A 144,179-nucleotide genomic window follows, 5' to 3' on the forward strand; every position below is an offset into this window, starting at 1 on the left:
TACTTCAGTGACTCCAGAAAGTGTGTTTCTCCCAGTGGGAAGAAGGCCATGTGTTAACAAGAGGTAGTTGCTGGGAAACGATTACTTCTGAGATTAGTTCTATATTTCAATTTTACCATGATGCCTTTCAAAGTTCCAATTCACTTTTTCTTGTCAAGGCTAAACACCAACATGTCCTCCACTTATTATTATCTTGTTTTTTCCAGATCATCAAAATCTGATCACTTCTTTCTGTACTCTGGTCTACCACTCAGAAGGGAATGCTAACTTCTGATGGCTATGGTCATAATCTGATGGCAGGGTCTGATGACAAAGCAGGACTTGCATTTATATTATCTAGCGTCCCCATCTGGCACTAAGAGAAACTGCAGATTGTGTCAGTGATTTTTGAGGAATTATGGATCACATAAGAGGTTCCATGGAAGAAGGATATCAATAGGGAAATATAAATCCTATTCTCATAAAATTAGGTATTACCCCATAAGTAGAATTCTAAGATGCTCCCTGAGATTCCCAACCTCTAGTGAATATATATCCTCTCCCAGTCACTTAATCAATTACTAATCTAGGTACTGCTGTCAAGGGATTTTGCAGATATAATTAAATTCCCAAATCATTTGGCTTTAAAATAAGGACATTATCTTTTGTGGGCCCAAACTAATCAGGTAAGACCTTCAAAGAGACAGGAATCCTCCAGGAAAAAAAGATATTTGAAATGTGAGGAGGGTCTGACAAAAGGAAAATTCTTCACTGCCGACTTTGAAGATGGAGGGAATCCTGGGGTAAATAATGACGAGTGGCCTCTAGGAGCTGATGATGACCTTCCTCCAAGAGTCAGTGAGAACACTTGGATCTCAGTTTCACATTTGTAAGAAACTGGATTCTGCCAACAACAAATGAGTTTAGAAGCAGAGCCGCCACATAAGAATGAAAGCTGGCCAATACTGTGAATGTGAGACCCTGAGCAGAGAACCTAGTTTAGACTTGATTCAACTTCTGACCTACAGAACTGTGAGGTGATAAATGGTACTGTTATAATCTGCTAAATTTGTGCTAACATGTTTAAAAGCAATAAAAAATAAATGCACTCCCACACCCACTGACGGAGTTACTCCCTTTCCTGAAGCAGCAAAGCTTGTGTCACTTGGTGCCATTGAAGTGGTATGCCTGCGTGCTGGTTAACCTGGCTAAATCTTGAGGGATCCTGCTCATGTGAAATGCACAATAGCTTAGCTATGAAGAGTCAGGACCTAGCATTGGACACTTTGATTTTGAATCCTGGAAACTTGGAAAAATTGCACAAAAATCTCTCTGATCCTCAGCCGGCTTATTTTTAAAATAAATAGCAGTACTCATATCCAAAGCATTGTTTTCATTATGCACACACAGTGCTTAGCAAGCGTCCTTGCACCTGTTAGGTAGCTGTATGAGGCCTAATATAAAAATATATTATAAATTTAAATATAAACATAAATTAATACACAACTTAGTAAAGTCCAGATTTCACTCATTGCATCTTAATAAACATTTTCTTTCTGCCAGGCTGTAGGAATAATAATGATAGGATGGAAAAATGTCACAACTTTTACTTAAAAAGATTTTCCAAATAAGTTGGAAAAACTGACATGTAAGCAAAGATATCACTGTTATCTTTTAATGTGGTCAGTAAAAGAGTAACCAGAAGACAGAGGTAGCACAGAGGAAGGAATGATCAACTCTCAGCTTAGATGGAGGGCAGGAAGGGGAAGGAAAGACTTTCTCAGATATGTTGACATTTCATTTGAGTTTTGAAGAATGAATAAAAATTGATCAAATAGTCAAAAGACTGAAAAAGCATTCCACGCAGAGCAAGGAGATTGTACAATTTCTCTGAGATAATAAATGTTGTAGACTGTATGAGGCCTCATATAGGTTCTAATGTCAGAAAGTAAGCTTAATCAGATGAAGTTTACAGGTATTTTATTGCATCAAATTTAAAGACACGGGCTTCCCTGGTGGCGCAGTGGTTGAGAGTCCGCTTGCCAATGCAGGGGACACAGGTTCGTGCCCCGGTCCGGGAAGATCCCACATGCCACGGAGCGGCTGGGCCCGTGAGCCATGGCCACTGAGCCTGCGCGTCCGGAGCCTGTGCTCCGCAGCGGGAGAGGCCACAACAGTGAGACGCCCGTGTACCAAAAAAAAAAAAAATTTAAAGACAATCTGAGGGAGAATCTAGGCATGATGAATCCAGGGTCTCATGCAATGTTGTCAGCGATTTCATCTTTCTCTTTCTCTCTCCCTCTCTACTCTATCATCTATCTATCTTTCTATCTATCATCTATCATCTCTCTATGCCCTCCTTCTCTCTTTCTTGGCCCTTCTCTCACTATTTTGGCTTTATTCTGAAACAAGCAAGATTACTTCATCTGATGAAAAATATGATTTGTACTTCTAAGCCTATATTCTAATGGTTGCCAAGCTAGAAGAAGAAAGATTCTACGTTTCCCAAGGCCATGTACCAGTTTTCATTGATGTCTTTGAACCCCATGCGCCCACCTTGAATAAAGCCCATAGCCTGCTTAGGTCAATGCTTCTCTTTGTAGTGGGGCAGGCAGGACATGGAGACTGACAATTCCCCAAAAAACACTTTAAATGAGTAGTTCCTTTTGCCAAAGGAAATATAAATGTTTTTTACCAGAAGAAATGGTAAGAACTGTTGGCTAAGTTAAAACAAATAAGATATTTGGTATCACTGGAACATAAAACGAAATGGGTCGAATTCTGATGCATCTTTTTCACCGGGCTAAAGAGTTTCAACTTTATCTTGCAGGTAATGAGGAATCTGTGAAAGACTTTAGTCAGTGGAAAGGCTTGATTGAATTGTGTACTTTCATGCTATCACAATGATGTCATGGATGATGTGTGGCCATGAAGAATATGGTAGATGAACCCAGGGTTTCTAGAAGCCACGCAATGCAGATGGCTATCTCTCAACACACCCAAAGGTAGCAGCATCCTACTATGAAAATCCAAAAACAAACCCAACCTTTCTACTTAGCATTCATAATCTTCAAATACATGACTGTCAGCAGCCACATCTTCTAATGCAAAAGTCAACATGAAATAGCATTTCCAAGTAGCAAGTCAAAATGCCTTTTGTGATTTGGTGTAATTGCTTACTTAAGTGCTTCTTTATTACATTACCTCCTTTTCATAAGTCTGACATTGCTACCAGTTCTCTCTTTTTTTCAATTTATTTTCTAAAATTCTGCTACTTTCTAATAGTTGAGGATTTCTTGTATGTGAGGCAGCCTCCAGACTGTCATTATTTTAGTGTTTTGATTTCAGGATCTAAGCATAATTTTATACCTCAAAAAAAAGTTGAGAGTAAAAAATAGTCTTCATGAGTTAGAACCCTATATTCATCTTTATGTTAGTTTGTTAATATGGTTAGTCACCAATTTATTCAGTATACACTCACGAAGTACAATGCATTGAAAAAAGCAGTGTGGTAACAAAGATGGAAAAAGTGTGAACCTACCTATTTGTGAATGTAAAGCATATTGAAAGAGTGGTAATGTGTTCTCAGTAAAGTTCTATGAGGGAAAAGGAATCAGGAGCAAACCATTAAAAAAAGTGTGATATGCAAAGCTACTTCAAGGAAACTTTTTTTTTTCATGATTAGTTGACCATTGTAGATTAAATCAAACAAACAAACAAAAAAAAACCCTGTGCTTCAAACTTGTTGCTTGTAGCACTGTGTACATTCCAGACTCTCACTTAAGATGGTCCATTGAGTTTTCATACAACATTTTGCAGGTGGGATTCTCCAGGAGGCTGACTCTGGGATGGAAATTTGGGTTCAGGAGGGTTATTGAAGGTCCTCTTGAAGTCAACATCTGTGGAAAGTAGAGGACAAAAGAAAAATTGAGGAGGGAGATGTAAATTTGTGATGCAGTTTCTGTGGAAGACTTTGTCAACCCTGTGAACAGTTCTGTAGATGGGACAATGCTGAAGAGCTATTCCATGTTATAGTAGGAAGGTCAGGTCTTTATATACCTATTTTGATCAGTCATTGGATGCTGGCCACACAAGAAAGAGTGTGACATGGCAAGCAGCTCTCTTCAGATGAGATGGTCCCCAGGGAGGGTTGACAGCTTAGGGTTGTTGGCTGGAAGCCTCCCTAGAAGCTGGGTATGTGGTTCTTATTTTCTGAATGAGGGTCTGGATATGCGATTACATTGTCCATGACACCACCACTGTCTTCAAGACTGTAGATATCAAATGGAAATATTACCTCTTACATATACTAGGATTAATTTTCACTGAGCACTTGTTTTGGCTAGACTCCAGGTTAGATGCATAGAGGAAAGATACTCTTTTTTTTTTTTTTTGTGGTATGTGGGCCTCTCACTGCTGTGGCCTCTCCAGTTGCGGAGCACAGGCTCCGGACGTGCAGGCTTAGCGGCCATGGCTCACAGGACCAGCTGCTCCGCGGCATGTGGGATCTTCCCGGACAGGGACACGAATCCGTGTCCCCTGCATTGGCAGGCGGACTCTCAACCACTGTGCCACCAGGGAAGCCCGAAAGATACTCTTGATTAGAAACACTTGCACTGTTATATGAACAGGATTTAATCTTTCATTATGCTTAGCTACTAAAATTAGAATTTGGTATAGGAAGCAAGTTTTATTCTAATACACACTTCAATACTCCCTATATATCATCCATAATTTAATTCAAAATCTAATTCTTGAGCCTCAACTCTAAGCAAAAATACTGCTAATACTACTATTAATAATAATAACAATAACTAAATTTATTAAGCATTTTCTTTGTGCCATGAACTATTCTGCCATGAACTATACTATTCTAAATTTGTATATAATAAACATTTCTTCCTTACAATAAACCTATGTATTGTAAAATACTATTTCCATTCTATAAATGAGAAAACCAAGACAGAGGGGATAAGTAACTCATCCAAAGTTACACACAGCTTTTATGTACAGAGGCTGAGATTTGTACCCAGGTAGTTTGGCTCCAAAGTCTGTGCTTAAATAAATTCTGTACTATTGATGACCTCATCACTATTGGAGACTTGCAGTTGACCAATGGCATTATTCACTCATCTCTGCATTCATACCCTTTGCCATGTGACCCTGAAGTCCCCTCCCATTCTCATGGGTGGGGACTGGCTCACCCTCGACTCTAGACTCAGCCATGTCACTATCTTTGGCCAAAGAATCTTTAAAAATGTGATGCAAGGAGAAACTTGAAAACTGTTTGCCTGATTGGGTTTGTTCTTTCTCATTCTTCTGCCACAGACATGAGGACATGTCTGAGATAGCCTGCTCACACTAGAAGGTGAAACACGAGGAACAGAGTTATCTCAGTTTTGTAGGCAAAGGCCATCCTAGATAAGCTAATGGGTGGTCAACCTCCAGTCAGGATCAGCACAGCCTCTGAGCCTACCTGAACCTGACCACAAATGCATGCATGAGTCCCAGGCACATCAGATAAACCCTGAGATTATGAGATAAATAAATATTTACTGTTGCAGTCCAATGGGTATTTGAGGTCATTACGCAATAATTGTGTGGCAATGTAAATAATAAATCAGATGGAGTTATAGAAGAGAATTAAATCTGACATAAATTCAGTGTTAAGGAGAAGCACAGTATGCAATGGGAATATAGAGGCATTAGCTAGGGGGATGTGACAGACAACTTATTCCAAACTTCATACTCAGTGAAAGGCTCCTGAAGAAACTAATATAAAATTACTGGAAAAATAACTTCAAAAAAGAAAAAGGATGTATTTCAGGGAAATATTTCTTATATCCAAGAACAAGAAGTATTACTGGACCATCCTATTTGCAATAGCCATGTCTTTGAAAAGTTGCATGCAAAGAAAGTAGAATACATTAATCTCACTCTTAGAGCAATAGAAAGTTCACTAACTAAAACAAATTCAAAGATGAGGAGTTTTTTAATAGAAAGAAAAAAATCTGAAAAGTAAATAATTTCCAAAACTATCTGTTGCATGTTGACTCCAAGTAGATACAGCTGTATAAAACATAAATCTTTGTGTCATTGAAATTTTAAACAAGTTACTTCTGCTGAATCCTATTTCATATGTGTCTATATTTTGAGTGTTACCTTCACACATTTCTGATAAAAATATTAATTATAACTATGGCATTCAAAATATTATCCCACTTCTGCCTGAGTTTTTACCTTTATAAATCTTTATTTTTCTCTTGAAAATATTTCCCTGGGAAAAATGCCCAAATCTTCCCTTCAGGATTGGACAGTTTCCCAAAAGCCTAACTTCTTCACCAACTGATCAGGAGGCAGGCTTTGGAGAGGAAAGCAATCACACACAATCAGGAGAATGCCTGTGTAATCTTTCTTTATTATTATCAAGCAGATTTTTTGTAGTGGCTGAATACTTTATCTTATTATACCGACACAGGACATGAACTCCAATAAATTTCCTCTTGCTATCAATCAAGAAATGCATGCTTCCAAAAAGTCCTTGACTAAGTAAGGATTTATTGATTTATTATGACTAACCTTGCAGTATGAATTCATTCAATAAGCAAACGTGGCCAAAGCACCTACAACGTGATGTGTTCACTGTGTTAGGCTCTGTGGATTCAGATGTAAAAATCATACCGTCTCTGCTCCCAGGAAGCTCATGGTTTATTAGAAAAGATAGATGAGTAATAGGCTGATTAGAATAAAGTGACAAATACTGGTGGTATCTGAAAAGCACTTTGAGAACAGGGAAATGGGGGCAGGGGAGCAATTAATTCCAAAGTAGATATCAGGAAAATAGTTACAAAGGGATTTTATATTATCATTGAACATCTCCAAATTTTCTTTCTTTATATCTCATCTACGTCACTGCTTGGCCAATTTTTCTGTAAAATTCAGATAAACATTTTAGGTTTTGTGGGCTATAGGGTCTCTGTTGTAACTACTGAGTTCTTCCATTGCTGCTTCCAAAAGCAGCCATACATAAGATGTAAAAAAAAAAAAAAGAGTGTTATTGTGTGTCAATACGGTTTTATTTGCAAAATAACAGCAGCATTCTGGATTTCTTACAGGTAGGATGTAGTGTGCCTACACTGTTCCACAAAATTTTTAAATGTTGATGTTCTCAATCTTGGGATTCTTCTCACTCTCTATTCTCTTCATAGGTGTTACCAACCACTCCCATGGTCTTGAAACTGAGCAGAACCTTGTGAGGCTACTGGGCATGGAAAACTTCCTGTCCTTTGTTTCTTGTTTGCAGGGAGCAGACTCCAGCCTCCATGACCTTCCCCGAGTTCCAAAGGGCAGATTTGAACAGTTGCTAATCAAGGGAGGAGCAGCCAAGAAAGCACCTAAGGTGAGATTAAAGGGGCCAGAGAAGCTCATCAAGAAGATTACCTGAGACCAGATTAGAGTAGTGCAGGCCCTGCACGTACCCTAATCTTACCAGCAATACCACCCTTGAACCATTGCTATAAAATTCCTCATCAAATCCTCCTGGGTTGGGACACAGTTTTTCATGGCAGGAGCCCACTGTGTCCTCCTTTGCCTGACAAAGTAATAAAGCTATTCTTTTCTACTTCACCCAAAACTCTGTCTCCAAGATTTAATTCAGCACCAGTGCACAGAGTCCAAGCTTTCAGCATCAGTCTCAAGTGCCATCTGTTTGCCAAATTTTTGTTCCCAGACTTGATCGCTCTTTTAAAGTCCAGACCCACTTACAAGGTACCCTTGAACATTTTCCTCTAAGCTATTTACCAGCTTTATCAAAATTAATAGAGTTTACCTCATGATCTCCCCTAAGCCTCTAGGCTAGATCTGGTCCTAAGCAGATTTCTCTCTTTCTACAAACAGTAATTCTATCCACCTATTTGTTCAAGGCAGAAAACTTGGAGTCAAAAATATTACTTTTTTCTCCATTATACCACACATTCACATCTTTTCTTTAAATTCACTTAACATAGCCCTTAAATGCCTCTCACTGTGACCACTTCTCTCTGTCACCATTGCCACACCTTGGTCCTGTCACGATCACTTCTGGCATGGACCACTCTAATACCTTTGTAACAGGTCTACTGCAATCCACGCATGTGCTCTTCTAATCCATTTTCCATCCACCAGACAGCATGGACCTTTTAATCAGACCTCCAGTCATGTCATCCCTCCCTTAAACCTTGTGAAGGATTCCTTGGACCCTGCAGATAAGTGCAACATCCCCCCTGCTCTTCCCAGAGTCCTTACTATTGCTCTTGTGAGATGGACTCAGCTGATACACATGTGTATTAGTTTCCCATTGCTGCTGTAAACAAATTACCACAAACTCAGAAGCTCAAAACAGCACAACTGTATCATCTTAGAGTTCTGGAGGTCAGGAGTTTGAAAAGGGTCTCAGGAAGCTAAAGGCAATGTATTGGCGGGGTTGTGTTCTTTCTGGAGGCTCTAGGTGAGAATCCACTTCCGTGTCTTTTCCAGTCTTGAGAGGTTGCCCACATTCCTTGGCTTGTGGCAATCCCTCATCTCTCTTAACATATGAACATAAATGCTCCTTTTTCAGAGAAACTCTATTTGACCCCCTTCTCCAATTCCTTTTAAATTAAGTTAACCCTGATTTGTCCTCTTACGTGCTATATTTTTCTGTTTCAATAATTTTCACCATTCAACTTGAATAAATCATGACATGATTGTTTCTTTGAAGTCTGGGTGCTCTACCGGACTGTGAGCTTACTGAAGACAACAGTGGTGTTTATATCTTTCACTCTATTCTGAACACCTATCACATTGATTAAACCATTGTAAGTGTTTACTAAAGATGTGTTGAATGAGTTAATGGATTTGTGGGTAAATAAATACATTAATAAAAAATTACCCTTTGATTAAAATTTTAAAGAATGAGTGACAGGTGACAGATAATCAGAATGATCAAGATATATATCAGGGGAAGGAAACATATTTTATCTTTTTTTTCATATATTATCTTTTATAAAAATCCAGGTGTGAGAACTTAACATTTTCAGGGATTACAGACAATTTGAAAAGACTAGAAGGTACACTCCCATAGTTGGCGATGGTGAAAGTGGGACAAAGTAATAAATAGAGGCTAGATCATAAACTGCCTTCATCATTTAAGATGCCATCAGTGGCAAGTAACAGACAGCTAACTTAATAGGGTCTTAAGTAACACAGGCTTCTAAATAGTGCCTGGAAGTAAGTAGTTGAAAACCTGGTTCAACAGCTCAAAGGCATTAGGGCACTGGGTTCAAATGTTTGACATTCTCTTGGCTTCTCCCTCATTATTGAAAGATGGCTGCCATAGCAACAAACATCATTAGAGTGCCCCAGAACAATGTCCCATATGTGGAGGGCAAGAGTGGGAGTAAACAGATTCTCGTCAATCTCTTGGGTTTTTTTGTTTTGTTTTGTTTTGTCCCGTTGCTGCGCTCTCCTCCATGGCTCCAAAGCTCCACACTCCCCCACCCCCACCAACCACTGTCTCTGACCCCGAAGGGGCTTCCTAGTGTGTGGAAACCTTTTCTCCTTCACAGCTCCTTCCCACCGGTGCAGGTCCCATCCTTATTCTTTTGTCTCTGTTTTTTTCGTTTTCGTTTTCCCTACTCAGGTACGTGGGGAGTTTCTTGCCTTTTGGGAGGTCTGGGGTCTTCTGCCAACGTTCAGTAGGTGTTCTATATGAGTTGTTCCACATGTAGATGTATTTCTGATGTATTTGTGGGGAGGAAGGTGATCTCCACGTCTTACTCGTCCGCCATCTTGAAGCTCCCCGTGCACTATTGTTTCTTGACTGTCTTTCCTTTGTTTCTGTATTCCGTCTCTCCTCTAATTAGTAACTATTTGAATCTGTCCTTTGGAACTCAAGGAAGGTCTAAGAGGTTGAAATATTTTCCTCACAAACAAGAAACTAGGAACACCAGAAGACTTTTGTACCCTGGAGGGCACATTAGGGTGGTTCTGCTTGCATTCAATTTTACTAAAAATAACAGCCAAAGTGCTTAAACTCTACATGACTGGCTCCCAATGGCATAACCTATTTACCAGCTACTACTCTGGATCCCTTCACTTCACATACCTCAGCTTCCTTTCTTCTAACACCCATGCTTAGATCCTTAGTCCTGGCTAATCCTTCTGCTTGGAACACTCTTCCTATAGATACCTAAATCCCAAATTTTCTTATCTTCATGAACCTCTGCTCAAATCAGACCCAGGCAATGAAGCCTACCTCAATTACTCTCCATATAATTTCAAATTAACACTCACCAACCACCACCCTGGCATTCAAGATTATCTATATCCATTCTTCTTCTATTTGTTTTTTCTGTAGCTCTTATTGCATCCTAACGTGCAATATAATTTATTTATTATAATTATTATTTACTGTGGGACCCTTCCTCCTTCGCTAGAATTTTAGCCATGCAACAGCTGGCATCTTTATGTCTTTTGTTTCCTGTTATAGCAAAGCACCCAAAACAATGTCTGACATGTATTAGATATTCAATATCTATATGTTAAAAAATATATATGAAGGTTTTGATTTGTCTGCCTACATAGATGTCATTTATTCTTGTTTTTCATGTATTAAAAACTAATAGCTATTAAATGCTTATTCTATACCAGAAACAGGTCTGATTACCTTACATGTACCATCTTATTAAATCTTTACAAGAACCTTGTAGTCTGCATCTTTCTTTTTTTTTTTTTTTTTTGCGGTACGCGGGCCTCTCACTGTTGTAGCCTCTCCCGTTGCGGAGCACAGGCTCCGGACGCACAGGCTCAACGGCCATGGCTCACAGGCCCAGCTGCTCCGCGGTATGTGGGATCTTCCCGGACCGGGGCACGAACCCGTGTCCCCTGCATCGGCAGGCGGACTCTCAACCCCTGCGCCACCAGGGAAGCCCGTCTGCATCTTTCTATAGCAGTACAGCATAGTAGATAAAGGCAATCGTTAGTAGAGAATATCTCAGGATCTTAAGCCATAAATCATGGCTTTGAGTCTAGACCCTGCCACTTACTGGGTGTGATGCCTTGTATAAGTGAAGTGAGCCTCCCTCTCCCCCTGCCTCAGTACCAAGATTTTCTCATTTTTGAAATGGGACATACATTTAGTACTGCCTCATTATATTGTTATACCTATAAAAGAGTTAATACATGAAAAAGTATCAGAATGGCATCTGGAACAGAGTATACACTAAACAAATGTTAGCTATTATCATTACAATAAATTGTCAACTTTACATATACATTGTGAACCTGGGGCTCAGAGAAGCCAATTAACTTGGCCAAGATCAAGTAGGTAGTAAGTGGCATTCAGGTCACTGACTCCCAAACTGTTTTTAACCACCACACAGCAAGGAACACAAAAGGAGGAACACTTAGGGGGAAAATATAATGAGTTGAAATGTGGATTTCTATATCTTCACCCCACGATATTTTCTATCTAAATTTAGACTTCCTAGAGAATATCAATCTCTGTCTATATATTTAATTTTCTCTCCAAGCTGGCATGAAGCAGACTTGATCTTTGGAAGACAGCAGCGTTCATGTGATTATTTTCCTAGGTTTTGCCAAAAGTCAGTCATTTAAAAGTCTTTGTGGCACACGACCAACTGCTTTGTACATCAGCTGCTCTGTAAAAAGTTGAAAATGTGATAGATTTGCTGACAAGCGCATTTTATGTTTGATGTGCATAAATTTTTTTTTGCAGTGATAAAAATAGAAGCAGTTAAGAGTTACTGAGTGGCTTGTTTTTCCTTCTGTCTCTTGAATATTTTGATCTTAATATAGAGCAGTTGTCTTGCTTGTTTTCACCTGTATTTTCTAGCTTTAACTTCCTCATCCTGTATTACTTCATTATAAGAAAGAAGTCATAGCTACTATGTGGAAGTGTGAGAGCTTGTTGTCTTGGGGGCAAATAAAAAAGTAACAAACATTACATTACAATTTAGTAGAAGAAATGGCAAATCATGTATTTGTCAAATATAGTAGTTAAACCTAGGACAAGCCATAGTCAATCCGCATCTGAAGCACTGTGATAGACTCCCAGATTCTCTAAGCCATTCCATACCCACTATCCAGGGTGACTTTATCTCACTGTAAATCTAACCATTTTTCTCTCCCACACAAAGCTCTTTAATGGCTTCCTGTTGAAGTAAAATCTAAAATCATCAGCATGACACGGACTGCTATGTATGATCTTGTCCCTTTCTGTCTCTCCTAGCACACTTCTCACTAATATCCACCCTTCTCTTCACCCCATGCCACCACACCAGACATTTTTTTTTATTTCTAAAACATTCCAAGTTAGTCTTTGACTCAGAACATTTGCACTTGCTGCCTCTCTACATTGTCTGATCTTCTCACAGATCTCTATATAGCTAACCAACTGCTTCTCATTATTTAGAAGTCAGCTATGGTCTCTTCTTTTTGAGGTTGTCCCATAGTGCACGTTTTAAGCAATAGGCTGGGATTTTGTTCATCTTAATCTCTATTGTATCCTCATTGTCCAAAGTATCAACTACATAGTAGGTGGCCCCTAAATGACAATTGCAGACTGGTTGACTGAATAATTTATCGACTATGAATGTATCTGCAATCCCAGGTAAGGGATCATTAGTGCCAAAAAAAAAAAAAAGTCATCCAGAAAGTTCTATGAGTTGTTATGAAAGGGAGCAATCATGCTAGAATGGCTATCATTGAGCAAGAGTTGGCTCTCAAAACATGATTATTTATAATTGTTATTGTTGTTATAAATAATTATTTAGTGTCTACTATGTGTAAAACAATAGTCTAAGTCTGTTCTATAGATAATGTTATTTAATTTTCATAAAAACCTAGTGAATAGATACTCACTTTGTAAGTGAGGGTACTTGACTTAGTTTATTTGGGCTGATGTAATAAAATACCAGAGACTGGGTGGCTTATAATCAACAAATTTTATTTCTCACAGTTCTAGAGAGTGGAAGTCTGAGGTCAGGGTGCCAGGATGGTCAAGTGAGAGCCCCATCCTGGGTCACAGACCTCTGGCTGTATCTTCACATGGTGGAAGGGACAAGGGAGCCCTACAGGGCCCCTTTTGTAAGGGCACTAATCCTATTTATGAGGGCTCCACCCTCATGATCTACTCACATCCCACAGGCTCCACCTCCTAACACCACCACAAAGAGCATTGGGATTTTAACATATGAATTTTGGAAGGACACAAATATTAGACCCCAAGACTGAAGCTAAGATATTAGTAACATATACATGATTACACAGCTAGTGAGCAGCTGAGCAGAAATTTGAACCTAGACAGACCATAGAACCCATGCATTCAGTTGTAACACCGTATTGAACTTGGACAAATGCAAAACAAAGGAAATGCCATCCAGTTTGAGGGAAAAGTGTGATCAAAGATAAGGAAGAGGGAACAAGCAAATAATATATTGGAAGTCATGTTAGGCTAGAACCCAGTGGATGAGCAAAAGCGTTAAACATGAAGTTGAAAAGCAGTTTGAAATCAGGTCATGGAGAGGTGTGAATGGAAGGTAGGGAATGCTGCAGTGATTTATTTGGAAAAAACCTGAAAACCTTTGGAGGAGGGATTTGCATGACTTGATCTTGGCTTCATGGTGATGGGGAGAACAATTAGGAACAATTAGGAATTATAAGTTCTAACAAGAAGTAATTGATGTTTATTATACATAAACATTTATTATTTAATAATAACATTTATTATTAATAAATAAATATTATTTATTAAATATTAAAATATTTCCCAAAGTATTTTGACTCAAAAATATCCTATTTAATTATAAACAATTACCGTGTTATCAGTATTATTAATTCAATTTTACAGATAAGAATAATTAAGTTAAATTAAAAATAATGTTGTTCAGGGACTTCCCTGGCAGTCCAGTGGTTAAGACTCTGTGCTCCCACTGCAGGGGGTACAGATTCGATCCCTGGTCAGGCAACTAAGATCTCACATGATGTGTTGTTTTTATTTACAAAGAGGCAACATTGCCAAGAACTGAAGAGCAAGGACATCAGAGTCAAACTCCTGACTTTGAATATCAACTCTGGCTTTGCTAGCTATTTGTCTCTAGAGAATTTATTTAACTTTGCTTTATCTTAGCTGCAAAGCGTTCTGTAAATCAAATGAACTAAAAAGTATAAAGTGCTTAGACCTATGCCTAGTATTAAATAAACGCTCTTAAATATTTTGTCATGTGTGATCCTCATAACACTTCTGTGGATACTGCCATTTCCTTTTAATACACAAGAAGACTGAAGTCCAGTCTAAGGACACTATACCACAGGGGAAAGAATGCCAGGGAACAGGAAAGCCCTTGTCAAGAATAGTAAATACATGATCACTCTTTCTAGAGAATTTGTGCCTTATCACAGATATGGAAAATTGGCAATAATTAAGTCATCAAACATGAAAATGTGAGAAAGTCACGTTTCTCCTTCACTGAGAAAAAGGTAGGACGATGCATGATGAAGAAGAGGGTGCCAATATCCTAGTAACAATGAATTCACTGAGAATTTGATGGTCAAGCCCAGTTAAAGCCCTGCTCCTTGGAAAAAAATTTCCCATTGTCTAATCATAATATCCACCTCTTCTGATCTCCTGCACCTCCTACTGCCCATTTGGTCTGATTTGGGCAAGGTTCAAGAGTACTTCTGGACACCAGATCAAAATTCCAGTATTTCTTTCCTAGCCCTGTGAGCTTAAAAAATATACTTAACCTCCCTGCATCTGCATTCCTTCATATATAAAATGAATATAATGATTCTTAACTTTGAAGCATCTTTGAATTAACAATTTACCATATAAATGCATGGTGTACAGTCAGCATTAAATAATGACTACAAGGATACTAGCATATACTATTTGTGGGTACATACAGGAGTTCCAAATACTTTGTTCAAAACAAGTATTATTAATTTTTGGTTAGGTGGATGGATTATCTTGACACACTGTTAATACAGTTATGCTATTTTCTTTTTTCCCCCTTCCCAAAGTTCATTGATTTTCTATTCTTTAATAAATTTCTGTCTTTAACTTCTCTCCCTGGGTGCCTCATCCACCTGTCCCAAAGGGTGTTGCCAAAATTCAGTAAGATATGGCTGTATCAAGCATAGTGTATAGCACCTAATGATCATTAACCAGTAATTCTGGGTTCCAACAGACAGGTCATGTAAAATTGCTGGACCTCAACATTCTAACCTGAAAACTGAGGATAACTTGCAGTGATGTAGCAAAGTTTAAAAATCAGTGGATAGAAAACTGTCTCGTACATAATACAAGTTTTTAATATCCTCTCCTTTCTCTTGACTCTTCTTCTGCCTCTCGATTATCAGGAGACACTATTTCTCTTTAGTGCTCTCAGCAGATATTTCTAAATGTTTTGGAGATTAAATGCATAATCTGGAAAGAAATCAACAAATTCAAGAGTTAATGGATGAGGTGAGCTGGGCTGGGTTGAGATTTCCTAAAACATTCAGGTTCCCTTAGAATTGGGCACCAATTAGTGTTTATTCATTCATTGGCAATATTCATGCATTCAGTGCCTCCCCTTCTCATTCAAAGTAAAAGTGGTTGCAAGACCCTAAGCAATCTGCCTCCACCTCCTCTCCCAAATCCACTGTCCCTGCACTCATCAATGCCCCCCTCATTTGCTCTATTGCAGCCATCTTGCCTCCTTACCCTCCAGGCTTCTCCCACTTCTGCCTGGAATTCCCTCCCTACCCAGGGATTCCCATACCCTACCTACATCTTGAATGTCCTTTGCCTTTTTTCTTTCTTACTTTTCTCCCTGGTACATTTTACCATTTGACCTACTAATTTGATGTAATTATTTGTCTGTTATCTTTCCCTCTCCTCTAACTTATAAGGCCCATGAAAGCAGGGACTAGGTCTGCTTCCTTTACTGTGGCTGGCATGTAGCAGTTCCTCAACAACTAATGAATGAACAGACTGATACATTCAAACTGTTCACTCAATGACTGCTTTGTACAAATGTGAATACCATGATGAACACCAATAGGCATAGTCCGTGGCAAGCTCCGTAGTTGAAGAGAGTGATATTAAATAAAACAATTACTAAAATAAACATTATAACAACCCCTGCTGGTAAAGGGACTTGGTCCCCTCACATCCAGGCTTTGTCCCTCTCCTGGTCTGCTGTATGTTAGAGGGTGTCTGGCCCTGTAGGCTTCTGTTCAGTTTGACTGATAGGAGCCAATTATCATGAGTTTAGAAGGCTAGGAGAAGGGAGGAATGGGGCATTTATGTTCCTTCTCTACCTCAGGCAGTGACTGCATCTCCTCTGTGAAGTAAAAGCACCTCTTCTTCTTGTCTCTTCCATCTAGTGTTCTTAGTAGTTCCTTGCGGGTGATAATATCTGTATTGCCTCACTTTCTGCTGTTTTCTTTCTAAGTTCCTCCATTAATCATGGAACTAATTACCTTCATTATATTTTCCCCTTTGAAACCTGAAGGCATTTCTGGCTGTTTCTTTGGATCTTTGCTTTTTTACTTAGACTCTGATTGGTACACCATCATCCGAAATTCTTTTAGAGGAAGGCACAATGCATGGGACAGCACATAACAGGACCCTTCCCAGTCCAATGCAGCTATCCAGGGAGATGTTGCCTGAAGTGGTGGCATATTATTCTTTGAGAAGGGAGCATGAAGAGGAGTCAGCAGGGAAAGCAAGGGTGGTGTGTTTCTCAAAGGAAATGGCATATACATGAAAGCCCTGTTCCAGGAGGGAGTGGAAAATTTTCAATAACAGAATGAATAGCACCAGATCTGGAGAATATAGAAGGAGCACCCAAATGAGGCAAGAAGATTTGGTCAGTCGTTCTGGGTCATATTGGCCATGTTTAGGTGTTCATCCTACAATTCATGAGACTCTTCCAGGGAAGGCCTTTAAACAGAGGAGGTTAAGGCAGTGGCCTCATCTGATCTGTGCTTTGTAAAGGTGATCAGTTGCAATGGCGACTACAAATCTGGTAGCTAGGAGGCCAAGAGGGAGGCTGCTGTAGTGCAGGCATGAGGTCATGGTGGTTTGAACCAGTATGATGACTGAGACACAGACAGGAAGTGGAGCGTCCTGGGCTCCTCCTGCCACTCTCCTTCCCCTCCCCAGACTGCTGAGTGTCTCCTGTGTCCCTGTGGGCAGGGGAGATGCTGGCCCCATCAGCTTTCAGTTTAGGTCAGTGCCAGAAAGACTCACTTCAGAGAGAGGAGCCTCTGAAGATGATGAGAAAGGCAGCCAGGTAAATAAAGGCTTTGCTTTCTTCATCTCCTCCCCACAGACCAGCTGGAGCAAAGGTTCAAAATAACATGAGGCTGTTAGTGAGAAACTGTCACAACCTCTCCTCTTTCTCATGTGGTGGCAAACTTCTCCAGAACACTCCACACTTGATTGTTCTAATTCTGGGCAAGCTCCATCTTCCCCATGTGCTGACTCGGTTCCTCAGCTTTGCTCACGTCTGTGTCTCTTGGGGTATTTCCAGGGGCTCTAAGACTATTCCTGTGTCTTTAGTAAGCATTTTGGGAACTACTTCTACTGCTTCTTGCAATGTTCCTTTTGTCGCAAGAACAGTTCTACGACAGAGAAGAAAAGTAGGACTGAATGACATCAACTAATAAATACTACTATTTCATGGTTGGTGAAAGTGCGAAGGTGTTAAGCTTGAAGTCAGAAGGTGTTTTATTAAGTTCATGTCCTTATTCTGTGACCCTGGAAATGATGAAGAAAAGACCTTGACTTGTGGTGTAATAGTTACTCACAGGTACTGAACATTTGTAGGAGACAAGCACTAGGCTAAGCTTTATACAAATTATCTCATTTCATCCTCTCAACCACCCTCAGGAAGAAGATTGCTTATTTTCTTCATTTTTGCAGGTAGGAAAATAAGCTCAGAGAGGTTAAGGGGCTAGCAGGAAACCACACAGCTGACAAGTCATGGGAAAGGATTTGAACTTGGACCATCCTGTTTGAAGCCTTTGCTCTTACTATAACTCCCACAACCTGAGCTACCAAGAACATGAGGTTGGGAGCCCATATTGGGATCTTAGTCTGATGACAACTTATCTGTTTTGTTAACTGCGTGATGCCAGACAAACAGCCTGGCCTCTCTGAACCTTAATCTTCCTTTTTTGTGAAGTAATAATAATAACAATACTAATAATGATAATAATAATAATAATAATTCTACAAGATGCAGGGCACCAGGGAGAATTTTAAGAGATTATGTATAGAAAACACCTAATCCACCAGCTCCACATGGTTCCCTGCTCAGTACTTCAGACATTCCATATAAACTGACTCCAGCCTTGCCTCCTAACAAGATGTGTAATTTTAAATGTCTTTGATAAACTTTGAGTCGCCCATGTATGGAGTGGGACAAAATCTGATTTACCTATTATTTTTATAAAGAAGATTAAATAGGAAAAATATGATACAGAGCAACCTACACATAATAGATGTTTATTTTCCTCTCCTTGGGTAAGCCTTACTGTTCTTTCTGTTTAAAATGTTTAAGTAGTAAGTGCTTTATCTTCCTTTCTGTATCAAATGAGGTTATCCTTTTGATATAATTAACTTGTACTGGAAAAAGCATAAGAATACTACATAAAAGCTAAAGCTTACTATCACTACTTAATGATTTTAATTCTATGAATAATTATAAAGAATGAACAATTAATACCATGCATTAAATTGCCTAGTGCTTTTCAATTTTACTTATTCATTATTTCAGGGCCCCTAATTTTATAATCTATTAATTTTTTTTTTTTTTTTTTTTTTTTTACAAATAAGAGAACTGTGTGCCTCTTGTCTAGTCTGTTTCTAAGAACAGTTGATTCTAGCAGAGAGCAGACATTTTTAAAAATGAGCTGTAACTAGTGGATACAAACACTGACTCAAAAACTCTAATATTTTGTGGTATCTTTTCTTCATCATTTCACAATTATTATTCCATGTGTTGATGATCAATCCCCCCCCCCCATTTCTGGGTGATTGCCCTATTAATGATAGAGAGATGAGAATAGAATTAAATATTTGCACTAGGGGCTATGCTTAATTGAGTTCCTTCTCTGCTTATTGCAAGCTTTGGGTTTTGAAATTAAAGCCAACAAAAATGACGCCATTTAGAAATATGGCTAAAATTAGAAGTCTTTTAAATATGATAAAAATTATGCAGAGACTAGGATTTAAAAATTTTTAGGTTCAGACATGTGCTATAATTTTAGAAACAAAGCACAATTTTTTTATAAATTTTGAAAAATGTGTCCAGATTATACCGAGCACTCACATTGTTGCAGAAACTGTCAAACACTCAGGAGTGAAATAGATAATATTAATCCTAAAATAGTTCAATATACAACATTATCTCATTTAACTTACAAGGCATCTTGAGGAAGAGACTGTCATTATCCTTATTGGCAGGGACAAAACTGAAACACACATTCAAATACAAATGTTTATTTGAGATCTGGGATATTAGATATTGGGATCTACTGTTTGGTAGGCATTATACTGGGCACTTGAGATATGTCTGTGAACAGAATATACAAGACCTCTATTCTCACTCTACTATTATTTTAGAGGTACAAACAGATCATAAAAAATTTAAAAAACAGAAATCTGTTAACTGTGTCAAACACTGAAGGTTGAAAATAAGTCAGCTATGGGAAAATTCTGCAGAAGAGCATTCTATATGGGAAAGCAAGAGCAAAGACCTAGAAAAGGGAGAGAAGCAACAAAGCTGACAAGCGAGTGAACAAGGAGAATGTGGTGGGGGAGAGTTGAGACAGGTGGTGTTTTGAGCCAGATCCTGTACAACTTTGTATATGACGGCAAAGAACTCATATTTCATTCCAAGAATAACGGGGTGGCATTGAAAGTTTTGAAGCAGAATGGTTATGTAATTATTTTAAAATTTATTTGTCTATCGTTCTCTGGAAAATGGACAACAGAGGGCAAGAGTAGAAGCAGGGAAACAAGTTAAGATGCTATTAAGGTGTCCAAAAAAGGAGATGTGAACTTGTACTAGGATAGGGGTATCAGACATGGATATGGGACTCAGTAGTTTCCAGAAATAGGACTGGTGTTAGATTGGATATGTGAGGATGAAAAAAAGGATAAATTATAAATTTTATGCAGAAGCAACTAGATTCATGAGAATTTCATTTACTGATAAGAAAAACTGTGAACATAGCAATTTTGTGTTTGTTTTGCTTTTTTTAAAAAAAATACAGTACAGAAGATATTAATTGTCCTATTTGGGTGTGTTGTTTGGGATATAAAACTGAAGATATACAGTAGAGAGTTGGGCATATATATTTGAAGCTCAAAATGTTTTCTTGCAGATACAAATTTGGGTTTTCAACTTACAATTGCTATTTAAAGGCATGGGCTAGTGTGAGATCACCTAAAGTGAGAGTTTATGTAGAGAAAAATAGAGAGCATAAACCTAAGCCAGGGGCTTATTCTCTTAGAGAATATACATAATTTGCTCTACATTTCAGGGCTAGTAAGTGGCAAACTTAAATCCTGTATGACTCCAAAGTCCATACTTTTATGTTTTATCACCTATTAGATGATATTTTAAATGAGCTTTTAAAAATGAATAGACTTTTGATATCCAAGAATGCTGAGAAGGGCACTACAGGCTGAGGACACTGTAATATTTATGGCATAAAAGTGAAAGAGGACAGAGAGTGTACAATGGGTGTTTTCATTGTTCAGTGTGATTTCAGTATAAGGTCTAGGGAGAAATGTATCAAGAAATGAATCCAACTAATATGTAGGGCGAAATAAAGAAACAGCTAGTTGTCCATTTTTCTACAGTGACTGGGGATTCATGAATGGAAATGATGTTCTAATATGCTGATTCTGAAAATAGATCATATATTTGGATGATTTATCATTATTATATATGAATTACTATGTGGAAGGGGCTTAGCAGTTATATTCTGTGACTTCCAAAGATAGAATTAAGAAGAGATATTTTTCAGAGTCAGGTTTACACTCGATTAATAAAATAGTTCCAAAATTGTCTGACCTCTATAAAGAACATTGTTTCAAGAAGTTCTCAATTATCACAAGTGTTCAAATACACATTAGATTCAGCATTCAGTAAGAATGGTTCTTATTTGTCACTTATCTATTTTTCCCTTTCAACTTTCCAGTACATAACCCATGTATTAGTCTGTTTGGGCTGCTATAACAAGAATAATACAGACTGGGTGGCTTTAACAACATTTGTTTTTCACAGTTCTGAAGACTGGGAAGTCCAAGATCAAGGCACTGGCCCATTCAGTCCAGTGAGGGCCCACTTTCTGGTTCACAGACGGCAGCCTCCTTACTGTGTCCTCACATGGTAGAAGTGTCAAGAGACTTCTCTTGGGTCCCTTTTTTAAGGACACTAATCCCATTTATTGGGGCTCCACTCTCATGACCTAATCATCTCCCAAAGGCCCCACCTCCTAATACCATCACCTTAGGGTTAGGATTTCAACATATGAATTTGGGGTAGGGACACATACATAAAGTCCATAACAACCAGCTTTAATCCAAAATGTTCAAGCTGTTTCTTCTTGTACAAGTTCTTTTTGGAAGCATTTGTTATTCCCCATTCCTTATCCAGCTCTATATTTATACCAATTTCTGACATATGTGAATAGAATAAAATAAATTTTCATCTTTACTTCGGTGTTGTATTCATGACTTTGTAGATAAAGACTTGCTAAGAGAGAATCAGTATAAAGCATATAGCTTCACAACAATCAGGAAAGAAATTGGTCAGAAAGGTAGAGACAGTGTAAAATCAAGAAAAAGAAAAATGATGAAGATTTAAGTTTACTATAATTATAAGAGATTTGATATGCAATCAGTAAATTATTGTTATCTATTTTTATGTTGGATCAGGACTGTGGTAGATGTAGATGTGATATTAATTACAATCATTGCTTTGAATTGTTTACTCATGCCTATTTTGTTAGGCTACAAAATTAAAAAAAAAGTATTTATAAACTAGGCTAACTTGATTGTAGATTTTACTTGACCACATAAAGCTCTGCTAAGAGCTTCTTAGATGTGAGATTAATATTGGAAAATGGGCAGGAGCTCTGAAGGAAAAAAAATTAATTTGTTGAGCTCCCATATTTACAAATCCTTAGCTGTATTGTCCTCATCAGACAGAGCCTCTTGAGCCTTCTTGAGCCTCAGATCTTGATTTGTAAACTTGGGACAATAAAGCAGTCTTGTTTGATCACTTAAGGATCAAGTGAGATAATAAATGTAAACAATGATGATCAATCAACTGTAATCAATCAATAAAAATCACCTCCTTTTTGTTAGAATGGGATGGGATGAGAGAAGGCACCCTCACTGAGGTGTCAGATATATTAGGGATGAGTAGCTTTAGAGAATTATGTCTGGAGTGAGTTTTTGCACATGAGTTTGTGTCTTGGAATTGAAGTCAGGTAAACAAAGAACAAAACAACCAAATTCATCCCTTATTAGGAAAACAATAAACTTCAACCTTCTGAGTTAGAGCTAATATTTGACACTGAAGGCACCATAGAGGACTGGAAAAACAGGATGAGATTGGGTATGAGTTTATATGTGTGTGTGTGTAGGAGTGAGGATGTGAGTGGATGTGGATGTGTGTGTGTTTGTGGTTGTTTATGTGAGTGTTTCTGTGTGTGTTTGGGGAAGGGGAGGAGAGATAGAAGCCTCTGAGAGCAGAAATAATGTGAGGAGTAAGCAACTGCAGTTGAACAGTAGTTACATAGCATAACTAGCACCATAAGAGGAGAGGAATAAAAATACAGTCGTGGTATGATAAGACAGCATGTTTCTCACCCCCATACACCTCTTGGAGTTGAGAGAGTTTTCTTGGACAAGCTCAGATGAAGCTGGAATGAAATACCTACATCCAGTGATGTTGCATATGCTTTTCACATATTTTGCCAACTGCATACATACCTAGATGGGGATGAATGGGGGATAAACTTCAGCCTACAGCCTGCTTGTCAAGTCATGGGCCCCCCATGGAGCTGCCTCCTCAGAGGAAAAGAATATTTTATTTTTTCTCATTTGCATAAAGACGCTCTATGGGAACCTGGTGGTCCTGCTTATATAAGTATCTCCAGACCACACTAGAGAAATGGGAAATAAGGATGTGCTGTCATAATAGATAGCACTGTACTTCTTCTTTTATATATTATGAAGCATCAGTATTGATTCACAATACAAAGGAAATAATAGATTAAAAGGGAACAATGGTGGACTTTTAGAGAGAAGATAGATTCCCCAAAAGTTTTGATTTTCTGAGAGGAATAATTCCCTTATAATCATTAAAAAGTGAGTACTGAAGTATTATGGACTGAGTGGTGTTCCCCAAATTAACATGTTGAAGCCCTAATCCAATGTGACTGTATTTGGTGATAGAGGTTGCAAGGAAATGATAAAAGTTAAATTAGGTTCTAAATTTGGAGCCGTAATCCTGTAGGGCTGGTGCCTTATAAGAAGAGGAAGAGACACCAGACCTCTCTTTCAGCCATGTAAGGACACAGCAAGAAGTTGGCTATCTGTAGGACAATTCTTCCAGAACTTTGAGGAAATGAATTTCTGTTATTTAAATGAACCAGTCTGTAGTATTTTGTTATATTAGACAATCCAAGCTGACTTATACATGTAGCTTCTCCATAAGGGTACATATATGATCACTTCCTGATTACTTTCCTATAATATGGTCAAAATTCCACGTATAACTCTGATCCAAGTCCTGTGTTCTTTGCTGATAGACCCAAGATTAATGTATTTGGTAAATTAACCATATACACCTCAGAATGGCCCAGTTTTATTTTCTTTTTCAAAATGCATCTGTCTTAGTTAGCTTACACTGCTACAACAAAATACCACTGACTGGGTACCTTAAACAACAGACATTTGTTTCTCACAGTTCTGGGGGCTGAGAGTCTGAGATCAGGGTGTCAGCAGGGTTTGGGTGAGGGCCCTCTTCCTATATGCTCACATGGCCTTTCTTCCAAGCCTGTGCATGGAGACAGAGAGATGTCACCTTCTCTTCAGGTCCTTATAAGGGCACTAATCCCATTATTAGGGTCCCACCCTCATGACCTAACCTAATCCTAAATACCTCCCAAAGGCTCCACCTCCAAATAACTTCACATTGTGAATTAGAGCTTCAAGGCATGAATTTTGCAAGGACGTGAATGGTCAGCCCATAACATCAGATGAATTAGATGGTCATTTTTACAGTCTAGGTAGCATGGGGCCAAGATTACAGTACCAAACTTGTGAATAATCCTGAGAAACACAAAGATCCTACTGGAACTAAAATCCTATGATCCTGATGACCAACTTTGACAAGCCAGCATTTGATTTTTGCCAACTTGTATCATCTCCCAGGTCTGCAGATTTTTGTTTTTTTTTTCCATTTTTTGCTAATAGTCCATTCTTACAGAAATGTATGAGAATGTAAGTTATGTGGTCAACCATAAGCATGTATATGTATGAATAAAATGATATTTTTTATTCAAATCATTGCATTTTGAACAAAAAAATCTTAGATGGATCCTACAATAATAATTTTATATTACAAATTAAAAAATTGAGGGTAAGAAAATGTGTGTTTATATTTGCTTTTCTAAATACATAAAGTGTACTTTTTGGGACACTGGAATTAGAACCAGATCCCCTAACATCCAGTGATAGGTCACAAGTACAAGTACATATGTATGTATAAAGCCCATCATACCCAAAGTATGTGCTCAATGCTACAAGAGCCACTGTCTCTAAGAAAATATGCCAGTAAATATCCCAGAGCCAAGATTGGAAGAGAGGGATAGTAGCAGAATAGTGATGAAAAGCATCTGGAAAGTTGAACCAGAGGTACCTCCCTGTTGTTTCAAGGCCTGAAATTCTCCACATGCTTCTGAGAGAATGATAAAACAGCAAAGGCTTCAGGTCAGGATTAAAAAATATATATTCTATTATAATATTTTACAGTTAAGGAGGAGTAGAAAGTTTTGTAAGCAATTGGTGATATGCAATTTTAACTTTCTAAGGAAAAAGATTTTAGACTATAGAATTAATGTGGTTGGAGGCAGTATTCTACAGACATTAGAATTCTGGGTTAAAAGTTTTGTACTTTTTGTCCCCCAGAAACGTATGTAGAAATATACTATCCACTGATGCATAACAGTTTCTGAGCTTCCTCACAGAGGGCAGGACCCACTGTCTTGCTTCTCCACAGATCTGATTCCATCATTTCAGCTTTGTTTTGAGCTCTGAGAGCCAACCCATGGATCAAAGGGTATTTAAGGAGCAGGAGTTTAGTAACTAAGGAGATTTGGTGACAAAGCAGTGCATTTTCCTGTTCTGACCTTTGGCATCTGCTCCAGCCATTTCACTTAGGACTCATTCCTGTCACCAAGTCTCCCTTTCATGTATCTAGTTCAGTAATTGAGTGTCTATCTAGGCTCGTATTACTGCTCAATATATTATCAAAATCATAAAGGGAGGCTTTATAGTTTGATTGTCAGAGAGAAAGACAGAAGGGATTAGGTCTGGATCTCCTAGCACATAGGAGATAGCAACAGACAAATATGAAGTGTCAACCAAATGCTAGACTATGTTTTAAGTCAGAGACAAGCCACTGCTCTCAGGCTAAATCCAGCCCTCCATTCATTTTTGTAAATAAAGTTTTATTGGAATACACTATTGCCCATGTTTTTGCTATACAACATCAGAGTTGAGTAGTTGTGACAAAGACCATATTGCCTGTAAAGCCTACAATATTTAATTTCTGGCTCTGTATAGAAAATATCTGCTGATCTTTGCTCTAAATGCTTTATTACAAATTGCTACCTATGTGACCCTCAGCAAGCAGTGTAACCTTCTTAATATTCACAAAAACTTCATGATGTAGCATCATGACACCCTGAGATCAGGGTGTCAGCAGGGTTTGGGTGAGGGCCTTCATCCAAAAAGATAAAAGGTATGTGCAAAAAAAAAGATAAAAGCTGTGCCAAAGCTGAAGAGTATATAGCTAGGAATCAACAGACCTAGAATTCAAGCTCAACCCATCTTCTCTGGAGTCTATACACTTAAAAATAACAGTAAGTATAAATACATATTTATATGTGTGTTTGTATAAACTGGCTTTATTGAGCTAAACTTGACATACCATACAATTTACCTAATTAAACTGTACTGTTCATTGGTGTTTCATACATTCACAGAGTTGTGCAAGCATTATAACAATTTTAGAACATTTTCATCATCCCCAAAGTAAAACAAACTCATTAGCAGGATCTACATCTTCTCTACTTCCTCCCCAACACTTGTTACTGTCTTCATTTTTATTTTAATTATTGCCATCCTAGTTGGGTGTACAGTGGTATGTCATTGTGGGGTGTTTGGTTTTTTTTCCCCCTAATGGTTACTGACTTTGAGCCTTTTTTCATATACTCACTGGCCATTTGTACATCTTTGAAGGAATGTTTATTCAGAGGGTTTTTTCCCCTCATTATGATTTTTTTATTATTGACCTGTAAGAATTTTTATATATTCTAGATATGTTATCAGGCATATGATTTTCAAATACTGCCTGTCATTCTGTGTATGATCTGTTTTCTTTTGTGGGTGCTAATATAAATGGCACTGTGTTTTTAATTTCAAATTTCACTTGTTTATTGTTGGTATTTAGGAAAGCAACTGACTTTTTTTTCCTTTTAACATCTTTATTGGAGTATAATTGCTTTACAATGGTGTGTTAGTTTCTGCTTTATAACAAAGGGAATCAGTTATACATATACATATATCCCCATATCTCTTCCCTCTTGCATCTCCCTCCCTCCCACCCTCCCTATCCCACCCCTTTAGGTGGGCACAAAACACCGAGCTGATCTCCCTGTGCTATGTGGCTGCTTCCCACTAGCTATCTGTTTTACACTTGGTAGTGTATATATGTCCATTCCACTCTCTCACTTTGTCACAGCTTACCCTTCCCCCTCCCCATGTCCTCAAGTCCATTCTCTAGTAGGTCTGCGTCTTTATTCCCATCTTGCCCCTAGGTTCTTCATGACCTTTTTTTTTTTTTTTAGCTTCCATGTATATGTGTTAGCATACGGTATTTGTTTTCCTCTTTCTGACTTACTTCACTCTGTATGACAGACTCTAGGTCCATCCACCTCACTGCAAATAACTCAATTTCATTTTTTTTATGGCTGAGTAATATTCCATTGTATATATGTGCCACATCTTCTTTATCCATTCATCTGTCGATGGTCACTTAGGTTAAAGCAACTGACTTTTGTGTATTAACCTTATATTCAGCAACCTTGCTATAATCGCTTATTAGTCCCGAGATTTTTTTGTTGTTGTTGATTCTTTCCAATTTTCTACATAGATACTTATGTCATCTCCAAACAAAAACAGTTTTAAGTCTTTCCTCCCAATATACCATTTATTTCCTTTTCTTTCTTTACTGCATTAGCAAAAGCTTCCAGTAGGATGTTGAAAAAATGTAGTGAGAGGAGACATCCTTGCCTTGCACCTAATCTAAATGAAAGCTTCAAGTTTCTCACCATTGAGTAGAATGTTAGCTGTAGGCTTTTTGTAGATGGTCTTCATGTTGAAAAAATTTCTGTTGATAATTTACTGAGATCTTTTATCATGAATGGGTGTTGGATTCTTTCAAATACTTTCTCTGCATCTAATGATATGATCATGAAAATTTTCTTTTTTTTTCAGATGTTGAACCAGCCTTACATACCTGGGATAAATTCCACTTGATTGTGGTATATGATTTTTTTCATAAGTTTTTAGATTTGATTTGCTAATATTTTATTGAGGATTTTTACATCTATTTTCCAGGGAGACATTGATCTGTAGTTTTCTTTTCTTGTAATATCTTTGTCCGGTTTTAGTATTAAGGTAATGTTAGCTTCATAAAATGAGTTAGGAAGTATTCCCTCTGTTTCTGTCCTCTGGAAGAGATTGTAGAGGATAAGTATAATTTCTTCCTTAAGTATTTGGTAGAATTCATGAGTGAACCCATCTGGGCCTTGCAGTTTCTCTTTCATAAGGTCATCAGTTATTGATTCAATTCCTTTAATAGATATAGCCATATTCAGATTGTCTGTTTCTACTTGTGTGAGTTTTGGCACACCATATATTTCAAGGAAGTGGCCCATTTCATCTACATTATCAAATTTGCAGGCCAAGAGTTATTCATAGTATTTCTTTATTACCCACTTAATTTCCATTGGATCTGTAGTGCTGTCCTCTCTTTCAATTCTGATGTTAGAATTTTTTTCTTAGTTAGCCTGGCTAGAGGCTTATCGATTTTATTGATCTTTTCAAAGAACCAACTCTGGTTTCATTGATCTTTCTCTCTTGATTTCCTGATTTCAAATTCATTGACTTCTGCTCTAATTCTTTTTATTTTATATACTTACTTTGGAATTAATTTGCTATTATTTTTCTAGTTTCCTCATGTGGAAACTTAGATTATTAATTAGATCTCTTCTCTTTTTTAATATACACATTCAATGCTTTAAGTTTCCTTCTAAGTGCTGCTTTCTCTTGTAGTGTAAAGCCAGGCATTAAGCTTTTTTATTATAATGTAAGTGTCTGACATTAAGCTATTGTTTGCTGAGGCATTCATTTCAGACATGCATCTTGAACAAACATATTGACAGCTGAATGACACATCTACTAGCAAAGCAACTAGAGAAGGAAAAAGGGGACACCCCCACCCATGAGTTTTCCCTTTTAGAAAGCCCTGGATAGCCTAGATACCTGACAACTTGAATGGATTTGCTTCTCCTTTACCATGCTCTAATTTCTGTTCTTCTGTTTTAAATTTTCCAATAAAAAGTGAACTTGCAAAATCCTAGGTAACCCACTCTCAGACCCTAATAAAGGCAGGGCCTCAAGTCTGTACTCCCTCCCGCTTTCTCTGTGACATCACTGTGTGGCCTTCATGCATAATGTATACCCTCCACAACCTGTGAGTAATAAATTGTCTTGTTCAAAGTTCCCTGATGGTTTCTTGCTGAAGGGTGTTCTCCTGCAATCATAATAAGAACCACAAGAGACGGTCAAGATACAACATTGACTCCAACCTGGCAAATGTCTGTGGGGCTCACCACAAGGAATATGGGCCCATGCAAGTGCCTCGGCCATTCCTAGCCAATGACATCACTAACATAATAATGCTGCAACCCACAAATTTTCATGTTTTATTTATTTTTTCATTTAGTTTAAGATATTGTCACATACAAATAGCTTTATTTCTCATTATCCAATTTTTATACTTTTTATTTTTATGTAATTGTCTTGGCTATACTCTCAGGTATGATGTTGAATAGAAAGAGTAAGAATGGACATTCTTAACAGTCTCTGATCTTAAAACTATCCACTCTTTTGGCAGTTAGTATGATGTTATTTGTGGGTTTAAAAAAAAAATGTCTTTTCTCAGGATGAGAACTTTTCCTACTATTCCTAGTTTCTTGAGTGTTTTTATTATGAAAGTATGCTGGATTTTACCAAAAGCCTTTCTTATATCACTAGAGATGATCATGTATTTTTTTTTCTTATTCTAATTAATATGGTATATTACATGAATTGATTTTCTGACGTTAAACCAACTTTGAATCCATGGGATAAATTTCACTTGGTTATGGTAAATATTTTTTGCAATATGCTTCTAGATTAAGTTTGCTAGTATTTTGTTAAAGATCTTTGTGTCTGTATTTATAAAAGATATTGTTCTATAGTTTTCTTTTTAATTATGTTTTTGTCTTCTGCTGTTCTTACTGAGATTTAGTAGATTTCTTGAATTTTAAAAAATATTTTTGTGTGATCTTAGGATAATTTCCAGATATTTAAATAGTTTTTTTTTCCATATATAAAATTTTTACTAGTTATGTTCTTTTCAATGGTGAGATCCTTATGCCAGAAGTCCATGGGAATAAAGTATTGGAGCCTATGTTCCTGAACCAATATGCTAAATAGCCCAGTTTTCTCTGGATGCATGATTGCTAACTTCAGACATAAGTGACTAACTGCTGTTAGGGAGTCTCAGACCAACAGTGCACATTAAAAGTATTTTTAGCCATGATGGCAGTAGAGAGTTGGACATTTTTTAAAACATAGAATTCACTGATCTCAATTATTTTTGAGGAGCTATGTTTCACTGGTGACAATCAAGCTGAATATTTGTTGAAAATTCAGACACATCCAAGTATGTCTAGAGTAGAACCATTTTACATGAAGGAAAAAAGAGGCTCACGTGAACAAATTTTTACTAAAGGGAAAGGGTAATTCAACAAGTATTACTGGGATCCTTTCCATGGGCCATGACTTTGTGATGTATTGTCCACACCAGGACAACTATTTTTTGGAATAAAATGTTTCATTATTTACTGCCAATTTTTAGAATGTTAGAAATAAAATAGGTGTCAGAAAGCACTAATTCCAATAATCTCATTTTAAAGATGAAAAAATGGAGGCTCAAACAAAGGATATAGCTTGCTCAAGACTGCAGAATTGATGAGAACTGTCCTGTGGGTGAATCATTACTCAAGACTGTGAGACCAGGGAAGACTTCCCAAAGATGGTGATAACCCATAACTTCCCACTCCCCTTAACCCTCCTGGGTTCCTCACTCTATCATCCTGCACTAACTGCTTGGCACAGTTAAAGTTATATTCAGTGCTCACATTTCATCTTCCCAAAACAAGGAGCTTATTAATGATCCATGTAAAGTATCTAACACAGTGAACATTGTAGGCTCTCAAATATGTTTCTTCTCTTGACTGTTTTGTACCATTTCTATTTTTTTGTGTCCTCCATATGATTGATTTTCTTTATTTTTTTTTTTGTGGTACGCAGGCCTCTCACTGTTGTGGTCTCTCCCGTTGCAGTGCACAGGCTCCGGATGCGCAGGCTCAGCGGCCATGGCTCACGGGCCTAGCCGCTCCGCGGCATGTGGGATCTTCCCGGACCGGGGCACGAACCCGTGTCCCCTGCATCGGCAGGTGGACTCAACCACTGCGCCACCAGGGAAGCCCTGATAGATTTTCTGATTAGTGTTTTGTTTCAAAAATGAAGTCAGGCTAAATTAAATGGACACAAATAGAAATCTAGCTATACTCGCTGACGCTACCATATTGAGAACATCAGGGTAGGGCTAATTTCTGGAAATATTTGAGTACACTTTGCCTTACACAGTACTTCACATTTTCCAAGATGGGAAATATCAGAACTAATATAATTTCCTTAATAATTTAAGACCATGATACTTTTAGAGTCACCTCTCTCCTTTTCAAGTCATTAACTTGGTTTTCTTCTTCGTGGTCTTTAGCTCTAATGAAAAGCATTCAGCAGAAGGACACATCTGAAATAAGCTCAAGAGAAGGAGTGAAGAAGAACCTGCTGTCAGAGAAGGTTTTTGACATGACTTGGATATTTGGGACATTTGAAGGAAGTTGCCATAGTAGGAAATGACTGAGAGCAGGACAAAGCAAACCTGGTCTCATGGACATCTGCTGTTTTTGCCTCCCTGGGTCATATTCATCCTTATTCTGGTTTTCATCACTCTCTACTTCCTTATGTAGACTTCTCCTCCATCTCTCTAAGACAAAGTAGTTTAAATGGGCTCATTTTCCATAGAACTAAGCCCCAGGAGGGGTATGGGATTCCAGTCTGGGCAATAGGTATGTCTACCCCCTGGCCAAGAAAGAAAGAATGCTTAGCACAAACCATTACAGAAAGATTCAATTCCATAGCTTTTTCTGGAACTCTTGGGATAAAGAATCATCTTTTCTGTTGATATTGAACCTAGAAGGATACACTTTTAACAGTGTACATGGCTTCTTTTCTGCCACCATATTAGTCCATCAGAGCTGATAGTTGAAGAAGAACTAAGTTTTTTAAATCCACTGGATATGGTGATGTCTGACAGGAATTTTCATGTATGTGACCTATAATTTCCCATTTTGTCCTACACTACTTTGAACTAGTTTTCAGACACTTTCAAATGTGAGTGAGGTCTCATCCTGTGTCTGGGATCTCTCCAAAAAAGTCTCAGAAGCTGATGCTAGGAGAGTCAGGGCAAGCAGGTGGATTATGTGCCAAGCCTGGCAGCAGGTATATGGGAAAGGACCAGCAGATGAGATGGATAAGGGAGAGCTTCAGTGAGGGAGCCAGCAGAGAGATGTAATGTTGATTCTCCCTGTCCTCTAGCATAGTGCTTTAGTATTTATATGCACTCTTGCCTATATCACATAAAAGATCCTATCTACCACTGCGATAGCTATCAGCAGCCAAACTCTGTAGTCAATACTCAGAGAGGCTAGGATTTTTCCTTAGATCATGCAAGTAGGAAATAGTACATGCAGGAGTCTAGCCCACATCTTTTTCCTACGTACTGATGCCATATTCATTATAACAGACTGTGAGTCTGAAGGCAAATAGAGGTACTCCAAACCTTACAGGTGTAATCCTACAGAAAACATGATGGTCCCAGTGATGGATTTACACTGAAGGATTTTGGCAGATACCTAATCATTGAAACGGGGAAACAAAGTGAGAAATTGGGCATTAAAATATAGCAAGAAATTGCATTTTTAAAAGTTGTTGAATTACTAGGGACTCAGACTCAGTATTTTTCAGAACCAAAATGTTCAAGATAAGGTTAAGTACCTTTACAGAACAAGCACTCAATAAATGGTAATGATTTTTCCTGTAGAGATAAACAAAGGAGAAATTAAAGGATTATCACACATAAAGTTTCAGAAGTAGAAAGCAATATGGTGTGTCTGGGGAATGACAAGTACTTTTGGTGTAATTAGGGTAAAGCACATGAGAAAGGATGTGATGAGTGATGACAAAATTTCAATTGAGGCCAGGATGTGAGGGTACATGGGAAACTTATTAAGAGAGATGCACTATGTTCTTGAGAAAAGTGAAAAGACATTAGAGTTAATTATATATATATATATATATATATATATATATATATATATATATATATATATATTTTCTTTCTCATTCCTTCTCAAGTTTAACTCAGTGCTTATCCACATCAAATATAAATTGTGCTGCACCCTAGGTCAAAACTCTCACTTTCTACCTGGTAAGAAATAGAGCTGGGTCATTAAATCTACTTGGACAGCTTTTCTTTTAATCATTTGCTTAATATAAAGTGTTTTAGTCATTCATTAAAGGGAACAGTGGAAGTCTTTTTCTAACTTGGAGTCTATATGAGACCTTCTAGAGGAAATCTGTCACTTTTCATGGGAAAAGTTTGAAGCTAATTTTTCTACCCAGCTTAGTTCAGATCTGCTACTAATTTGCTGTGTGATCTTGGGAAAGTAATTTTCTTCTTCTGCACTAAAATCTCATTAAACCTAAAATAAAGGACTTGGATTCAAACTCACTTGAGATAAATGGTCTATTTTATGTATAATATCCTGAGGTCCATTGTAGTGAAGAGTAAATGGAATATTTGTTCTTAATGTGTAAGCCTTATGAGGGTGGGGAGTCACAGAAACAACCCCCAAGGCCCCTGCATGTATAAGTTAGAACCACATAGACTCCTCTCTATGAAGCAGGCAACACCATGGTTGTGTGACTAAAACAACTGGCTTGTGATGACCCTAGACCATGGACTTTATTCATAGCTGATTCATAATGAAGACATGTTTTTCTTTAATTTTTGTTTGGTTGGTTGTTTTGTTGACTGATTAGTTATATTGTTCATGTGAATGAACACAGACTTTCTAGAACCAGGCTATTTGGCCAATGTCTCATGCCATATTGATTTAACTTGTGCTGCTTTCCTTATTCTAAGTATGTAACCCTCAGCTGGATTAATATATCTATAGTGATATACCTAAATACAAATTGACTTATTAATGGAATGTATATTTAAAGAGGTGATATGTCAAGGTCTTCAAGTCCAATGTTAGGGGCTAGTTGCCACTGCATATTTCCTGCCTACCCTCTTCAGGGCAAGGTCACCCTACAGAGCCTTTTGGTTTGGTGCAAAACTGGATGTGTGAGCTTCTCCACTGAAGTACCTGCAGCATGGAACAAGAATAGGCTAATCTGGTTTCTGTAGAAGACCCAAAACTCTTTTATGTAACATTTATTCCAATCATTTAGTTTATCTGATTGATTTTTGACACTTTATTTTAACATTTTATACAAATTGAGCCTTGCCATGTAGCTTAGACACAGGATACGTGTATAAGCACCTTTTTACATATGTTTCACTGTTTACATAAGATTGCATGCATAGCATATTTATAGATCTACTTAGGAACTTTTTTTCAGAATTTGTATTATCAGTCCACTATCAACCCTTTTCCTTGCTATATGAGCTGAATTGTGTCCTCCCAAATTTAAATGTTGAGGTCCTAATCACCAGTATCTCAAAATGTGCCTGTGTTTGGAATAGAACCTTTAAAGAGGTAATTGAAACAAAATGAGTTCATAGGATAGACCCTAATCCAATGTGACTGGTGCCCTTATAAAAAGAGAAGATTGGCACACAGATATGTACAGAGGATAGATCATGTGAAGACACAGGGAGAAGGAGGCCATCTGCAAGGAAAGGAAAGAGACCTCAGAAGAAACTGAACGTGCTGACATCTTGATCATGGATGTCTATAAAACTGGGAAAAGGTGAATTTCTGTAGTTTGTCCCCCATTATGTGATATTTTGTTATGTTGGTCTGAGCAAAAATAATATACCTACACAAATGGGTTGCACAGAAACCAATCTTGCAGGAGTACATCAGTATTTATGAAACCCAGGTATAACCAAAGTCACATGAAGCCCTGTTCCTGCAGAGTACATATTCAGAGAAACATCTGTCACAAAAGCAAACGAGAGAGAGAGAGAGAGAGAGAGAGAGAGAGAGAGAGAGAGAGGGAGAGAAAAGAAGAAGAGGAGGAGGAGGGGGGGAGAGGGAAGGGGAGGAGAAGAAGAAGAAAAAGGAGGAAGTGGAGAAGGGGGAGGAAGAAGGGGAGGGGGAGGGGCATGGGAAGAGGAAAAAGAAGGAAGAGGAGGAGAATTATTTTTTTTTCATTTTTGTTTTTTTGAGGATAAATATGTAGGTTTGTTTGTTTTTTAAGAAGCAACCTGCCTTGATGCATTTTATTAATGATCACAGGCATACTGTATTCAAAAAAAAACTTTTATCAGTTTCCTGTAATAAATCTTTTCCGTCCTCTTTTGAATAATTTGTTTCTTTTTTATAGTGCCCATTCCATTCTTGTTTTTGCTTGATTTTCTCTTGCTCTTCTGTGCACCCTGGACCCATGTTTGCAAACATGCCAGGGCCAACAATACAATTGCTTGTAACCCCAGTGACCATAAATCCTGTTCTGCCAACTCAGGTCAATTTACTCCTGTTTCACTGCATCCTGTCCTGTGTAGAATTGGTCTTAGGTTTTTAGTTTTAATAAGGTATTAGTATTAATATTTGCATGGAAGTAAACCTGAGTCTGTTTCATAAATACTCACTTTGTATTTTTAACTTATGTCACAGTCTTCTCCAAATGCATGTGAGATGCATGTAGGATGAAGGCAGTTCTTACTCAGTTAAACAAATGACAACTCATTCTCCTTTTCTTAACCTTTCCAGATGAGGCAAAATTAACACCCCCCTTTCAAGGAAAGTTTGCGGGGTGCTTGGTGACTTGGCTAGTGACAGTTCTCACTCCTTGTTTAAGCAGGTAGGAGTAGTATTCAAGATGAGTACTTTTGCTACCACTTTTGCTACCACTTGGAGTATCAGGAAATGTTGACTGCCTTGACCTTCACTGTGGTCTAAGCATAAAGTTGTCAGGCCACCATCCCGTTGATCCTATAGCAAATGGGTACACCTATAATTTACCTGTATGTGAAATAAGTACAGAAAATAAAGGCTGAGAATTCCTGTCCTAGAGTATATAGACCATGTTTTGAATGTTCTTGCTACACTGGTTTGTTCCTTTATTATATGATATAAATCTAACAATGTTAGTCCATTAATGAATTAATTGGTAGTACTTCTTTTGCATTTTCAATAAGCTGCTTTGGCAGCACTGAGTGGAAAAATTAAAGTCCACTTGTAATAAAAAAATAATTTCTTAATTACTATTTCTCTAAAAAGTTGACAATGAACCAATAATCTGTTCAACATGCTTACCAAAAATGACCACCATACAGCCATGGTGCATTTCTGTTCACGTAAAAGCTGGAAGGTATGTCAGCATCAACTTCAAAGAATAGTTTTTCTTTTATGAAAACTTCATTCTAAGGCTTCAAATAAAAAACTCAGTTAACTCTATTTTTATGGGTTTTATCTATATCACAGAATCCAGTGAAGTTTTTGAAATACTTTTTTTGCTTAATGTCAAGCATTTGACAATTTTGTAAATGCCATTGTAAATTCAATTAAAAATTCAATGCTGAAAGTGGCAGTATTTATTTTCATGGTGATAATATAAATTTCGGTAGGACACCACATCATAGAAGAACAATATGGTTGCTGAATCCATACACCTGTGAAGCAGAAATGTAGTAGAATTATTTGTGGTCCACTTATAAATTATAATTGCACCCAAACATACTACTGATTGAAATAAAAGCTGCGTTTGTCAAAAATACAAATAGCTTTACGTATACACATTTATAGTAGTACTACAAAATTTTTGTTATGAATGCTTAAGTATAATATACACAGTTTCTCTCTGCTGCTCATCTTCCTTCTCATTTTAAAAATGTTTGAATCCAGTTTATAAATCTTTTTAAGTATCCTAAGGTGAGAGTGGAGATGTTTAAAATAAATTATTTAAACACTCTTCACATGTTTTTTGAAATCAATTAGAAATTTTTATCACAGTATTTAGTGATTGGAACTTAAAAAAAAAAAAAACTCAGCTTTTGAAGCTGTTGGCCAATTGTTATCTTGCAAACAAGAAAACCTTGGATTTATTTTTACAACAGCAAGTGAAGGGCTGAACAAAATAAACTGTGAGTCCAATATTTAATTTTGATATGAAATAATTGCATCCTGGATATTTAAACTCAAGGGAAGAATGTCTTGATAGGGCCCCTACATTTTATTGGGTGAATTTACATTCTATCAAGAGGAATAAAATTGAGAAGACCTTTGATTTTGCTGCAGCTAAATTTGGTGAAACAAAAGGCTACAGGGGCAACTTAGTTGACAAGTTTCTTATAAAAACACCTGTCAAATAAATGAATTCTGCCTGAGGCAGGGGAAAAAAAGATGGTACCTCTGAACATGAACATATTTAGAATAAAATTTAAATGAAAATTTTAAATTGAAAGTGTATTCAATTTAATGAAGTTATTTTCAATTTACTAGGTATCTCAGAAGTTTACTTAACTAAAAATAGTCTGTCCTACAGAGAAAAATTAATTGGAAGTGTCAACTATTTCAAATTTATTAACCATAAAAATACAACTTTGAACATATATAACTATTTTAGAAGTCCACCAATATAATAAAACTTGTTAGTCAATTAAAAATATATAAAATATTTTGCATTCACTTTCAATCTTAAAAGTGACTCATTTTGAACAATTGTTAGTTACATACACTTAATTCCTTCATTGTCCACTTACACATTGGTAAGTGGTCTTGTACTGATGAAAAATTGGAGAGTAGGGTGGTGATTCTCCACTGCCTATCATGCATTCATCCTATTCCTCTCTGTATTGAAGCAAAATTTATCTTTTGCAAATTAGTGTATCTTAAGGCATCACTCAAGTAAACACCTGCTGTCCAACATCTGAATTATGTGAGGATCATTATGATTCTAGATTCAGAGGCACCACTCCAGACATACAGAATCAAAATTAGGGTGGAGGGCAGAGAATTAGCATTTTTAACACTCTTCCAAGGGGTATCTATAATTTGAGACACTGCAGAGAATCTGAAGCAAACGCTAATTCTTGTCCTTTATTCAGGTGTAGCATATTAAATGCCAACAGCCTACTGCATACACAGCCCCGGTACTTTTACCCTCTACATCAAAAAGCTGAACTTTCTCTAGGATATGGAATCCATCCTTTTAGCTCAGATATTATATGGCTTGAGAATTGGTTTTATGATTGGGTGTCAAATTACAGAACACAATGAAGAGAGAGAGGAGTAGAGGGGAAGAGAATACATCTATTGACGTATTAGGTTAGAGAATCATTCCTCATTCCCACCTTTACAAAAAGGTGTTTCCTCATTACATAGTCAGCACAGTTCCTATGTCTCTAAACTAGGGCCAGAGAGTAAAGTCAAAATATAACATTTTGATGCCTCTGTCCTGAGCAGTGTTGCTGTTTCAAGCCGGAATGAAGTGTAGACATCGTTCAGAGTCATATTTCATCAACCAACCCCGTTCTACTTGTATTCCACAGAAATGTCCCTGGGCTCTGGTTTATGATCCTTGGTTACCACTAGTAGAACTTTTATACAAAAACTCTTAGTTTAAAATACATATTGCCTTGGCCGTGGTTCAAAGAGTTTCAAATGATGTGACCATGCTTCTCACTTAAACAGTGTTCTATGAACTGGTCTCTGTGACTGAGAGAGGATAAAAAGAAAGGAGAAAAGAATCAGACATTTTATATATATTTGACTGAAAACATATTAGTGCTATTTCCTGAAATGGAGAATTGAGAATGAGTATACTGGGGTATGAATGAGATTTTATTTTAATTTTATTCATTAAGCTTTTAGACCATTCTATTTTTGGTAATGTGTTCAGGTTTATATGTCCATGAAGTAGTTAATAATAGACACCCTGATCTTAAGAAATCCAAAAACAGAGATAAGAGTCTTCCACTTGGAAGACAGGGATGAAGTCATGTGATCAAAATCACCCCTCATCCGGATCATCAAACGTTAACAGTGATCATAAGAAGCCTGGTACACCATTTTACTTTCTCAAGTAACTAAAATAAAACAGTGGACTTTCTTTGAGACAAAAAAACCCAAAAAATGAGTCATAAAAGAAAACAGCAGGAAAGGCCACAGAGACAGGACAATGTACTGACATGAAGGCTAATGGAGGGAAAGATTTCAAGCAGCCAAAGCTTGAATTTTTTCAAGGAGAAAGAGAACTGATGAAGTGGTCATTTGGGAATTATCATTGAGCATTTTCTAACTCAATTTTTATTGATTTCTCAAGAAAATAGCCAGATTGGAAGTGGTTAAAAAGCCTCTTCCATTCCCCAAGATACAAATTCTTATGTTCCCAGTGGCTTTCTGGTTAGAACTCTGGTGATGCTTTCTGTTCTTTGAATTGACCACCCATCTCACCATGGGACCTCACGGATCATGGATCACAAATGGGACCAGACCATCCTCTGTTCTTTATCGTATGACAGAACAGAGAATAGTCCTTAGTATATCCACAACAGAAAAAGCCTAGAATTTCAAAGTGCAGAGTGCCTTGAGGAGGGGAGGACAAAATCTTAAAATTCCTTTTATTTTTTAAAAATGTCTCCATGTAAGGGAAAAAAAAAATAGATCTTCTGCTGTAAACGTTTCATTGGGCAGTTTTTCAAATTAATGCAGTTTAACTATTACATTAACTTAATGGCTATTTTCCCCTACTTTAACCATGTTAAATGTGCCGGCAATAATGAGCTTCTAATGCTGTCTCTTTTAAGTCTCAGAGGCATCTTTAGAGCTGCTGCTTCTCTCGTGCATCATAAAGCTGCATAATTTAGTATTCAAACAATTCATTTAAAACTGAAGCCCTCAGAATTACCGTAAAATTAATCAGAACAAAGTCATCTTAACCCATCAGTTTGGTTTATCTCTAGTTAGCAAATTTGCAAATGAAAGTGAGACAAATAACATTGACTGAACTCCAATATTCTCCTTCTGGGTAGAGTCCTGTACTCCCAGAGATACCGATAAAATTTTGATAAAGGTATGGTTCACAGTTGTAATGATCCTTTCATAATTGTAATAAATTAGGACTTTAATCTTATTTCATGTTGTTAATTCCAGAGCTACTCTTACCTAGCTATGTATTGTTTTACTCTTGCTTTATTTTATTGTATTTTTAATTAATTAATTTCAAATTTAACAACTAGGGGAAATTTTTTTTTTTTTTTTTTTTTTTTTTTTTTTTTTTTTTTGCGGTACGCGGGCCTCACTGCTGTGGCCTCTCCCGCTGCGGAGCACAGGCTCCAGACGCACAGGCTCAACGGCCATGGCTCATGGGCCCAGCCGCTCCGCGGCATGTGGGATCCTCCCGGACCGGGGCACGAATCCGTGTCCCCTGCATCGGCAGGCGGACTCTCAACCACTGCGCCACCAGGAAAGCCCAACTAGGGGAAATTATGCCCCAAGCTGAAGTGACCAATACATTCTAAACATCTTAATTTTTTTTCTTAAATTTCTAATTTGGCTTTAGAAAGTTTCAAAATGTTTTGAGGAAGTTTTCCAGTTGTTAAGATTTTCCTGGAGACTCAGGAACTTCAATTTCCAGAATATTCAATTAATAAAAGAAACTGTAGACATACTAGAACTTTCTTAATCTCTAAAGATTCTCTAAACTGTCCTGGAAAGTTGTTGTCTTAATGGAATTTTCCACTTTCTCAAGCATATCTATAGTTCATATTCAGTAACAGTTGATCTTTTTCACTGAATTTTAAAATTTTATTCTGGAATGTGAGAAACAACTCAGCTATGAGTTATATCTACATGGTGGGGAAAAAGGCTGATTTTTTAATGTAAGCCCCTCAGCTCAGAGTGGCATTTTTCAAAGTGTAGACCTCAGTGGGGATGTTACAAAAATAAAGGAGAAGTACACGCACAGATGTAGAAATGATGTGCTGAACTTATTTTTCTAAAAATGTTTTGGCCCTGTGTTAGATCCTTGAAGAGTCTAGAGCAGAGATTAACAAACTTTTCTAAGTAAAGGGTCAAATAGAAAGCATTTTAGACTTGACAGGCCATCTATTCTCTATTGCAACTCAACTCCCTGAACTCTGCCATTGCAGTACTAAAGCAGCCATAGATGACATTCAAAAGAAGGGGCATGGTCGTGGTCTAATAAAACTTTATGCATTAAAAAATGGTGACAGTTTGCCAAGACCTGGGCCAGGGAGAATGAACCTCTAATAGGAAAAAGCTATTGTGATTTAGCCCCTTCTTACCATGAAATCTTTGGTTTCTTTTAAGAATCATCTTGCAAAACTATTGTGTTAAACAATACCCATTGGGATATAGTGGTGTTACGGGAAGACTAGGCTTTAGGATGTAAGTGACATACACCGAAGTCTTAGTGCTTCCACTTGATAACTCTAGGACTTCTGACAACTCAATTTTTTTCATACACAGTGGAACAATTTGTGAAGTAGGAATCACCATCAATACTTTATACAGTTGATGCGAAGGTTAAAAGAAAATGTATATATCAAGTTTATGGCATGCAGTGCCTTATAAAAACGAATCCCCTCCTGATGGCTACTTATCTTCTTTCAAAGACTATTCATACCAGACTTAGTGAATTTTACCTTTATTTGTGGTTACTACTCTTTTCGTGGACAACAAGTGAATATGAAGTCTCTTAATGTGTACTTTGTAAAAGTGCAGTGAGTGAATCCATTCTTGCTCTAGTCATGGGTTATTTGGCATTTCTCAGTGTGGCTGGATTTCTGTTTGAGCAGTTTGGCTGATTTTAAAGCCCAGGGGTTCTCTTTCAAGTGGTTTTCTTAGTGAGAGCTAAAGAGAGGGTGCTGGGGGCTCATATCAGGGCTCATCATGTCACTCAGTCTTTTCACTGTTATTTTCCTAATCATATCAAATATTTATTGAGGGTTCACACTATGACAAGTCCTGTTCTCAGCTCTTTTTAGGTATTAATTCACTTAACCTTCAAACTTCCTATGGGGTTGTTACTAATTTAAACCCATTTATAGAAATAAAGAAGCTGAGACACAGAGTCACTGCCTAGCTGCCCAAGGCCACACTGCTGACAAGTGAAAGATCCAGAATTCAGAACCAGGTGGTCTGCCCTAGAGCCAGCTCTGGAAAATTCAGCAACTTTCTTCAGAAAATGCTTTTTGAGCATTTGCTAAGCCATTTTGACTCTTTTAAATGAGATCGCTTTGTTACTCAGAGGCAGAATTGTATAGTTTAAAGAACACAGGCTTGGAGGTCAGATAAGTCTTGATTGAATCTGACTCCACCACTCAGTGCTTAAGTGACCTTGCACCATTTAGCATTTCAAAGTTTGTTTCTGCAACCAAAAAAAAAAAAAAAAGAAAGAAAGAAAATAATTATACCTACCTCATACATCTATTTTGAAAATAAAAGCTTACTTATAAAATCACAGTCCCAGGTACTTAGGAGTTCTCCTAAGTGCTCTTACCTTTCTAGCTCTCTCCTCACTATTATCCGAGGGGTCTCAAATGGACCCATGCAAGCCAGTAGCTGTTTGTTATTCAAGGAATGCAACTGAGAAAAAAGTCTGCCTCTAACATACCTTCCCCTTCGTTTTATTCTAGTGATTCAGTGTTCCTATGCCAATTTTTTTCAATATTTTCTTGCACGTGATTAGTATTGAACTTACAAATTCATTTTGTAATGCCATTTTATTCCAGCCTCCCAGAAATCCTGTGAAGGAAAACATTGCTACCCTGTATGTAAATAAGAAACTTGACTCTTATTGTGGAAGTTAATTGCATAACCAACCACTAAGGAGAGGTGATACCGGGGTTTGGATTTTCTCATCCTGATTTCGAACAGCAGCCACTATACCAAAATGGCTCTATGATTGTCTTTGCCTTCCAGGGACTGTGCCAGGTGTCACAGTACACACAAAGTTGGGCAGGCAGTCTTCCTTTATTAAGTTTAAGAAGTTTTTCTATTCATTAATGTGAGATTCCCCATTCCTCCTTACCAATTCTCCTCAGGTAGCTTTTGATTTTGGGCTCTTTTCTAATTTGCATAGAATAAAGAGAAAAAGAAAGAAAGATACATGCTCTCACATACATGTAAGCAGAAAAAAATAACATACACAAAATAAAGAAAAGGCCACAAAAAACCTGGCAACTTTTCTTTTCTGTAGCCCTTTACAAAGCGTATTCACATTTGTTAATTTCGTAGACTGTATACAACAATCCAGTAAAATGAGAAAGGTGTACATTTTCCTTTTCACAGGGAGAGAAGTAGAGGTTGTGTTTCTATCCAAAACCTCATATATTCATTTTCTGTGGTGAAACTGGAATTGGCAAAGAAAAAATTGAAGATTGGCTCATTCATCGTTCATTTTATCTTCTTTCAAGCTGGAAAGGTTGGAAAGCTATAAACTTCATTTGGACAGCTTCCTTTGCTGCTAGGATTCTAGGTGAATTCAGGAGATATTTGGGAGACAGGAGTGGGTCAGAGGCCATGTCCTAAGGCCCAGGCTGTTAGTGCTAACAAGATAGTGGATGCATGAGGTCTTCTCAAAGCAGCTTTTCAGTGTTTATTCTCCAGTTTTCTCAGTGTTGAGAAGCTGAAGCCATGGGAGTTTCCTGATCCCAGGATTTCAGTTCCAACAACCATATTTACACGTGTGAGCCTTCTTCCAGAATAGATGGTGGAGCTCACGGAGGCAGGTGTTCCCCTAGTGGAAGAGACTGGTATTGTTCTGGAACTCACTCCAAACTTGCTTACTTAGCCTTCCCAGTTTTGTAAGCACCTAATTCCCTATATTGAATCCTTTCTTGGTAAACACTTTAGTATTTTCTGTTTCCTGCACTGAAATCATATACGCTCCCAGGTAAGAGATCAAACTTTTGGGGCTTCCCTGGTGGCGCAGTGGTTGAGTCCACCTGCCGATGCAGGGGACACGGGTTCGTGCCCCGGTCCGGGAAGATCCCACATGCCGCAGAGCGGCTGGGCCCGTGAGCCATGGCCGCTGAGCCTGCGCGTCCGGCAACAGTGAGAGGCCCGTGTACAGCAAAAAAAAAAAAAAAAAAAAAAGAGATCAAATTTTTGCCAGAACTTCTCGAGGCAATGCTTTATTGCATTTCAAACAAAACGAAATGCAATACCTTTTTGTTTGTTTCCTTCAAACAAAAGGAAAGCTAATGCCTAAGTATACTGAGAAGGAAAAACCTACTTTGCATTTTCTTAAAATCAATTCAGTTCCTATTAACTTGCCTGGAGAATCTAAGGCCTTCTTAGGAGTATTAAAAAATCACGGGTTAGAAAATAAAGAAAAATATACAGGTTGTTACTTTCTGCCCTTGGGTAAAGTATACTCATCACAACCCTTTAGATTTATATATTATGTTTTATGAAGCATTCATAATATCTCATTCAGTTCATGAAACAGACCTCTGAGGTAAGCATGACAGCAATTCTAAGTCACATTCTACCCATTAGAAAATAAGGAACTTTATGAAGCCTGGGCAGTATTGTTATTTTCCTTTCTGGGGCTATGTATTTGGCACCTGGTGGTGTCTAGCGCAGAATAAGCACATAATAAAAGCTCAGTGAAGGGCTTCCCTGGTGGCGCAGTTGTTGAGAGTCCACCTGCCGATGCAGGAGATACAGGTTCGTGCCCCGGTCCGGGAAGATCCCACATGCCACAGAGCGGCTGGGCCCATGAGCAATGGCCTCTAAGCCTGTGCGTCCAGAGCCTGTGCTCCGCAGCGGGAGAGGCCACAACAGTGAGAGGCCCCGTGTACCGCAAAAAAAAAAAAAAAAGCTCAGTGAATTAATGAATCTGTGAATTAAGTTCTGGGAGGTTAAGGATCTTGCCATGGTCACAAAGACAGTAAGTGATAGAACCAAGATTTCAGAAACCAAACCCTATGCAATTCTACCAGAGCAAACTAATAAATAACATTCAGGTGATTCCCCGAGATCCTGCATAATTCTTGTCTGACAGAAGAAATCTGCTGTGGGGGTCAAGATCCATGATCCCGTTAGAATCTTTATGCTTAGATTCAAATCCTGGCTCGGTCACTTTTTAGCTTGTGACAATTTCACTGAGTCTCAGTTTCTACATGTATAAAATGAGAATGATAATTGCTCCTTTATCCTCAGGAAGGAAGAGACCATGTATGGACGTGCTCATTGTTACCCACAGATGAACCGTGCAATGTCTATAGTTTGTTTTTTTTTAAAAAAGCAAAGGTACGGAGCATAGATTCTAATGGGCTGAGTGCTGATTTTGATGTACTGGCATTCTTCCAAAGTCTTCATTTACTGTTTATAATTTATATAGAGCACAAGACACCCACGGCATTTTGACGCTTATGCAAATGTGTTTTAAATGTATCTAGTATATTGAGGAGGCTGCTATCTCCCACATGTCTGTCTTGCTGTCACAGGGAAAATCACTCTTCTTTGCCAAGATCCTGAATTAGAGCCTCCTTTGAGTGCCACCCGCATTGTAGGGGAAAGTGAACAAACAGGTCAAGTGATCGACACTTGAGTCAGGCCCTGGGACAGATCTGTTTGGTATCTTCAGTAATTCAAATGCCTCATTGAATCAAGATTTCATTCTTGTGAAATGAGGAAACTGGAATTGATCTCTAAGTTTGTGTTTGGCTCTGAGAATCTTAGATTTCAGGTTTGCATCTAGGTATTGTTTCCTTGTTTTTTGTTTGTTTTTTAGGTGTACTTTCCAGAGTTCTTCATACAAAATTGATTTATTTGGCAATCTCAGCTATTATCTGAATTTTAGAGCAAAGTGGAAATTCTCACCAAAAGACAGACTGGAAATGCTCTCTGAAAATCACTGGAACAACAGATGAGCAGTTCCTATATACAGGTGCACACAGGTGAAAGACCAGCCTCTGCTTTTTGACATTTCAAAGCCCTAAGTCATTACTGGAAAAAAAACACTGGCAGGACATGGCTTCCAAATGACTATATAAGTAAAAGCTAAACTAGTCTTCCAGACTCATTTACAACCAATACATCACCAAATCCCAAATAAAAGAGCAGGTAAAAAGTTCAAAAATTGTCAAACTCAGTGGAGTCAAATTTTGATATTTTAAATTTCAGCTTCTCTTTTCAGAGACTTACTTCAAGAAAAATTCAATACTGGGTATTCTCGCTTCCCTGTTGCACCCAGGATTTCATCTCGATTACTGAGGTGATGAGAGGGAGGAGATTACTTAGAATTTCATCTAAATCCCTAAGAAGCACCATGGCATGGGGGAGGAGCATGCATCTGGTTGGAGGTTGTCCTGCTTCCTCACCTGGCATCTGCAGAGGTGAGCAGGCTGCCGGGTGCTCTTTCTCCTTCAGCTGTTCACTCAGGCACCTCCTGAGACTTCTGTATTCCCATCTGCTTCCTGTCCCAGGATGCATGATGATATCCTCAGCGGGGATCACCTTGTTCTGATCACAAAGCCCCTGAAAGTCCACAGACTTCCTCTCTCTCCACCCTCCCCAAAGACCTGGAAAGGCCAGCTGTGGTCTTGCACTTCCTGGGGATGCAGGATGCCGAGTATAGCTGCCTCTTTGCCTCAGCCTGGTCTGCTCTGAGGCCATGATGGGAAGGTGACGTCTGTAAGAACCTCAGGTGACAAGTTAGTATTGGTGCTTTCCACTTCCAGATCCCCAACCCATTACCCTTTCTCAGCCTTGGAGCTGCACTGGGGGTGGGGGTAGAGTGGGAGGGAGCGTGGGACCCACCTGCAACCTCCCCGTGAAAATCTGACCCTGTAGCTCTTCGATCTGACTGTATCCATACTCCTTTTTCTGGAAAGGCTTTATTTCTTCTTGGGCAAGAAAAGAAAAGCTGGCTCAGGAAATATTCCGATTATATTGTATAAGCCAGAATGTCTGCTTTAGGAATGCAAAAGCCAATAACTGAACTATTTTGTACTTAGAGAACAAATTCTTGAGACAACGGATACAGTAAAAGGAAGTAGGGAGTAGGGACAAAAGGTGGTTATTACTTCTCAGTGGTATCCTGCTGTACAAGTAACTGTACAACTTTTCTTCTGACCCTTTGGAAAAATGAGCTTGGCAATGGTTGGGGATGAAAATAATAGTCATGAAAGTTCTTTTACCTCCCTGAGCTAGAAGGGCGAAATCTTGCTAAAGGATAAAAAACATTGAATAGTACACTTTAAGTGGGTGAACTATATAATTATGTATTTTATAACAATATATAATTCATTAAAACATTAAATAATTACTTAATAAGTTAGCACATTAATAATAAAAACCAAATACATATTATTTGCCAAATCCTCATTAAATTCATGCATCATAACTCTTGATTCTCACAATGACCCTTTGAAATAGCTACTATTATATGTATTTGAGAATTAAATACAATAAGTACAGATAAAAAGACAAGTTCACAAAGTTTAAATGTTTTAACCAAAATCATACAAGTAATAAGAAATTGATAAAGCTGAGATTTTGCAACTAGGTTTGTGTGACCCCAAGCCAGCTTTCTTTCCTGCCACCTCAGGTGCTGCCTGCACACTTGGAACAGAGACAAGACCCACAAATTATAATCCTGAAAAAGAATGTTTAGGAATAGCACTGCTTTTCTGTTCCACAAAAGAGGACAGTGACATTTAGCTTGAATCATGTTTTGCTGGTGAGACTTTACATATGTTTAAAACTCTGTGCATCCATATAGGACCAATGGTGGTAAAGTGTTCTCATGAGCTGGTACAGACCTTGGGGATACCCAGTGGATAGTGCTTTCAGGAGTGCTGAAAAGCACTCCTCTACCTAAGCTCTCACAGTGCTCACTAGGGATTTGGAATAGGATGGAGGCCTTTCCCTTAGCACCCCCAATCTTGAAAAAGTCTTCAGCCTTTTGTTTCAGTGAAGTTGAGCTCAGTTCATGCTGGACCTTCTTCTTCCCCATTGCAATAGTTATTGTGAATAAAATCTATCCTTACAGCTTTAATCAATGTCCAGCTTTGTTTATCTTTGACAAATAACAAGAGAAAGACAGAGACGATCCTGTTTCGAATCTCTTGTATATGCCAGTCTTCACAACCACTCTAAGTATCATGGTCCATGAAGGGTTGATAATGTGAATTCTAGGATCCTTTTCAACTTCAAAATATGTCTTTAGATCACGTCCCAAGACTGAATCAAAATATTACCCTGGCCTTACATTTATGTCTTTAATCCATTTTGAGCATATTTTTGTGTATGGTGTTAGGGAGTATTCTAATCTCATACTTTTACATGTACCTGTCCAATTTTCCCAGCACCCCTTATTGAAGAGGCTATCCTTTCTCCACTGTACATTCCTGCCTCCTTTATCAAAGATAAGGTGACCATATGTGCATGGGTTTATCTCTGGGTTTTCTATCCTGTTCCATTGATCTATCTTTCTGTTTTTGTGCCAGTACCATACTGTCTTGATTACTGTAGCTTTGTAGTATAGTCTGAAGTCAGGGAGCCTGATTCCTCCAGCTCCGTTTTTCGTTCCCAAGATTACTTTGGCTATTCGGGGTCTTTTGTGTTTCCATACAAATTGTGAATTTTTTTGTTCTAGTTCTGTGAAAAATGCCAGTGGTAGTTTGAGAGGGATTGCATTGAATCTGTAGATTGCTTTGGGTAGTAGAGTCATTCAAATGTAAGGCCAGAAACTATCAAACTCTTAGAGGAAAACACAGGCAGAACACTCTATGACATAAATCACAGTAAAATCTTTTTAGACCCACCTCCTAGATAAATGGAAATAAAAACAAAAATAAACAAATGGGACCTAATGAAACTTCAAAGCTTTTGTACAACAAAGGAAACCATAAACAAGATGAAAAGACAACCCTCAAATGGGAGAAAATATTTGCAAATGAAGCAACTGACAAAGGATTAATCTCCAAAATTTACAAGCAGCCCATGCAACTCAATAACAAAAAAACAAACAATCCAATCCAAAAATGGGCAGAAGACCTAAATAGACATTTCTCCAAAGAAGATATACAGATTGCCAACACACACACATGAAAGAATGCTCAACATCACTAATCATTAGAGAAATGCAAATCAAAACTACAATGAGATATCATCTCACACCAGTCAGAATGGCCATCATCAAAAAATCTAGAAACAATAAATGCTGGAGAGGGTGTGGAGAAAAAGGAACCCTATTGCACTGCTGGTGGGAATGTGAATTGGTACAGCCACTATGGAGAACAGTATGGAGGTTCCTTAAAAAACTACAAATAGAACTACCATATGACCCAGCAATCCCAGTACTGGGCATATACCCTGAGAAAACCATAATTCAAAGAGTCATGTACAAAAATGTTCATTGCAGCTCTATTTGCAATAGCCAGGAGATGGAAGCAACCTAAGTGTCCATCATCAGATGAATGGATAAAGAAGAGGTGGCACATATATACAATGGAATATTACTCAGTCATAAAAAGAAACGAAATTGAGATATTTGTAATGAGGTGGATGGACCTAGAGTCTGTCATACAGAGTGAAGTAAGTCAGAAAGAGAAAGACAAATACCATATGCTAACACATATATATGGAATTTAAGTAAAAAAAATGTCATGAAGAACCTAGGGGTAAGACAGAAATAAAGACACAGACCTACTAGAGAATGGACCTGAAGATATGGGGAGGGGGAATGGTAAGCTGTGACAAAGCGAGAGAGTGGCATGGACACATATACACTACCAAACGTAAAATAGATAGCTAGCGGGAAGCAGCCGCATAGCACAGGGAGGTCAGCTCAGTGCTTTGTGACCACCTAGAGGGGTGGGATAGGGAGGGTGGGAGGGAGGGAGACGCAAGAGGGAAGAGTTATGGGAACATATGTATATGTATAGCTGATTCACTTTGTTATAAAGCAGAAACTAACACACCATTGTAAAGCAATTATACTCCAATAAAGATGTAAAAAAAAAAAAATTACCCTGTATATAGGTATGCCTCACTGTTGTGTAGATTACCTTTGGATATTTCTTCTTAACCTGATTTGATGGATTGCAAATTTCCAAGAACATCAAACTTCTGCAGAAACTAATTTCAAACCATATATATGAACTTTGATCCACCTGAGCCTGGAGACTTTCCTGGCATTAATGATTGTTTGTATCCCCAGAAATGGGAAAAGGCTAAAGGGAGAAATTGTTATACTTTTCTTCCAGTTGTATAGATTCACCACCCTATATTCCTTTCTCTCATCTGTCTAAAACCCCCTGCACCTCCAAGCAGAGTTACTGTTTAGTTCCCTTTGCTCTTTAACTCTCATAAAACAAAATGTTATTCATGTGTTTTTTGATCCTGATTCATGGAAATCCTTAACATCAATTATTGAAATGTCTTTCTGTAAAAAATAAAGAAAAAAAAACACCTTTCTGCTTTTTCACACTACATTTGTCAAGTAAAACATGTTTTATAGGAGGAAAAACTTTTATGTCACAGATCTCAAATTAAATGTGGACCCAGTTAGAGCTGTTCCTCCCACCTCACAGACAGATTTGGAAGTGGGGAGGGAACTTCATCATGAATAATATGTACCTGAGACCCATTTTCAATTCTGGGCTTGTAAACACTCATTTTTCCACACAGAGAATACATATTATAAGAGCTGTTCCACTCTATCAGTTATAGCTAGTGCATGTTCTGAGAAATCCCTTAAACAACTAATTTTCTGGCAATGGAGACTATCTTATTAAAAAGTCATTTTAGTTTACTGTGTATTGCTAGGAAAATAAGTTATTAAATAAGAAGCTTACTGCTCAGTTAAGAAACCCTTTCAAAAGCATAATTAATAGAAAGGGAGAATAGGAGGGGGCCCCAGGATCCCCACTGTTTGAGGGGCCCTTGGTATGCTCATTGGAACAGCAGTGTCATAAAAGGCACACCTTTATATTTTATAAGTCAGAGAGACCTTGTTTGGATCTTGATGAGCACATCTAATGGGCAATTCAAGCCCTTAGCTAAGCCTGAATTTTCTCATGTTCTTTGAAGGTTATTTTTATTATTATTATGCTTCTTGGGAAAATCTGGAGTTTTACTTTATTTCATTTTATTATTTTAGGTAATATATTTATGTTTCAAAAATTCCAAGTTATAAATAAGTAAATACATATAAAATATAATAAATTAAACAATGTAACCTTACTACAGACATTGTTCTGCACTTTACAGTTTCCTTACCTATGTTGGAGATCTTTCCATTAAGTACATGAAAGCTTATTTTTCTTTATACTACATTGTATGGATACAGGATAGATTTTTACATTAAATCTTACATATTACACTTTAGGTGCTTACACTTTAGGTGCTTTCCAGTCTTTTTTTTAAATTTAAATAATGCTTCAATGAATAAACTTATACATACAAAAATTCACAAATATGCAAGTATATCTACAGAATTGATTATTAGGTTAAAATGCATCTTCATTCATTGCTTTGATGCAACTTTCAGTATGCTCCACACAGTGGCTATTCCAATTCCCATTCCTCATTTCCTCCCACAGTAGTGGGTGAACAGAGTTGTATCAAATGTTTTGTCTGACTTTTGTCAAACTAGACTGGCATGCCAGTCTAGCTCGAATTTGCATTTAGATTATTTTTGACTGAAATTGAGAATTTTGTTAAGATGTTGAATATCTATTAGTAGTTTTTGATTAATGAACAGTCCAGTCATATCCTTTGCACAATTTGGGGGAGTTTTTTTTTTCTTTATAAATTTATTTATTTATTTCTATTTGTTTATTTTTGGCTGCACTGGCTCTCCATTGCTGTGTGTGGGCTTCCTCTAGTTGTGGTGAACGGGGGCTACTCTTCTTTGCCGTGGGCGGGCTTCTCACTCAGTGGCTTCCCTTGTTGCAGAGCACAGACTCTAGGCACGCGGGCTTCAGTAGTTGTGGCACACGGGCTTAGCTGCTCCACGGCATGTGGGATCTTCCCGGACCAGGGCTCGAACCCGTGTCCCCTGCATTGGCACGCGGATTCTTAACCATGGCACATCAGAAAAGCCCTGGGGGGTTGTTATTCTTTTCCTCATCAATGTGTTGGGCCTTTTATACATTAAGGAAATCAGCTTTGTGTCTGTGATATGAATTGCCAATGTTTAATATGTCAAAACTACCATAATATATATTTTTTAAATTTGATGTAGTTTTAGAAGTTGAATGCTTTATGGCATTTATTTACACATCAGGAAGTACCTTTCCACTTCAGAAGTTATACAGTAATTCTTCCATTGTTTCTTTCATTACATTTTAGATGTATTTTGTACATTTAAACCTTTTTTATTATTTGGAAATTTTCCTGGTTAACATTTGAAGTATAGGCACAATCATTTTTATTTCTTTTCATATGTCTACGTATTCATGCCAAGATGTTTTTTAAAGAGGCAATATTTCTCCCAAGTATTTTAGACTTTACTTTTTTCATAACTAAATTTCTGTATGGATATGGGTCTATTTCTAGGATGTGTATTCTAATAATTTAATGTCTTCAGTTCATGTAACATATCAATATCATTTAACAATTTTGTAATTACTTAAATATCCAGTAAGTGTAGACTCTAGTCATAACTATTTTTTTCTTTTTTTTAATGTTTTTTTATTGTGGTAAAAGTCATATAAAACATACAATTTTAACCATATTTAACTGTAGAGTTCAGTGGCACTAAGTATTTTCACATTGTTGTGCAACTCTCACCATCATCTATCTCTTGAATTTTTTGCCTTCCTAAGCTGTAAATCTATCCCCATTAAACACTAACTCCCCATTCCCCCTCCCCAGCCCCCCACCCTGGCCCCTGGCAGCTACTATTGTACTTTCTAACTCTATGAATTTGGCTATTCTAGGTACCTCATATAAGTGGAATCAGACAGTATTTTTTCTGCACCTAATAGTCATTACTTTTTTTTTTTTTTTGCGGAACGTGGGCCTCTCACTGCTGTGGCCTCTCTGGTTGTGGAGCACAGGCTCTGGATGCGCAGGCTCAGCGGCCATGGCTCACAGGCCCAGCCGCTCCGTGGCATGTGGGATCTTCCCGGACTGGGGCATGAACCCGTGTCCCTTGCATTGGAAGGCGGACTCTCAACCACTGCGCCACCAGGGAAGCCCCATTACTATTTTTGATTCATATTTTTCTATTCTATTCTTGATTAATTTGTTTTTCACTAAAAAAGTTTAGAATCATCTTTTCTATTGAAATAAAAAAGACAAAAACAAAACACATCGTTATTTTTATGAGTATAATGGTAAATTTTTAAATGTATAGTTTAACATGGACAAATTGACTTATTTACTGTTTTAAAGTTCCCATCCAAAATTATTATGTACATTCCATTTGTTCAAGCTTTCTTTTGTATTCCTTCAAAGACGTTTGAAGTCTTAAAGTTTATTTCTACATACTTTATCTCTTGCATTTCAGATCATAAAAGGATCTCCTTTATCCCATGTAGTTCTACTTTATTCTATGTTCTTGTTTATTGGTTTTACTCATTTATGTATTTCTATGCTGTATCCCACTACCTTACTGCTTGCATTGGTTGCAATGATTTCTCAGTTGATTATCTTTAATTTTCCAGATAATCATTTTACCTGCCAGTAGTGATAATTTTAATTCCTACTGTACCATTTTTGTACTTATAATGTATTTCTCTTATATGTTTATGTTTGCTTGTATTTAAAAATATGATAATTAATAGTCAGTATCCTTGCCCTAGGCTTTGCTAAGGACCCTTTCTTGTTTTCCTTTCTTGTCTGTTGGCTTTGAGACTGAGGTGAAAGTATATTTACTAATGTTATAAGTTCTTATATTTGTATTTTTTGTTTTTTCTGAAATCAATAATAGATATTTAATTTTATCAAAGACCACTTTAATGTCTACAGATGTAATCTTTTTTCCCCTGAGATCAAGTAATAGGATTAATTATATTAAAACATTCTTAGTTTTGAATCATTATCTTCCTGAGTATTACATAATGATGGTCTACTAATTTTTCAAATATGCTTCTAAAACCTACTTGCTGAAACTGAATTTATGATTTTTGCATCAAATTATTTATTTCATTTTTTTTTGTTATCTATCTTCTCCCATTACAATAAAGGTCTTTGAGGACAAAATTTATCTTCCTTTTTTTTTTCATTAAAACCTCAGCATCTAAAACTGCCTGTCATATAAGTAATTTCTCAAGAATATATTGACATTTATTTATTCAATGAACTGAGATTTTTCTGTTTCATCTCTTTTGTCAAATTTCAGTGTCAATTTACATATACTTCACACAAATCTCAAAAACAATTCAAATAGCTTTGGAATTATCACTGCTTTAAAGTTATAGTTAGTTTTAATCAGTAGGAACACTTACCTTGGAATTCTAAATGCAGTTATGCCTCAAGTAGAAAATTTTGTATGGTTGGAATTGGAGACATTTAGTTTCATTTAACACTTAAAAAGAAATTTTTATCTTAACACAGGTTATTCGTTATTTAATAAATTTTTTTTTGTCCCTATATAGTACTGAACCTTATTTGTATATCTATTGATCTATCAATTATCTATTTAGATTATCTAGAAGAAATCCACATATAATTTAAGAACAAAAACAAAGAATCACACATGTCTCATTAAACATTATAACATTTTGTTTTCTTGCTTTGTAATCTCTGAGAATGGAATCATATTGTTTGTGGTCACCTATGGTATTTTAGCTCAATATAAATTTACTCTTGTTGCTGTATATTTTTGTGATTGACTCATTTTCATTGTAGTACAATATTTCACACATTGGGTTTTTAGCAGTTTCATGATAGTATGAGCTGCACTGCTGTAAGTATTTTTGCCTTTGTTTTCTGGTACTTAAGAGTTTCTGTACAAGAAAGTTCTATAAATGGGACTGCTGGTTGGTACTATGCACCCATTCAAGTTTATAATATAACTCCCAATTATTTGTCAAAATGCTTGGATTAATTTACAATCCCACCAGCAATGTGCCAAGGTTCATTAATAAATATTTACAACATTTGATATTATTAGACATTATTTTTTTTGCCAATCTCATGGCATAAAATGATATCTAATTGTGGTCTTAATCTAGATTTCCCTACTTACTAATGAAGTGGAGCATATTTAATATGCTTTTTTTTTTTTTAACTGTGCATGTTTATTGCCCATTTATCTTTCCTGTGCAATTTTAGTTAATTATTAACTTGATTGCTTTAATGGTTATAGTGTTTTTCAGGCTTTCTATTTTTTTCTTATGTCAGTTTCAGTAATTTATAATTTCTAGAATTTCCTGAGTTTTAAACATATTGTATATGGTAATTCATAAATTATTTTAGATATTTTCTTGTTTAATTTGATTTCTACTTATGGTTTCCTTTTTATTCCTAATGTTGCTCATTTGTGCCTGATGTTCTATTGAATCTCACCAAAGGATTAATTTAGTCTTTATTTTTCTTTGACCAGAAGATTTGATTTGTTTCTGTTGGGTCTTACATGCTGACATCAACCTGAGGCTATTTAATCCCTCTTGAGAGTCCCTACTTTAATGGAGGAATCTCGAGTTCATCTCCCTACTCTGCCCAAGGTAAAGCAGATGGTCATAGCAGTGTTTGCATTCAAGAAGATCCTGTCTTATATGATTACTTATCTCTCCTCATCCCTGTTTTGCTTCCTGGATTGTTGTCATCTTTGTTATTTATTTGTTTATTTTTTGTTTGTTTTAACCCTTAGAGATTTTCTTTAATTTCTAATGAGCCAGAAGTACCCTAGAAATTACAATTTTATAATTTTTTCATGAACTCCATATATTTAGAAGGAGAGTTTTTCCGAGAACAGAGCATAATATATTTTTAGAAATCAAAGTACTAATGCATTTATTTTCAAAAATTTAGAAATAATTTGTATCTATTATAATCACCATAAATTTGGGGTTTGCTTCATTATAAAATATTATTTTTTCTTAAAATTGAGTTTAATTAATTTATATTTATGGATATACATATATGCTAAGGTTTAGATTTGTCAGTTTATTCTGTTTTTATAATCTTTAAAAATACTTCATTATAAGGCCTTTCTTCTATCTTTTTTCATTTATTGTTTATCTGATATTTTGGAAGGTTTTTATGTTGGTTACATTACTAATCACAATTTATATATGATATCCTTAAATTTCTATTTTATATTGTACCTTAAATTCCTATTCTTAAGACATATGTATTTGTTTTCTACTGATTACATTCAACAAAATAAGAGATCAAAATTAATAATTGCCAAATAGGTAAAGAAAGTGTTCATAATGAATGACAATAAGAAAAAAGTAAAGAAAGTATTTAAGCCTCCCTGAGGAATTATCAGATACAAAATATGGAACAGTTGCTGTATTAAAAAGTTAAAGTAAAGAAGGGGGAGGGGCTGAGATGGTGAAGTAGGAAGACCCTGACTCACCTCCTTCCACAGGCATACCAAAATTACAAGTATTTAAAGAGCAACTGTTGATAATAAAACCTAGAAGACTAGCAGAAAAGATCCTCTACCACTAAAGATATAAAGAAGGAACTACAACAAGATGGGAAAGAGGGGCAGAGATGCAATGTAGTCAAGAATTATACTCCTGGGCAGATGACCCAAAAAGGAGGATAATTACAATTGCAGAGGCTCTACCCCAGGAGCCAGGGGTCTGAGCCCCACTTTAGGTTATCCAGCCAGGGGGTCCTCCACTGGAAAAATGAGCCTCTAGAATATTTGGATTTGAAGGCCAGAAGAGCTTACTTTTGGGGGAACCAGAGGGCGGGGGGAAATAAAGACTCTACTCTTAAAAGGTGCACATAAAATCTCACACACTCCAAGACATGGAGCATAAGCAGTAATTTGAAAGAAGCCTGAGTCAGACCCCCTTGCTGATCTTAGAGGACCTCCCAGAGAAGTGAGAGGAAACTGGAGCTCACCCTGGGGACACAGACACTGGTGGCAGCCATTTTTAGGAGCACTTTCTATGATGAGGACACTGGTTCTGACAAGCATCATTTTGGAATCTTCCCTCTAGCTTATTAGCATCGGGACCTGGCTCTGCCTACCAGCCTGTTGGCACCATTACTGGGATGCCTCAGGTCAAGCAACTAGCTGGGGGGAGATACAGCCCCACTCACCTGCAGGCCTGCTGCCTTAAGATCCCCTGACCCCATAGCCTATCCTGACTCAGTCCTGTCCACCAGAGAGCCCAAGACCTTGCCGTGCATAACAGTGTACTTGCACTAGCCCCAGGACCCTGCAGCCAGTGACCCTGAGACCAGTCTTACCTACCAGTGGGTGGTCACCAGCCTCAGAAACCCCTGGGCCCTGACACCAACCACCAGTGGGCTGACATTAGGTGTGAGGCCACCACAGCCCCATAGCCTGCCATTACAGGACACAGACGATCCATCAGCATGTCAGCACCAGCCCTGGGAACTCTTGGGTCCCAGCCCAGGCCACCAGGAGTCCAACACAAGCTCTGGAACACTTTGGGACCATCAGCCAGCTGCCCCAGGTACCAGCCCTACCCGCCAGTAGGCTAACACCAGCTTCAGGACACCATGAACCCTGCAGCCAGCTGTGACAAGAACCAGCGTGCCCACTAGTAGGCCAACACCAGCTCTAACACCCCCAGGGTTCTGCAGCCAGATACCCCAGGGACCCAGCTCCATCCACCAGTGAGCTAACACTAGACCTAGGATCCCCCAGGGCAGCAGCCCCATCCAGCAGGGGGCCTACACTAGCCCTGAGACACCTTGGACCCCTCAGCTAGTTAGCCCAGGATCCATTCATGAACACCAATGGGCAAACACCAGCTTTGGGACCCCTCACAAACTCCATAGCCAGGCATTTCCGGAACTAGACCTGCCAACAAAGAGGTGGACACTAGATCCAGTGCCCCCAGCCCTGTAGCCACCCAGAACCAGCTCCACATACCAGTGGGCCGGTATTAACCCCAGGGCCCCACAGGGCTTCACAGCCATCAGCCTCCTGAACCAGACCCACCCACCAGTGCCCAGCAGCCTCCACACAATGCAGGGCCTGGCAACCAATCTGAGTGAGGGCAGCCACATCTACCACACTGCCCACAGTAGTCAGCCTGCAACAACAGAAGGACCCATGCAGCCCACATTGGATGCACTCCTAGAGCATATAGCCTGGATATCAGAGAGGAATGAGCTGCTGGAATGCATAGGCTATCTCCTACAAAAGGCCAGTTCTCTAAGATTGGGAAATATAACCACACTACTACATACCTAGGAATAAAAAACAGCAAGTTAGGCAAAATGAGGCAACAGAAGAGTAAGTTGAAAGAACAAGATAAAACTCTAGAAGAAGAACTAAGTGATATGGCAATAGGCACTCTACCTGATAAGAATGCAAGGTAATTATAAAGATGTTTAAAGAACTCAGGAGAAGATTAAATAAATAGAGTGAGAAGTTAGAAAATTTTAACATAGAGTTAGAAAATATAAAGAAGAACCAAAGAGAGATGAAGAATACAATAATAGAAATTTTAAAAATACACTAGAGGGAATCAAGAGATGTTAGAGAAGAACAGATCAGCCATCTGGAAGACAGAATAGTGGAAATCACTGAAGCTGAATGGAAAAAAGAAAAAAAGAATAAGAAGAAATGAGGACAGTTAAGAGACATCTAGGACAACATCATGCATACTAGCACTCACATTACAGAGGTCCCAGAAGGAGAAGAAAGAGAGAAAGAGGTAGAGAACATACTTGAAGACATAATAGATGAAAACTTCCCTAACTTGGCAAAGGAAAAAGACATCCAGGTCCAGGAAGCACACAGAGCTCCCAAAAGGATCAACACAAAGAGGACCACACCAAGACATACTGTAATTAAAATGGGAAAAAAAAAATTAAAGATAAAGATAGAATATTAAAAACAGCAAGGAGAAGCAACAAGTTATGTACAAGGGAACTCCCATAAGGTTATAAGCCGACTTTTCAGTAGAAACTCAGCAGAGAGTGGCACAATATATTTAGAGTGATGAAAAGCAAAAACCTACAACCAAGACTACCCTACCCAGCAAACATTCATTCAGGTTTAATAGAGAGATCAAAAATTTACAGACAAAAAGCTAAAAAAGTTCAGTACCACCAAACCAGCTTTACAAGAAATGTTAACAGGGCTTCTCTAAGAAAAAAAAGAAAAGGCCACAACTACAAACATGAAAATTATGAAAGGAGAACTCTCATCAATAAAGGCATATATACAGTAAAGGTAGTAGATCAACCATGTATAAAGCTAGTAGAATAGATAAAAGACAAAAGTATTAAAACCAGCAATATCTACAATAAGGAGTTAAGGGATACACAAAGCAAAAAGATGTACATTATGATATCAAAAACAGTAAACAGGTTGGGAGTGAGTAATTATGCAAGGTTGTTAAAATGCATTTGAATGTAAGAGATCAGCAAGTTAACATAATCACACAGATATATGAATCACTATATATAAACCTCAGGGTAACCAAAAACTAAAAAATATATATATAATAGATACACACAGGAAAAAAGAAAAGGAATCTAAACATAACAATAAAGGTAGTCATCAAATCACAAGAGAACTAAAGAACAAAAAATAACTACAAAAACAACCTGAAAACAATTAACAAGAAGTGTCTACTTATCAAAAATTACTTTAAAAGTAAATGGACTAAATGTTCCAATCAAAAGACATAGAGTAGCTGATGGATGCAAAAACAAAGAGCCATAAATATACTGCCTACAAGAGACACACTTCAGATCTAAAGACACACAGACTGAAAGTGCGAGGATGGAAAAAGGTGTTCTATACAAATGGAAATGAAGAGACAGTTGGGGAAGCAACACATATCAGACAAAACAGACTTTAAACTTATATTGTAACAAGATACACTAAAATTATTCTTTGGAATTCTGGGTTTATTTTTAACATACTTAACTCACTCTTTTTGAAATCACTCTAAAAGGTATGTCTTGTTTGTATAGATAATGTACTCTCTTATAGTAAACACTAATATAATACAAATGCAATACAGAAAACAAGTGAAATACGGCAGTGAATTTTTGTAGCAGTTGGGTCCCAAGATGGCTCCCAACGATCCCTGACTTGGGATATTTATGACCTTGTGTAGTCCCCTCCCATGTTATATCAGTCTGATTAGAAATAAAATAGGGCAGAAGTGATGATATCATAGGTTTCTCTCTTTTGGATCACTTTGTCTGAAGGGTGCAAACTGTCATGTGTGAGGAAATGATGATTTGGTGAGTAACTGAGGCCCCCAGTAATCAGCCAGAAAGGATGGAGAATTCTGGCAAACAGCTACAAAAATGACCTTAGAAATGGATCCTTCAGCCTCAGTCAAGGCTTCACATGACTGCAGCCCAACTGACGTCTAGATTCAATCTAAGCCAGAATCACCCAGCTAAACTGCCTCTGAATCCCTGAGCCGCAAAAACTGAGAAAATAACAGTTTGTTTTTAAGCCACTAATGTTTTGGAGTAATTCATTATATGGCAATAAACAACTAAAAAATGTGACTAATACAGTTTTTAATGTGTCATAGCTCAGGCTGCCACACAAAGCACCACAGGCCGCATGGTTTAAGCAATAAGAATTGATTTTTCACAGTTCTGGAGGATAAGTCCAAGATCAAGGTGCCAATGCATCTGGGTCCCCATTGAGGGCTGTCTTCCTGGCTTGCAGACAAACACCTCCTTTCTGTGTCTTCACATGGCAGAGAGGATGTTCTCTGGTGGCTCTTCTTATAAGGACAATAATTCCATCATGAGAGCTTCACCCACAATAAGCTCATCGGAACCTAATTGTCTCACAAAGCAAAGGCCCCACTTCCAAATGCCATCACATTGGAGGGTTAGGGATTCAACATATGCATTTGAGGGGAGGGGCAGCACAATCCAGCCCATAACAATATGAGAAAAATATTAACATTTTTGTGGATATATAAGCAGTAACTATTAATGGCAGAAACTCCTTCAAAGCCACAGACTCATAGATGACATATTTCAAGCTACCTGGGACATCAAACACCAGTGTTCTCTTCCAGAATCTGCTTGATTTCTCCTTCTGGAACTGGCTCTTGTTCCTCTTTTTTTTTTTTTCTCTCTCTTACATACACAGATAATTTTAAATAAAAAAGATTATCCCATTGCTCTTCCACTCAAAAATATGTTATGGGAGTTTTTCCAAGTCAATGTAAAAAACAAATATGCATCAGATTTTGTACAGGCTGCAGAGTATTCCATTACTTGAATAACCATCATTTATATAACCTATCCAATATTGATGTACATTTAGCATGTTTCCATTGCTTTGATTAACAAAATGGAGATGAATATCCTTGTACATTCATCTTTGTAGTACTGCTAAATTACTGCCTTAGGAAAATTTCTAAAAGTGCAATAGCTTTGCCAAAGCAATGGACACCACATTTCAAATGATTTATTTTCCTCTTCTATTTGAAATTACATGCTCATCATTTGCTGAAGTGATATGTTTGTTCCCTGTCAAAAAAAGGGAACCAAGCTAAATCCCTTCCTACTTCACCTTGAACATATCATTCTATTATTTTCTAATTTACTATAATTATTTATTTAGACAAAGTAAGAGTCATATTTGAATTTTTCTTTATGCCATGCTTTTTAAAATGAGTGATAATTTACCATAACATTAGATTGATTTTTTAGTACTATCTTGCTTCTCTCAACTTTATTAAATTTACTTTGAATTACAAAAGTAATACATCCTTTCTGTAATAAGTTTAGCTAACAGAGTATATTAACTTACAGTTAGCTGTTGCAGGGCTGCTGCAAATTGGCCAGTGGTGATGCCTTTTCTCCATCCACTGCCCGGACTCACCATCAAAGGGAAAAACACTCCTTTTTGTGTTTAGTCCCTCTCCTTAATTTTAAAATTTTGTTTGTTTGTTTCAGAGTAAGAATATGTATTTGGTGGGGTAGTCTTATGTTCTGAACATGTAGAGCTGTTGATAGCATTAAACTGTGTTGTCTCAGAAAGGGGAAGATGCATGCAGTTTTAAAAGTGGACTGGCTCAAATATGGGAATACCTGGGGAGTTTCTGAGGAATGACAGTGAGCTAACTGCAGTCAAACACAGTAGATCTAGATGGGGCTGAGGTGACCACTGGATGATTCTGGACACTAGGCTCCAGCACTGAGGCCATGAGAACCTGAGGAGAGTCCCCTGTGGTCAAGCTATAGAAAAGGGATTTGGAAATACCAGCCCCTGAGCCCTACGGAATCTATTATCACAGTACAAGCTGTGATCCTTCTTCTTTTCCTGGACCATGTAAATCTAGGGATGGGGAGAAGGCCCTAAACATGTCTTATCTTAGACTTCTTTTCATCCTTGGGTACTGGGGACAAGCAAATTGAATTCTATATATTTTTTTTAATTTTCAAAAATGTGGCACTGTTGCACCATGACTATCATAGAATGACCAATGCTGGTAATACTGATTGCTACATTCATTCATTCATTTATCCCTCCAGCTAACGGATAGTCACAGTCACTGCTCCCACAAAGCTTACAGTTGAATATGGAAGGCAGACTTTAAAATATTACAGAAATGCATGAATTATTACATCCTCCAGAATGAGAAGGCTGCCTGATCAATCCAACTTATTATCAATTTTAGCCAGGGTTTCTCTGCTCAGAACATCATTTCTGAACCGGCTCTTAAATAATTTTTTAAAGCATCTCTTTGGTGATGGTAGAGCAGAAAAGGATCTTGCCAGTTCCTACATAAAATAGTGAGTCCATTAATTCATCTCTTGACTCATTCTTTTCTTTTTTTGCACCTGTAACTGAGTATTTGATTTAAATGCATTTGCCTCTTTGTTTATTGTTCTCTCTTCATAATGGGGGTATCAATACATGATGGCAGGGACTTCGCTTTCTTCACTGTATTTGCCATGACTCGGAAAAGTTCCAAAGGCACAGTATATACTGGGCAAATGTTTTCTGGATAAGTAAACATCCAGAAGGCATGACCCCTCAGGATGTCAATATCTGAGCTGCCATATAAAAAAATGTGAAAATCTTGAACAAATATAGTATTTTTTTCTACAAAAGCTAAATGTTATGACCTCTGAGATATGTGACATTTGACTTCTCAATTCCTTTTTCTCCTCAAATCTAGAAACACTTTAGCCAGTCAGATTGTCCTCAACAGAGACCCTGTCTCAAGATCTCAGACTTGGAGCTCTGTCTCAGAAGCCCCCTTCCCTCTTCTCTGAGCCCAACGCATTTATCCATTCCTCCTTTCCTTTTAGAGGTAAACACTGCAAACAAATACTCCATACATAGAAGTGCAGGGTAGCTTTGCTACAATATCAACGTTCCTATTAAGGCACCTGAGAAACATACCCAAGTTCATGTAGTGAAACTGCCTCTGCTTTCATTTATTAAGAAACCATTTGCCCCTCTTTCCACGTCTTGTGCTTAGAAGGAAAGTTGTCATTACTTGTATTCCTACAGCTTTTGTTATTTGTTTTCTCATGCATTATTTAATGTTTTTGCTGAAATACAGGGATTTCTCCAAGTTTTGCTCTCATCCCCTCACCAAAAAAAAAAAAAAAAAAAAATTAAATACAAATGCCCCAAGGTCTTCTATCTTACTAAACTATTTTGGGGTGACATCTCTTTTTCACGGTGATGCCTCCTAAAAGGAATTCCCCCACTACTTATAGTCAAATTACAACTATTTACGCTATAAACTTCCGTTTCTCACTGCCATTTCAGCATCAGGAATTAAAGCTCTTTCTTTTCTACCTTGCTGAAATTTTGCTGTTTAACCCTTTCATTCCGTTGGGCAGGTATCATCATTGTACACCATCATATATATAATAGACACAGTACATATTTACCAAATGAAAGTCGAATGAGAGGACTTCCTTTTTATTCTGAATCCCTCTAATGCTACTGTTTCCTTTCTTAAAAAAAAAAAATCTCTCCCCTTCTTTACCCAGTAGTTATATTTTCTACTTAACTTCTTACTCCCACTGCAGCAAACACTGGTTGAACATGAACTCTAAGCTGTGTACTTAGATAGGTCTGGATAGAGAGATGCACGTCCTAGTTTCCTTTTTGATCTAATTAGTATGTTTTCCCTCAAACCAAATGTGGGTATTAGCCAAAATTTTGTTTGTTTTTAAAGTAATACAGACTAGCAGTGTATTGGTGGTGAGTTGTAATCCAACAGATATTTACAACACTGAGTTTTTCCTACAAATGACAGAGCATTTGTAGGAAAAACAAAGACAATAACCAGACTTTGGGACTCAGGTATTATCTTCATTGCTGAGTTCTTTCAGACTTTTAAAGTGGTAACTTTCTTTTATGGAAACAAAAAGACTCTGGGACTTTGAACAGTTTGTCTGGTTGCAGAGTAGATACCTGTGTCATGATTTGTATTTCAGCCATATCGGAGCCCGGTGAGATACAGAAATCTGCAGTTGGCTACCATGCCTCTTGACCCTACTAAGAATTATGTCCCCTAATCTCCAAGAACTCCATACTATCAGCTGGTCTCCAGAGAACACCACCAGAGATGCTTAAAATAAATCCATTCAAAGAAACGGCTATTTTAAATAACTTCTTCTCCTTTCCTTTGAGTTTACACACAGTTACTCTACATTATTCAGGCATTGAATATCCATGCTGTGAATTATTCAGTCCTACACTGCCTCGTCTCCCTCTTGATGTCTGACTTTTGCCCTTTTTCAAGTCATTAGAAATTTCAGTGAGGTAGACAAAGAAAGGGAATCAAGATTAAAGAGATGGCTTATCCATGTCCCTTAATAGGAGATCTGTTAGAAAAAGTGCTAATATTTTGGATAACAAATCACAATTTTTACCTACATGTAATGGATAAAATGACATAGTAAAACTAATGAAATGAACAATAATAGTGTTTAAGTTTTTCATTCAACACGTAGTTACGTGTTATGTGTCAAGCACTAAAATAGATGCTCTTAATATAGTATTGACTAATAATAAAAATAATAAATAGTATTTCCCTTCAGAATCTTACATTCTAGTCAAGGAAACCAAGTGCAAACATAAACAAGTAAGTATGAAAATTTTAGATAATTACAAGTGCTGAAACAGAATAGTGGGATAGAGAGTTATGATTAGGGAGTTTCTTTAATACTGGGATAGATGTAGTGTTCTATCTTGAAGTGCAAATGCTCAATAGAAAAATTAAAGAATAAGTGAGACCTAACACAGACGCAGGTCATATAAAAATTAAACATAAACTCATCATATAACTTAGCAATTCCACTCTTAGGTATACACTCAAAATAATTGAAAACATTTATTCACACAAAAATGTGCACACAAATGTTCATAGCACCAACATTCATATCCAAAAAAGTGGAAACAAGTCAAAGTTTCATCAACCAATTGACTGATAACTGATAAACACCATATGGTATATTTACATGATGGAATATTATGCAGCCATGAAAAATGAATGAACTACTGATACATGCTACAACAGGGATGAACACTGAAAATATTATGCTGAATGAAAGAATGCAGACACAAAATGTCACGTATTGCATGATTCCATTTATATTAAATATCAAGAATAGGCGAATCCATAGAGATAGAAATTAGATTAGAGGTTGCCACAGGCTGAGAGGAAGGGGAATGTAGAATGACTGCAAACGAGTGTGGGATTTCTTTTTGTTGCAATGAAAACATTCTGAAATTAGTGATAGTGGTTATGGTTGCACATCTAGTATATGGATATACTAGAACCCACTGAGTTATAGATTTTAAAGGGATAAATTTTATGATATGTGACATATCTCAATAAAAGAGAATGTAATGATTTACGTGTCTGCCTGCTAAAAAATAATCTTTTCAAAACCAAATTCCCTTTATGTCACTTACCAGTTTAAAATAACAGCTCCTTGGACCTACAAGATAAAATTCAAACACATGTGGTCAACACATATGTTCTTTATTAACTGGCTTTTTCCTAAGTCCCCAGGCTCATCTCCAGTCATTTCTGTTTACCATTTTCTGAATCATAAAAAAATGCTTGCCTCTGCTTTTCTACACCATGAGCTCTTCTGCACTTTACACCTCCTCAACTCATGCTTCTTGGAATAGTTTACCCTCCTCCTTCTTCACCTAGTTAACACACTTGTCCTCCAAAAAAGAATGCAACTATTACCATATTTGAAGTGACTTTCTTTCAGAGCTCCCACACCAATTTGGAAATTCTTGCCTTGTGGTTGGAGTCCTCTGCATATCATAGATCTTTTCCAATCTGTATTATGAGTATCTGATATTTTCATCCGTCTCCTCCTTTTACGCAGTATGGTTTGTGAGAACAGAGGTCATTAATGTTTTCTCCTATGTATCCTCAGCACTTGTCAGAGTGAGTGAGTGTTCAGTAAAATTGCTGTGGCCTGAATATGAATAATGTGTTAGTTTTCAAGCTAAAGTAGTAAATGAAGTCATACATGGAGAGAGTATAGAAACACAAAATCAAATGTAGTTTGACCTTTCATAAAACCCTACATTTATACCAAGGATATGGACGTCTAGGACACCTGGGTAAGAAAATAAGGTTTGTCACAAAAAAAAGAGATCTTCTCGACTTATTACATATGAATTCATCCTATGAGGGAGGTTTATAAAAAGTGGTGCTCATTCCAGGCCATTTATAAAAGGAAAGTAGGATGTTATTATATTTATTCTAGATCAACAGGTGTAAACCACAACTTTCCTGGGCAGACCAAGATGATGTGACCATATTAAGTATTTTACCACTCGCTATTGCTCTGTATTAGAGTAGTTTACAGATTTTGCAATTGTAAATATTTGCCCCCAGATAGCTCAAGGCTTACTTCCTCATTTAATTCAATCTCTGCTCAAGTGATGTCTCATTGGAAAAGTCTCCCCAGATACCTAAAATAACTCTCTCCATAAGACTATATGTTAGCACTAATCATGGTTAGGCTCCTTAGTGAGAATGCAAGGTCTATGAAAGAATGGATGCTTGTCTCCATATCCTAAAATGATGTCCAGCTCATAATAGCTGCTCAATAAATACTTGTTGAGTTAATAAGTAATGTGATTATTATTCTTGAGGATAAATATTTTAGGGATTGATAGAAATCAGATTAACAAATCCAAAGATATTAAGTTTTCAAGATTTTTTTCACATTGCCACTTTTCTAACAAAAGTTTGCACCAATTTTCCAGCGATTGAATTTAATTTTTATTGTAACGCACCCTCACTGGCATCTAGTATACTAAATATGATGGCATTTTTAACATAGTGGTCAATTTTTTAGACATAAATAACAAAAACAATAAGAATGTCCTTTCTAATACACAGAGGTCACACTACTTTAGCCTCAAATAAACAATTTTAATGATTTTCAATGTTGAGACTAATTTCATATACATTAACTTTTGAAATCTACACGTGCATATGAAATAACTAGTTCCAGTATATACATCATTTTACAGATAAATGGAAATGACTCTCCACGATGACAATGAGAGGCCAAGGAAAGGTTAAAACAAAATTTATCAAGTGGAAATAAAAAGAATTACATTGGTTTATTCAGTAGATAAATAACAAGGAGTCTACCTACCTACCAGAACAAGGAGTCACAGAAAGAATAAGGTTTTTAATCGATGAGTGAGATAAACCAAAATATATCAGAAAATATCAGCAGAGTTAAGTAACTTTATCAAAACTGCATACACCATCCACAAGTTCCCTAGAAATGGGACCACCATCGTCCTGCACTTATGTTATTATTTTTTAATTATGTGAAAATGGAGTATATGGTAAATACATGGTAGGATCCTGTGGAACAGTGGTTGGGGGAATGGGGAATGTGAAACAAGTAAAGGGTAATGAAGGGGAAAATTTTTTGAATTGTATATACACAAAAGTTGTCTTGAGCTTGTAAGAGAGAGAGCTTATGTCAACTGTCAAGTATATCTTGATACTTCAATTGGACGGTAAGAGCTCACAGGGTACATACTATACTCTGTATTCCTTTGTTACCCAATCCTTTGTTACCCAAATTTCTACCCTCACCTCCAGTGTTGTCTCACCTGTATAGACTACAGATGGCTCTCATGAGATTTCTCAGCCCCATTCAGTCCCTGGAGCCACCAAAATCTCACTTTGCAAAATCAGAGGAGTCCCATTCCTCCTAGTGAATGGCCTGAGAAGACTGGGGTTGTCCACGTCCAGGTCAGTGAGAGAAGCATGCAGAAGATTCTAGGTGCCAAGTGTCAACTGGGCTGCCGCCTTTCTGTCTTAGCCCCATCACAGGGATCAGTCACCATGACCCAACGCTGGCCTTGCCCTCCTTTCTACTTCCCATGGTGGCTTCCTGGTAATACTGGAGCTTGCTCTGTCAACTCATTCCATTATATTTGCTCTCCCCGCCACAGAGGTAGTGTCTACCACATGTTTTATCCTTCAATTCATGAAGCAAACTTCCATCATTGACAGCTCAGTGCCACTGATTAGAAGTCTCGGTTTGGAAATATGTAGCTAGGGCAGCTCAGGTTATGACAGTAAACACACATTATACTAGCAGTAAATAGTAGCACAATGAATGAGTCTAATAGACACACCTGGCTAATTTGCTCCTGTGTCTGTGATGGGGTGTGTGTGTGTGTGTGTGTGTGTGTGTGTGTATGTGTGTGTTTGTACCTGTGTGCATGTGTTTTTTTGCCATCAGTTTTGGAATACAAAGTTTTCTCACTCAGACTGAAGTCACTTCCCTCATTAAGCCAGTAAGCAAAAACAAATAAACAGAAAAACCTTTTACATTAATTCTCCCTTAGTTTTAGAATAAACCCAGAACTTCACAGCTCAGCATTAATTGCCCTTCATGACCTACCTCTCCCCTACCTTCCAGGCTTATCTAATACTATATTCTCCTTCCTTTTTTTTTTGTCAGGTATTACAACCAGCTTCTCATCTTCTCTACTCCAGGTACCTTAAATGTGATAATCTGATTTTTTCCACCATCAAGTCTTAAATCATAGTTGTCTCTCCATCTTTCTGCTCCTCACAATCTAAGCATTCTGCAAACCTCAGCTGGTATATCTCTTCTACGGTCCCTTTCCAATTTTCTGACTCAAATTAATCACACACACCTAGGTTTTTAGCCCTGCCCTGCCATGTCTCTCCTTGGAACTTATTTCATCCTCAAGCATGTTTGCATTTTTGTCTCCCCCAGTAGAGGGAAAGCTTGATGAAGTAAGAGATGGTGCCTCATTCATTCCAGTTTCTCCCAGGTGTTATGCACATAGAAAGTTCTCGAAAGCATTGCTGCTCTTGGAGTTAAGCAAATAGAATATGAAGTTCTTTTTATAATAAAAAGAAAACTAATGTTTACCAAACAAATATATGTGTCAGGCATTTTAAAATACATTATTTACCTCCCAGCAGGAGTTTCTATTCCTCATATATATTTGGAAAATATAAATGATTCTTTTGGCATTTAAGTTCAGTTGGGTTAATAGCTAATCCTTTTTCTTCAATTTTGTCTTCTCAGTTTTTCACCATTAACATTTTCCTTGCTAGGATCTGGTTGAGAGAGCACAGTACAATCTCACAGCATTGTTAGAAGTGTCCCTAAATGTCATTTATCACTCTGGTGTGTGGGCTTTCTAGCGCTTTTTGGCAGACAGCACTCTCTTCATAAAGCGCCCATTACTTTGTTACCAGTGACTCATCGGTTTTACCTCCAGCAAGAGAGGAAAGGGTAAAATCCTTGAGATGTGACAGTGTTATAAGCGCTGGCTCAAATCCAACATGACCAACTAAGCTGAAATTTGAAGCAAGAAGCAGTTACATACAAGTCAGGAGATTGATAGATATACCAGTTGTCTTATCATTACCAACTGAAGGTGCCTTTGTGAGGGAAAGAAAAAGGAGTCCCTAATCCTCCTGGTGAAAAGTCTGCACGTACACCAGAAAACAGCACTGCAGGAAAGCTGTCTTCTCCTGGAGCATCAACTTGGAATTATGTGGGGTCTTCTCAGGATCTAGCCCCCGCCCCAATAAGAATATCCACTGGTATTTCAAATCACAGACGCTATAGTTTACCTAAAATAATGACTGGTGTAGTATATGCTGATGTTTTCCACAGAAACAGGATAGAACAAGGGCACACAGAGCCCCGTGAAGACATGTGAGACTTTGGGTCCCTTTATATGACGGGGTGGTGTGCCAGGTGTAGGTAGGTCAGTGAATGAATCTCCATGAAAAAACAGGAAAATGGAAAGCCAACAGTTTCATTGCCTGATGATGCAAATCATAACGCATTTTCTGTTTTATTAAGGAGGGGTCATGTGGCATTCGTACTTGGTGTTCCTGCCAAAAGAGTCAATCCAGGTGGGAACATTCATTGATTTGACCAGATGTGTGACAATGTCACTCTGTAAGGTGGTTCCAGTATGCTGAACTGACATAGATCATCACAGAAACTGCACTGCTAATAGAATATATCGAATTAGCAGCTCTCTAGTGGAAGTTCAATCATTTTGAAGCATAAATGCAGGATTTCAGAGTTAAAAAAGACTTGAGATCTCATGTAGTCTGAAAGTTTCATTTTATACAAAAGGAAGCTAAGGCTCAGTGACGTAAATTATGTTGCATGAGCTTCTTAAGTGATGTGTGGCAAAACTGGATCCCAGGACCACCTAACCAGACTTCTGTGCTCTATGACCTTAATCTCATTTGCACATATTCCTCCATTTTACCCTATGATTAAGTATGGAGTATCCACTATAGGACAGACCATAGGGGAAGCAGTGGTGAAAAGAGAAGCAAGATCCCTGCTTTTGAAGGTGCTTATCTTCTAGTGGTGAGCATCCAACAGAAACAAAATACATTTGATCAAAAATAAGCACAATGAAGAAAATGCAAGCATTGGAGATAGTGACTGAGGTGAAGCAGTAATTAGAAAAGAAAGGATATGCCATTCCTGTTCATGTTCATAATAACTCTGAAAAGGAGCAAATGGAGTGATGAAAGATGTTTTTTAAGAAGTAGAAATTACAAGTGTGAGGTTCACGTGAGCTTCGAGTGGAAGACAGAAAGAGGCTGATGTAGCTGCACTGAGCAAATGCAGAGTAGAGGTGGCCAGCTCCTGCCAGACTCCTGAGTTGGATTTTATTCTAAGTGCAATTGCAAACCATTGGAGGGATATACACAAAGGAGCAATAGACTGATTGCTAAGCACCTAATTGCACACAGTCTATCCCAGGACATGTAATATTTCAGGCTACAGAGCACTGTAATGTGGGCACTGTAGAGAATACCTCAGACCTAATACTGTATTCAATTAAAATATCACTCAGGTTTCTATTTGAATCAATGGTAAGGTCGAGAAAGCTTTAGAACAAACCTCAGCTAAACAATGAATCCACTTATTTTCTTTTAATTAATAAGCTTTATTTTTTGAGCAGTTTTAGATTTACAGAATTGAGCAGGTGGTATAAAAAATTCTCATATACTCCCTCCCCTCCCATACATGTTTTCCCTGTTATTAACATCTTGCATTAGTGTGGTACATTTGTTAGAATTAATAAATCAATATTGATACATTATTTTTAACTAAAGTTCATCATTTACATTAAGGTTCAAACTTTGTTCTGTTCTATGGGTCTGGACAAATGTACAATGTCATGTATTCACCATTACAGTATCATACAGAATAGTTCACTGCCCTAAAATTCCGCTGTGCTCCATCTATATATCCTTCCTCCCCTACCCTGAATTCCTGGCAACCTCTAATCTTGCTACTGCTTATGTAGTTTGCCTTTTTCAGAATGCCATGTAAATGGAATCATACAGTATGGAGACTTTTCAGACTGGCTTCTCTAACTAAGTAATATGCATTAGAAGTCCCTCCACGCCTTTTCATGGCTTTATGGCTCATTTCTTTTTTATCACTGAGAAATTATTTCAGTGTATGGATGTATCACAGTTTATCTATTCCTCTTTTGAAGTTAATCTTAGTTGCTTACAGATTTTGCAATTAGCAATAAAGGTGATATAAATATTTGTGTGCAGTGTTCATGTGGACACACAAATTTTAACACATATGTATAAATGCCAAGGAGCATAATTCCTGGATTGTATGGTAAGAGTATGCTTAGCTTTGTAAGGACCTGCTGAACTGTCTTCTACTGTGTCTGTTCCATTTTGCATTCCCACCAGCAGTGGATGAGAATTCCTGTTGCTCCACATTCTCACCAACGTTTGGTATTGTCAGTTTTTTTTGTTTTTTAATTAGCTATTCCAGTATATGTATAGTGGCATCTCATTATTTTAATGTGCAACTCCCTAATGACATATGATATTAGTATTTTTTGATTTGTTTTTACACAGTAATGTATAAATTACTCATAATAATGTCACATGTATACATATATGTGTATATGTGTGTGTGTGTGTGTGTGTGTATAACTATGGGGATGCTCTATACTTCAACTCACCCAGCATATATTTAGTACCTATTGTGTCCTGGAGCCTGAACCAAGCACTAAGGAAACAGGTGATTCAATCAGCACCTTACTGCCTTCTAGGAGTTCATGGTCTAACAGAGAGAGGACGAACACAGATGGGAATACTGGAACCATGAGAACTCTGAAGAGAAACACCTATCTCTTCCTTAGTGGAATCAGAGAACTTTCTGAAGTAAGAAATCCTAGAACTAAGCTAAAATACAGCAGAAGAGTTTACCAGCCGATGGTAGTAGATTGGAGTCTTGAGTTGTTCAGCCTGGTCTCTGAGGGAAACTACAAGTTAAGCTCAGAGGTGTTGTCATGTCTTATGCACTGAGAGATAAAGTTGGAGTGGTTGACATAGGCCAATATTAAGGAGACCTGAGTGATACGTAAAAACCATTGATGGCTATTCAGCTATGAAAACAATATCCCTATAGAAGTCAGTTTTTCAATAATAAAAGTTTATTTATTAAGCCTGGCCATTATAAAAGTTTATAATATCTATAAAATACAAATACTTTTAATGGCAATGCCATATGGTTTTAATAATATAACAAGTACAGCTTGTGTTTTTACTTTTTAATATAAGTTAAAAAATTTCATTACATGATGGAAGCATAACAAAATACAAATATATCAAAAATTAGGTAATAATCTCACACTCATAAATTATAATAATTAATATTCTGGTTTATAATATTTCATGCTTTTATATGTATGTATAGACATGTGTATTAACAAAATTGATCACTGCATGCTATTTCACTTCATTAAGTGGAGGTTTGCAATGTCATTTTTAATGACTTCTGAGTAATCAATCTATGAAATGAACAAAGCATGATTTATTTACCAATTCTCTCTTGAAGGTTAGTTCAGGCACTTCAACTTTTCCATATTATAAATAGTTCTGAGATGAAATTATGGTATGAAACCTTTGGGAATTGATTCAGTTATTTTACTAGGATAATTCTTTATGATGTTAAATTTCTGGTCAAAGTATATGCATCTAGTTAGTAGGGCTTTGATAAATATTGCTAAGTAATTAAATAAGTCTAAAAATATGACAACAGTGTATGTATATATAAATATATATATGCATATATAAATATACACACATATATGAATGTTCATTTTCACACTAACAATACTATTTTAATCTTTGTCAATATTATAGGTAGAAAATATGTCAGTGTTGCTTTATTTTTTCACAGTCATCACTTGCCTGGTCCAAGGTTCTATCTCCTACCTTTTTTTCTTGCTTCAGCTCTTATCATTGACAATCTCTTCTCCACAGAGCAGTTAATGGATTTCTTAATAAAGTGAATCCATCCTATCACCTTCTCCAATTAAAATCCTTCAATAAGGTCTTCTTACTATTAGAGTAAAATCTAATTGATCCTATTAGATAGGGTTCCTTCCTACCTGCCTGATCTAATTTCATACTCTGCTTAACTCCTTCCCACAGCTTTCCCCACCCCGACCCATTCCCACCCTCTTAAGCTTTATCCACACTGCTCTTCTGTTCCTTAAGGAATTACCTTGCTCTTCCCTTGCTTGGAACACTCTGGAACAGCTGTACAACTGTCCCCTTCTCCTGATTCAGGACTCAGCTCACATATCACCAACCCAGAGAGGTCTTCCCTGAGGACTCTAACCAAGGAGGCCCTTGCTCTAATCCAGTGGCTCTCTGTCAGATTACCCTGTTTTGTTGCATTAATAGCATCTACTGTTATCTGAAAGTATCTTGTATTTTTGTTTCCCTTTTGTAAACAGTTGCCTGGAAACTTGCCTGTGTTCTCCATTCTGATTATCCCTAGCATCTTGTTTGTTCCTACCACATCATAGGCAATTAATAAAAACACATGTGTTAAATGATTGAAAGAGTTGAAGGTTCCATTTTTGTTCCTTCTGGAGTAAGTTGCCTTTTAATAACTGTAGCCCATTTTTCTATTGAATGTTCATCTTTCCCCTGCTTATAAGAATTCTCTGGCTTATGAGCAACTCGTTTCCTGACATTAAAAAAAAAATTCCCAAAATAATTATTTGCTGTATAACTGTTGAATTATGATTTCTATGATACATTTTTTTTTACATTTTTAATTGTCAAATGTAATAGTATGTTCATTTTTTTTCTTTCTGACTTTGGAGACGACTTGTGAAGTTCTTCCCTACAAATTAATATCCATACATGTCTAGAATTGTTATACTTATACCTTTCATTAACATATTATTACATGTGTAAAATATCTTGGTATAAAGAGTAAGATACTGATCAAATCTTATTTTTCCAGGGGAACCTTCCAATATGCTTTTTAAATAATCTATTCTTCCATGATCATTTAAATTTTAAACTTTACCATATTCTTAATTTACATACATGGTTCAATCTCTGAGTTTTCTTTTCTATTGAATCATTTTGCTTATTTATGAATTGTTATAATAGCATTTTAATTATTTTAGTTTTGTGTTTTAATAATAGTAAGACAAGGTATTCTATAATTTTTCTTTGCACTTCTGTTCTGTTTACTCTTCTGGAGAAACTTGAAAAAATATTTTTGTCAAACATGTCTCAAAACCCCATTGACATTTAAGATTCTGTTTCTTAAAAAGTGTTATCAGTTTGGATATAACTGAAAACTTCATAATTTAATTCTTCTCATTTAAGTTCATAATCTAAATTCTACCTACATCTCAGCATAACTTTAATGTCCTTCATATAATGTCTCTTCATATTTTTTAAAACTATAATCTTATAGTTGCTGAAGATTTCTTGATCAATTTATTCTTACTTATTTACATTTTTGTTTTCACTATGTCTAGAATCTTTTATTTTTAAGTAGTTATAATGTAATAAAGAAAATATTAGTTTTTGCCTTGAAAATTAACCATTTCACTATTATTACTTATTAGCTCAATTTTTTTTTAACTGGAATCTAGTGTATTTTCCTGGTAAGAGTTTATATGATTACTTCCAAAAGGTAAAGATTTTATATATATATATATATATATATATATATATATATATATATATATTTTTTTTTTTTTTTTTTTTTTTTTTTTTTTTTTTTGCAGTACATGGGCCTCTCACTGCTGTGGCCTCTCCCGTTGTGGAGCATAGGCTCCAGACGCACAGGCTCCGGATGCGCAGGCTCAGCGGCCATGGCTCATGGGCCTAGCCGCTCCGCAGCATGTGGGATCTTCCCGGACCGGGGCACGAACCCATGTCCCCTGCATCGGCAGGCGGACTCTCAACCACTAAATTTGCAGTTTTTTTGCAGACTGTAGAGCTCTTTGTTTTTTTACTAAATGTCTCCCAGTTGCTAATCTTGTGTTTTTTTTCTTCCCTGCTTTTAAGAGTTTTTACTCTTTCATCCATCTAATATTATCTGTCACAATCCTATTTTGATCTCTTTATGTTGCTTCTAATCCCTTTCACACACTTCTCTAGGTAAAGATCATTTCCCCTTGATGTAGAACCAAGTGCATGAACATTTGAAAGCTATTTATTGCTATAGTAATGAAACATAAACTTAATTTGCTACTGTGCTCTTGGTGAATATGTTTCTCAGATGTCTGACCATCAGGCAAATGGGCAGGTGATTATATGAGTGGAGATAACTTAGAGGATCCATGTAGATCATGCTTGAGAAACACTGCTTTAAAGGAAGGTCTAGTATCAAGATTCATCCTATAATATAATAACCAGGCTCTGCATCTGCTCTGCTAACTGCTTATTCTTCCTGCTCTGCTTTTTATTATATACTTGATAATTTACCACAAATGAGCTTCCATTTATGGCTTACCAATCAGAGTGTATGGGAAAGAGAAGCTTAAAAAAATGAAGATATCAATGAACAAATGCATGAACCAATGAACAAAAGAAAGAGAGAGAAAGGAAGGAAGAAGGAAAGAGGGAAGGAAGGAAAGAAGGAAGGGAGGGAGGAAAAAAGAGAGAGAAAAAAACATCATACTTTCATGTGCTGCCGAAAATAAAAAGGTCAGTGCCCCTCTATTGAATCACACTGATAAAATTATTCTAAATCAGGGGCTTCCCTGGTGGCTCAGTGGTTGAGAATCCACCTGCCATTGCAGGGGGCATGGGTTAGATCTCTAGTCCGGGAAGATCCCACATGTTGCAGAGCAGCTGAGCCCGTGCACCACAACTGCTGAGCCAGTGCTCTAGAGCCTGTGAGCCACAACTGCTGAACTGGCAATCTAGAGCCTGTGAGCCACAACTGCTGAGCCGGTGCTCTAGAGCCTATGAACCACAACTGCTGAGCTGGCGCTCTAGAGCCTATGAGCCACAATTACTGAAGCCCGCGCGCCTAGAGCCCCTGCTCCACAATGAGAGAAGCCACTGCAATGAGAAGGCCGCGCACTGCAACGAAGAGTAGCACCAGCTCACCGCAACTAGAGAAAGCCTGCGTAGCAACTAAGACCTAACACAGCCAAAAATAAATAAATAAAATAAATAAATTTATAAAAAAATATTATCCTGAATCATTTTGCATTCATAAAGAATTGAACTAAGACCTTATGAACAAGGAGTTACGATACATATCTGCACGCGTGCACGCACACAAACACAAGCACGCAGAGCAACCATTGGAAGTTCAAACTGTCTTCTTATGGAAGGAGCTTTCTGACTCCACTGCCAACATGTTTTATTAAAAATCTTCACATCAGCATCTCTGTTAACCTTCTATGGGTGGAAGTTTTTTTAAAAACTTACAAAAGAGATCAATGCTAAATAGGACGACTATTGCAACTTTGTACTTCTCTTAGAAATCTAACAAAATGGGTCTCTAAACAATGAATGTACAGTAGAAACAATTCCAACAGATTTAAACAGCCATCTGGAGTAGTTATTCATGCTCCCTAAAAATAGGCTGTTTGAGAACGTGCAAAGTTTTTTTCCCCATATAATTCAGTGGTCTCTCTAACAACAGGCAATCTGGCTGGAGGAGTAAGAGTCAAGATGCTTTCAATGGGCAAGCATAGTTCTTTAATTTCTATTGTCATGTAAAAAAGTACCCGAAACTTAGATCTCAAAATCATGTTGTACATTCCCATCTACTGTCATGAAAATTCTTTTATGGGTACCCTTCCCTTTCCTTGCTATCACTCCTGCTGGTGTAGGGGCTTATTTCCTCCAAATTACACCATAACACACAGATCCCTAATTTATCTCTCACCTCCATCACCTACCCCTTCAATCCCTCACACTGTTTTGCATTCATCCTTTCCTTTTTCATTCATTCAACAACTTACACTGAGACTGTATTAATAATGTCTTTTAAAAATAATAACAATATCCCTTCTTTTACAATTGAGACAATGTAAACATCACAAAGTTATTTGCCCTCAGTTTCTTAGTTACATAATTGTAGAACTCTAAAGAAAAGTGCAGCTCTCCTGGCAGCTGTTTGTTTATTTCTAAAGTAGCTCTCCAATTATTTACACCTGGAATTCTGTAGCTGTCGGGATCAAAATCACACTCCTTAAACTGGAGAAGCTGGATCCTCTATGAACTGGTTCCAATCTGACTTTCTAATATCCTATTACTCTACTCTTATTCATGCACATTTGTCATCTATTGTTTCCCTTACTTCCTTTCCTATTTTAAATAGTTTAATTGAGGAGACTAAACTCTGTAATAGAAATATAGGCAGCTTTAATTTCTCAGTCAAGGCTAATAAATCTGAGCTCTCTTTCTCTCTCTTTTTTTTCCAGTGAAAGCTTTGAATTTCCTACAGCCTGGAATAGAGGCTGGAATTGATTCTTCTAAAATGGTACTTTTTGGGAAGTTGTAATATGATTGGCTGGATTTATAGCAGGTACTTCTCTGAATCTAGAATGGATTTCCTTTGTTCTGAGATTTGATCTCTAGTTTCCAGTTCTAGGAAATTCTATACTTTCCAAGCAAACCATGGTTAATATTATTTTCTCATGCCAGAATCTTACCCATCTGTGATGGTTAATTCTAACGTGTCAATCTGACTGTGCCATGCGTTGCCCAGAAAGCTAGTTAAACATTATTTTTTTGATGTGTCTGAAAGTTTATTTCTGGAAGAGATTAGCATTTGAATTGGTAGACTGAGTAAATCTGAAGTAAATCAGATGGACCCCTCCCCCCCAAAGTGTGGGTGGACTTCATCCAATTCTATTGAGGGCCTGAATAGAACAAAAAAGGCAGGGGAAGGTTGAATTAACTCTGCTTGACTGTTTTGAGCTGGGACATAGAACTTTTCCCCTTGGTGGTCCTGGTTCTCAGGACTTCAGACCTGAACTAGAATCTCTACCATTGGTTTTCCTGGGTATCCAGCTTGAGGAAGGTAGATTGTAGGACTTTTCAGTCTCCATAATCATATGAGCCAATACCTTATTATAAATCTATTGGTTCTATTCTCGAGAGAACACTGATTACTATACTATCCTTGATCAATGCAGAATTTCTAAACTTTATGTTCCTGGCTTATTTAGAATACATTATCTAGATACATAAATGAACATTTTTAAAAAGTTGTAATTCTAATTTGCCTCATAATGTCCCATAGGGTCTCCGTGTTGTTCATCACATGGAGACATGCAATATTTCATTGTTGAATAAATAAATGAATGAATAAATGAATGAAGAATATGAAGTAAGTTCCCACCTTACTATCCCATTCCTCCTCTTCCTAATGCACACCTTAGTAATGAGGTTACCCTCCCTCCTTTTCCACCTCTCCCTTCATGGACCTTAATTTTTGTGTTCCACATACTTTATTTCTAACAGTTCCTCTTCCTTTCTCCTTGCCTCATTTATCACCTCTACCTGTAGCTCCATATATTTAAAATTTTATATTTATAATTCTATAAACTAATAGAAAATCATACTCACAAAAATACAGTGGATCTCCTCTTTAAAAAATGTTTTTTTCTTTGAAAGAAAGAGAGAAACAGAGGGAAAAAAAGAGAGAGAGAAAGAAAGAAAGAGAAAGAAAGAAGGAAAGAAGAAAGAAAAAAAGGAAGACAAAAGAAAGAGCAGTGAGGAGAATAAAAAACAAAGGAAAGGAAAGAAAAGGCAAAAGAAAAAAAGAGAGAATACCCAATGGAAGAGTGATGCAGGCCTCTTGCTTTTAGTTTCCACATTTATATAGTGGACATAATATCATGACATGGACCATATTTTTATGAAAATCAAGAAAAGCAGAGTCTACAAAGCACCTAGCTAAGGCACCCTTTTTAAAAAAATAATCAAAACAAACAAAAAAATTGATTTGTAGTACTTGCTGATGTCTGTGGCTTCCTTCTTGGCAAGTTTTAAGCTATTATATTTGACAATCACCTCCCAAAATTTCTGAATAGTTATCAATTAACTCTCATGACCTAAGACAAGCCGGCTGCAGTATACCACTGGAACTTTGGCGGGGGGTGATATATATTGTAATAAATATATTAAATATATATAATATATGTTATTTGATTAAATCTATTAAGTAAAACACCTCCAACAATAGGGATACTTTTGAAGGAAAAATTGCACCTCCTTATACAAAAAGGCATGGTGAGGATTTTTCTATGCTATAAGAGGATATTTGTATTATTTATTTGGCCTAAGACTAAAGCACAATTGTAAACATATGAACTATTTAGAATCAACGCTTTGGTGCTTTAAATTAGATATGAAATTAGGATTCATGGGAAAGAACTTAATAATTAATTCTAACATCTTCATTTTATAGAAAGGCATATTGAGTATCAGATAGATAAGTGCCTTTGCCTGTAAGCAAATTGCAAGTTTATAGCAAGTTTGTATCTAAACTATAATTTCTAGATATCTGGGTGGCTTTGTTTACTGTATCGACAGCTAAGGTGAGTAAATTTAACTGAGTAATGTTAGAACAATAACATTTACCTTGGTACTTTGTCTGTTTTTATTCTTCAGATAAGTTTTCATAATATGTGCATTCATTCACTTACCGTGATTCTATTCAGCATTATATTTTGTGTAATTACTATGTGTCAGGCTATATAGTTCAAGGTACAGAGCATATACTGGTAAACAAAACAGTTAAGTCCTTTTCGTCAATGGAGCTTACATTCTAATTTGTTTTTTTTTTTTTTAAGGACCAAAAAAAAATGGAAAAAAGAGTTATAGTATACATTTTCAGGAGGGCAAAAATGGAAGTAGAAAGATCACTAGGGAGAATGTTGTGAGAGCCCACAGCTGAAATAATGCTGACAACAGTGGAAATGATAAGAAATGGTTGGATGCAGTCTACTTTAGGAAGGTGTAGCTAACAGGACATAGTGGTGTATTGCATAAAGATTTTGAAGGAAAGAAGGAATTTGAAGATGACCACTAGGTTTTGGACCTGAGAAGCTGATTCACTGATGATGCCATTTACTGAGATGAAAAAGATGTTGTGTGAAGGTTTTTGATTGAGACTTCTCTTTTGGATATATTAATTGTGAGATATTTCTTGAACATGCTAGTGATGCATTAGATGTTGAGCTCAGGTAAAAGAGGATGGGTTGAAATTTAATTTGTGAATGTTTGGCATACAGATGCTTTGGAAAGCCATGAAACTCAGTTAGATCAACTAGGAAATGGAGCAGGAGAGACAACAATTTTAAAACATGAGCTCCAAGCTACTGCAAAAGTGCTCACTAGAGTACTTTTAAATAAATCAACTCACACTGAAAAGTAAAAAACAAAACAAAACCAACACACACACATACACACCAGCTCACACACACATTGCATACACTCTCACACACGTCCACATATACTCACACTGTCTCACACACACAAACAGAGGAAGGGGGGATGGAAGAAGAGAACTACTGACAGTATTGTACATTTAGGTAGTTTAGAGACATTATCTTATTTAATTTTCATAAGAACAAGGTGTCTAGGAGAAATAGAAAACCCAACAAAGATGACTGAGGAAGTCCAGCTGGTGAAATATAGGGTAAACTAGGACATACTAAATGAATAAAACATTTTGGATCTGGGGGAGGGTTCAGTTCTCCTCAACACTGCAAACTAGTCAAATACAGTGAGGACTGGAACAGACCACTGGGTCAGCTGTGTTAAGGTCACTAGTAACTTTGACCAAGGTAGTTTCAGTGATATGGTGGAGAAAGAGAAGAATGAGTTCAAGAAAATGTGGTAAGTGAGGATGGGCGGACAGTGATTGGAGCCAAGTGTTTTCTTTAAGTGAACTAGAGAAGTTGGGAAGTAGCTAGAGTGACAGAAGATGAAGGGAGCTATTGAAGTGTATTTTGTAATACACTACAGGGAATATTAGACATGATTCAACAAAGAAAACCTCAAGTTGCAGGAGGGAAAGGGATAATCACAGAAGAGTGCGTAATTGCTTACCTGAGTATATAATTGTTTGTAGGATTTGATGCCTAAATCCAGGATTTGGACTTCTATAGGAGGAAGGACGGTTCATCTATTGTAGTAGGAAAGGAAGTAAGAATAGGCGGGAAGAAGGCAATAAAGGTGGAGGTACAGATAGATGGGTAAATTTGGGGATGTGCAGATTAGAAAGTGCGTTACAGGTTGTTAGTGAGAGGCAATGACTTTCAGAATTCATCAGATGATGAAGAATTTAGGAAGAGTTGAATTTGCTCAGGAGCTGTACATAGCCTTAGGAGAGACAGTGAGCAATGAGAGGTGACTAGCAGACTAGGAGGTAAAGATATACGTTTGTTGGGATTAGTGCTAATTCTCTATCAAGAAAAAAGCAGGTAATCAGTTCTAATTATAGCTTCCTTCATAGCAAGGGCTACTAGGTGCTGTGGGATGGTGAGGTCCCCAGTGTCGTGAAGGGGAGGGAGGCACAGCTGGATAAGATTCAGAGGAGCTCTCTGCATTCAGCATCCATCCTAGATCCAGACTGAGCTCAGTGGGCTTCCTTTAAATCCAGCTATGGGAGGTATCGAAGCTGATTGGGAAAAGTGGTCTAAACTGGAGCCTCTGGATGTCAAATTTAAATATAAAATTTACCTTACATGAGTCATCTAATCTATGGAAAAAAAGTGTAAAAAAAGGCTTACCAGTATCTAAAATAGGGATGTGGATTTCAAGTATTCTCTATTGTTGCAGCCGTGGTCAGCACTGCCAATCAATCAAGTCTTTCTATTACAGATGGGTCTTCTGCAATCCAGGACCCCATGGCACTCTGATCAGCCCCTGCTTACCTATCAGAGTCAACATGAGAGAAGAAACCTTCCCCAAGTGACACTCGGCCTTCAGAAGATCTCTATTCTGCTGTCTAACAGACCTGTTAAATGCAATAAATCCCCAAATGAACCCCTGATCTCCCCTCAACCCTAGCACCCCAACTTGCTTTGATCAACCGAAAAAAAATTCACAACCAAAAAAGTTGAGAATTAGGTTTTATTTGGTGGACTTGGTGAGGACTTAAACCCGGGAAACAGCATCTCAGATAGCTCTGAGGGACTGCTTTGAAAAGGTGAGAGGAGCCAAGATATACAGGAGTTTTGGCAGGAAAAAAAAAACCCAAAACAGGTAGTCAGAACATCAAAAGATTACTGTTTTAAGATAAAACAGACATCTCAAGTTAAACGAATTTAGCACTTTTCTACATATTAGAAGATGCAAGAGTCTGGGCTCACTGAAATCATTCTTTTGATATGCACCGTAGCTATCTAGGGCCAGCATCCTGTTTTTCTCCAGCCGGAATCCCCTCAGGGTGCACAATCAGGATGGCTGCAGTGGCTGCCGCTTTGATAGCTACAACACCCTTTGTTTACCGATATGGCGGGCAACATTCTTTGTCCACATTTTCAAAGTCCTTCTAATCTCAGCAAATGACTCCTTGCTTTTTCCTATATACAAAATCTAATAGATCAACCTACCCTTTGGCTCTAAATTTAAAATGGACCCATAGTCTTCCGCCTTTTTACTGCCTCCACCACCACAAATCCTGGGTCCACACCTTGCCACCAGGAGACCAGATCACTGTAGAGGCCTCCGTATACCTGTTCTAAAGTCTCTGGAGACTGTTCTCAGCACAGAAGCCGGAAGGACCCTTTACAGCAGGTTCAGATCACTTCTCTGCTCACAGCCCTCCCGAGGATTCTTATCTCACCACTTATATAAAAACCAACCACCGTCTGATGGCCTACCTGGCCGGCATGACTTGTGCCCACCCAACCCCCCCCCCCCCCGCCTTTTTTTCCTTATTGGCCACGCCATGCGGCATTTGGAACTTCCCTGACCAGGGATTGAATCCGTGCCCCCTGCAGTGGAAGCACGAGTCTTAACCACTGGACTACCAGGGAAGTCCTGGCTTCCCTTTTCTGACCTCAGCTAGGCTTCCCTTCTTTGTTCACCCAGGTCAGATATGCTGGCCTTTCCTGTCCTTTCCTCTTCCAGGAAATGTTTTCCCCAAGACGGCATGGGTTAACCCTCTCCCTGCCTGTCTCAGTTGTTACCTTCATACCCTCTCCACTTACCCTTTGAACCCTCTAATTCTCTTAACCTCCTTTATGCTTTCCCCAGCATTTATAACCATCTGACATACTTTATATTTAGAATATGCTTGTGGAGTTCAGTTTGACCCAGTTTGCAATCATGGGAGTGAAAGAATTTTCTTTTGGAAGCAACTGTAGAAGCCACCAGCTCCCCTGAGGGTGCTTTTATCAGCTCTGAAAGCAAGTTTTACCATTCATCAGCTGTTTGCAGGAGGACTGAGCTGACCTCTCTGTGCTCTGCATTGGCACTCCCTCCCACCTCCCCCTGAGACACTTGCAGTTCCAGGAACATCTCTCGCCTGCTGCAGCATGCCCTGCTAGCAGGCTTTGCCATCTGCGGCAGAAAAGGTTACATTCAGTCACCTGTTATTCCAATATGCATCCACTTCATCTATTTTTCTCTCTCACTTTTTTCTTCGCCCGACCTGAGTTAATCCTCTCATTATCTGCCTCCCACTTGGATCAAATCCCCCTTCAACTTTCGTTCTTATTCTGGCCCTGCATTTGCCAACCTCCAAAGGGACTTTGCAAGAGCCAGGGTTTAAAGACCACTCTTTCAGTCCCAGGCCCAACTGGCAGCCAAAGAACAAAGGAGAGTGAACTACTTTCCAAGGAAACAGCACCACTGAGAGTCCCCCTTCTAAGAATGCCTCTTCGTGTCTGCGGAAATCTAAGCCTAAGTATTAATTAAGAGAAGGAGCCAGGCCAGAACTAATATCTTTGTGTCAGGAATGGGGTCGGGTGCATTTTTTATTGTTTATCTCAAATAACGGTTGCATGCAGCTCACAAATTAAGTAACAATCATCTACATAAAAAATGTCCCGTTTTAAAAAGGAAATAAGAGCATGACATTCTCCTGTTCAAAACTGTTAGGTGGCTTCCCCTCATGCACAGACTAAAACCCCAAGCCTTAGCCACGGCCAACCAGGGCCTGCACACCTGCCTGACTTCCTGCCCCACTCCTCTCCCCACTCCCCAGCACCCTCCAACCCATTCCAGTAATGGGATCTCATGTCTTTTTGCAAAACTCTAGTGTCTATGCATTTACTGTTTCCTCTGCATGTCCTGCTCTTCTCTTCCCCCTACTATAATCACATGGTTCACAGTCTCTCTTCTTCAAGGCTCTCAGCTGTCATCTTTCCAGAAAGACTTTAGCTGACCACTCTACAGGGTGACCTCCAAATCTGGAAACAGATCTCTAAAATGTATAATCTATGGTTTATTGACATTACATTTCAACACAAGTTGAAATAATAATATTTGAATTACTGCTGTTTATGATCACCTTGTTTTTAAGTCGCATCCCTCCCCTCACTTACTCTCTGCCCTGCTTTATTATTATATGTTCTTTATATTTTCAATGTATTTTTTATTTAAGTTGTGTTCCCTGAGGGTAGGGCATGGTTATGTATACTGTCAGCTCTCTGGTGTCTAGAAAGATGCTGGAACAGAATTTTTACCAGATAAGTATGGTTGAAGGAATGAACGGAGCAAGTGGAAACGCAGAAAACGTAAATAATGTGCGCAAGGTTGCAAAACTACTAAAAGGTTTAGACAAAATTTGAAGCAAGTTTTTACTCCAAAGCCTATACTTCTACTGCTCCAAATTGAACTCACTGTTTTGTTCTGCAGTCATATCAACTGTAGAGGCACCAGGGGATAGTAAGTAGTAGTCAGCACTAAACCCATGACCAGATCATTGGCAAAATACATGAAAACAACCCTGGCAGAAGACTAGGTGTCACTAGGGAGAGAAGAGGCTAGATCTTGGGAGTCCCAGGGAACCATGTCCATTGCTGCCTCTTCCATTTCCCAGTCCTTTTGAACTGGGGTAATTTTGTTGAGCTTCAATTTTCTCAGCCACCCAATGAAAATAAGAGTAATCTGTAAAATGATCATAATCTTCAACCAGGCTCTGAGATTCAGAAAGCATGGAATCAAATTCTGATATCCCGATTCCATCCCTGACTTTGGTCAAATTATTTAAACTTGCTAACATGATAATTCAATTTCCTAACCACCAATGTAAATCGGAGATAAAAAGAATATCTTCATTATAAGGTAACCGTGAGTTTATCCACATAAATTACTTAACCCAGGGCTCAATATCTGCAAGTAATTCCTTGTTACTGCTAATTTTGCTGTCACTTCTCTTTCTTCTTCTTTACATTATTTTTATTATTATTACTAGTAGTAGTAGTAGTAAAAGTAGTAGTCATTGTTTCATCAAGTAGAGATAGAATTGTGGCCCTTTCTCACCATGAAGTCAATGTTTCTTGAAGACAGTGACTATATTATACGTATACCCTTTGTCTAATACTCTACCAGGAGAATACAGAAGCATATGCTTACAAACATTTGTGTGTTGATTAATGGGAAATAATTAAATAATAAAATCAATGTAGCTTTTTAACATGGCTTAATATTAGCTATTATCAGTGTGTACACTGGGAAAACTACAGTTGAGAAGCTCTGGGAATTTTTGATGTTCATAAAAAGTAATGGGGCTTCCCTGATGGCGCAGTGGTTGAGAGTCCGCCTGCCGATGCAGGGGACACGGGTTCGTGCCCCGGTCTCGGAAGATCCCACATGCCACGGAGCGGCTGGGCCCGTGAGCCATGGCTGCTGAGCCTGCACGTGTGGAGCCTGTGCTCTGCAGCGTGAGAGGCCCGCGTACCGCAAAAAAAAAAAAAAAAAAAGTAATGACGCTGATTTTTTAAGTCTTAGAATCACTCATTTTCACATTATTGTATTGATTTTTACAAATCAATAAGTTTGGTGATAGACAGGCAGGGGTCATTATTTTCTGTTTGGACCCCACAGAAGTCTTCATGTGCTTTACATATGGTTTTTAAGTTGGTCTTCCTTATTTCATAATGCTCTATGTACATTTTTTCTTCATCTGCCATATTTTAGTCAACACATATTTACATTTAATAAAACATCAACTGAGTGCTTCTTAAATTCCCAGCATGGGGACTATAAAGATGAATTAGCACAAACTTTAAAGCAGGAAGACTTGGATTCTGGAAAGACAGCTACACAAACAATATAACCCATGATTCTTTAGACTGCCCCTGCCTGTGGGTATAGTTGGATCAATATAATAGTAAGAGCAGAAAAATCTCCCTAACTCAAGCCCCATCTGCAGATTCACTGGAAATGCAGGCCCAGAGATTCTTAGCCCCAGGATAATAGTTGCTGTGTACCTGGGTAAGGTGTTTTTGAAAAAGTCTGGGCAAGACATAGATTGGGCACCTCATGACAATCCTTGAAGTTCATGGAAAAGAAAGATAGTTCCTGAAAGCAGCATCTAAGTAAAGTGTAAGGCTGCTATTTAGAAATAAGTTCATCACACCAAATCAGGATAAGAATACAGGAATAAAAAGGAATTCAAAGCACCGTGCTTTCTTTTATTTTCCCCATCCTTTGGCGTCAATGTTACCTGTTGGTTTAGCTATTCTTTTGGTGGTAATTTGTCCTTTTCTCTATGGCTTTTATTTTATTTTTGAACTTTTGAATTTTATTTTTTTATACAGCAGATTCTTATTAGTCATCCATTTTATACACATCAGTGTATACATGTAAATCCCAGTCACCCAATTCATCACACCACCATACCCACCACCCGCCGCTTTCCCCGCTTGGTGTCCATACATTTCTTCTCTACATCTGTGTCTCAATTTCTGCCCTGCCTGGTCATCTGTACCATTTTTCTAGGTTCCACATATATGTGTTAATATACGATATTTGTTTTTCTCTTTCTTACTTACTTCATTCTGTATGACAGTCTCTAGATCCATCCACGTCTCTACAAATGTCCTGATTTCATTCATTTTTATGGATGAGTAATATTCCATTGTTTATATGTACCACATCTTCTTTATTCATTCGTCTGTCGATGGGCATTTAAGTTGCTTCCATGACCTGACTATTGTAAATAGTGCTGCAATGAACATTGGGGTGCATGTGTCTTTTTGAATTATGGTTTTCTCAGGGTATATGCCCAGTAGTGGGATTGCTGGTCATATGGTAGTTCTGTTTTTAGTTTTTTAAGGAACCTCCATACTGCTCTCCATAGTCCTGTATCAATTTACATTCCCACCAACAGTGCAACAGGGTTCCCTTTTCTCCACACCCTCTTCAGCATTTATTGTTTGTAGATTTTCTGATGATGCCCATTCTAACTGGTGTGAGGTGATACCTCTTTGTAGTTTTGATTTGCATTTCTCTAATAATTAGAGATGTTGAGCAGCTTTTCATGTGCTTCTTGGCCATCTGTATGTCTTCTTTGGAGAAATGTCTATTTAGATCTTCTGCCCATTTTTGGATTGGGTTGTTTGTTTTTTTAATAATGAGCTGCATGAGCTGTTTATATATTTTGGAGATTAATCCTTTGTCCTTTGATTTGTTTGCAAATATTTTCTCCCATTCTGAGGGTTGTCTTTTCATTTTGTTTATGGTTTCCTTTGCTGTGCAAAAGCTTTTAAGTTTCATTAGGTCCCATTTGTTTATTTTTGCTTTTATTTCCATTACTCTAGGAGGTGGATCAAAAAAGACCTTGCTGTGATTTATGTCAAAGAGTGTTCTTCCTATGTTTTCCTCTAAGAGTTTTATAGTGTCTGGTCTTACATTTAGGTCTCTAATCCATTTTGAGTTTATTTTTGTGTATGGTGTTAGGCAGTGTTCTAATTTCATTCTTTTACTTGTAGCTGTCCAGTTTTCCCAACACCACTTATTGAAGAGACTATCTTTTCTCCATTGTATATCCTTGCCTCCTTTGTCATAAACTAGTTGACCATAGGTGTGTGGGTTTAGCTCTGGGCTTTCTATCTTGTTCCATTGATCTATATTTCTGTTTTTGTGCCAGAACCATATTGTCTTGATGCCTGTAGCTTTGCAGTATAGTCCGAAGTCAGGGAGTCTGATTCCTCCAGCTCTGCTTTTTTCCCTCAAGACTACAAAGCACTGTGCTTTCAATGATAGAGGAAAGTTAGCTAGAGGCCGAGATATTCTTCAAGGAAAATTACACCTATTGCTAAATCTACCTCATTGCTACATAAAAACTGGATTTCTTCCACACATTTCCCTAACATGTCTTCTCCTAGAGGATGATATGTCTTTACAGACTTAGAGCTAGTAAACATTTCCTTACAGAAATAATGGGATTGTAAGGTCTCCTGGTATGGTGGTACAAGTTGTAAGTTTAAAAAGACATGGTATAGTACAAATTCAGTTGTTTTTCCAAACTTTAGGGATGATTAGAAAATCCACTAGCACCTATGTTTTCAATATACTTGCTTTAAAATTGGGGAATTTATTCGTACTTGGTTATATATGGTGTGTCTTTCCACCAAGCAGTGACCCATCTTAAATGCCTCAGCAGCTAATAGAGATAAGGGTATGGAGATCAAGGGTAGCCACTGAGACAAGACTGAGGAAGATGATGAGGAATAAAGCATTTTAAGGCTTATATAACTCAGAAACCAATATCAAATGGCCAAAAGAGCTTTTTGTCCTCCTTCTCCTGAGGATGCTGATGTGTACATTTTGGAAGCACTTAAGAGATTTCAATAAGCAGAGGACTCTCTTTTGATTGGTGATTGCCTGTGACAACCCTCTGCCATCACTTCATAGCATCTACCTTGAAGATCATCGTTTGATTTTCCCAAAACCCTTGTGAGATTTGTATGATTATACTGTTTTACAAGACAAGAAAACCAAAATTCTAAGAGTTTAAAAAATGACTCAAGTTCTCAGAAGATACTTTGTGGCCAGATCTGCATTCAAAGTCCAGACATTTTTCATGAATAGCTATAAGGATTGATAGCATGTATTTGCTCTTTGTGGTAGGAAGCCTTCAAGAAAGTCCCAGTGATGCCTGTCTCCTGATATTCTCTCCCTTGTGTAATCCCCCCATGTAAGTAAGTGTTGGCTGGACTTAGTGACTCATCCCTCAAGAACAGAATGGCAAAAGTGATGGGTTCCCATCCCAAATGTTATGTTGCCAAAGGTGATGGCTTCTATATTGGATGCTCTCTTTTAGATCACTTGCTCTGGGGGAAGCCAGCTTCCCTGTCATGAAAGAGCTCTGCAGAGAGGTTTACATGAGTCAACTCAGAAGATCTTCTGAGGCTTTCTACTAGCTGGGTGAGCTGTAAGGATCTCCCAAGGCCTGCCAACAGTTATGGAAACAGAACCTCCTCCAGTCAAGGCTTGAGATGACTATAGCCAAGTCTGCAGTCTTGATTGCTGACTCATGAGAGATTCTGAGCCAAAACCATCCAGCTAAGCCACTCCCAAATTTCTGATCCTTAGGAATTGTGAAACAATAAATACTTATGGTTTTCAGTGGTTCAGTTTGGTGGTAGTTTGTGACATAGAAATAGATAACTCATACAATATTCAATATCACTGTAGAAACCAAACTAGTTTTTTGGTAGCATTGCAGTAAAATTAATAATATGTCATTTTCCAAGAACTTATCACTGTAATGTACAAAAATCCCTGTTTATAGACCAGTTTATAGACAAAATAAATTAACATGTTATAAAACATAGCAGTAATGTGATGTATGTGAATTATGACATACTTTAGCACTGACTTTTTAAATTTTCAAATAAAGGTTGTTTACCAACTCTGATGGTTAATTTTATGTGTCAACCTGACTAGGCTAAGGAATGCCCTGATAGCTGGTAAAACTTTATTTTTGGATGTGTTTGTGAGGGTATTTAAGGAAGATACTGGCATTTAAATTGGTAGACTGGATAAAGTTTGATGCCTGCACCAGTGTGGGTGGGAATCATCCAAGCCACTGAGGGCGCAAATAGAACAAAAAGGTGAAGGAAGGGTGAATTCACTCTCTCTGCTTGAGAGGGGGCATCCATTTTCTCTTGCCCTCAGACACCAGCTCTCCTGGTTCTTGAGCTCTTGGACTCAGACTGAATTAAACCATTGACTTTCAGAGCTCTCCAGCTTACAGATGGGACTTCTTGGCTTCCATAATCACATGAGCCAATTTTTATAATCAATCTTCTCTCTCATCTTCTTTCTCTCTTTTTCTCTTTCTCTTTCTCAATAGATATAGATAGATAGGTAAATAGATAGATAGACAGATAGGTAGATAGATAGATAAATAGAGATAGAGGTAGAGGTATAATCTATACCCATATATCATATCTCATATGTGTATCTGTTTCTCTGGAGAATACTAACATGCCTACCAATATGATAATAAAACTAAAGAGATAGGAGTGGATAGCAGATTCACTTAGAACAATTTAAAAAATACAGACCTTGGAGTAATTAATTTGATGGGATGGTGGGACAGGGTATTCCAAAGAGTAGATTAAGAAGGATGCTAAAATTTTGATCCTATGTTCTTGGAAAAATGGATTTTGGATATAGTTTTTATCTAATTATGATAAAACAAACATAAATAAGATGTAGAAATCAATAGGGTGGGGCTTATTTCTCTTTTATTTCCCAAATTGTGTCTGACTTCTATGGTTTCTCCCCTTTCTTATTTTTTAATCTCTAGAAACCTAGATTTTATGTATCATTTTATGGATTTAATAAATATGTCCTTTCCAAGAACTTAGTCATTTCCAATATGCAGTACATCTGATGCCTGTGGGGGAAGTGACTATCTCAACTTTACAGACATTATGAGTTTACACATTAAGAAGAAATAACAGTTGATCATCTGATTTATGTGGTTAAAGACAGATTTATCAGAGACTTTTAAATTTCTAATTAAAGATTATTTATTTCTTATGCATATTTTTAGCATGTAGGATGAATAGTTTATTCATTGACTTCAACCTAGAAATTTGAAGGCCTCCTGAATTATGTTATAACTTATTTCTTTCTTGGAAATCACCACTTTTCTTCCAAGCTGTAAGAGAAGCTGAAGTTTTCAAGTAAATTAGAATTGAATTGCTATCTCCTGGTTCTTGTACAACATTCTCCACATCATGCAAATTTAGTCAACCAAGGGCCAGGTCCCAAACCCTAAAACAATCTACTTGGTAATGATTTCGAAGTAAAGAAAGCCCTGGCTGGGACTATGTCTAGACATGGGTACACAACCAGCCTTGGCTATTTAATTGATTTCTGCCATCTTGATGGTCATCTCAATCAAATCAATTGTGCAATGATCTACTTCAGTTGGCAAGGCAATTTGTATTCTCAGCTCATCCAGACGTCAGATAACATTATTGTTTTAATAGATGCTTTTATTGAGATAAAATTCACATAACACAACAGTAACCATTTTAAAGTGTACAACTCAGCTACATTTAGTATGTTCACCATGTGGTATAACCACCACCTCTATCAATTTGCAGAATCTCTTCTTCATTACAAACAACCTATCCACCCTCTCCAGTCCTCATTACCACCTCAAGGCCCCGAAAATCATCACTATGCTTTCTGTTTTTAGGAATTTACCTATTCTAGATGTTTCATATGAATGAAATCATGCAATACATGGCCTTTTGTACCTGGCTTCTTTCACTTGTAATGTTGTCAGACTTCATCCACGTTGTAGCACATGTTAGTACTTCATTCTTAATCACAGATGAAAAATATTTCATTGTATAGATATACATTTTGTTTATCCATTCATTTGTCAATGGACTTTGATTTGTTTCTACATTTTGAATATCCTGAATAGAGCTACTGTGAGAATTTGTGTACAATTATTTGTTTGAGTGTTTGTTTTCAATTCCCTGGAATGTCCCATAGGGTTTAAAAAAAGAGATTGGGGAAGAGGTAACTAGAAATAACTAGAGTGTTTTGCTTGAGTGTACTTTCATATGATCTCTAATTCACTTGTATCTTTATTTACTGTTTTCGGCCCTGCATTATCAGGATCTAGAGAGATACTGACACATAGCAGGTGGTCTGTCAAATATTCTTGGAATAAATATTACTTGCTTTATTTTTCTGTCTTGTGCTGCTAATACAACAGTCAATAACATTCTCCCTGGGATTTCTCTGGCAGTCCAGTGGTTAAGACTCTGCACTCCCATTGCAGCGGGGTGCAGGTTCGATCCCTGGTCTGGGAACTAAGATCCCACGTGCTGTACAGTGTGGCAAAAACAAATAAAAAACACAAGAAAAATAACAAAATCTAATATTAAAAAAACCACATTTTCCCAAATAATTATTTTTCATTTAAAATGAGAAGATGTGATATGTCCAGAAAACTAATTTCCACAATTTGCTTAATCTCTTTTTTCCCTCTCTCTTTTATAACTCCACACACTTTATTAGATCACCTACGACTTACTACTTTATGATTTGAAGTTTGTTTTCCTCAAAATTTGCTGGTGTTATCTCTGAGGGATTCTCTTAACACTAAGTAAAGAAGGGCCTTGACAGGCTTGAGAGAGAGATTTCCATATTTCCTGCTATAGTTAGTGATTCCCCTTGTTATTAGACTGTTTTATATCTCTCTGTCAACTACGTGGCACATGTCCTGAATTATACAAGCAGGATTTCACAGCAGCACGTATAACAATAGGACATGCTGTTCTCATTCTGAAACTGATTTGTTACTTACACTGGGCCCCATGGAAAAAAAGAATTTGAATTTTTCTTCTTAGTTTTATATTTTCCTTGCATTCTTATGGCACTAAAAGACTTTTCTGGAAGGTAAGACTATCACTAAAGAAGAAAAGTAGCTATAATATTTAAGTTCTCACAAAAATACTTCATTTCAAACTTGTCTGGCAATAAATAAGTTCTTTCATAATAGTTAAAAATTGTGCTTGGTAATTCACTTGAGACATAGGAAATAATTAATGATCTTTCTTCACATTGTACCCACGGGTCTATTCCTCAGTTTTTTCCCTCTGGTTCAAACGTGAAGTCTAAAATTTGAAAGGGAACGGGACTGAATCTTACGACTTACAGATTCAGAACATGCCTACTTCAAAAAGAGTCATGTACCACAATGTTTATTGCAGCTCTATTTACAATAGCCAGGACATAGAAACAACCTAAGAGTCCACTGACAGATGAATGGATAAGAAGATGTGGCACATATATACAATGGAATATTACTCAGCCATAAAAAGAAACGAAATTGAGTTATTTGTAGTGAGGTGGATGGACCTAGAGTCTATCATACAGAGTTAAGTAAGTCAGTTAGGGAAAAACAAATACTGTATGCTAACACATATATATGGAATCTAAAAATAAAAAATGGTTCTGACGAACCTAGGGGCAGGACAGGAATAAAGATGCAGTTGTAGAGAATGGACTTGAGGACATGGGGAGGGGGAAATGTAATCTGGGACGAAGTGAGAGAATAGCATTGACATATATACACTACCAAATTTAAAATAGCTAGCTAGTGGGAAGCAGCTGCCTAGTAAAGCCAGATCAATTCTGTGCTTTGTGACCACCTAGAGGGGCGGGATAGGGCGGGTGGGAGGGACACTCAAGAGGAAGGGGATATGGGGATATATGTATATGTATAGCTGATTCACTCTGTTATACAGCAGAAACTAACACAACAATGTAAAGCAATTATACTCTAATAAAGATGTTAAAAAAAATTATTGAATGACTTTTCCAAGATCACCAGGTTTCTAAGGAACAGAAAAGGAAAAAAGAAGCTTAATATTCTCACTGCAAAATTCTTTCAGAGATTCATTTGCAGCATTAAGCCTCAATTGTGTCTTAGAAAATGTGATAATTTTTGACTTTCTATTTATACCAGCTTAAAATTTACAGAAAAATTGGGACAATAATACAAATGGTTTCTGCATATCCATATATCCCCCCAAATAGTTTTCCTATTAATATTTACATTAGTATGGGAATTTGTTATAATTAGTGAGCCAATATTGATACATTATTATTAGTTGAAATCCATATTTTATTCAGATTTTCTTACTTTTCACTTAATGTCTTTTTCTGTTCCATAATGCCATATTATATTTAGACTCTTGAGGCTCCTTTTGGTTGTGACACTTTCTCAGAATTCAGCGTGACTTACTACTATTGCTGTTGACCTTGACCACCTAACTGAAGCAGTATTCGTGAGATTTCTCCAGTATAAACTTATTTATCCCCCTTTTCCACACTGTACTCTTTAGTAAGAAGTCACTTAGAGCAGCTCACACTTAAGGAGTTGGGGGTTATGCTCCAATGCTGAAGTGTGGAATATCTCCATAAATTATTTGAAATTTTTCTGCATTGAGATTTGTCTCATCTCCCTTACATATTTGTTCATTTATTTACATCAGTGTGGACTCACAGATATTTATTTTATACTTTGGGAAGTAATTCAATGTTACTTTAATTTGTTGCTCAATTTATTCCACATTTGGGCATTAGTCTTGATTTCTTTTAAAATCAAATTCAAATTTAATTTAATTTCAAAATCACTCTTTGCTGGTATATGGGCAATCAACTGGTTTTAACTGTGTATTTTTGAATTTTGTTGTATTCCCCTACTAGTTCTAGGAGTGTTTTGTCCATTTCTTATAATTTCCTACATAGATAAGCATGTCACCTGTGAATAAGTTACTTTTTTGCTTCTTCCTTTTAAGTCTATATATTTTATTTTCTCATCTTATTTCACTAGCAAGGACTTCCAGCATAGAATAGAAGTGATGAGAGAGGCTATCCTTACCTGGTTTCCAATCTTTGAAAGGATCTAATTTACCAACATTAAATAAGGTATTAGCTGTAGAACTTTTGTGTATGTTCTTAGTCAAGTTGAGGAAGTTCCCCTCTATTCTTAGTTTACTGGAATTTGTTTTATTTTGTTCTTTTGTTTAACCATAAATGAGTGCTGGATTTTGTCAATGCTTTTGATGTGTCCATGTCAATTGATAGGACCATTTGATTGTTCTTCTTTAGCCTGTTGATGTAGTTAATTGCATTTACTGATTTCCAAATGTTGAAACAACTTCACATACCTGGAATAAAGCTGACTTGGTCATAGCATCTTTTATATATTATTGGATTCTAGTTGCTAACATTGTGGGGGGACTTGTGCATCTGTTCATGAGAGATATTGGCCTGCTCCATAATTTTCCTTTCTTGTAATATCTTTATCTTGTCTTTATATGAATATAATAGGGGCCTCATAAAAAGAATTCAAAAGTGTTCCCCCCTAATTTTCTGGAATAAAGTATGGAGAATATTTTCCTTAAATATTGGGTATAATTTACTAATGAAATCATAGGAGTCTGATGCTTTTTTTGTTGAAGGTTATTATCACTGACTTAATTTCATTAATATATGTAGGCTTTTTCAGATAGTCTGTATCCCATTTTATGAATTTTGGTAGTTTGTGTCTTAAGGAATTGGTCCATATCATGTAAGTTATCACACTTGTGGACATAGAGTTGTTTGTAGTATTCTTTTCTTTTAATGTCTATTAGATGAGTAGTGATAAGCCCCTATTTTGCCTCTGATATAGGCAATTAGTGTCTCCTCTTTTATTCTCCCTCCAGTTACCCTTAGTAGAATTTATAAATTTCACTGATCTTTTCAAAGAAACAGCTTTGATTATGTTGATTTCCTCTATTGTTTTCCTACTTTCACTTTTATTGGTTTATGTTCTATTTTTCAATTTCTTATATTTGCTTTAAACTTAAATTGCTTTTTGTATGATTTTTTTTATGCTTTGCTCTTGAATTTTATTTTATTAATTATTTTTTTAAAAATTATTATTATTTTTTCTTGCGGTACATGGGCCTCTCACTGTTGTGGCCTCTCCCGTTGTGGAGCACAGGCTCCGGACGCACAGGCTCAGCGGCCATGGCTCACAGGCCCAGCCGCTCCGCAGCATGTGGGATCTTCCCAGACCGGGGCACGAACCCGTGTCCCCTGCATCGGCAGGCGGACTCTCAACCACTGTGCCACCAGGGAAGCCCCTATTTTTATTTTTAATTTTTTAATTTTTAATTTTTAATTTTTTTTTATACAGCAGGTTTTTATTAGTTATCCACTTTGTACACATTAGTGTATATATGTCAATCCCAATCTTCCAATTCATCACACCACCACCACCACCACCACCCACCACGTTACCCTCTTGGTGTCCATACATCTATTCTCCACATCTGTGTCTCAATTTCTGCCCTGCAAATCGATTCATCTGTACAGTTTTTCTAGGTTCCACATATATGCGTTAAGATACGATATTTGTTTTTCTCTTTCGGACTTACTTCACTCTGTATGACAGTCTTTAGATTCACCCATATCTCTGCAAATAACCTAATTTCATTCCTTTTTATGGCTGAGTAATATTCCATTGTTTATATGTACCATATATTCTTTATCCATTCGTCTGTCAATGGGCATTTAGGTTGCTTCCATGAGCTGGCTATTGTAAATAGTGCTGCAATGAATATTGGGGTGCATGTGTCTTTTGGAATTATGGTTTTCTCTGGGTATAGGACCAGTAGTGGGATTGCTGAGTCATATGTTAATTCTATTTTTAGTTTTTTAAGGAACCTCTATACTGTTCTCCATAGTGGCTGTATCACTTTACATTCCCACCAACAGTGCAAGAGGGTTCCCTTTTCTCCACACCCTCTACAGCATTTGTTGTTTGTACATTTTCTGATGATGCCCATTCTAACTGGTGTGAGGTGATAACCTCTTTGTAGTTTTGATTTGCATTTCTCTAATAATTAGTGATGTTGAGAAGCTTTTCATGTGCTTCTTGGCCATCTCTATGTCTTCTTTGGAGAAATGTCTATTTACGTCTTCTGCCCATTTCTGCATTGGGTTGTTTGTTTTTTTAATATTGAGCTGCGTGTGCTGTTTATATATTTTGGAGATTAATCCTTTGTCCTTTGATTTGCTTGCAAATATTTTCTATTATGAGGGTTGACTTTTTGTTTTATTTATGGTTTCCTTTGCTGTGCAAAAGTTATTAAGTTTCATTAGGCCCCATTTCTTTATTTTTGTTTTTATTTCCATTACTCTAGAAGGTGGATCAAAAAAGACCTTGCTGTAATTTATGTCAAAGAGTGTTCTTCCTATGTTTTCCTCAAATAGTTTATAGTGTCCAGTCTTACATTGAGGTCTCTAATCCATTTTGACTTTATTTTAATGTATGGTGTTAGGGAGTGTTCTAATTTCATTCTTATACATGTAGTTGTCCAGTTTTCCCAGCACCATTTATTGAAGAGACTGTCTTTTTTCCATTGTATATCCTTGCCTCCTTTGTCATAGATTAGTTGACCATATGTTCGTGGGTTTATCTCTGGGCTTTCTACCCTGTTCCATTGATCTATATTTCTGTTTTTGTTTCAGTACCATATTGTCGTGATTACTGTAGCTTTGTAGTATAGTCTGAAGTCAGGGAACCTAATTCCTCCAGCTCCGTTTTTTTCCCTCAAGATTGCTTTGGCTATTCGGGATCTTCTGTGTCTCCATACAAATTTTAAGGCTTTTTGTTCTAGTTCTGTAAAAAATGTCATTGTTAACTTGATAGGGATTGCACTGAATCTATAGATTGCTTTGGGTAGTATAGTCATTTTCACAATATTGATTCTTTCAATCCAAGAACATGGTATATCTCTCCATCTGTTTGTATCATCTTTAATTTCTTTCATCAGTGTATTATAGTTTTCTGCATACAGGTATTTTGTCTCCTAAGTAGGTTTATACTTAGGCATTTTATTATTTTTGTTGCAATGGTAAATGGGAGTGTTTCCTTAATTTCTCTTTCAGGTGTTTCTTCATTAGTGTATAGGAATGCAAGAGATATCTATGCATTAATTTTGTATCCTGCAACTTTACCAAATTCATTGATTAGCTCTAGTAATTTTCTGGTGGCATCTTTAGGATTCTCTAGTTATATTATCATGTCATCTGCAAACAGTGACAGTTTTACTTCTTCTTTTCCAATTTGTATTCCTTTTATTTCTTTTCCTTCTCTGATTGCTGTGGCTAGGACTTCCAAAACTATGTTGAATAATAGTGGTGAGAGTGGACATCCTTGTCTTGTTCCTGATCTTAGAGGAAATGGTTTCAGATTTTCACCACTGAGAACAATGTTGGCTGTGGGTTTGACATATATGGCCTTTATTATGTTGAGGTAGGTTCCCTCTATGCCCACTTTCTGGAGAGTTTTTATCATAAATGGGTGCTGAATTTTGTCAAAAGCTTTTTCTGCATCTATTGAGATGATCATATGGTTTTTCTTCTTCAATTTGTTAATACGGTGTATCACATTGATTGATTTGCATATATTGAAGAATCCTTGCAGCCCTGGGATAAATTCCACTTGATCATGGTGTATGATCCTTTTAATGTGTTGTTGGATTCTGTTTGCTAGTATCTTGCTGAGGATTTTTGCATCTATATTCAACAGTGATATTGGTCTGTAATTTTCTTCTTTTGTAGTATCTTTGTCTGGTTTTGGTATCAGGGTGATGGTAGCCTCATAGAATGAGTTTGGGAGTATTCCTTCCTCTGAAATATTTTGGAAGTGTTTGAGAAAGATGGGTGTTAGCTCTTCTCTAAATGTTTGATAGAATTCAAATGTGAAGCCCTCCGGTGCTGGACTTTTATTTGTTGGAAGATTTTTAATCCCAGTTTCAATTTCATTACTTGTGATTGGTCTGTTCATATTTTCTACTTCTTCCTGGTTCAGTCTTGGAAGGTTATACCTTTCGAAGAATTTGTCCATTTCTTCCAGGTTTTCCATTTTATTGGCATAGAGTTGCTTGTAGTAGCCTCTTAGGATGCTTTCTATTTCTACAGTGTCTATTGTAACTTCTCCTTTTTCATTTCTGAATTTATTGATTTGAGTCCTCTCCCTCTTTTTCCCGATCAGTCTGGCTAATGGTTTATCAATTTGGTTTATCTTCTCAAAGAACCACCTTTTACTTTTATTGTTCTTTGCTATTGTTTTCTTTGTTTCTATTTCATTTATTTTTGCTCTGATCTTTATGATTTCTTTCCTGCTGCTAACTTTGGGTTTTGTTTGTTCTTCTTTCTCTAGTTCCTTTAGGTGTAAAGTTAGATTGTTTATTTGAGAATTTTCTTGTTTCTTGAGGTAGGCTTGTATTGCTACAAACTTCCCTCTTAGAACTGCTTTTGCTGCATTCCATAGATTTTGGATCATCGTGTTTTCAGAGTCATTTGTCTCTCGGTATTTTTTGATTTCCTCTTTGATTTCTTCAGTGATCTCTTGGATATTTAGTAACGTATTGTTTAGCTTCCATGTGTTTTTGTTTTTATGGTTTTTTTCCCTGTAATTTTTTCTCTGTAAATTTTCCTGACACTTCTAATCTCATAGCATTGTGGTCAGAACAGATGCTTGATATGATTTCAATTTTCTTAAAAATTTACTGAGGTTTGATTTGTGACCCAAGATGTGATCTACCCTGGAGAATGTTCCTTGTGCACTTGAGAAGAAAGTATAATCTGCTGTTTTGGGATGGAATGTCCTATAAATATCAATTAAATCTATCTGGTCAATTGTGTCATTTAAAGCTTGTGTTTCCTTATTAATTTTCTGTCTGGATGATCTCCATTGGTGTAAGTGAGGTGTTAAAGTTCCCCACTATTACTGTTACTGTTGATGTCCTCTTTTATAGCTATTAGCAAATGCCTTATGAACTGAGGTACTCCTCTGCTAGGTGTATATATATTTACAATTGTTATATCTTCTTCTTGGATTGATCCCTTGATCATTATGTAGTGTCCTTCCTTGTCTCTTATAACATTCTTTATTTTAAAGTCTACTTTATCTGATATGAGTATTGCTACTCCAGCTTTCTTTTGATTTCCATTTGCATGGAATATCTTTTTCCATCCCATCACTTTCAGTTTGTCTGTGTCCCTATGTCTGAAGGGGTCTCTTTTAGACAGCATATATATGCATTTTGTTTTTTTATCCATTCAGTGAGCCTGTGTCTTTTGGTTGGAGCATTTAATCCATTCATGTTTAAGGTAATTATCGATATGTATGTTCCTATCCCCATTTTCTTAATTGTTTTGGGTTTGTTTTTGTAGGTCCTTTTCTTCTCTTGTGTTTCCCACTTAGAGAAGTTCCTTCAGCATTTGTTATAGAGCTGGTTTGGTGGTACTGAATTCTCTTAGCTTTTGCTTATCTCTAAAGCTTTTGATTTCTCTATCAAATCTGAGTGAGATCCTTGCTGGGTAGAGTAACCTTGGTTGTAGGTTCTTCCCTTTCATCACTTTAAATATGTCATGCCACTCCCTTCTGGCTCTTAGAGTTTCTGCTGAGAATCAGCTGCTAACCTTACGGGAGTTCCCTTTTATGTTATTTGTCATTTTTCCCTTGCTGCTTTCAATAATCTTCCTTTGTCTCTAATTTTTGCCAATTTGATTACTATGCGTCTTGGTGTGTTTCTCCTTGGCTTTATCCTGTATGCACTCTCTGCATCTCATGGACTTGGGTGGCTATTTCCAAGTAAGTTTTCGACTATAATCTCTTCCAGTATTTTCTCAGGTTCCTTCTCCCTCTCTTCTCCTTCTGGGACCCCTATAATGTGAATGTTGTTGCGTTTAATGTTGTCCCAGAGGTCTCTTAGGCTGTCTTCATTTCTTTTCATTCATTTTTCCTTATTCTGTTCTGCAGCAGTGAATTCCACCATTCTGTCTTCCAGGTCACTTATCCGTTCTTCTGCCTCAGTTATTCTGCTATTGCTTCCTTCTAGTGTATTTTTCATTTCAGTTACTGTATTGTTCATCTCTGTTTGTTTGTTCTTTAATTCTTCAAGGTCTTTGTTAAACATTTCTTGCATTTTTTCAATCTTTGCCTCCATTCTTTTTCCGAGGTCCTGGATCACCTTCACTATCATTATTCTGAATTCTTTTTCTGGAAGGTTGAGGATCTCCACTTCATTTAGTTGTTTTTCTGGGGTTTTATCTTGTTCCTTCATCTGGTACATAGCACCCTGCCTTTTCATCTTGTCTATCTTTCTGTGAATGTGGTTTTTGTTCCACAGGCTGCAGGACTGTAGTTCTTGCCTCTGCTGTCTGCCCTCTGGTGGATGAGGCTATCTAAGAGGCTTGTACAAGTTTCCTAATGGGAGGACCTGGTGATGGGTAGAGCTGGTTGTTGCTATGGTGAGCAGAGCTCAGTAAAACTTTAATCCACTTGTCTGCTGATGGGTTGGGCTGGGTTCTCTCCCTGTTGGTTGTTTGGCCTGATGTGACCCAACCCTGGAGCCTACCGGGCTCTTTGTTGGGGCTAATGGCAGACTCTGGGAGGGTTCATGCCAAGGAGTGCTTCCCAGAACTTCTGCTGCCAGTTTCATTGTCCTCATGGTGAGACACAGCCACTCCCTGCCTCTGCAGGAGACCCTCTAACACTAGCAGGTAGGTCTGGCTCAGTCTCCTATGGTGTCTGTCACTGCTCCTTCCCCTGTATCCTGATGTGCACACTACTTTGTGTGTGCCCTCCAAGAGTAGAGCCTCTGTTTCCCCCAGTCTTGTCGAAGTCCTATAATCAAATCCCACTAACCTTCAAAGTCTGATTCTCTAGGAATTCTTCCTCCCGTTGCCAGACCCTCAGGTTGGGAAGCCTGATGTGGGTCTGAGAACCTTCACTCCAGTGGGTGGACTGCTGTGGTATAAGTGTTCTCCAGTTTGTGAGTCACCCACCCAGCAGTTATGGGATTTGATTTTATTGTGATTGCGCCCCTCCTACCATCTCATTGTGGCTTCTCCCTTGTCTTTGGATGTGGGGTATCTGTTTTGGTGAGTTCCAGTGTCTTCCTGTTGATGATTGTTCTGCAGTTAGTTGTGATTCTGGTACTCTTGAAGAGGGAGTGAGAGCACGTCCTTCTACTCTGCCATCTTGCCCCAGCAGTGTATGATTTTGTTTTTAAATTTCCAGTGTGGAGAAATGATATGTGGCATCCTCAGACTTGATTAGATTGCAAGTCAATGTTTAGTACTCAACTAAAATACTCTGTCCTGTAATCAGTGAGGACCACAACCCAAGTGATCAAAACCTCTTTAAATTTCTAGAGAATATGTTATCTATTTTTTCTTGTACATAGATTACATATCAAATTTGATTGCAGTTTTTTGAAAATGTGTAGTGTCACTTCTACAAGATTGATAATTTCTTGACTATAAGAAATTTGGTACCAAAAGTTGCTGTTTCAGCCACACCCAACATTGTGTTTAAAATAAAGATACTCAATAAATATTTAATCAGTGATTCTGGGTTATGTACTGTGGTGACCTCAATGTACAGTAAATCAAACAGTAATCTTCTCAAAGTAGAAGTAGCCTGTTTGGTCAGAGTCATAGGAAACCTCTAATAGGGTGATAAAGCCACCACTCATTTACCCCAGTCAGAAAGCAATAATTATTTTGATGTGTAACCAGGAGGTTGTTATGTTTCTTCTCCCAAGGTAAGACCAACCCTTATATGGTTATCTGGAGTGAATGTGGATTCAAAGTTCACATCTGTTTCCTTTGAGTATAAAAGAGACAAACAGAACAAAACAAAACAAAAAGCAAAAAAACTCAGCAAAGGGAAAACTGGGCCACACACAAAATCAGTGGCTTTGGAGGCCAGCATAACCTGTTATTTTTGTTTTTGTTTTGTTTTTAATTAGCACTCTCCTACTTGAATGGAAAAATAAGATTAAGTGAATTATTGATAATATCCACATTTGGGAGTAGATAACTGATCTGCATTCACTCAAGGCATTGCCTATTCTAAGTGGAAAACAGCACTTATTTAATTTAAATTTTTATTTAGTCTCTATTGCTTTTCTTTTTATTTTTCTGAAAGGAAATAAAATAATGCAGTAATACAACTTTGCTTTCCTTGTAAATGTGTGAGATTAACACCAGATGATGTGCCTCATCGGACTGGGCTTATCAAGATATCATGATAAGTCATGCAATTGGTAAGCCAGAGTTCATGAAATCTTTCATTCAATAATCAGTAATTTTGAAGTATTTATTCTGTGTCAGTCATGGGGTATGTGTTTTACATTGGTTATACTGTTTAGCAAACAAACAAACAAACATAATGTAACGATAGGAAAGTTCTCCAAAGTAAAGGATGCTAGAACATGGCAGTCAAAATTGTACTCATCCTTTTAACCCCAAAGTTTATCCTTATTGAGTTCCGGGTATTATAATTTTTTGTTCTTGTGCTATATTCAAGGAATATTAGATGGATTGAGTGTCTGCTCAGGCATACTTGGTAAATATTTCTTTCATGAAGAAACACATGAAAGAAGTAAATTTCAGGGATGTTACAGTATATTAAAATTATAAATACAATTAAGTAAGAATCTCTACTGTAAAGAAACACTAGTCTATTGCTGCAATTCTCATGTAATCAGGCATGTACTATCATAGAGATTAGCATAAAGATTGAGGGAACCCAGAAGAGATAACCATTAAGTAAGCTTAGAGGTAGTGAGATACAGTTATGAAGAAAAGTTGATACATGAATTGGTCCTTAAAGATGAATAAGAGTTCACCAAATGGAAACTAGGTTATGATATTCTCAGCATATGAATTAGAATGTGCAAAGACATTGAGGTAAGACAGAGTTCAGCACACACAGGGACCAGTCAATATTCCTGTGTAAATAGACAATATGATCAATACATATCTGAGACTGTCAAGAAATATAATTGAAAAAATATGCTATGAAAGTTTGTTTTTTGCAGCAGTGTACAGTACCTGGCATGTAACAGGTGGTTAATAAATAATTTGTAAATTAATCTACTATATTTTCATGTAATGCAACCCAGTAGAGAGTTTAATTAAAGCTCTGAATCCTGCAAAGATCACACTAGTTCCTGAATAACAGGAAAAGACAAGCACAATAGGAAAAGAAAAGACAAGAGGAAGCCCTGGGGCTTCTCTGGTGGCGCAGTGGTTGAGAGTCCACCTGCCAATGCAGGGGACGCGGGTTCGTGCCCTGGTCTGGGAGGATCCCACATGCCACGGAGCGGCTGGGCCCGTGAGCCATGGCCGCTGAGCCTGTGCATCCAGAGCCTGTGCTCCACAACGGGAGAGGCCACAACAGTGAGAGGCCCGTGTATCGCAAAAAAAAAAAAAAAAAAAAAAAAAGAGGAAGCCCTGGGAGTGAGTATGGGAACAAGGTACTAAACCCAAGAAGTATGTCATAGGCCAAACCATGAGGATTGTCTTTTATTTAGGGGAAGGAGAATGGTGAAATCACACACAGTCCAGAGTGCTATTTTCAAAGGATAAAATTAGCAGGAGGTCCGTGTCTGAAGCAGATATATACTGATTTCTAACTATACTACAAAGCTACAGTAATCAAAATGGTATGGTGCTGGCACAGAAACAGACACATAGATCAATGGTACAGAACAGAAAGCCCAGAAATAAATCACACACTTATGGTCAATTAATCTACAACAAAGGAGGCAAGAATATACAATGAGGAAAACACAGTCTCTTCAGTAAGTGGTACTGGAAAACTGAGCAGCTACATGTAAAAGAATTAAATTAGAACATTCTCCCACACCATATACAAAAATAAACTCAAAGTGGATTGAAGACCTAAATGTAAGACCAGAAACCATAAAACTCCTAGAAGAAAACATAGGCAGAACACTTTTTGACATAAATCATAACAATTATTTTGGATCTGTCTCCTAAGGCAAAGGAAATAAAACAAAAATAAACAAATGGAACCTAAGTAAACTTAAAAGCTTTGGCACAGCAAAGGAAACCACTGACAAAACGAAAAGAAAACCTACAGAATGGGAGAAAATATTTGTGAATGATATGACCGATAAGAGGTTAATATCTAAATATATTTTTAAATATATTCACATAAGTAACATAAACAGCTCATATAATTCAATATCAAAAAGACAAACAACTTGATTAAAAAATGGGTAGAAGACCTGAATAGACATTTTTCTAAAGAAGACATACAGATGACTAACAGGCATAGGAAAAGATGCTCATCATTAATCTTCAGAGAAACACAAATTGAAACAACAATGAGATATCACCTCTCACCTGTCAGAATTACTATTATCAATAAGACCACAAATAACAGATGTGGATCTGGAGACAAAGGAACCCTGTTGGTGGGAATGTAAATTTGTGCAGCCACTGTGGAAAACAGTGTGGAGGTTCCTAGAAAACTAAAAATAGAACTACCATATGATTCAGAAGTTCCACTTCTGGGTATATATTGGAATACAATGAACACATTAATTGGAAAAGATACATGCACCCCAATGTTCATAGCAGCATTATTTACAGTAGCCTAGATATGGAAGCAACCTAAGTGTCCATCAACAGATGAATGGATAAAGATGTGACATGTGTATATATATACACACTGTACTACCATAAAAAAATGAAATTTTGCCATTTGCAAGAACATGGATGGAGGGAATTATGCTTAGTGAAACAACTCAGGCAGAGAAAGACAAATACTGTATGTTAACACATATATGGAATCTAAAAAATAGATGAAGGAATGAATATAACAAAACAGAAACTGACTCACAGATATAGAGAGCAAACTAGTGGTTATCAATGGGGAAAGGGAAGGGAGGAGGAGCAAGATGGGGTAGGGGATTAAGAGGTACAAACTACTATGTATAAAATATATAAACTACAAGAATATGTTATACACCCCAGGGAATACAGACACTATTTCATAACTTTAAATGGAGCATAAGCTAAAAAATTTTGCATCATTATGTTTTATACCTGAAACTAATATAATCTGTAAATCAACTATACCTCAGTAAAAAAAAACTGATGATTATTAAAACCAAATGTATCCCCAAGTGTGTGCAAATAAAACCAAGGACTTCAGAGAAATCACAAATATTCATTGAGTGATTTTACAAATAATTTATTTTTTTACTTAGTGCTGCTTCTAGTTAAGTAAGAGCTAAATTGGAAAATTTGCTTTGTCTTTCTATTTGGCTTTCTCTTTATAATTAAAATTTGATTTTGAAAATCACTGCCTCTGGTTGCTCTCACTTGATAGCAATTATAAACATCAGCAGTCGTCACACTGCAAAGATGTCCTGCCTCCTGCAGAGAGTTTTTCCCATATTTTAGAAGATCAAACATTTCCACATCAGTCCTTGCAATCATGCTCATTTGAGTCCTCATTTTCTCTCAATGTTTGAGGAATTCCATTAATAATATACAAGGTAGTGTAGAATATGGAACTGAGTTGGGCTCAGGGGTTAAAACACACAATAATTGATCTTTTGTTTTTTCCTGTTGTTGGATTTTTTTCCTGAAACTCCTAGATATCAAGGCATGGAAGCTAGATGTCCTGATAAGCATATGTACTTTAGACCATATGGTAAGCAAAGACTTCAGAGTGTCTCTACTCACTATGCCTTCCCTGAGACACCTAGTAAACACTGCAAACCCTTGCCATGCCAAGTACTGCACTGGACATTCAGGATACAGATGAAAGACACAGCCCTGTCCTTAAGGAACTAATGGGCTGATGAGAAACAAGTTACATTAGTGAATGACAGGAACTGTGAAAGAAGTAGAAGCACAGAAGATGGACAATTACATACCTGAGGGCCTCTGACCCTCTTAACAATTACTGAATAATATCAAATCAACAGAAATCTGCACCTAGAGATTTCTTCACGTGAAAAGGCAATTCTTTCCGACCATTAATTCAGGAGGGAAAAGAAAGATTTACTTCAGTTGCTAAATGGTAAGATAGAACAGATACATTACATGTATTAATATATTATGAATATACATATATATTTATATTAATATAACAATTTATTTCTTCATTCTGACTTTGGTCCCGTATAAAAGAAGGTCAGGGCACTCTTCCCATTTACCCTCTGTTAAAAGTTTTCAAAAGTGACCTGCCGAAAGGTAGGCTATTGAATGGAACGGCTCAGTTGTTTAGAATTTATAAATGTATTGAAATAAACTTCAAGCTTTTGTTGTAGCAAACTACAGATATAGAAACTTAGAATTGTAAAGAGTAGAAATGTGGCACTCAGAGAGCTTTTTCAGATTATCTGAGGCAATTTTTAAAAATTATTTTAAAGAAGTGGAAACTACTCATAACAGCACTGATAAGGGGCCCAAGAACTTGAGAAACAGAATAGGCTTAGATCCAGTCTTGGGGTGCATGGCAGGGATGAGAGTATTCTCCCCCACATTTGCTATTTTCTTTCAAGTGGAAGGGCTCCATTAGCATAAAACATCTGTCCCCTCTTTGACTCCTCACCTTCCTTCCTTGGGAGATGGATTGCTTGTCTGCTTGGTGCACGCAGAAGTGAGAACAAGGCATATATAGAAAAGATGTCCTCTTTTTCTCTGGAGCTGGCCTGCCTGTGTAGAGCATGAGTGTTGACAGCCCTTGGCTGTGCAGTGAATTCGTTAGAGACCCCAGCCACTGTGGAAATGGACTTCACAGCTCCATTGTTGCCTGGATGGGAATGGGAAGTCTGTATCCAAAGTTAAGCATCAGGTAGCCCATTTCACCAATGCTGGCTTTATCAGTAATAACAGTAATATTTTGATCTCTGAACAGGGGTGTGCTGGTAAATGTCCTACAACTAACTATACAAGGGAAACAAACAAACAAACAAAAAACCCAGATCTGTAGCATCTGCAAAGTTCTGTGCTATACATAACCACACCTGGGCTTATTTCAACCTACTACACTAAACATAGTTGAAGAAGGAATTGGGAAGACATGGATATAATCGACTCGTAAACCTGCACAAGATGGATTCTGCTCAGAACTCTCTACTATTAACTTTATTATTTTACCTTATTTCTCAGTGGGTTCAGACCCTGGTTATACAAGAAGCATCTATTTAACAACCACCCTCAAACACCAATTTTCAGGTTTCCTGATTTCCAGTTGAATGTGTTTCATATTACATCACCATGTCATTTGTAAACTAGAGTTTCACTACTCATTACATAACCAAATACATGTGCAATTTATATATATATATATATATATATATATATATGTATATAAATGTGTGTGTACTGAGCATATTTATATATGTATGTATGTAGTGTGAGGGTTATAGTAGTGTTTGTACAGGTATATACATTATCAAAACTTATGGAAAATTTAAAATAAGTGAACTTGATTTTATGTAAATTTTACCTCAATAAAGTTAATTTTTAAAAAGTCAACTTATTCACTTGTAAAAAACATAATAAAAATATTAGTAGTAGTTTATATCAGACACAGAAAACCGATGAGATGATAGTAGTGAATTGTTTTACTTACAAATCTTCACCCTTGCTAATTCCATATTTTTGCTCTGTGATTTGCTGTTCCTTCACTGATGTCAAGTATCTATTTAAATTTAAAATAAAGAAAATAAATGAAAAAAATCATAGTACATTGCCATAAAATTGCTATCAAAACATAAACCAAACAGCCAAATTTTCTCCTATCTATAAGCAGCAATCTTCTTTGAGCTATAACCTACTCCTCTGATTCCTGAACTGGTATGTTTTAATGGGACAAAATTATACGCAGCTTGTCCTTAGCAGCAAATGTTAAACAGATGAAAGTTGCATGAGGCTTATAATTAAGATATTACTTTGACATTGAATGCTCTTAGTGGACTGGATATCAATTAACTTCTTGAACTTCTGGCACTTTAATTGATCATCTCACTTTGCTATTTTAAATAGGAGTTTTAAAATACTTTTCCCCAGAGTTATAGCTTCTGTTTATCTTTTTCCCTTGGGCTACAGTGTGAAATTAATATATTTCCATTGCTCAAATTATAGAAATTATATGCATTTGGCTTCTAAATACACACACGGACACATACACACACTCACACATTTCAGGTTTTCAGCCTAACACATGGTATGTTATAAGATACTTTTATATAATTTAACAAATTGATATAGACCTATCTATCACTGAATATTATCACCTGATATTAAATTATATTTTAATGACATAAATGTAAGCTCCAGAAATAAACACATAATAGACACATTTATTCAGACACAGGCACATGTGATTTAAGAAAGTAATATAAGTGATATTTTCAGCATCTACATGCAAAAGGATGTGACTAGTTTCTTAATTGCCCTATAAGGGGCTATGCATTCCTACCAGCAGGGGAGCCATCGCTGAAAACATTTTTGAAGCTGTTTTGAAAATTGTCTTTGGTGCTAACCCTTCCCTGTACTAACCAGTGTTGACTCTTGGCAAAGTCTTGGTCATTGACTTAATATCTCGAAACTGCCAAAGGCATATGGAACCAAGACTAATGAAGATAGCTGGTGGAGAAGGTGAGGACACAGCTTGGAATCAATAACTCAGTGTGACCATGACATAATGAGGCTGTATTTTTCTCTGTATCTTCTAACCTATATCTTAAGCCAGACCAGACTCAAATGCAGAGTTCACAACATGCTTTGAACAAATGCGTATGAAATCTATTCTTAATTGCTTACTTGAGCTACACAAAATAATATATAAATATTGGCAGCACATTCATTCTTCTTATTTTATTCCTATCCTGGAAAGTCCCTATTTGACACCAATGGAATGTGATAATTCCCTCATCTTGGAAAAATGTGGTCTAAACTTCCTATAATACTTTCATGGAATTGCAGGTTTAAGATTTCAACTTATCTGTGAAGTGGGCACATAACTCTTAGGTCATGAGTGCTTTGTGAGGATTAAACAATAATGCATGTAAAGTCTATTACGGCATCTGGGTAAAATAGATGTACAAGAAATGTTAATTATCTTTTTCTCACTCTTTGCTTCTCTTCCCAACTAATAAAATATTCAGGATATTCTAACTTGTTAAATTATGCTGTTAATCCAGCAAATCATAAATGCTATAAAATCCACCCCACACCCCCCAAAAAATATGCAGCCAACTTCAACCCAGCAAAGCAGAAATGCCATGAGTTTTAGGGATATTCATATACCACACATGTCACTCTTTTGTTCCAGTACAGGAAACTCTTTGGTCTTGTGTGATGAATTCCAACAAAACATCTCAACTTGAAGCAAAACATCTTTTTTATTGAAGTACAATTGACATAAAACATTATATTAGTTTCAGATGTACAATGTAGTGATTCGACATTGGTGTACATTTCCAAATGACCACCACATAAGTCTAGCTGCCACCTGTCACCATACATGGTTAGTACAATATTATTGACTACATTTCCATGCTGTACTTGACATTTCCATGACTTTTATTTTATAACTGCAAGTTTGTACTTCTTGATCCCTTTCACCCATTCCCTCCCCCAACTACCTCACTCCTCTCTGGCAACTACCAATCTGTTCTCTGTATCTGTGAGTCTGGGTTTTGTCTTGCTTTGTTTGTTTTGTTTTTTAGATTGCACATGTAAGTGAGACAGAGAAAGACAAATATGGCATGATTTCACCTTATGCGGCAAACGATTTTTGTCACATTTTCATCATTTGGCAATTTCTATAGGTGATGATAAAGCACTGAAGAGGATGGGGCATTTTAGACAAACACATTTACACAGACATATTTTGGATTGATTAGTTGCAAGGAGATAGTATCTGTTTTCTTTTTTCTTTTCTAATTTTGGAAAAAAAAAAAAAAACATTGGAACGGAAATATATGCAAAAGCTTTTCAAATAGTATCTATTTTTGGCTCCCAGAGAGCTTAGCTGTAAAGGAAGGTGCTGAAATGTTGATGATGCCGAGTTTGAAATGAACATGTGCCTGAGCCAAGGTTACAGCCCTGAGGAGCCCCCTGCTTCAGCAGTCCCCCACGTAGAGGCAACGTGGGTTCACTCCACACTGTGAAATGGCTACACACTGTGAACACAAAAGTGGAATGACAGCATTTGGATGAACCTGCCAGTCTAATCTGCATTTTCTCACACAGGACCCATAATAGCCATGGAAAAATTCTCCAATCCGACTATTCTACAGATAACAGATGACACCCCTCCTCTGGAGATGCAGCTCTCTTGAATGAATCATTTAATTATATAGTGTTCCTTTCTTCTTTTCTTTTTAAGTGGGAGGTGTGGTTTTGAGTTGTTTTTTGAAGAAAGTGGACTTGAACCTGTCATTAACTAGAAAACATTCAGAGAATTCCTCGGCAAATGCAATGGTTTTACACTATGATTTGAATAGTGTAAAATAGGAGAGCTTAGAATGGCCTCATTAGGCTCCTGCAAAGGAGACCTCTCCCATTTATTTTTAATTTTGTATCCTTGTTCTTAGGTGTGATAGGAGTGCCTGCTGTGTCCAGCTGCCACATCTCTCCTACCTTTTTGGTGGAAAAGTCTATCCCATTATCTTAGTTGACATTGTACATTATGGTTCCTAGAATTATTTCTGAGACAGTTGAAAAGTTTGCTGGGGGTGAAATGTGGGAGGGAGAGATGGGTTAAGAGCCAACTGCAGCAAAATTCCTCAGAGATAATATAGTGATGTCTTAGCAAAACTCCTGATGAACAAAGAGTGTCTTCAGGCTAAGACCCAGATGGTCTGGGCTTAAGGTAAGGAAAACTTAATTGCTTTGCATAAAAACATAGGTTTTCTATAGGCAGAACAGGAGGGAAGAGGGTAAAGATTCTCAGAAATAAAGAGATGCAAAAATGTGTCATAGAAAGAAATGACCACATTTAAGATAAGAGGCAGGGGCTCTGGAAGATAAGTCATCCAAGAGATAGATCTTTGGGCTGACTTTAAAGCTACTTAATAATTATTACAACAATGTTCATTGAAGCACTATTTACAATAGCCAGGACAAGGAAGCAACTTAAGTGTCCATCAACAGATGAATGGATAAAGAAGATGTGGCACATATATACAATGCAATATTACTCAGCCATAAAAAGAAATGAAATTGAGTTATTGGTAGCGAGGTGGATGGACCTAGAGACTGTCATACAGAGTGAAGTAAGAGAAAAACTATTTTTTAAAAAAAAAGAAAAGTTATTTTTCTCAGAAAGAGAAAAATAAATACTGTATGCTAACACATATATATGGAATCTAAAAACAAAAAAGGTTCTGATGAACCTAGGGGCAGGACAGGAATAAAGACACAGACGTAGAGAATGGACTTGAGGATACAGGGAGGGGGAAGGGTAGGCTGGGATGAAGTGAGAGAGTAGCATTCACATATATACACTACCAAATGTAAATAGATAGCTAGTGGGAAGCAGTTGCATAGCACAGGGAGATTCAGCTTGGTCCTTTGTGACCATCTATAGGGGTGAGATAGGGAGGGTGGGAGGGAGAAGCAAGAGGGAGGGGATATGGGGATATATGTATATGTATAGCTGATTCACTTTGTTATAGAGCAGTTAGTTATAAAGCTAACACAACTTTGTAAAGCAATTATACTCCAATAAAGATGTTTAAAACAGTAATTATTACAAATTACTTGTTGATTGGCTCTTTACTATTTCTTTGTTGGCATGAACCTCCAAATTCAGTTAATTTCTGCTTGGAAAAATGACCATGTCAGAGCAGTGCCTTGAGGAAATAAAGGCCAAGGGTTTTTGTTTATTTGTTTGTTTGATTTATTCTCATTATTATTTGGTACAGAAAAGGGAACAACTAAATGAAACAAGATAGGAGATTTGAGTGGAAACAGAATATTAGATTAATAAGGGATTATGAGAAATGCAACCTCCTGGAAGAATGTCCCAAAACACTGGGAAGTGGACGAATAACCCAGGTTGTCCATAATTTGTGTATGAACATTTAATTCATTTTTATTTAGATGTCATCATTCAGCATAAACCCAAAGTCTCAAAGGCTTGGGGATTACTTGGATAGCAATCTCAATATGTTCACTCTAGATTTTTAGAGATATTTTGTTTAGTTAGCTATAAGTAATTTCTTTGCATGTAGGCATGGATCTTCAGAATCTACACATAAAATCTAAACTCCTAAGGATTGTATATGTGACTTGTGGGCCCAAACTACTTCTCACCCACATTTCTTGCCTTTCCCTATAAGACTTTTCAACAAACCTGTTTGCAGAAGAAAAATTTTCCCAAATTTAACCTGGAATAGAAACGATTTACAGGAGTGGGTCATGACACCATCTCTCTAGAAGAGAAAGAACACATGCTGGAGAAGAGAAATAATCTTCTAGAGTGGTAGAGTTCATAGAACCCTCCTTCTCAGGAGCAATTTGTATTCCTGGCAAAATGCTAAGTGATATTCTGCTGAACTCAAACAGGATTAATTCTTATTCTGGGAACTTCGCCCTCCCAGTTGAAGGTCAGCTAATTGTCAAAGAATCCAATGGCCTTTAAGGAGATTTTCTTTTCTTTCTGTATCTAACATGATTATCTGTAATTAATAGATAATCCAACAAGTTTACTTATTCTTTCTCTTGTTCTACAAAATACCTACTAAGAGTAAAACCTTGAATTGGCCCATTCGGCCTTTTATAAAAGTATCTCATGCAAGACTGTAATAAAACTTTGACTCATACTTACAACCACGCTGTCTGAAGTTTTCTTTAATACACATGGTAAACTATTTTGGTTGCTTCAAAGCAGCCAAATACAAATTTGAGACCTAAATAGTACAGGCAGCCAGGAGGCTAGAATTACATGAAATAAAAACAAACAAATCAAATCAAATATTTATTTGTGATTTGAGTAAATACATATATCTTAGAATTCCCTGTTGGAGTGTACTATAGATCTGTACCATCTTATAGGTTAGCTATTGGGAACAGTGGCTATTGAGGATTTGAAATGTTACTTGTTCAATTGAGATTTTCTGTAAGGGTAAAATACACATCTGATTTTTAATACTCTATTTAAAAACAGTATGCAAAATATTTAATAATATTTACATTGATTACATGTAGAATACTATATTGGATAAAATTATATATATTAGTAAAATTAATTTTACCTGGCTTTCTGTTTTTTTTTTTTTATGTGACTTTAACTATGCACATGTAGCTTGTATTTGCAGCACACATTATATTTACATTGGTTGGCACTATTATAGATAATGAGAGAATTTTTTATTGGGGTTTTTTTCTTTTTTCTTTTTTTTATTTTGTTCATTTGGTTTTTCAGTATGATTTCTAAGAGGGCTAGCTGTAAAAATTATGGAAAGAATTTTGACTTAACTTGGTATGGGATAATAATGAATGAAGCCCTCCATCTGATCGCAGACTAACAAAGTAAATAGATCCTAGATTAAAGCACAACAGTAATTCTGTGTTTCCTTTTGTTTAACAAATATTTACTAAATTTCAAATATACACTGAGCATGGTACTATATCCTGGGGTTGCAGTGATAAACAAAGCAGGTGTTTTTCTTTTCCTCTCCTTTTTGCAGAGTAAGTGGGTATCAGCCATCACACCTGTAACTACAAGCATGGGGAATATCATAAAAAGGATTTTAAGTGGTGCTACTCATAAATAACCAATAACCATTGATGAATAACCATTACTAACCTGGAGAGTTTTGAAGTGGACTCTGATTTAATATTTTTAAACCTGATACCTGAACGATCAATATATATTAGTTAAGTAAAGAGGGATCTTCGGTAAGGAAACTCTTCATTTAGGGCCATTCCTAGAGAGGAATTCTGCCAAGAGCCATCAGGTGCTGAGGGATGACTGTCCTGGTCCTAAAGGGAAAATCTGAGCAGCACAACACAGTGTTCACTACAGAATTTGTTAGGTTTGAGTTGCTCCAAAATGTCCAACTGTGGCTGCTTATTGTATCCAGAAGTAGATTAACTGTAAACTAATGAATCTCAGGCTTCAGGAGTTTTCTCTGGCAGGGGTCCCTACTAAGGCTCTGGGAAGGACACTGGCAGTGAGTTGGTAGGATCCTATATGTTTGTGAGTTTGCAAAAGTAGATGTTTTAACCACTATTTCTTCCCTCTACATCTCTAACTTTTCTCTGAATTCATTGGCAAGTTCACAGGTATTTAGGGATCTGGCCATGGGGAAGATAAAGTAGGGATTCATCACGTTTCATAAACATAACCTTAGAAGGTTATATTTTTAAAATTTAGACTCACTTTCAAGACTAGTTACTGTTAGCTATTCCAGCATGGGAAGGTCTTTCAGGAATAAGACTGGTGTACATTATGACACAAAAGTGCAGGGGTCATACAATGACATAAACATGTCCTTTGAAGCCTAGTGCCAGAAGCATGTGAATAATGGAGGAGCAATAAAGTTTAACATGTAAGGAACAAACATCTAATCTCTAGAAAATTATTCTAATCATTTGATGTACTGAATTGTAAACAGAAGAATCAGTTCTCATCAACACCTACTTAAAACAGAAGGTCTCTCCTGTCAAGGATATACTTGAGGTGGAAATGGTTCAGAAGAGAGGACTGTTCTGAAGAACATCATGGGTGTTCTATGTGTCCATCAAGGAGCTCACCTAAGGGAAATGGAGGTTATAAGGAAAACTTCCAGAGAGCTTGACACAGGTTCTCAGGAGTTGGCAGAACATATAGTAGCCCTTTGGTTCTGGCTAAGAAAGTCTGTGAGCAAAAGCTCAGGAGTTGTCCTTTTCTGATATCAGAGCAAAAAGTAGAATGATGCAATCAAGATATACTTCCCCTATGTGCTGTCAGCATAAAGAGCTAGAAAAGAAGTATTGATCAAATCAAGGACACTGAAGTTGAGGTCCTAAGCAGAGAATCTCTGAGAAATCCACAAAAGTACTCAATGAAAGAACCATCAAAATGACATCCGATACCATAGGGGCACTGATGCTGGCTCACAACACTGCCAGCCATTTCCCTCAAATTACCTTTTCTGCTGAAACTATCAGGGATAGCAGTTGAATAATATGGGGTGGAAGAAAAAGAAAGAAGCTAACTTTCACGCACTGCCCACTGCAAACTCCCAAGGTTAAATCAGATCTAGGGCTTTAAATTGGCTAAGAGTTTTGAATGTTTATTATTGCATTAGCCTAAACCAGAGTTATTTGATGATTCAACCAGAGCAGATTTTTAACGTCAAAAAAGCGTAGAAGGGTGGGAAGCATCAGCAAAGTTGTGGAATAATTCTAAAATTTCAAACAGAAATAGAGAAAGTGCCATCCCAGAGAGTGGAATTGAGGGGACAGTGGAAGAAAGAATAAAGCTAGTTATTATATACCTTCTCAAGCCCAGTTTGACAATAAAACAAGTTACACATACTTGAGTTCATTCAGATTGTAATTTTTCATTTTTGTGTATTGAAAAATTAGTTCAATGTTGGATATATACTGGTCACAGAATACATTTTTAATAAATAAATGCTTCGTGTGTGTGTGTGTGTGTGTGTGTGTGTGTGTGTGTGTGTGTACGTTATGTAATGTAGTATTTGGGGGAGAGAGGTACTGAAAAGAAGTATCCTGTCTGACTTTGGAACTGGCTAAAGACATGACCTTACCAGTTGGGAAGTTGGGAAGGTAATTTTTCACAGCTATAGGCACCGATGAAGTGCTAAACCCAGTAGGGTTCAGAGGTCTAAGAGGATGAATTTCTTATACTTTATCAGCACTCATGAGTGGATATTTAACTACCAAGCTAATCACAAAAGGTTTACATCATCGGAATTAATGAGGAATTAAAACACTTGACTGAATCAAGGGAAATTTTTCAAAGTTATCTGCCATAGGCTATTGATCTCTCAGCAGTTCATTAAACACCTGAAGCAAACATTGCCCTGAGCTGGAAGGGCAATGGGTGGGAGCACAAGAGATTTACAGATGGAACAGGGATGTGATCCATCAGTATTTTCTTTGTCTCTCCTTGTCCACCCCCACTCTTATCCCAGATCTCTTTTCTGTTGATGTGTTGACCTTCTTAGAAGGTCTTCTGTGATTAATGAAGTCAGATAAATATAAGAATGTCCAACACAGAGGTTTAGAAATCATGTAACCTGATGGTCCTTTTTCCTAAAGCTGTATTTGACCAGAGCAAACCCTGACTAAGGAATCAAACTGTGCTTTCCATAAACCAGATATTTACTATTTTTACTACTTTTCTAGTTTGACTTCCACACTCCCCCCTCTTTAAATTCCAGAGTAAATCATGCCTCATGTGGAAAATCCCTCACAGGCACCCTGTCTCATAGCCATATATTAACTGTTGCTAATTGCATAATATAGGAGCTTCTTTAAAATATGTGGAAATATAGAAGGAAAGGGAAAGTGATACTTAAGCAAGAATAGAAGCTGAGTGTTATCTTGAAAGTTGATTAAAAAAATCAAAGTCGTTTAATAATTTTTCAAGTATAGAAGAACCAACAGATATCAAATCTCCTAATGAAATAATAGTAGATAACTAGAGCATGGAAGATCAATAGATAGATCCATAGATAAATATATAGTTAAATTTATACTTATACTTTAATGAATGTATTTAAATTAATTTTATTCCTTTCTCCTGGATCATTGACCAGTTTAACATATATTTATTAGCCACCTATATTGTTAGGAAGTGTGCTACATAATTAAGGAGAGAAGACAAGTAGGAGGTAGCCATGACTTGAGGGATCACAGTCTTTAAGAGACAACAAGTGAACAGAGAATCATAAGACAGGTAAACTGAGCTCTGATAGAGGCACTCTGCTTTCCAGGAATCTCAGCAAAAGGGTCGCCAGGGTTGGAGGGTGTTATGGACTGAATTGTGTCACCCTCCCCAAATCCATATGTTGAAATCCTAATTCTCAGGGCCTCAGAATGTGACTGTGTTTGAGATAGGGTCTTTTAAGAGGTAATTAAGGTAAAACGGGGTCATTAGGGTGGCTCTAATCCAGTACAATTTAGAGGAGATTAGGACACAGACACACACAGAGGGAAGACCAGGTAAGGACACAGGGAGAAGAGGCCATCTAGAGCCCAAGAAAAGAAGCCTCAGAAGAGACCAAACCTACTGATACCTTATTTTTTTACTTTTAGCTTACAGGACTGTGAGACAGTAAGTTTCTGTTGCTTAAGCCACCCAGTCTGTGTTAATTTGTTACAGCAGCCCTAGCAAACCAATACAGAGGGCAAGTGTCTGTGAAGGGTATCCTAACTTTATCAGGTTCTGACATTATCAGTGGAGGCAGATTTAGGGGAAATGATAGTGTCTGTCTCCAAACAGAGAGAACAATACATGCAAAATTCAGGCAATGAGAGAGAGCAGGGAATATTAAAAGACTCAAAGTGTGAAATGCAAATCAAAATCACAATGAGGTATCGCTTCACACGAGTCAGAATGGTTGTCATCGAAAAGTCTACAAGTAATAAATGCTGGCGAGGGTATGGAGAAAAGGGAACCCTCCTACACTGTCAGTGGGAATATAAACTAGTGAAGTCACTATGGAGAACAGTGTGGAGTTTCCTTAAAAAATTAAAAATAGAACTGCCATATGACTCAGCAATCCCACTCTTGGGCATATATTCAGAAAAGACAAAAACTCTACTTGAAAAGATACATGCACCCCAGTGTTCATAGCAGCACTATTTACAATAGCCAATACATGAAAGCAACCCAAATATCCATTGACAGATGAATGGATAAAAAAGATGTGAGATATACATAGATAGATAGATAGATAGATAGATAGATAGATAGATAGATAGATAGACAGACAGACATAGACAGATAGATAGATAGATAGATAGATAGATAGATAGATAGATAGATAGATATAATGGAATACTACTCAGCCATAAAAAAATGAAATAATTCCATTTACAGCAACATGGATGGACCTAGAGATTATCATACTAAGTGAAGTAAGACAGAGAAAGGCAAATGTCACATGATATCACTTATATGTGGAATCTAAAAAATGATACAAATGAACTTATTTACAAAAAATAAGAAATAGGCTCACAGCCATAGAAAACAAATTTATGGTTACCAAAGGGAGAAGGGCAGAGAGGGAGGGGTAAATTAGGAGTCTGGGATTAACAGATACACACTACTATATATAAAATAAACAACAAGAACCTACTGTATAGCACAGGGAACTATATTCAATATCTTGTAATAACCTATTCTGGAAAAGATTCTGAAAAAGAATATATATATATGCATATATATATCTGAATTACTTTACTGTACACCCGAAACTAAAACAACATTGTAAATCAACTATACTTTGATAAAACAAAGCAAAACAAAACCCTAATTGTATCTGACTGGAGGACAAAATGGGAATATGCATGGCAAGTTGAATCTGGGCTCTCAGCAGGGTTCAGATCTCAGAGGGTAGCAAGTGGCTGGTTAACAGGAGCCACTGACTTCCTAGCAAGAAAATAAAAAGAGTCCTACAGTGCTGAGGATGATACATTGGCAAAGTTGAATTTCACCCTCTGCTTCATCTTTGGACATTTTGAACATTCTCTGCTTTGTGACTATTTGCTAACCTCACCTGTAATGGGGAAAGCCACATGATAGAACCCACAAAAAAGCCACCTTTACAAAAGGATATTAATTTATTGGAGATTCTGAGGGGTGCTAGAATGGACTGATCACAACAGATGGAGACAGGTTGCTTGAGAAAGTGAACAGCTTCATGTCTGTGTTTCTTTTTCATGATTTCAAATTTATAACAAAATTAATACAACTTATCACCAGAGATTGACGGTATTTCAAAAGCAATGAGTAACCACAGGCGTGAAGCATTTTACTATATATCTGAACACAGTCATTAGTTAAAACAAGAAATGTCCTTTAAACTATGAGATGGATGACTGGATAAGTGAATAGAATTCAGCCGCTGGCTAATATTATTTGATAATACAACTGAGATTATGTTTTATAAAGCAAGATTTGAAAATATTAAGGAAGAAGCCCAAGTCATACTATATTGAAAGAAGAAGCCTTGAATAATGGTTAAATGCATTGATTACGGAACCACAGGCTCTCAGTTCAAATCCTACCTCTACCACGTATTAGCTGTTTAATCTCAGGAAAGTAACACAGCCACTCTGTGCTTCATTTTTCTCATATTAAAGTCATTTTAAGAATGATGACAGCATGCATTATGGGATGTGCCCGCTGCTATAATAAATGTTTTATATATACATATATGTATTATCTTCTTTAATCCTCAGAACAACCTGTAAATATAAGCATTATCATTAACCCCATTTTATTCATCAAGAAACTGGGAGAGAGAGTGGTTAATTAACCAGCCCAAAGTCACACAGCTAGTAGTGACAAAGATGAGATGTGAACCCAGATGATCTCTCTCCAGGGTCTATGTTTTCTTTATAATCTACTAGTTCCATAAGATTATTAGCACTATTATTGTTATTATTACAAATACTTACTATAGGCACACACTCTCCATTCAATTAACTTACTCCATACCTAGGTGTTTTTGCACATATCTGATCTCACCTTATCCTGAGCCTTAAGCAGATTGTCTCGAACTAGACCTCGGTTCCCGTCTTCCTATCCAGCACTCTGGCTGGCACCTTCCTCCCGAAGGGTCTCAGTTCTCCAGAATTGCCTTCAGTTGTATGCTCACTGGTACCTGGATTTCGCTGTTGGATCAATGTTTCCTTGCTCAGTTCTTTGGTTTTGGTTCCAGGGTATCTTCAACTTATTCATTCTCTTCCCTTAAAGCTCCTTCACATCGGACCCATTTCACCCTCAACTCTGGGCCTACTTCTTGCTCACTGGCACCAACTGACTTCTCCAACAACAAATGACTTTCTTCCCCCTCCTCCCTTGATGTAAAACTTCATGTTTTCCAACAAAATAAGGGAGTCCAGAATGTATAAATTCAGGTGGAATGTAGTTTGTGAGAGCCTGAGCTTTGGAGAAGGAAACCTTCAATTTGACCTTGACCCTATCATTTGTTAATCGTGTGACCTCAGATGAAGTTCTTGATGTCCCTGAAACCAGGTAACTTTTCGTACCATGTAGATGACATCAGCCCCGCCCTCAGAGAGCTGCCTTAAGGATTAAAAGAGGCAACATGTGCAAATGCCTGGGTGCAGGTCACAGTACTCAGTAAGTCCTCAGTAAAGTGATATGTTTATTATTTTAAATTTTGCTTAAGGTAATGTAATTTACATTGCCAGAACTATTAGATACACAAGCAACAAATGACAAGGCACATGGGATCATAAATTTTCCCCGCTTAAAACCTGCAAAATCTTCTAATTACCTCCTAAATGAGTTTCCTAAGTTGATATCTGCTTCTCTCTTTTACCTCATAGCCATCTATCCTGCCATGCTTTATATTCCAATAACAACAAATTATATTCTTCCTCAAAAATCACCATATGTCTTTGCATTTACAGAGTGCGTTCCTTAATACTAAGAATCTCCATTCATTCATTTCCCAACCTGGAAAGGTCCTACTAAACCTTAAGAATCCAACTCAAGTAAAGATCCCTCCTCTACCCTCTTTGAGAATCCAGGCTCACAATCTCCAACTGAAGCTGAACCAATGTTCCTCTCTGTGCAACCCGTGGGCCTTGAAAGTGCATCCAGTAGCATGCTCGTTCTGATAAATTTATACATTTTTAGTGATAGCCCTATCATTCTAGGTCTCACCTAGATTCTGAGTTCTTTATCCCATCACTGGTATGTCCTCAAGACTTAGTAAAGATTCCTGATACTTACCAGGAGTCCAAGTTTTGAATGAATGAATCAACGCATGAGAACGTTTATGAATAGTAGTAAATTAGACTATTTTTAAGGCACTTTCTGCCAAGTTCAAGTAGCTGCAACCAGAGATCACAGATAGAGGGGTTTCTCTATATATTTTCAAGAATTTGATGTAAAGTTTCTGTGTTACCTAGTTTGAAGGTTGATATATATTACATCTTAAGCATATGTTTGATCTTTACATAGTTGGCTTCAATTTCCCTCTATAAATTGTGACAATTGGCATAAATAATACTCTGGGTTTTTTTCCTAACACTCTATGCCCATGTTGAGGCAGCACTGTGGAAGAGAAGGGATATGTGCTTTAGACCCATACTGCTTATTAGCTGGATAGACTCTAGCTACTTATTTTTGCTTAGGCAGTTTCTCTCCATCTTTAAAGAGGGTTTATAATCCCAATTTGCAAGGCTTTGTTAAAAATTAAAAATCATAATATTATACATTAATGTGCAGGATTTAAAAAGCACTAAATAGAAAATATCACTATTAATTATTGATTACTATTGACATACTATTTCATTTTTAACATCTTTATTGGAGTATAATTGCTTTACAAGGGTGTGTTAGTTTCTGCTTTATAACAAAGTGAATCAGCTATACATATACATATATCCCCATATCTCCTCCCTCTTGCGTCTCCTTCCCACCCTCCCTATCCCACCCCTCTAGGTGGTCACATGCAGCTGCTTCCCACTACCTATCTATTTTACATTTGGTAGTGTATATATATCCATGCCACTCTCTCACTTCGCCCCAGCTTACCCTTTTCTACGTCTGCATCTTTATTCCTGTCCTGCCCATAGGTTCTTCAGAACCAATTTTTTTTTTTTTAGATTCCATATATATGTGTTAGCATACAGTATTTGTTTTTCTCTGACTTCACTCTATATGATAGACTCTAGGTGCATCCACCTCACTACAAATAACTCAATTTTGTTACTTTTTATGGCTGAGCAATATTCCACTGCATATATGTGCCATATCTTCTTTATCCACTCATCTGTCCATGGACATTTAGGTTGCTTTCATGTCCTGGCTATTGTAAATAGAGCTGAAACGAACACTGTGGTACATGACTCTTTTTGAATTATGTTTTTCTCAGGGTATATGCCCAGTAGTGGAATCACTGGGTCATATGGTAGTTCTATTTTTAGTTTTTGAAGGAACCTCCATACTGTTTTCCATACTGGCTGTACCAGTTTACATTCCCACTAACAGCGCAGGAGGGTTCCCTTTTCTCCACACCCTCTCCAGCATTTATTCTTTGTAGATTTTTTCATGATGGCCATTCTGACTGGTGTGAGGTGATACTTCATTGTAGTTTTGATTTGCATTTCTCTAATGATTAGTGATGTTGAGTATCATTTCATGTGTTTGCTGGCAATCTCTATATTGTCTTTAGAGTAATGTCTATTTAGGCCTTCTGCCCATTTTTGGATTGGGTTGTTTGTTTATATGATATTGAGCTGCATGAGGTGCTTGTATATTTTGGAGGTTAATTCTTTATCAGTTGCTTCATTTGCAAATATTTTCTCCCATTCTGAGGGTTGTCTTTTGGTCTTGTTTATGGTTTCCTTTGCTGTGCAAAGCTTTTAAGTTTCATTAGGTCCCATTTGTTTATTTTTGTTTTTATTTCCATTTCTCTATTTCCTGTTTCCTCCACCTACGTTTTTCCTTCTCAAGATCGCTTTGGCTATTCGGGGTCTTTTGTGTTTCCATACAAATTGTGAAATTTTTTGTTCCAGTTCTGTGAAAAATGCCAGTGGTAGTTTGATAGGAATTGCATTGAATCTGTATATTGCCTTGGGTAGTATAGTCATTTTCATAATGTTGATTCTTCCAGTCCAAGAACATCGTATATCTCTCCATCTGTTTGTATCATCTTTAATTTGTTTCATCAGTATCTTATAATTTTCTGCATACAGGTCTCTTGTCTCCTTAAGTAGGTTTATTCCTAGATATTTTATTCTTTTTGTTGCAATGGTAAATGAGAGTGTTTTCTTAATTCCACTTTCAGATTTTTCATCATTAGTGTATAGGAATGCAAGAGATTTCTGTACATTAATTTTGAATCCTGCTACTTTACCAAATTCATTGATTAGCTCTAGGCCATTTGTTTATTTTTGTTTTTATTTCCATTTCTCTAGGAGGTGGGTCAAAAAGGATCTTGCTGTGATTTATGTCATACAGTGTTCTGCCTATGTTTTCCTCTAAGAGTTTGATAGTGTCTGGCCTTATATTTAGGCTTTTAATCCATTTTGAGTTTATTTTTGTGTATGGTGTTAAGGAGTGTTCTAATTTCATTCTTAACATGCAGCTGTCCAGTTTTCCCAGCAACACTTATTGAAGAGGCTGTCTTTTCTCCATTGTATGCCCTTGCCTCCTTTATCAAAGATAAGGTGACCATATGTGTGTGTGTTTATCTCTGGGCTTTCTATCCTGTTCCATTGATATATATTTCTGTTATTGTCCCAGTTCCATACTGTCTTGACTACTGTAGATTTGTAGTATAGTCTCAATTCCGGGAACCTAATTCCTCCAGCTCCATTTTTCTTTCTCAAGATTGCTTTGGCTATTTGGAGTCTTTTGTGTTTCCAAACAAATTGTACAATATTTTGTTCTAGTTCCGTGAAAAATGCCATTGGTAGTTTGATAGGGATTGCAGTGAATCTATCAATTGTTTTGGATAGTATAGTCATTTTCACAGTGTTGATTCTTCCAATCCAAGAACATGGTATATCTCTCCATCTGTTTGTATCATCTTTAATTTCTTTCATCATTGTATTATAGTTTTCTGCATACACGTGTTTTGTATCATTAGGTAGGTTTATTCCTAGGTATTTTATTCTTTTTGTTGCAGTGGTAAATGGGAGTGTTTCCTTAATTTCTCTTTCAGATTTTTTCATCATTAATATATAGGAATGCAAGAGATTTCTGTGCATTGATTTTGTATCCTGCTACTTTACCAAATTCATTGATTAGCTCTAGTAGTTTTATGGTAGCATCTTTAGGATTCTTTATGTATAGTATCATGTCATCTGCAAACAGTGACAGCTTTACTTCTTCTTTTCCAATTTTGATTCATTAATTTTTTTTTCTCTGATTGCTGTGGCTACAACTTCCAAAACTATATTGAATAATAGTGGTAAGAGTGGACATCACCTTGTCTTGTTCCTGATCTTAGAGGAAATGGTTTCAATTTTTCACCATTGAGAATGATGTTGTCTGTGGGTTTCTCATATATGGCCTTTATTATGTTGATGTAAGTTCCCTCTATGCCTACTTTCTGGAGGGTTTTTATCATAAATGGGTGTTGAATGTTGTCAAAAGCTTTTTCTGCATCTATTGAGATTATCATATGGTTTTTGTCATTCAAATTGTTAATATGGTGTATCACATTGATTGATTTGCATATATTAAAGAATCCTTGCATTCCTGGGATAAAACTGACTTGATCATGGTGTATGATTTTAATGTGCTGCTGGATTCTGTTTGCTAGTATTTTGTTGAGGATTTTTGCTTCTTTCTTCATCAGTGATATTGGCCTGTAGTTTTCTTTCTTTGTGACATCTTTGTCTGGTTTTGGTATCACGGTGATGGTGGCCTTGTAGAATGAGTTGGGGAGTATTCCTTCCTCTGCTATATTTTGGAAGAGTAGGATAGGTGTTAGCTCTTCTCTAAATGTTTGATAAAATTCGCTTGTGAAGCCATCTGCTCCTGGGCTTTTGTTTGTTGGAATATTTTTAATCACAGCGTCAATTTCACTGCTTGTGACTGGACTGTTTACGTTTTCTATTTCTTCTTGTTTCAGTCTCAGGAGGTTGTGCTTTTCTAAGAATTTTTCCATTTCTTCCAAGTTGTCCGTTTTATTGGCATATACTTGCTTGTAGTAATCTCTCATGATCCTTTGTATTTCCATAGTGTCAGTTGTTACTTCTTTTTCATTTCTAATTCTATTGATTTGTGCCTTCTCCCTTTTTTTCTTGATGAATCTGGATAATGGTTTATCAATTTTGTTTATCTTCTCAAAGAACCAGCTTTTAGTTTTATTGAGCTTTGCAATTGTTTTCTTCATTTCTTTTTCATTTCTTTCTGATCTGATCTTTATGATTTATTTCTGTCTGCTAACTTTGCGGCTTTTTTGTTCTTCTTTCTCTAATTGCTTTAGGTGTAAGGTTAGGTTGTTTATTTGAGATGTTTCTTGTTTCTTGAGGTAGGATTTTATTGCTATAAACTTCTCTCTTAGAATTGCTTTTGCTGCATCCCATGAGTTTTGGGTTTTCGTGTTTTCATTGTCATTTGTTTCTAGGTATTTTTTGATTTCCTCTTTGATTTCTTCAGTGACTTCTTGGTTGTTTAGTAGTGTATTGTTTAGCCTCCATGCGTTTGTATTTTTTACACATTTTTTTCCTGTAATTGATATCTAGTCTCATAGTGTTGTGGTCGGAAAAGGTACTTGATACGATTTCAATTTTCTTAAATTACCAAGGCTTGATTTGTGACTCAAGATATGATCTATCTTGGAAAATGTTCCATGAGCACTTGAGAAGAAAGTGTATTCTGCTGTTTTTGGATGGAATGTCCTATAAATATCAATTAAGTCCATCTTGTTTAATGTATCATTTAAAGCTTGTGTTTCCTTATTTATTTTCATTTTGGATGATCTGTCCATTGGTGAAAGTAGGGTATTAAAGTCCCCTACTATGAGTGTGTTACTCTCGATTTCCCCTTTTATGGCTGTTAGCATTTGCCTTACGTACAGAGGTGCTACTATGTTGGGTGCATAAATATTTACAATTGTCATATCTTCTTCTTGGATTGATCCCTTGATCATTGTGTAGTTTCCTTCTTTGTCTCTTGGAATAGTCTTTATTTTAAACTCTATTATGTCTGTTATGAGAATTGCTACTCCAGTTTTCTTTTGATTTCCATTTGCATGGAATATCTTTTTCCATCCCCTCACTTTCAGTCTGTATGTGTCCCTATGTCTGAAGTGGGTCTCTTGTAGACAGCATATACACGCTTCTTATTTTTGTATCCATTCGGCCAGTCTATCTCTTTTGGTTGGAGCATTTAATCCATTTACATTTAAGGTAATTATCGATATGTATGTTCCTATTCCCATTTTCTTAATTGTTTTGGGTTTGTTATTGTAGGTATTTTCCGTCTCTTGTGTTTCCTGCCTAGAGAAGTTCCTTTAGCATTTGTTGTAAAGCTGGTTTGGTGGTACTGAATTCTCTTAGCTTTTGCTTGTCTGTAAAGGTTTTGATTTCTCCGTCGAATCTGAACCAGATCCTTGCTGGGTAGAGTAATCCTAGTTGTAGTTTTTTTCCCTTTCATCACTTTAAATATGTCCTGCCACTCCCTCTTAGCTTGCAGAGTTTCTGCTGAAAGATCAGCTGTTAACTTATGGGGATTCCCTTGTATGTTATATGTTGCTTTTCCCTTTCTGCTTTTAATATTTTTCTTTGTATTTAATTTTTGATAGTTTGATTAATATGTGTCTTGGTGTGTTTCTCCTTGGATTTATCCTGTATGTGACTCTCTGTACTTCCTGGACTTCACTATTTCCTTTCCCATATTAGGGAAGATCTCAACTATAATCTCTTCAAATATTTTCTTGGTCCCTTTCTTTTTCTCTTCTTCTTCTGGGACCCCTACAATTCGAATGTTCGTGCATTTAATGTTGTCCCAGAGTTCTCTGAGACTGTCCTCAATTCTTTTCATTCTTTTTTCTTTATTCAGCTCTGTGGTAGTTATTTCCACTATTTCATATTCTGGCTCACTTAACCATTCTTCTGCCTCAGTTATTCTGCTATTGATTCCTTATAGAGAATTTTAATTTTAATTTCATTTATTGTGTTATCATTGTTTGTTTGCTCCTTAGTTCTCCTAGGTCCTTGTTAAACGTTTCTTGTATTTTCTCCATCCTACTTCCAAGATTTTGGATCATCTTTACTATCATTATTCTGAATTCTTTTTTAGGTAGATTGCCTATTTCATCTTCATTTGTTTGGTCTGGTGGGGTTTTACCTTCCCCCTTCATCTGCTGTATGCTTCTCTGTCTTCTCATTTTGCTTACTTTACTGTGTTTGGGGTCTCCTTTTCGCAGGTTCATAGTTCCTTTTGTTTTTGGTGTTTGCCCCCAGTAGCTAAGGTTGGTTCAGTGGGTTGTGTAGGCTTCCTGTTGGAGGAGACTGGTGCCTGTGTTCTGGTGGATGAGGCTGGATGTTGTCTTTCTGCTGAGCAGGACCATATCCAGTGGTATGTTTTGGAGTGTCTGTGACCTTATGATTTTAGGCAGCCTCTCTGCTAATGGGTGTGGTTGTGTTCCTGTCTTGCTAGTTGTTTGGTGTAGGGTGTCCAGCACTGTAGCTTGCTGGTTGTTGAGTGGAGCTGGGTGTTGGCATTAAGATGGACATCTCTGGGAGAGCTTTCACCGTTTGATATTACATGGAGCCAGGAGGTCTCTGGTGGACCAATGTCCTGAACTTGGCTCTCCCACCCCAGAGGCATAGGCCTGACACTCATCTGGAGCACCAATACCCTGTCAGCCACACAGCTCAATTTTGGGATGACTCATTGTCTATTCAGGTATTCCAGAGAGGCAGAGTACATCAAGTTGATTGTGGAGATTTAATCTGCTGCTCCTGAGGCTGCTGGGAGAGATTTCCCTTTCTCTTCTTTGTTCACGGCTCCTGTGGCTCCGTTTTGGATTTGGCCCCATCTCTGCATGTAGGTCGCCTGAGGGCATCTGTTCTTCGCTCAGACAGGATGTGGTTAAAGTAGCAGCTGATTAGGGGGCTCTGCCTCACTCAGGCCGTGGGAAGGGAGGGGTACGGAATGTGGGGCAAGCCTGTGGCGGCAGAGGCTGGCATGACATTGCACCAGCCTGAGGTGCGCAGTGAGTTCTCCCCGGGAAGTTGTCCCTGGATCATGGGACCCTGGCAGTAGGGGGCTGCACAGTCTCTGGGGAGGGGAGGGGAGGATAGTGACCTGTGCTTGCACACAGGCTTCTTGGTGGCTGCAGCAGCAGCCTTAGCATTTCATGCCCGTCTCTCATGTCTGCGCTGATAGCCGTGGCTCATGCCCATCTCTGGAGCTTGTTTAGGTGGCGCTCTGAATCCTCTCTCCTTGCGCATCCCAAAACAATGGTCTCTTCCCTCTTAGGCAGTTCCAGACTTTTTCGCGGACTCTTTCTCAGCTAGCTGTGGCGCACTAGCCCCCTTCAGGCTGTGTTCACGCAGCCAACCCCAGTCCTCTCCCTGGGATCTGACCTCCGAAGCCAGAGCCTCAGCCCCCAACCCCCACCCGTCCTGGTGGGTGAGCAGACAAGACTGTTAGGCTGGTGAGTGCTGGTCAGCACCAATCCTCTGTGCGGGAATCTCTCTGCTTAGCCCTCTGCACCCCTGTTGCTGCGCTCTCCTCCATGGCTCTGAAGCTTCCCCATTGCCACCCCTCCATCTCCGACAGTGAAGGGGCTTCCTAGTGTTTGGAAACTTTTCCTCCTTCACAGCTCCCTCCCAGTGGTGCATGTCCCATCCCTATTCTTTTGTCTCTTTTTTTTTTTTCTTTTTTCTTTTGCCCTACCTCTGTATGTGGGGAGTTTCTTGCCTTTTGGGAAGTCTGAGGTCTTCTGCCAGCATTCAGTAGGTGTTCTGTAGGAGTTGTTCCACTTGTACATGTATTTCTGATGTATTTGTGAGAAGGAAAGTGATCTCCATGTCTTAGTCCTCCACCATCTTGAAGGTCTCTCCTGACATACTATTGTGATCTATCTATCTATCTATCATCAAGAGAGAGAGAAAGAGAAAAATAAGTTGAGAGAGAAAGAAAACCAGGAAGAGTTACTGGAGACTGAAAATGTACCAGTAATATTTGTTAGATATAGAGTCAGTTAAGTTCGCAAACTTAGGGAACGTAGATCAATAGGCATATATAAGAAACAGAAAAAATAATGAGCAGGGATTGCTTAATATTGAATTTCATTCATGATAAGAGTGAGGTGACAAAGAACAGAGTTAAAGTTCAACGAAATAGTCCAATTGAGTTGTTCTGGCTGAAGTCCAACATCTTCATGATAATGAGAATACAATAAGAAAAGTCACAAATAAATTAGGAAATAAACTAAGTAGAAGTGAATCAACATATAGTCTACTTTTGTCTTGAACAGATGCATGGGAAGGAATAAAGGAACAGTTTGTATACTGAACCAAGAATGAGAATTTTGTATTTAGTAATTTCTTAGGCACTTCATGTTGGCAAAAATATTTCTTCCCTACTCCTGTATTTCCTTCCTTTTGAAGAAAGCTCAAATAATTTAATGTCCTGGCTTCTTTCAGCCTCTTTACCAGTGCACTAAGTGTGGTTGTTCATCTTGTGCACTGTACAAATCTATGGATACCATTCACATTGTATTCTACTTAAATAGGCCCAGTGGAATAATTCAGTATACAACTTGTACAGATGTACTCAGATGCCTGCCTTAAACTCTCTCTATACTTGGGCTCAGGAAATAACTTTTCTCACTGAAACTTGGCCTGCTTGGCTTTGTTCCTCTTCTTAGCCTCTTGAGAAGGAGCTGCCTCCAAAGAACACATTTTTCCTTGTTCCTCCATGCTGTAACTGTACAGAGTCTGCTTCCTTGTAGGGTGACCAGTAAGTGTGGCTAATTCTGATGTTTAGTGTTAGGATATTCAATTTCTCACACACGTAAATTGTGTCCTCCCACCAACTCTTTATTATTAATGAAGGGAATACTTTGGCTCCTATTTGCTATTTATTTCTCAGTTAGTTCATGACCCAGGCATAGCAAAGAGTAATGTTGTTTATTTAGCTCTTTTCAAGTAAGTCTAATGTGTGCCTTATGGACCTTGAGAAATGAACAAGGTGTAAAATTTTGTAGAATAAATTATGCATGGAATGATTTGGGCTTTGGGCATGGTTTGAACAGATGGCTATAAGCTTTGTTAGTAATTTCCTAAGCATAGACCATGTTGATTTTTCATTTAAATCCTAGTGATTTGCAGCCAGCATTGCACAACAGCTGATTTTTCAGTTGTAGAACTGGCTTTATGAATGTCTGGCTTGGGTATGTGGTATTGAACCTTTGTTGTATTTTGACTTTAGCAGGTTACTGCAGTGAATGGAGGCAGTGACTAGAATGACCCAACTCACGTGCAGGGTCTTCGCAAACCCCAACAAATGTGTGGACTGCCTCAGCAAGCAGGTTAGAGCACCTCAACCTTGCCCTTTACTTAGTTTATGTGTGTAAAGAGCGGGGACCATGGTTACTAGGGGCTGCCCTCATAGGTTTTGGTAATAAAAAGGAAGGAGAGGCAAGAATTTGATTGGAGAGAACAGATTGTCACTACAGAACTTTCCAGCATCAGTAGCTGAAGAATATGTGCTGTGTTTAGTCTGAAATGAGTGAATTGTGGATTGTTACAGAGCACAAAGGACGTTCTGCCTTAAATCGTTAGCACCAGCCCTAGGTAGGAGACTGCATTGGTCTCCCCCAATTTCAATAAGGATTCAATGCCAAGGAGGGAAATTTCAGGGCTGGAACCAGCTCAGGCTTCTCCATAGGGTCAAGCATCAAGCCACTTAACCCTTCCAGTTCTCACAATGTGGTGTCAAGCTAGTACCGTATTGCTTAATTACTTATATGGAAGGAAATACTCTCTAAGAAGTATAATTATTTTAAGTCTTAAAACTTCCAAAAATACATGAAGGAGAAGCAGCCTTAGTACTGAAGGACTGAAAATGCCTTCTCATAAGAGTGGGTGGTAGATCCCACATTACTTTGTAGAGCCCCGATTCAATTAAGCACTATTTGCCTGAATCAGGAGGCAAGGCAAACACTCTTCTGATCTACCAGGCAGTATTCATAAGTGGATTTTATTGATACCATAAATAGTGCCAAAATTAACCTCTTGCTGAGAGGGTTGCCCAACTGAGTTTTAATTCCAAGTCTTAGGTAGCAGGAAATTGACATAAACTGCCTGGTATCCCAGCAAGACCCCACCAAGACATACATCTTCTTTCAGGATAATCATAAGTCTCTGCTATGGTCTTTAGCAACACAAAAGATTGGCTTGAAAACAATTTTGTCTGAGATAACTCTTTTAAGAGCAGGGATTACATTGTTTTTCTAATTCTGGGGATATGATGCCAGTGCTGTGATAATCTTGTTTTTCATAATAACTCCTGGGAATCTTTAAAATAATGAGGAACACCAGTGACTCGGTGTTGAACAAATACAACTCTGAGGCCATGAAGGAGGAGATATATTTTAGTGAGAAAGAAGGCAATATTCAAGTTAAAAGGACACTGTTTCTACCAACATGCTGAGAACTCTTCCAACTGAGACTGAATGGACTAAAAATTAAGTACTTTATAATCTTTGGAATTTTAAATCACTAGCATAAGGAAAATTAATTAATTTATGGACATTTAATTCTTAATTCTATGGAAATTTAATATATTTGGACTTTTACTTGCAAAAGAATTTAATCTCCCTCTTTTACTATTTCCCCAGTAATAGTATATTAGCAGAGTGTTTATATTCAAATTTGGGCAATCTCTTTATTGAAATTTTGTTATTGGAGTATAATTATGTCATCAACCATGCTCTCAAAACAGATCTCATAACAGACTATGCTGAGCAATGTTGGGAAAAAATGTAGACTGGAAAATCAACTAGAGATTAAATTTTCAGCCTTGTAGTTGATTTAAGTAAAGTGCTCTTCTGACCCATTTTAGAGTCTTTGGGCAGGAGATGTTGGGGGAAGTCAGCTCTGATCACAGTCCTCCTGAATGTTACTCCAAGGTGTAGTGTCGGCATTGGCAGAGGGGCCCACACAGGTCTGGAAAGAACTGACTTGTTAAACTTTCACTCTCCTCCCTGGTCAGGGAAAACACAGTGTTAACAGAGCAAAATGTAGAGGAAGGCAAAAGGGAAATACTTCTCCCCTGTTCCTCATATTTCCTTCCTTGTGGAGCGAGATCAATTAGTGAAACACTCCTAGCTTTTCTCTGTTCCATTATTCACTACGTTATGGAGAAATTGACTAATCTTGGATTAATTTGGGAAATAATAAACTGTACATCCTTGGCACCATTCCTCCTTCTCCTTTTGGAAGAGTCTGAGTTCTCTTCTGTTCCTTTCAGTCATATATAGTACAGTTTTCTCTCCCCAGGAGCAGAGGTTTGTAGGGGTCTAGTGATACCTGTGCATGGAAGAGTAAGTCTTTCTAATTTGGGGAGGGGGCCAATCCTGGGGAGTCTACCTGGCAGGACAAATGAACTACATCCTCCAAACTATGATGTGTCACTAATAAAGATGATATTTTACTTTCATCTAATGATTAGTTTATTTTCAAGGATTGTTTCTTCTGGGCCAGCCTACATAGATAGAGGGTGGGGGGAATTTCAGGGTCTTGCAGGAAAAGGGTCCAAAATAAGTGGAGTCTTGTCATCTGGAATGGGTACACCCCATGGATGGGACAATGAGGAGAGAGACTGGAGTGGGATTAGGCCAGGATTATGTGGGATGTGATAATTTAGAAAGCTCTTTCCATCTGGAAATAGCTCTGAGTCAGCACTGTCTCTGTGTCAAGCTCAATGGAAACAATGCTGATAATGGAACTGAATTGGTCTAATTTATATGTGTGACATCACCTCAAGCTGACTTCTAGCGAGAAATAAATCCTGAGTCCGTTTTACTGATCATTCTTAGCACTGAATTAATTTCACAATAGATCAAGTCCTGGGGAAGGTAAAGCCAGTCTCCCTAAGGCAGTTCATGGTGAGATATTTTGTGACTGTACAATCTCATACACCATGCTTAATAGAAGAACATAAAGATAGCTGAGCCATCCTCATCAATCAATGTCTTTTTGCCCAAATTTGAACTCACCTGGAGCAATAACAAACTACTTCTACCTTTGAATACATTAACTTCAAGCCCAGGCTGATGTATGTGGAGAGCAAGACAAACGACAGTTAACTGTCTCACTTCTCTCTGCTGGTCTGACCAGTACAAAAGCAAACAGCATTATTATCTCTTATAGTGTAACCGTATTTCTCTTAATTCAGCCAAGTATGTCCCCAAAATCTTCTTGTATATTACCATACTAATGCACCTTCTATGTGAAGCAGAAGGAGCAATGGGTCTGCAGTCTTGTGGAGTCTAGTCTAGGCTCTGATACACACTATTGTATCTTCCAATGAGTTTCCTAGCATCTTTAAACCTTGTTTTACTATTTTCATATATGAAAAGCCTTATGTTAGCCACATATTTGTAACCATAAATGATAAGGCTATAGACTCTGAAGCCAGACTGCCTGGGCGCAAATCCTGACCCTGTCTCTTATTAGCTCTGAATCCTTTGCCAAGTTAAATGACTACTCCATGACTCAGTCTCATCAGTAAAATGGAGATAACAAATGCGTCTTTATATTGCAAGATTATTCCAATAATTAACAAACAGTGAATAAATGTAAAGTTCTCAGAATAGTGCCTGGCATGTTATTAGTCTCAAAAACGTGTTGTTATTAGTAGCGACAAGATAAAACTCAAACTCCTTTGTGTGTCACTGAAGACTTCACAATAATGAATTAAACTTCTATTGATGTCTGCTGCATCCATACCCCAAGGACCATTACCATCTCTAAATAACATGAGAGCAGACCATGTCAAATCCCTTGCTGTATTTCTAGTATCTAATCATGGTATCTGTATATATGTATATTGAGTTAGTGAATTAATTCATACCACACTCAAATCTACCTTGTTCTTGATCCTTGTCAGTGACATCCAGATTCCATGTTTATAGGTTCATGAAAAACACTCTCTGGTGGTCCTCTCCCACTTCTTTTCCAAAATAAATTTTACCTGTTCTTCAAGGTCTATTTCAAAGGTCATCTGTTTAATGAAACTGATAAGGTAACACGATGCTTTAGCTGGAAAAGGCATCACTGTTCTGAAATGAGAAAGAAATGAGGATCGGAGATAGAGCAACTCTTTCTAAAAGTTTAAAAAAAACCAAAAACTTCTAGATGGAGCCCAGAAATTTGGAGCAGTAGCTGCAGGGGTATATATAGTTCATGGTCGTCCTGAGGAAGGCTTTGGGGCTTTAGCCATTCCATGTTCCTCAAATGTCCTTTAGCCCATCCAGAAAGTCCCCTTGGTGTATTTATAGTCTGATAAGAAGAAGTAACAATTTATTATGAGTGGAGTTCACAGAGAAATAATTTGAATACTTTGTGTTTTTTTATTGTTGTTGTTTTTTTTGATCTGTAACTCACACTCTGAGGTACACCAATATGCTTGATATACAAATAGAGCGTCAAGACAAGTTCCCCAAATCTTGGTCTTACCATACGCCTCCTCTTAGATCCAATAAATAAATTTTGGTACCACCGCTGCTTAAGGGTGGAAAAAAATGTCTTTTAACACAAAAGACCTGGCGCTATGCTTATATACACATTAAAACAGAATAAAATATAAATTGCTGTCCCATTATTCCTTTGACTTATGTAGGAAAAGTATTAAAGCCCTCATAGTATGAATAAGAACATGAAAGCACAGAGGTTCAACAACAAGAAAGAAAAAATGTAACAAGTTGAATGCAGGGCAAAAATGAGAAGCCTGTTCTAATTATTACAAACTTTGTCTTTTATTCACAGTATTTTAATGTTAATGGAAAGTAATCTGTAAATTTTAATTCCATAGCCATGAAAATTTAAACCAAAGCATTGCCAAGTCTTTGTTATTAATAACTGCTCATGAATATTATGGCAAGAATTAGTTTCTTGCCCTGTAGTTATAGTTGTGTTTCCACATCCAAGCTGGCCTTTAATTTCTTAAACTTTATTTTGGCTATGGAGAAAAATATTAGAAAAAAATGTTTACTAGTTACAGTATTAACCCAGCAGAAAGATTTGGGCTATTAATCAGAGATTGGACCTTTAGCCTACATATATAAATACTTTATATATGGACGAAAAGTTCAAGGAGCTGAAGTCTGGAAAAGTCAATTGTTCTTAAGGATCCTTTAAAGGAGAGAGGACCCAGTGTTTGCACCAACTGGGAACTACTCTATGTGTCTGAAATGGGAACGTTTTTCACTGTTTAATGCTCTAGAGGGTATCAATGTGATAATGTCTCTTTTGAATTCTTTTCTATACTGAGTATATATTATGTGCCAGCTACTGTTTTAAATACATAGTGTAGAACTGCTCCCCCCCAACAGCCATGTCTTTTCTTTATGATTCAAACTTCACTGGCCATACTTGTTGGCACAGGGGTGGACATCTGATCAACTGACCCAACAGATATCTCAGGGATTTTCAAAGTGGAACCAAAGACAGAGAATGAAGCTCTTTTCAATAATTCCAGCTACATGGCGAGTGGCTTTGGTGTCAGTAGTAGTCATAAGTTTCAGCGTGTCAGGGAAAAAAGAACCAGACATGCAAAGACATGCAAGAGATACATAGAGAGATCTCTGGGGCTCTTTTTTTTGTGTTTAAATTTATTTATTTTTGGCTGCGTTTGGTCTTTGGTGCTGCGCACGGGTTTCCTCTACTTGTGACGAGTGGGGGCCACTCTTTGTTGTGGTGTGCTGGCTTCTCACTGAGCCGGCCTCTCCCATTGCAGAGCATGGGCTCTAGGCACACAGGCCTCAGTCATTGTGTCTCGCGGGCTCTAGAGCGCAAGCTCAGTAGTTGTGGTGCAAGGGCTTAGCTGCTGCGTGGCATGTGGGATCTTCCCGGACCAGGGCTCGAACCCATGTCCCCTGCATTGGCAGGTGGATTCTTAACCACTGCGCCACCAGGGAAGTCCGAGTTTTTAATATCTTTGGAATCCAATATGTTTTCCTTTTTTAATAAAATACTTCAAGTTCAGTTTCTGCCACTCTCAATCAAAATATCCCTTATTTATTCAAGAGTCTAATAGGTTCAGGGAAGAAAATGTACTGCACAGTGTGGTAAGTGTAAAAACAGAGGAAATTCTAGGGTAGTGTGAGCGCTTAGAAGATAATTTTCTATTCCTACTCCAGCACTGGGGAAAATAACATATCCAGAGAGATGTGCTAGTTATTATATTTTGTTTGGTTTTAATTTGTTGTTTTAATTTTTTTTTTATGGAGGAAAGCTGGTGATGTGGGTGGAGAAGGATACAGGATAGGTATAAGTGGTAGGAGATAGGACTTCAAGACACTGTATCATAGCTTTTATTTGTAAGCAATATAGTGCAATTTATATTGGATTAACCATAATGGTTCACTTACTTGAAGATTTATTATTATAAGAATAAATCTATATTAACCTCTGTTAATGACTGATTTGTCTGGCTTCATATCATTTTTTTTTTCTACAGGGTGGATGGGTCATCCTGATCTAGACTATCATGGAATATGGTCAACACAACCCAAGTGATTGCTTTGGGGATTGACATGTATCCTAAATCAGGTCAATCCAAATTCACCCTGGGATGGTTCTGATAGCAGTTCCAAAAGCCTCCCATGTTGGTGATCATGGGATGAGAAGCTGGGGAAGCATTTGGCCATATTCTCTAACATGTGAAAAATTATCAATCTGCAGCAGGTGGGTAAGAGCCCAGCACAGAGAAAAAGGGAAGAGCTATGAGAAGGCAGAGCGTGGAATCTACGTACCCACCTAAGCCTAAGGTGAGATCCACCACATCTTTCTTAGTGATAAAGCTAATAAAATCCTATTCTTTGATTAATCTTGTTGAATGTCAATGAAAGAATATCAATTACACACTGGGTACTGAAGAGTGCATCAATGTGTTTCTCCTGTTGAGTATATATGTCTTTACTTTGCAAATCATGTTATAAAATGAATTTAATAACTGAGAAACAGCATAGATGTCATGTGTCCCAGCTGCCACTGTTTTACATATAAGAAAATTGAGGAATAAACCAGGCATGTTGCTTGCCCAAAATCAAAATGTGAATTGCTGGTAGAGCAATCACCTCTTTAGCAATTAGTAAGCTAGTCTATTTCAAAATTTGTACTATACATGTTATAATTAATTGTGTATGATTGCATATACACACACACACATATATACACACACACACATATCAAATTGAATGCAATTCGTGCTGTTGATGACAGCTCCACTTGACTTTAGAGTGGTTACTTTGCACAGTGAGAACAGAATACGTGAGGACTTTGTAGGTTATTTTTCATTTAACATTTTTAATTAAAACCATTCAAAAATATCCAAAATAGACAAAATAGTGTAATAAAAAATGTAGTTATCATCCAGATTCAGTGATAATCATCTCATTAAAAATCTTGCCTCATTTGTATTTCTATCCATCCTCTGTATGAGGACTTTGGAGTCAACTCGTAGCTCCTTGGTCTGACCTCACTGAGAACAGAGAAGGGCTCAGTTCAGGAGCAGAAGACCCAAAATATGTACCTCCTATCATTTTGTCTATAGCTTTTTTCAACAATTTAAGTTTTTATTTTTTTTCTCTTGAAGATGACTCATCAAGGTCCAGGTGATTGCTGAAGCTCATTATCTGGGGCATGGTATCACTGCTGGGTAGAACATTTCTTTGAGAAGTGTCACTACTGTGTCTTCTCACTTTAGATAGTAGATTTGGTTCAGATTTGAAAACACTAGGGTCCACCCCTCCTTCATTTAAGCTGATTATGATTAAGCAGGCTGAGAGGAATTTAACACTGATAAGCCTCTGGTAGTGAGGACAGGCCTCCTTAACGTTTAGCAGTTAACACCAAAAACATCAGCACTTAACAACAGGATCACACTTTCCTTTGACATCAAGAGGTTATGATGATAACCTAATTGTTTTCTCTCTCCCAAAGATTTAAGGAGCTGCTGCTCTTACCCAGCGGCATGAAGCACATGGAAAGAACTTCAAAATCTGACCATGTTCCATGTTCCTATTAGGAAATATATTTAAAAGGAAACACGAAAAACTTAAAATCTCAAAATCAAACTTAAAGAATTTAGAAAAGTTGCATTTTCTCTAAAAGTCACAAAGACGATGATGCAGGAGAAAGAGTTGTAATTTTAGAAAAAAATCGTCCTAGAATTTTTTTAAAAAGTAAATAAAATCTGCTTTACTACTTTTTAAAACTAATTCCTGGAATGTTACTTAAGTTTTTGAGCACAATTCTCCTCATTTATCTTAGTTTAGGATACCCAGAAATCAAAACTGAGGCAAAAGTTGATAGCAATTATTTTATGAAGGCATGCAATATCAGAGAAACAGATGTCAAGTAAAGAGAGAGTCCGGTAGGGAAGGAGGGAGTGTTATCGATGTCAACCAATTGCTTGCATGTGGGCCCGCCTTCCAAGAGGTCATATGAACTGCCTTTTCTTAGAACAGTACATCTGAAGAGAGCTAGAAGACATTAGTCATAGAAGAAGGAATATCCACAGACTCCAGCTTCCCACTGGTCAAGTTCATGCTGCAGGCCATTAACCCATGGGTTGCACATGTGTGGACACAGAGCAGCACCTGTCACACCTCAGTGACAACATGGAAGAGGCATGTGACACCAGCAAAGGGTGACGCCTCTTGGGTTGGGTCCATGGAATCTGCATTTCAGCTCATAGAGTGTGATGTTTAAGTAGTAACTGGGATGAAACAAGTAGTTAAATGGCCAAGGAGACAGATGAAGGCACAAATATCTGAGATGGTGGGAGAGAGTTATCTATCTGATCTTAAAGAGTTGTTCTAAGAATTAACTAGGATAACATGCTAAGGACTCCATCTATAGTAGGTATTTTATATGTATCATGTAACCAGAATGTTCTGCCTCTTAGAAAATCACTTATGAAGTATTCCTGAAAAAATGTTTAACATAATCAAAAGGAAACAATTGGAAAAATTCAGAATGTGGGATAGTCTACAAGTCAACTGGCCTAGAGTCTTCTAAAAAGTCATTATGAAAAAGTAAAATTAAAACAATACAAAACATCTAGATTAAATTCTAGAATTAGTTTATACATTAAAAGAACCCAAAAAGACATAACCATCACATGCAATACATGAAACTTGATTGGATCCAGAAATTAAAAAGTGAAAATAACTGTAAGAGAAATGGTTAACTGGCGATTTGAATATCAATTGTATATTAGGGTTACTAGAGTTAGCAAATAAAAATATAGGACATCTAATTAAATTTGAGTTACATAAAACAATGTAGTTTAGTATTGTATTTTAATATAAGTGTGTGCCATTCAATATTCAGGATATACTTATACTAAAAAGTTATTTGTTATTAATCTGAAATTCAACTTTAACACAGTGCTGTGTATTTTATCTGGCAACCTTACTGTATACTCAATGATATACAATTGTTATTTTCTTAGATCTGTTAATGCTACTTAGGGGTGAAATATCACAGTGTCTGAAACTTTGTTTCAAATTATTCTGAAAAAAGTATGTTTAATATTAACACTATATAAATCAAGGTTAAGGATATACTGATTTTAAATTTACTTTTTACAATGTCATATGTAAATTTATTTTAAATGAAAAATTGTTTAAAAAGTTAATCAACTCATGACCCACTCCACATAATCTATTTCATTTAAAATTAGCAAGCAAAATGAGTATTTCAAGTGTTTCTTCTTTACCACGTAGTTAATCAAACTATGTTTCAGGTTAGTTTGAAAGGCAAGGATCAACTTAGGAGAAATCAATTACATTTGAGAGAAAATGAAAAAAGTAATAAAATAAAAGATTTTTCAAAAGATATTTAATAATTTTGATCTAATTATCAAAGGTAGAGTTGATGGATACATTATGTTCAATCACCCATAAAACAATAACAAAGTGTGATTAGATTTCTTTGTCATAAAGCAATCATCAACAAGAAACTGATTCTCACACATTATGATTTCTGATGACCAATAATAGCAACACCATATTCTTCTAAATAGCTAGTGTACCACAATTTTAAAAGAAATTAGAAAATGTATAATGGAATAATAAAGAAAATATTTGAGAGCAAAATTTGTGAAACACAACCAAAGTGAATTAAACTAAATCAAGAACAAGGAGGAGAATAACAAAAATAGAAGCTAAAACCAATGAAATAAAACAGTAAATAATCAAAAGAGGGTGATAAAGCCAATATCTGGCTCTTAAAAAAGAACAAAAAAATGGTAAATCACTGTCAAGAGTAATAAATAAAAATAGAAAGGTGTAAAATAAAAATACTAATAAAAAGAAAATAAAACTATAGATATTTTAGTGATCAATGGGATATTATGAAAATTATATGCCAATCAATTAAAAACCTAGATAATATTTATAGAAAACTCAACTTATTGCAACTACTTCTATTTTTAAAAAATGGACTAGTTTAATAGCCAAAAAGAAAACTGAGTCAATAGTTAAATCCTCTGCCACAAATAAAACACTAGACCTAGATGTCATTACAAAGAATTTTAACCATACAATTGAGGGCAAGATGATCACTTTGGTGGTAACCTGCATTCCTCTTTCAAAGGCTCCTGTTGGATGACCCTTTCCTACATGGAACAGTCTTCCTGGTTTCTAATACCCACCCCCTTGCCCCTGCAGCTATAAGTGCTTCCTCCTATTGGAAGGCCCGAGGGTAATCCGTCATCCATTGTTGATTTCCTTTACCCTGTCCACACATTTATAAAAAGTCCCTTCATTATTCTTATTTCTGTAGTCCTTCACTCCTTTTTTTTTTTTCTTCTAGGACCCTGACCAGTCAAGGTGCCAAATGACCAAATTGAGGAAAAAGATAGGAACCAAGACAGGGGCTAATTAGTTTTTGTTTGTTTGTTTTTTAAGCTTTGTACTTTCTAGCTCATATGGTAGCTCTATTTTTTTTCTATCTTTTTAAAACATTTTTATTGGCGTATAATTGCTTTACAATGGTGTGTTAGTTTCTGCTTTATAACAAAGTGAATCAGCTATACATATACATACATCCCCATATCTCCTCCCTCTTGTGTCTCCCTCCTACCCTCCCTATCCCACCCCTCGAGGTGGTCACAAAGCACCAAGCTGATCTCCCTGTACTATGCAGCTGCTTCCCACTAGCTATCTATTTTACATTTGGTAGTGTATATATGTCCATGCCACTCTCTCACTTTGTCCTAGCTTACCCTTACCACTCCCTGTGTCCTCAAGTCCATTCTCTATGTCTGTGACTTTATTCCTGTCCTGCTCCTAGGTTCTTCAGAACCAGTTTTTTTTTTTTTTTTTTTTTTTTTTAGATTCCATTTATATGTGTTACCATATGGTATTTTTCTCTTTCTGAATTACTTCACTCTGTATTTAGTACAGAAAACTCAATTTCATTTCTTTTTATGACTGAGTAATATTCCATTGTATATATGTGCCACATCTTCTTTATCCATTCATCTGTCGATGGACACTTAGGTTGCTTCCACTTCCTGCCTATTGTAAACAGAGCTGCAATGAACATTGTGGTATATGACTTTTTGAATTATGGTTTTCTCAGGGTATATGCCCAGTAGTGGGACTGCTGGGTCATATGGTAGTTCTATTTTTAGTTTCTTAAGGAACCTCCATACTGTTTCCCATAGTGGCTATATCAATTTACATTCCCACCAACAGTGCAAGACGGTTCCCTTTTCTCCACACCCTCTCCAGCATTTATTGTTTGTAGATTTTTTGCTGATGGCCATTCTGACTGGTACGAAGTGATACCTCATTGTAGTTTTGATTTGCATTTCTCTAATGATTAGTGATGTTGAGCATCCTTTCATGTGTTTGTTGTCAATCTGTATATCTTCTTTGGAGAAATGTCTATTTAGGTCTTCTGCCCAGTTTTGGATTGAGTTGTTTGTTTTTGTGATATTGAGCTGCATGAGCTGCTTGTAAATTTTGGAGATTAATCCTTTGTCAGTTGCTTCATTTGCAAATATTTTCTCCCATTCTGAGGGTTGTCCTTTCACCTTGTTTATGGTTTCCTTTGCTGTGCAAAACCTTTTAAGTTTCATTAGGTCCCATCTGTTTATTTTTGTTTTTATTTCCATTTTTCTAGGAGGTGGTTCACAAAGGATCTTGCTGTGATTTATGTCATAGAGTGTTCTGCCTATGTTTTCTTTTTTTTTTTTTTTTTTGCGATACACGGGCCTCTCACTGTTGTGGCCTCTCCCGTTGCAAAGCACAGGCTCCGGACGCGCAGGCTCAGCGGCCATGGCTCATGGGCCCAGCCACTCCGCAGCATGTGGGATCTTCCCGGACCGGGGCACAAACCTGTGTCCCCTGCATCGGCAGGCAGATGCTCAACCACTGCGCCACCAGGGAAGCCCTCTGCCTATGTTTTAAGGAATCTTCTTAATGTTCTCCATAGTGGCTGTACCAATTTACATTCCCAACAATAGTGTAGGAGGTTTCCCTTTACTCCACGCCCGCTCCAGCATTT

The sequence above is a fragment of the Delphinus delphis genome, chromosome 5 (assembly GCF_949987515.2).
Source record: "Delphinus delphis chromosome 5, mDelDel1.2, whole genome shotgun sequence".
Classification (NCBI taxonomy): domain Eukaryota; kingdom Metazoa; phylum Chordata; class Mammalia; order Artiodactyla; family Delphinidae; genus Delphinus; species Delphinus delphis.